The following is a 131,016-nucleotide window of genomic DNA, read 5'->3' on the forward strand; positions in this document are numbered from 1 at the left end:
ACTGGGAGAAAATACTGACTTTTAAAGTTTTGTTTCAAATCCTTCCCTAATTTTATCCATTTGAGCCACAACACTTTGAACCTATTTTCTCTCCCCTTTGTATAGAAATATACTATTATTTAGCATATAAATATATTTATATTATTTTATTATCATATATAAATATATAATAAAATTTATATAAGTATATATATTTATCAGGATCATTTCTGAGGCCCACACATCTACCTATAAAACCTTGGTATTGCATTACATTAATTATCTCATATCTAGAAAAAATTTTATAAAATAAACCCAAATTAATATTCAGAATTTTTCAATGAAATATTTCAAATTTCACAATTTTCTAACTTGCCAACTCACCCTGCAGAAATTTCACATAGAAACACTTCTATCAATACCTGTAACATCCTTGAAATTTCCCATACGTCAGCGAGAACAACCTATCAAAGCACAAAACTGGCTGTGCAACTTTCCTGCTCAAAGCCAAGCAATGGCTTGCTAATGTTTTTAGGATAAAATTCCCAAGACCCTGCATGATATGGTCCCTGTTACCCCATCAGTCTTGTCTCCTGCTACACTTTCTCTAGCTTTCCCAGACACACTGGTCTTCTCTCATTCTGAATCTCAGGAGTGGCAAGCTTCTCATGAATTATGGTTTCCTGAATTCAGTTTTGTATCTTTGGTGCTGATGCAAGGCAGGAGGAGGTGGGAATTAGAGCAGTGTCTCTATAGGTGCTGGTCTATGGATCTGTCCGATGGTACCAATAACTATCTCTGACTCTACTTGGAAATTCATAAGAGGATGGGGCTGATTCTCCTCCAGCCTCACCTCTCCAGAGCCCTCACAAGAGATTGGAGAGGGATCACTGGCTCTTTTCAGAGTACCTCCTGCCTTTCCAGTTTTTCTCATAAAAAGAACACCCCAGCCTACTATGGATGTATATAAATTTCTTTACTGAATTGTCCATGGGATCTCAAAAGCCCAAGGAACTTTAGCAAATCCAGCAGTCATAGGAATTTACATATAAAGCAGAATGTCACAAAGTCTGCAAGCGAAGCTGATTCACCTTGGTGGGGAACCCTAAAAATTTGCCCATTAAATCTTGCCACCTAGATGCCAGTGTTTAGCTTTTCTTTTGATTCTTCAATTTACTCCAAAACCCTTCAGTGAGATTCTCTCCCACCTTTTTTGTTTGGGTGTCTTGCATACAACCAGCTGATACACGAGGCACAGTTTCTGCCCTTTCAGTCCTTTCTCATCTTTTGCAAATACAAATGCCCTGGCTTTGCCCTGACATTGCTTGAAATTCTCCTTTGCTCAATCAAAGTTGATTTTGAAGTGGAGAAAGGTAAATTCTAGTCTAAAGGGTGAGGGAGAAAATGGGTCCATTGCATTCTCATTGAGTCGCCTTGTCAGTGAAATTTTGAAGCTGATTTTCTCACTAGTATTCCTAAGAAATATGCAGACATCAGTCACATTAGGAAAATGAGATTTTTTTTTGGGGGGGGGGTGCTGTGTGGCATATGGAATCTTAGTTCCCCGCCAGGGATCACACCTGTGCCCCCTGCACTGGAAGTGTGGAGTCCCAACCTCTGGACCACCAGGGAAGTCCCAGAAAAATGAGACTTTTCTTATTGATCTGACCCTGACTTTTGTGAAATTAAAGTCCCAGAATTATTGTGCTAAGGAACATTTGATTCTTTGAGAACGGGTTTATTTTTCAAGAGCCACCGCCCAAGATAGCTCTCTATTTTCCACCTAGAAATGTGGCAATAGCTTATTTTAGATACTTTTAAATTCAGACCTCTCCAGCAGCCAGGTTAGTTTTTTCTTCCAGAGCATCCCTGCTTCATGCTCCTTTCCTCTTTCTTAAAGGCTCCTCCACACACCCGTCCCTGACCTATCTAATGTCTGCTCATTTTTCAGCCTCTGATTCCAAGGGGAAGCTCTCTCTGACCCTCAAAACCAGATCCAGTCATCCTGGTTTGCATATGCTCAGCTCTCACAAGCTCATCTGTCTAGCAGTTGTCATATCTGACACCTGTCACATTGTCATAATTGAAATTAAATTACCAATTTTCCTTTGTGCTGACTCAACACTTCCAGTGCAGGGGGCGCAGGTATGATCCCTGGTGGGGAACTAAGAGTAGAATGTAATCTGCATGAAGGCAAGAACTGTGTCTGTCTTTCTACATGCTATATCTAGAATGGTGTTTGAATCATAGCAGCTGCTCAATAAATACATATAACCACTTTTTAAAATAGTCTGAACTTGGTTGTTTGGACACTAACATCAAAGAATGTGCTTTTCCCCCCATTTACATCAGGACTATGTCAAACTGCCTTCTGTCACTTAAGGATGTTTTGGGAAAATCCCTCAGTTTCATTTTCATCACTTCTAGTAACTTAACAGTACAGTTCAATGTAAAACTCCCCTTTAACCTCTTCCTGTCACTCCAGCTCAGGCTTGCCTCATGGTCCAAAAAGTCTATAATAGGGAGGGGGATATGGTTTAAACTCCCCCACACCCCTCCTATTTTACCTCGCCCATTTCCAGCTTCTCAAGTGGTTTTAGGTCAGGGAGGAAAGGGTCAAACTCTTTCTTAGTTACTTGGCTTCTGTTGGTTATCTCTGTTTCTCCGGATAATACTAATCCACTGTAGATGCCTTCTCTGACAGATACCTGAATATTGGCTCTTTGGTGGAGCATGGGTTTGAAAGTCTTGGCAGTGGTGGGGGTGAGGAGTTCTCCACAGAAGAGTGCTGATGTGGGAGATGTTCTCTGGCTTCGCCTCTTCCTGCCCTCCCCCGACTCAACTCCCACTGATGATGTACCATACAACCTCCTGCTTCTGAGACCTGCCTTCCTGGTGGCCAAGACAACTGAAACCTGGTACTGTCTGCAGAGTCCACTGTGGAAGCTCATACATGTCAAGGAGTAAGTGTACAGGCTGCTTCTTCATCTAGCTCCAATGTCGTGTTTCTACCTCAGGGAAGATCAATGGACCTACTGCCCAACTAGAGAGTAAGATGTTAATCTACACTTCCTTTGCACATCTTAAATCTCTCATGTAGTACTTTCAGGGCCCCCTTCATCTGGCATTGTGGAAAGGGGACCACACTCCTGAGGAGGGGAGGAGAAAGTCACAGGTCTCTCCAAACTCCAACCATCTTGATCCTGATGATTTTCTCTTCTCTCCCTAGTCTTCTGCTTATATAGAAGGGGGATGAAGAGTGCTGGGGTGATTGCTGGGGTAGCAAAGTCAGTTCAGTCACCCATGACTAAACCTAGACATTGTGCTATCCATGATTTATTTGCAGCTCTATTTAGAATGTGAGGTCTCTTTCTTGTAGCTCTAAATGAGAGGCATTTGGAAAAGTCCTGCCAGGAACTCCATTACAAATATCTGTTGATCCAGCCTCCACGGAGGGCAGAGGGGCAGGGGATTGAGCTGTTACCGATAGACAAGAATTTAATCAGTAGTGCCTAATGGAAGCTCCATAAAAACCCTAAATGAAGGGGTTCCAAGAACTTCTGGGTTGGGGAACCCGTCCACAATTTGGGAGAGTGGTGGACCCTAAACTCCACGGTGACAGAAGCTCCTGGACTCTGGACCCTCCCAGACCTCGCCCTCCACCTCTTTCTCTGGCTGTTCATCCCTTTATCATAAATGGAAAGACCTTCAAGATGGCGGAAGAGTAAGGCGTGGAGATCACCTTCATCCCCACAAATACATCAGAAATACACCTGCATGTGGAGCAACTCCTGCAAAACACCTACTGAACACTGGCAGAAGACCTCAGACCTCCCAAAAGGCAAGAAACTCCCGACGTTCCTGGGTAGGGGAAAAGAAAAAAGAAAAAACAGGGACAAAAGAATAGGGATGGGACCTGCGCCTCTGGGAGGGAGCTGTGAAGGAGAAAAGGTTTCCACACACTAGGAAGGCCCTTCACTGGCGGAGACGGGGGTGGGGATGGCGGGGGTGAAGCTTCGGAGCCACAGAGGAGAGCGCAGCAACAAGGGTGCAGAGGGCAAAGCGGAGAGATTCCCGCACAGAGGATCGGTGCCGACCAGCACTTACCAGCCCGAGAGGCTTGTCTGCTCACCCGCCAGGGCGGGCGGGGGCTGGGAGCTGAGGCTCTGGCTTCGGAGGTCGGATTCCAGGGAGAGGACTGGGGTTGGCGGCGTGAACACAGCCTGAAGGGGGCTAGTGCTCCACAGCTAGCCAGGAGGGAGTTCGGGAATAGGTCTTGACCTACCGAAGAGGCAAGAGACCATTGTTTCAGGGTGCGCGAGGGGAGGGGATTCATTGTTTCGGGGTGCACCGCTTAAACGAGCTCTAGAGACGGGCGCAAGCCACGGCTATCAGTGCAGGCATAAAACGCTAACGCTGCTGCTGCAGCCACCAAGAAGCCTGTGTGTAAGCAGAAGTCACTATCCACACCTCCCCTCCTGGGACCCTGTGCAGCCCACCATTGCCAGGGTCCCATGATCCAGGGACATCTTCCCCGGGAGAACACACGGCACACGTCAGGCTGTTGCAACATCACGCTGGCCTCTGCCACCACAGGCTCGCCCCACACTACGTACCCCTCCCTCCCCCCGGCCTGAATGAGCCAGAGTCCCCTAAACACCTGCTACTTTAACCCCGTCCTGTCTGGGCGGGAATAGACGTCCTCAGGTGACCTACACTCAGAGGTGGGGCCAAATCCAAAGCTGAACCCCAGGAGCTGTGCAAAGAAGAGAAATGGAAATTACTCCCAGCAGCCCCAGGAGCAGCGGATTAAACCTCCACAAGGAACTTGATGTACCCTGAATCTGTGGAATACCTGAATAGACAACAGATCATCCCAAAATTGAGGTGGTGACTTTGGAAGAAGCAATATATATATTTTTCTTTTTTCTCCTTTTGTGACCGTGTATGTGTAGGCTTCTTTGTGTGATTTTGTCTGTATAGTTTTCCTTTTACCATTTGTCCTAGGGTTCTGTCTGTCAGTTTTTTTGTTATTGTTTGTGTTTTGTTTTTGTTTTTTGGATAGTTTTTAGCACTTGTTATCATTGGTGGATTTGTTTTTTTGGTTTGGTTGCTCTCCTCTTTCGTTCCTTTTTTATTTCTTTTTTTATTACTTTTTAATTTTTTATATTTTTAATAATTATTTTTTATTTTAATAAATTTTAAATTTTATTTTCTTTCTTTCTTTCTTTTTCTCCCTTATCTGCTGAGCCATGTGGCTGACAGGATCTTGGTGCTCTGGGCAGGTAAGTCCTGTGTCTCTGAGGTGGGAGAGCTGAGTTCAGGACTTCGATCCACCAGAGATCTGGCTCCACATAACATCAAACGGTGAAAGCTCTCCCAGAGATCTCCATCCCTATGCTGAGACCCAGTTCCACTCAACGACAAGCAAACTACAGTGCTGGACACCTTATGCCAAACAACTAGCAAGACAGGACCACAACCCCACCCATTAGCGGAGAAGCTGCCTAAAATCATAATAAGGTCACAGACACCCCAAAACACACCACCAGATGTGATCGTGCCCACCAGAAAGACAAGATCCAGCCTCATCCACCAGAACACAGGCACTAGTACCCTCCACCAGTAAGCCTACATAACCCACTGAACCAACCTTAGCCACTTGGGGCAGACACCAAAAACAATGGGAACTACGAACCTGCAGCCTACGAAAAGGGGACCCCAAACATAATAAGTTAAGCAAAATGAGAAGACAGAGAAACACACAGCAGAAGAAAGAGCAAGGTAAAAACCCACCACACCAAATAAATGAAGAGGAAAGAGGCAGTCTACCTGAAAAAGAATTCAGAGTAATGATAGTAAAGATGATCCAAAATCTTGGAAATAGAATGAAGAAAATACAAGAAACATTTAACAAGGACCTAGGAGAACTAAAGAGCAAACAAACAATGATAAACAACAAAATAAATGAAATTGAAAAAATTCTCTAGAAGGAATAAATAGCAGAATAATTGAGGCAGAAGAATGGATAAGTGATCTGGAAGATAAAATAGTGGAAATAACCACTGCAGAGCAGAATAAAGAATGAAAAGAATTGAGGACAGTCTCAGAGACTTCTGGGACAAAATTAAACGCACCTACATTTAAATTATAGGGGTCCCAGAATAAGAAGAAAAAAAGAAATGGACTGAGAAAATATTTGAAGAGATTATAGTTGAAAACTTCCCTAATATGGGAAAGGAAATAGTTAATCAAGTCCAGGAAGCACACAGAGTCCCATACGGGATAAATTCAAGGAGAAACACGCCAAGACACAAATTAATCAAACTATCAAAAATTAAATACAGAGAAAAAATATTAAAAGCAGCAAGGGAAAAACAACAAATAACATACAAGGGAATACCCATAAGGTTAAGAGCTGATCTTTCAGCAGAAACTCTGCAAGCCAGAAGGGAATGGCAGGACATATTTAAAGTGATGAAAGGGAAATAACTGCAACCAAGATTACTCTACCCAGCAAGGATCTCATTCAGATTCCATGGAGAAATTAAAACCTTTACAGACAAGCAAAAGCTAAGAGAATTCAGCACCACTAAACCAGCTTTCCAAACAATTGCTAAAGGAACTTCTCTAGGCAGGAAACACAAGAGAAGGAAAAGACCGAAAATAACAAACCCAAAACAATTAAGAAAATGGTAATAGGAACATACATATTGATAATTACCTTAAATGTAAATGGACCAAATGCTCCAACCAAAAGACATAGACTGGCTGAATGGTACAAAAACAAGACCCAGGGACTTTCCTTGTGGTGCAGTGGTTAAGAATCCACCTGCCAATGCAGAGGACAGGGGTTAGAGCCCTGGTCTGGGAAGATCCCACATGCTGCGGAGCAGCTAAACCCATGTGCCACAACTACTGAGCCTGCATGCTGCAACTACTGGAGCCTGTGCACCTAGAGCCCATGCTCCGCAACAAGAGAAGCCACCAAAATGAGAAGCCCGTGCACTGCAACGAAGAGTAGCTGCTCCTCACCGCAACTAGAGAAAGCCCATGTGCAGCAATGAAGAACGAACACAGCCAAAATAAATAATTTTATTTTAAAAAAATGTTTAAAAATAAAAAACAAGACCCATATTTATGCTGTCTACAAGAGACCCACTTCAGACCTAGGGATACATACACACTGAAAGTGAGGCGATGGAAAAGATATTCCATGCAAATGGAAATCAAAAGAAAGCTGAAGTAGCAATTCTCACTTCAGAAAATGTATACTTTAAAATAAAGACTATTACAAGAGACAAAAAAGGACACTACATAATGATCAAGGGATCAATCCAAGAAGAAGATATAACAATTGTAAATATTTATGCAACCAACATAGGAGCACCTCAATACATAAGGCAAATGCTAACAGCCATAAAAGGGGAAATTGACAGTACCACAATCATAGTAGGGGACATTAACACCCCACTTTCACCAATGGACAGATCATCCAAAATGAAAATAAATAAGGAAACACAAGCTTTAAATGATACATTAAACAAGGTGGACTTAATTGATATTTATAGGACATTCCATCCAAAAACAACAGAATATACTTTCTTCTCAAATGCTCATGGAACATTCTCCAGGATAGATCATATCTCTTGGGTAACAAATCAAGCCTTGGTAAATTTAAGAAAATTGAAATCATATCAAGTATCTTTTCCAACCACAATGCTATGAAACTAGATATCAATTACAGGAAAAAAATCTGTAAAAAATACAAACACATGGAGGCTAAACAATAGACTACTTAATAACCAAGAGATCACTGAAGAAATCAAAAAATACCTAGAAACAAATGACAATGAAAACACGATGACCTAAAACTATGGGATGCAGCAAAAGTAGTTCTAAGAGGGAAGATTATAGCAGTACAATCCTACCTCAAGAAACAAGAAATATCTCAAATAAACAACCTAACGTTACACCTAAAGCAATTAGATAAAGAAGTATAAAAAAACCCCCAAAGTTAGCAGAAGGAAGAAAATCATAAAGATCTGATAAGAAATAAATGAAAAAGAAATGAATGAAACAATAACAAAGATCAATAAAACTGAAAGCTGGTTCTTTGAGAAGATAAACAAAATTCATAAACCATTAGCTAGACTCTCATCAAGAATAAAAAGGGAGAAGATTCAAATCAATAGAACTAGAAATGAAAAAGGAGAAGTAACAAATGACACTGCAGAAATACAAAGGATCATGAGAGATTCCTACAAGCAACTCTATACCAAAAAAATGGACAACCTGGAAGAAATGGACAAATTCTTAGAAATGCACAAACTGCCAAGACTGAACCAGGAAGAAATAGAAAATATGAACAGACCAATCACAAGCACTGAAATTGAGACTGTGATTAAAAATCTTCCAACAGGGCTTCCCTGGTGGCGCAGTGGTTGAGAGTCCACCTGTCAATGCAGGGGACGCGGGTTCGTGCCCCGGTCCGGGAAGATCTCACATGCCGCAGAGCGGCTGGGCCCTTGAGCCATGGCCGCTGAGCCTGTGCGTCCGGAGCCTGTGCTCCACAACGGGAAAGGCCACAACAGTGAGAGGCCTGTTTACCGCAAAAAAAAAAATCTTCCAACAAACAGAAGCCCAGGACCAGACGTCCTCACAGGCGAATTCTATCAAACATTTAGAGAAGAGCTAACACCTATCCTTCTCAAATTCTTCCAAAATATAACAGAGGGAGGAACACTCCCAAACTCATTCTACGAGGCCACCAGCACCCTGATACCAAAACCAGACAAGGATGTCACAAAGAAAGAAAACTACAGGCCAATATCACTGATGAACATAGATGCAAAAATCCACAAGAAAATACTAGCAAACAGAATCCAACAGCACATTAAAAGGATCATACACCATGATCAAGTGGGGTTTATCCCAGGAATGTAAGGATCCTTCAATATAGGCAAATTAATCAATGTGATACACCACATTAACAAATTGATCACAAGATGATCATATGATCATCTCAATAGATGCAGAAAAAGCTTTCGACAAAATACAACACCCACTTATGATAAAAACCCTCCAGAAAGCAGGCACAGAGGGAACTTTCCTCAACGTAATAAAGGCCATGTATGACAAACCCACAGCCAACATCGTTCTCAATGGTGAAAAACTAAAACCATTTCCACTAAGATCAGGAACAGGACAAGGTTGCCCACTCTCATCACTATTATTCAACATAGTTTTGGAAGTTTTAACCACAGCAATCAGAGAAGAAAAAGAAATAAAAGGAATCCAATTGTAAAGCAATTATACTCCAATAAAGGTGTTTAAAAAACAAACAAACAAACAAATATTTGTTGAGGGAATGAGCCAATGGGTTTGTTGTGCTGTCTGCTCCATAGGGAGCCTCTGCCCAAGCTGGGCTCCCAGGCACAGAGGTTACTGTCCTGGGAGGCATTCATTCAGGAGATCACTTTTCTCATTTCACTTAGGAAGGAAAGAAACCATCCAAGGTAGTGCCTATCAGGAACTGTGCAGACCCTCATTGGCAGATGGTACATCAGGGGCAGAAATGTCTGGGTAAAAAGCAGGAGAAGTGAAAGAAATAATCAGTACTGTGAGGTGGAACAGAGGAATGAAAAATTAAGAGATGGGAAGATAGTGGAATAGAAAATGAGGGTGAGAGAAATTTGGAAAGAGAGAAGAAGGAGGAGAGAGGAGAGAAGACTAAGAGGTGGGCGTGATCGGGAGGGGACTGGGCAAAGGAACTGTGCTATAGCTTGCCCAGCTGGAGCATGGGGGGATGGGTAGTGCAGCTGGTGAAACAGGGAAAGGTCCTGTGGTTACCACTTTCCAGCTGGTACAGGTGTCTCTGGGCTAAATCTGTCCCCTCCCCCACCATGCAATCTTCTGAGAAGGTTGGGGGAGTGCGGGAGAATAGCAGGAGGTTGGGAGGAGAGGAAACCACACCTCTCCAGGTGCAGGGGCTGACACTTTAACAAATGTGCTTAAATATAACCCAAAGGCACTGGAGGAGGTTGATCCTGTTATTCCTGGACAAGAAGTAAGGATAAAGGATGGAACATTTCTACGACTGCTTTGCTCTCAGCAAGAGTTGTGTAAATACACATGGTCAAAGAAGCCATCTAAAACCCAATGAAGAATTTTGGAAAGACTTCTGCCAACACCCAACATTGTTTCCTTAAGAAGAGTGTTCAGGAAAAGAGCTTGACACAGAGCCAGGCACATAGAAAACCTCCATCAGTGTTAGTTCTTATTAAGCAGCTCCCAACACAGAGCCTCAGTATGCAGCATGGCCAGGCACTTGCTAAATATGGGCAGGGAATGAATGAACGCATTGGTCCAAGGGTCCAGGTTTAATTTGTCTTGTCCCACCTCCAGGGCCAATCCAAGCTGTTTGTGCAGTCAGATATGAAAGCTGCATTCTCTCAGTTCACAGGAGCTCCTGGCCTTGCAAAGCTTCCATGTGTCACCTTGTGCTGCCTGTTGGAACAAGCTGGTCCCTGGTGGCTTATCCGATGCACCAGAGAACCATGGGGACCTGGGAGTGACCAATGGAAAATTTAACTTGAGAAGGGAAGGAGTGTGGTATACAGGAGCAGAGTAGGGCAGGCAGTGGAGGAGCGAACCAAGTCCCATGGACAGGCCTAGAATCATGAAGCTAAGTTCAGAACAAGGAAGCTTAGAGACCTTTTCTTGTACCTTGAGGCTCAGAAAGCGGTCCATGGACAGCAGCGTTAGCATCCTGTGGGGGTCCTTCTAGAAATGCAGAGTCTTGGTCTCCACCCCAGACCTACTGATTCAGAGCTTGCATTTTAACAAGATCTCAAGGTGATTTGCTACTGTTAAAGTGAAGGTTAGAGAAGCACTGGACTAATCCAAGACTTTTTTTTTTTTAACATCTTTATTGGAGTATAATTGCTTTACAATGGTGTGTTAGTTTCTGCTTCATAACAAAGTGAATCAGTTATACATATACATATGCTCCCATATCTCTTCCCTCTTGCGTCTCCCTCGCTCCCTCCCTCCCTATCCCACCTCTCTAGGTGGTCACAAAGCACCGAGCTGATCTCCCTGTGCTATGCGGCTGCTTCCCACAAGCTATCTACCTTACGTTTGGTAGTGTATATATGTCCATGCCACTCTCTCACTTTGTCACAGCTTACCCTTCCCCCTCCCCATATCTTCAAGTCCATGCTTTAGTAGGTCTGTGTCTTTATTCCCGTCTTACCTCTAGGTACTTCATGACTTTTTTTTTTTCCTTAGATTCCATATATATGTGTTAGCATATGGTATTTGTTTTTCTCTTTCTGACTTCCTTTACTCTGTATGACAGACTCTAGGTCCATCCACCTCACTACAAATAACTCTATTCTGTTTCTTTTTATGGCTGAGTAATATTCCATTGTATATATGTGCCACATCTTCTTTATCCATTCATCTGATGATGGACACTTAGGTTGCTTCCATGTCCTGGCTATTGTAAATAGAGCTGCAATGAACATTGTCGTACATGACTCTTTTTGAATTATGGTTTTCTCAGGGTATATGCCCAGTAGTGGGATTGCTGGGTCATATGGTAGTTCTATTTGTAGTTTTTTAAGGAACCTCCATACTGTTCTCCATAGTGGCTGTATCAATTTACATTCCCACCAACAATGCGAGAGTTCCCTTTCCTCCACACCCTCTCCAGCATTTATTGTTTCTAGATTTTTTGATGATGGCCATTCTGACCGGTGTGAGATGATACCTCATTGTAGTTTTGATTTGCATATCTCTAATGATTAATGATGTTGAGGATTCTTTCATGTGTTTGTTGGCAATCTGTATATCTTCTTTGGAGAAATATCTACTTAGGTCTTCTGCCCATTTTTGGATTGGGTTGTTTGTGTTTTTGACATTGAGCTGCATGAGCTGCTTGTAAATTTTGGAGATTAATCTTTTGTCAGTTGCTTCATTTGCAAATATTTTCTCCCATTCCAAGACTTTTTAAACTTAAACTTGCTGCCATGGAGCCATCAGAGGGCAGTGCTGCAGAGCTCCCCAGAGCTGACTGAAGGATGACAGGAAACTTGTCTTCAGACTTCAGTTCACATGAGGCTGTTCATGGTAAGAACTTTAGGCCAATGCTGGAATATCTTCTTTGCACAAAGACAAAGGCTTGAGTTCACTGATAATCATCCCACTAACTTTTGAAATATATGAGGGTCTGAGGAACACATGAGAATCAGGTTTGATCCCTGTACTAGAACTCTCAGAGAAGCAATTGTCTTGGCCATAGGGTATGAGGCATCCTCGAGGCAAACCTGGCTTCATGGGCATGTGACCTAAGCAAGCAAACAGGGCCCTATGCTCAGAAGGGTGCTACACTTGGTTTAGTACTCTGCTGTCACCATCTTGAAATTCTTTTTTTTCCCCTTTTTTGTAATTTAATTTTTATTTTATATTGGGGTATAGTTGATTTAGAGTGTTGTTTTAGTTTCAGGTGTACTGCAAAGTGAATCAGTTATACATATAAGTATATCCATTCTTTTTCAGATTCTTTTCCCGTATAGGTTATTACAGAATATTGAGTAGAGTTCCCTGTGCTATACAGTAGATCACTGTTGATTATCTATTTTATATATAGTCGTGAGTATATGTTACTATATGTAACATAGTGAGTATATGTTATTCCCAAACTCCTAAATTATCTCTCTTCCCCACTTCCCCACCCCCTCCCCGGCAACCACAAGTCTGCTCTTAAAGTCTGTGAGTCTATCTGTTTTGCAAGTAAGTTCATTTGTATCAGTTTTTTTTTTAGATTCCACATATAAGTAATAACGTATGATATTTGGAGTTGAAATTCTTAATAATTTTATCTTTCAAGTTGTGTTTTAAGTGAAGTCCGTTGAGACCAGGGAGCCACACACATGAGCAGGAGATGCGTGCACTATGCATGTCAGTCACTGTTCCTTGTGGCCTCGTTCATGGTACCGCATGAGTGCAGAATCCAGTGGAGGCACAACGCACAGGAGTTCAGTGAGACTCAAAACAAGTACAAAGGAGTTGTGTTACGGAAGCCACTGGCTTCCATAGAGTGCTGGTAGAATGTGTGTGGACGTATGAGCTATGAAATATGAACTGAGTGATTTCAATGATTCTACATACAAAGTAAATATTCTTGTATTTCTTTCAAAACTGACATTGCACAATATAAACAGTAAAATTCATAGTAATAGTTTAAGATTTTAATTTTCCTTTCCTTAGAACATCTTTAAATAGCAAGTTAAAAAATACCATCCCAAGTAGAGAGAGTCTGTGGAAGAAAGGAAAAAGCTTCATTTTGGTACATTTAATGGCACTCTTTTCCTGCTTTTTGAACAAGCGGTCCTTCATTTTCATTTTGTACGGAGCCGCACATATTTTGTATCTGGCAATGCCTCAAGGGATGGGAGAGGCAGAGAAGAGTTGCTGCTGGTGACCTAAGCTAACTAAGGTGGGATTTGCCGCAAGTTTTTAAGTAACTAGAACCAATAGCAACGTGATGCCTGGAGAGGTGTGCCTGTTCTTTAGCAGCCCAGGAATATGCTGATTTGTGATATAAAGTGACATTTCTTTCCTCTTACTACTTTCCCCAGAAATGCTCTTTTATTCCATTCATGTGTATGTGTGCATGCATGCCCGTGTGTGTGTGTGTGTATGTGTGTGTGTGTGTGTGTGTGTGTGTGTGTGTTTCTCCCAACAAAACCTCCTCCTCTCCCAAAATAAAGTGAAGGAAGAGGGGAGGACACTGCATACAGAAAAGAGATCTAGACAGCCTGATTGGAGGATGCAAGCTGATCAGAGGTCAGTTTGGGATTGGACTGCAGGCTGGGCTGAGAGAGAAGAGAGAGGGTGTCTTAGGGAGCCCAGGTTATCTTGTTGTAACAGACAAACACAAACTTGCTTGTCACGCATGTCCAATGCAGATCAGACAGCCGGCTTCCAAGCAACGGCTTGAACCGAGGCTCCTTGCATTATGTGGTTCCAATTCTGAGTCCCTCACTTTCTGTTACATCAATTCTACCCACATGCTATTGGCTAAAACCCGGTACAGGGCCCAATTAGATGAAATGGGAGCTGGGAAAAAGAGTTTTTCTATTGGCTGATGTATTAGTCAGGGTTTTCCAGAGAACCAGAACCAGTAGCACACTACACACACACATTTAAAGAGATTTATTATGAGGAATTGGCTCATGCAATTAGGGAAGTTTACAAGTCCCAAGATCTGAGTTAGCAAGCTGGAGACCCAGGAGAGCTGATGGCGTAGTTCCCGTCCAAGTCCGAAGGCAGGAAAAACCAAATGTCCCAGCTTGAAGGCAGTCAGCTAGGAGGCGTTCTCACCTACTTGTGGGAGCCTAAGCCTTTTTGTTCTTTTCAAGCCTTCAACTGATTGGATAAGGCCCACCCACACTGGAGAGGATAATCTGCTTTACTCAGTGTACTGATTCAAATGTTACCCTCACCCAGAAACACCCTCAGAGACACACCCAGAATAAGGTTTGACACATAAAATTATTAACCATCAAAGTCCAGAAAGAAAATGAAAGGGTTTGTTGAACACACAGTATTATCTCTGCTACAGAGGTGATGAGGGGAAGGGGAGGTAAGGCTGATTTGGTGGAAAGAGAAAGTGGTCTGTGGTGGAACAGTTCATTGAAAGGGAAGCACATCTTTTGGTGACCCTCTCAGCTCCAGACCCATGCAGAACCTTAGAGGAGGAGAACATACAGCAAAAAATCCAGGTGTTATGTCGATGGTGGGCCTGGTAGCTCTTACCTTCCTATAATGAAAGTCCCTGGTGACAGCATTTAGTCGATTTGATGGTTTTTTGGATCTCAGGACACAACGAGGACATGAAGAGCTGCCCATACAGCGACAATGGTGAAAAGAGGAGGAGAGGAAACTCAGCTCCCAATAAGAGGTTTGGGAAGGACCCTTTTTATGTGGTAAAGCTGCATACTCAATATATATGGAATCTAGAAAAATGGTACTGATGAATGTAGTGGCAGGGCTGAAATAGAGACTCAGACATAGAGAATGGACTTGTGGACACAGGAGAGGAAGGGGAGGCTGGGATGAAGTGAGAGTGTAGCACTGGCAGATATCACTGCCCTGTGTAAAATAGATAGCTAGAGAGAAGCTGCTGCATAGAACAGGGAGATCAGCTCGGTGCTTTGTGACGACCTAGAGGGGTGGGATAGGGAGGGTGGGAGGGACGCTCAAGAGGGAGGGGATATATGTATACGTAGAGCTGATTCACTTTGTTATACAGCAGAAACTAACACAACATGGTAAAGCAATTATACTCCAATAAAGATGTAAAAAAATCAGGGCAAAAAAAAAAATAAGCTGCATACTCAGTTCTGGGGGAGTAAGCCTGACCCCACATTCCCAGGAAACCTAATAAGTATGTTCCTCACAGAGGCTAGAACAGGCAAAACACTGAGAGGGAGACCAGAACTTGGTGGGGGAGGAGTTTGAGAGCTGGAACCCCAGGAGGTTTGGCAAGGATGTGGAAGCGAGAGTTAGAGACAGCACAAATTACCTCCCAGCCACGTAGGCACACAGGAGGCAGTGGTCCCAGGTGTTGCCCTTTGTATCTCCATGTTCCAGTTTGTCTAGGCTAATGGAGCAGGCATTGTCCGACAAATTTGGGGCAACTTTAGGAATCCACTTTGGCAATCATATCAAATATTTATTCCAACAAGAAAACATTTCATAATACATTTTGCCCATTTTTTGATGGGAAGAATGCATGTGTATATGTATGTTAAAAAACAACTAGAGGATATAAAATAAAATATTATTGTTGTTTAAAAAAGTTAATTTGAAAATCCTTGTAAACATCTCAATACTTTCACTCATCCTATATAACCAGAACTTCTGTCCTGGTTAATATTTTGGTTACTGATGTGGATCATTTCTTGTATTCTTGAGGTTCCACTCTTGAGTTAGAAGAGTTCATCTCCGATCCATAGGAGACCAAGAACAGTGGTTACCGTGATCACTAGCCAAGTGTCAGTCCGAGCTACTCCAGAGGATGGGGCTGAAAGAACAAGAAAACACAAAACATTTAGGTGTCTTGATTAATGTGTTGAGAAGGGGCAGGGGTACTGGACATTGGCATGAGAGCTTATAGAGCAGGGGAATTGTTTCCTCCCTCAATCTAGACCCAATGTGCCTGGGACATCCTTTTCCCAGATTGAGCAAAGCTCAAAGTCCCAGATGTAAAGTATAAAGAGTACAGAAATCCCTTAAATATCACTGGCTTAGCTGAGTCCTGTACTTGAAGGTTACCTTGGCACCTCTGTGGACCTGGGAAAGAATCACTCTCCTACACTGGGCAGCAATTAAGTAGGGCAGAGCTTCAGGTGCAGTTGATAATATGATGCTATGCGTTAACTTTAGGGAAGGAAGTATTAGTTCCCTTCCCTGTTTCTCTACACTACTAACCATCAGTACCAAATAGGAGGAAAAAAGGGGTAGGAAAAAAAAAAAAGAAAGGGAAATAAAGAGATACAGAAGGGGAAGGCAGGATACTGATAAATTAGGGATACTTTTCTAGGATAATTTGGATAGCTAAAAAGTGACAAGATGGGACTTCCCTGGTGGTGCAGTGGTTGAGAGTCCGCCTGCCAATGCAGGGGACATGGGTTCGTGCCCCGGTCCGGGAAGATCCCACATGTCGCGGAGCGGCTGGGCGCGTGAGCCATGGCCACTGAGCCTGCGCGCCCAGAGCCTGTGCTCCGCAATGGGAGAGGCCACAACAGTGAGAGGCCCGCATAACACAAAAAAAAAAAAAAAAAAAAAAAAGTGACAAGATGGGCTTAGCCCTTCGAAAAATAGATGTATTATTGCTTTCATCCTCTCTGTGAATGAGCAGCCACTTTCATTCTATAAAGGACAGGGATTGTTTCTCTTCCTTTTTCTGGATCTCAGGATATGGTGGTGATATAAAGGTGGTGTTAGGACCACCCAGCCAACTGGTGGTCTTATGGTCAGACAGCAAAGTGTCATACTGGGTCTATGGTGGCAGAAAAGCAGGGCATATCAGTAAAGACTAGAAGAGACATGACCAGTTAGTTGGGAAGAATACTGAACATACAGTTTCCATAGCTCATGTGTGGGAGCAGAGGTAAAGAAATCAGCACAGGTGGGCAGAGTAGATTGGGTCCAAGAAGACCATGAAAGAGCCATGTCTCCAGGGGCCATGATCCCTGATGATTGGGTATGACAGGAATCTCAGGTAAATGTTGGTACCACAGGTATGAGTTATTCTGGAGGGATTTGTACACCAGGGCTTGGGGATATGATTTCAGGCCTGTGGAGAGCACAGGGCCTGAAATGCTGAAGATGGTGATCCAAATTTATTAAGTGGTTGCCAAATCCCTAGTGTCTCTAGAATTAAAAGGATTGGGCCTAAGTTAACTACCATTCATTGAGGACTTGTTAGATACTGTGCTAGGTAGTTATCTGTATTGCCTCATTTAATCCTTATAACAGTATGAGATAAGAACTATTGTTTTGTCTTATTTAAGAAGGACATGACTTCATACAGAGTGAAGTAAGTCAGAAAGAGAAAAACAAACCCCCTAGGCTAATGCATATATACGGAATCTAGATAAATGGTACTGATGAACCTACTGGCAGGGCAGGAATAGAGATGCAGACGTAGAGAAAGGACTTGAGGACACAGTGGGGGAAGGGGAGGCTGGGATGAAGTGAGATAGTAGCATTGACAGGTATACACTACCAAATGTAAAATAGATAGCTAGTGGGAAGATGATGCGTAGCACAGGGAGATCAGCTCGGTGCTCTGTGACCACCTAGAGGAGTGGGATACGGAGGGTGGGAGGGAGGCTCAAGAAGGAGGGGATATGGGAGTACATGTATACATACAGTGATTCACTTTGTTGTACAGTAGAAACTAACACAACATCATAAAGCAATTATACTCCAATAAATATGAAAAAAAAAAGAGAAGGACATGATTTGGAGAAGCTAAGTAACTTGTTTAGCTAGTAAGTGACAGTCCCAGGATTAATCCCAGGTGTAACTGACTCCAAAACCTATACTCATAGCTACCCCACTATGGGACCTGTGTAGGCTTGAGAGAGAACGAGGAGTGATGCTCTAATGAGTGGATCCTCCCAGGAGACAGAGAAATCTGAAACACGAAACCCAGAGTTTGCTTTTCCAGCTTCATCAAGGAGCATACACCTGGGGAAGAACAGAAAGTCTCTACCTTAGGATCAGGTTCTCCTGTTCACCACTTGTTCTCACTCATGCTCATCCAGTTGGCCCTTTTTTCCTTCGCTGCCCACCAGAAATGCCTCTGTGTTGCGGCCCAACAGTGTCTGGACTGTTCCCCTACTTGCCCTTTTTCTCCCTGCTCACCCTGAAATCTCAGATTATCCTGCAAGGACACTGGCCTCAGATTCCAGGATGATGCACTGTTAGAGCACGGCAGGAGAAGGGGAAATCAGAGCCCCTGTGCCAACTGCCCTTTGCAGATGAGGACCCTGAGCTCCACAAAGCCGAGGTGAGCTGCTGAGAGGCGGTGAACCCTCTCAGCAAGGCAGTGAAACCTTAGAGAACCCAAGTCTTCCATGCCTTTAGGATTCTCCACTAATTTCTGTGCCAGGAGGCTGAATAAGTTCTCCACGCTTTTCTTCCTTCAAGAGAAAACTAGTTACCCTGTGCCCACCTCAGCTCCCTTGGCAGTATCTCTTACCCAGTACACAGGGTGAAGTGAAGTTGACTGTGTAATTTTGGCTGCTCACAGGATTGCTGACTTGGCAGGTATAAGAACTGGAGTAGTTTTGTGGTGTATGAGTCACTTCAAGCACACTGCTCTGGAACTCTTTTGGAAGGGACTCTGCATACCAGGTGTAGTTTACAGACTGGTCCTGGATCACACAGGACAAGGTCAGGTTACACTTGTTCCCTTCCAGTGTCTTCTTGACTTCTATGACAGGCTTTGGTACAGGGTCTAAAAATGAATATGTTAAGATGAGACAATGGGTTTATGCATTTATGAAGCATTTATGCTGGGAGGGTTTCGCCAACAAAGTACAAAGGGACCCCCAGAGGGCTGCAGGAGCAGTCATGGAGAAGAGGCCCCTGCAGAGGGAGCCAGTGAGCAGTTTTGACCTCTGGAGGCTTCAGACTGAAAGAGCTACTCCTTGGAGTGAAGCTAAGCTGGATCCAGAAGGGGGAGCCATGCACCCAGAAACAAAAATGGGGTTATGACAATCTGTGGGCCAGAAAGAACAACAGAGGTTTAGCATAGATATCAGCGGGGTTGGACTTGATATCCCAACTGTCTGAGCTGCTCAGGGCCCCTTCTCTAACAATGGTCCACACTTGGCACCTTGGTCTATCAGTCCTTCAAGAGTTCTTGGGCTCAGATTCAGCAAGAGTCCTGGGGTAAGTGGTACCACCCTATACCTTTCCTGGATGCTGGCAGGACTACAGAGAAGAACCTCATGGAATTCCCAGCAAAAGTCAGTAGTGATGAACAGCACTGCGTCAGTTAACTTTGGTATCTCAGTGCCAGCCACAGAGCAGGTATTCTATAAGTATCTGATGAAAGGGATAGGTGGATGGATGGATGGATGGATGGATGGATGGATGGATGAATCAGTTATGCAATAGAAAAGACAAAACACTTGCTTTACAGTGAGACCAGCCTGGGTCCTGGACTTGGTCCTGGTAGAGTGACATTAGGCAAGATAATTGATCCCTTGAACTTCTTTCTTGCATGTAGGATGACTCATGTTAGTAATATACAATGCCATCATCCATGAGAAAGTGCTTTTGCAGGGTGTAAGCGTTACATGCATGTTGGAGGTCACAGCATCTTCACTGATGTCATCCTGCAGCCAGATTTGTTGAGAGGTAATCCCATCATCTGCTCCTTCCTTGACTAGGACTGCTTTACCTGAAATCCTCTGGGGTCTTTTCCTTCTGGTCAAGCGTAAAACACAGAATCAATACAGCTCAGATGTCATAGGATTAAAATGTGGCAGAGAATTGACCCAATCAGTGCTGGCCTCTGGATCATATGTCTGTGAGGGGCAGTGGAGGCTCTGCCACCTGACCTCCTGAACTCTAGATCCATCTCCTCCGTGAAACCCTATCAGATTGCTGGACTCCTCCTGCATACTTTACATGAGCAATCTTCATACTGTCTTCCATCATTTCCTGTGGTCTGGACTCAAGTCTTGCATACCTTCCTCATTTCCCATGGTGAGCAGCACAACCCTGAGCACATTGTGGACGGAGCGAGCTAGGGCAGACTGGCTCCAAGATGCCCCCTTTGAGCTGTCAGAAATTCCTGGGCTGGACTGAAGGATAATTCTTCTGCTAATCGCACCCTCAGGGTCTTATCCCTAGGCAAGTGTGCTAAAGCCAAGCCAGCTTGTGGATTTTAAGATATTCAGAAATTTTGCAAGCTGGTTGTGAAACCATTAGCAGTTTGGAGGTGGCTGTGGTGGGAGTATTTACCACAGAATTTGGTAAATGATACAAATTTGGGATTTTTTTTAAAACCACTGTAAGAGCCTTTGAATCTTTCCTGTTCCCAGTACGTCTTGAACTTTCAGGCCGTATGACATGGAGGAAGTGAGTGAGAAGGGGATTTTAGCCTCTTAGACCATTCTTCCTTCCCTTCAGCCCTTCTTGACTCTTCTAAACTCCTTGCATTGCTTTAAATAGTCCTAGTTTTCTTTTTTTTAAGAAATTCTTTTTTGCTAAAGGTACATCAAATTGGTCTCCATCGCTTGCCATCAACAGAATCTTACCTAATGGGGCAGAGATGGCAAGATCTTTCTCCAAGTTCACACAACTAGTAAGTTACTGACCAGGGTTTTAAACCCAGGTCTGTCTAACTCCAAGTATAATGTTCTAGCCCTTACTTCACTTATACTCGTTAGGCTGGCACTAGGAGTGGAAATTTTTTTCCCACCCATTCAGTAAGGTAAAAACACTCTTGAATGGCTCTTGCCCAATCCTTTATCTCTTCTATCTTTTTCCTTATGTTTGATGAAGTCTTTGTTCAGTTATGTTATTAAGAAGAGCTCAGAACTGATTTGGGTTGATCACAGGAGAGCATGAAGAGAATAGAGAGGAAACCATCCTTACTGTTTTCTTTATCTTCAAATCTTAGACTCCTTAATGTCAGAAGAGGTTTTAAATGTCCCAGAGTAATCTACTTCGAGTCTGGCTGGCCCAGCCTCACTTCCAAGTGGAACTGGCTCCAGGAGAAATGAATTAAGCCTATCCTGAGGTTTTTCCCTCCCCCTCCCAGGGAGAGTCCCCTCCCAGTGGTCTGTCCAGGGCTCTGGAGTGGGGACTTGCCCTTTGGTTCCCCTAACTCACCAAGCACCTCCAGTGGGATCTTCCATTCGTCCTCGTACCCAGAGTCCTTCAGCACCCTCAGGAGGTAAGTGCTGCTGTCCTCCTTCTGGACGTTATAGATGTGCAGTGTGCCACTTTGACAATCAAGCATGACCCTGTCCTTAAATTTAGTATTGAAGTATTTAAGCTGAACGGGATCACATTCTACAATCTTCTGGTCAGTAGTATAAAGCCAGGTGAGTGATTTGTTTTTCGTCGGCAAACTGGAGATTGACAGACTCACGTTGCTGCCGGAGATGGCATATTTTGAATAATCTGTCAATGAGAGGCAGAGTGAGTGAGACCCATTTTAAAAAAGGCAGAGCTGCCCAGTGGCCCAGGCTTTGGCCTGGGCTGGTGGAACAAAGAAGAAGGAAGAGCCTTTTGCTTGGGAGCAGTGAGTATGATCTCTATCAGAGGGCCTGACCCCTGATCAGGAACTCAATGATAGTCAGAGCTTGAGAAGTGGGCATGAGAACAGGAGATGTGCTCATAATCCGTCTAATTCTGCCCTAGAGGATAAAGAAAAAGGACACTGAGCCAGCCCTTGCTCTCTCCCTTACTCTCCTAATAGGACATTTTCAAAGAAAATGATGACGAGTCACGTCTCCTCTCTGTGCTTGTGTTCCTTGTGTTTCAATTTAGTTCTCCAGCAGTAGGTAAGAAGTGAAGGAGAAACAAGGTTAGAAAGGAAAGGGAACCAGAGTTAGTCAGTGGCAAAGTATTATAGGAGAGTGAACGCATTTTATTAATAAAAATATTGTGCTATTTTTCTGGCTTTCGTGATTTTTGTATTTGTCAGCTTTTAAAAAAACTTGTGATACACTGGGCTTTCTTTTCTCATCCTAACTACATTCATTTTTGTTCCTATTTGTATTTACAGTTCTGTTCTCTTTCTCATGAGGGCACTCCAAATTGTATAAGCCTCAGTTCTAAAAACCCTGGTTTCTTGAATGCAAGGAGAAAGAAAAGGTGATAGCCAGAAGACATAAGATGAAGGAAGGTCTGCTAACTCTCTCTGTGGAGGGAGGAAAACTAAGTGTAAATGTATAGGCTGAGAAAGAGCAGTAGAAAAAAGCTAATGGTAGAGGAAAGAAGAAATATGATCTATATCGCTCTTACCTCATATACTGTCACAAAAAACTTCATATTGTTTAACATCGTGTCTATACCTATTTACTTTCCACATGTCTATCGTTCCCGAAAACATTCTTTTCAATAAAGATTCAAAATGCCTGTGTCCCCAGGTCTTTCAAGTTCCTAGTCACTAATCCTTCCAACCATCCATCTATCCATTCAACAACCAGTTATGGAGCATTTAATTTTTGCCTGGCGCGTTCACAAACACACACAGGCATTTATTTCCAGAGTGTTTCTGATTGATCCATTCCGTACTTTATAATCTCTGACAGCCTAGGTCAGTGTTTTTCAACCTTGGCATTATTGACTTTTTGGACCAGAGAATTCCTTGTTGTGAAGGGCTGTCCTTGTGCATTGTATGATATCTAGCAGCCTCCCTGGCCTCTGCCCACTAGATGCCAGTAGCATCATTCCAGTTGTGACCATCAAAAATATCTCCAGACAATGCCAAATGCCCCCTGGGAGGAAAAAATCTTCCTGCCTTCATTCTGGTTAAGAACTGCTGGCCTAGGTCATCCTTGGTAGACTCTCCAACAAGTCTCAGACATATGTTTAGGAAGATAGCACAAGCCACAATTAACCGCTTTATTTCTCAGTAAGAAGTCACAGCCAACCACCAGGATGGCTTTTTTTGAATCATTACACATAGGTGGTGAAGGAAGGAGGACGGAAAGCTACAATATCCTGTGCATGTCTATATCTTAGAACTCATATCATATTAAAGTGATCCATTTAATATCTATTACTTGCCTTTATCACCAGATCACATGCTTCCTAAGGACAAAAAATGAGTCTTATGAGTTTAACTCATTTTCCATTGTAGTATAATGGTTAAGATCATGGGCTCTGGGGACTTCCCTGGTGGTGCAATGGTTAGGAATCTGCCTGTCAATGCAGGGGTTCGAGCCCTGGTCCAGGAAGATCTCATATGCCGTGGAGCAACTAAGCCCATGAGCCGCAACTACGGAGCCTGTGCTCTAGAGCCCATGAGCCACAACTACTGAGCCTGCGTGCCACAACTACTGAAGCCCACGTGCCTAGAGCCTGTGCTCCACAACAAGAGAAGCTACTGAAATGAGAAGCCTGTACACTGCAACAAAGAGTAGCCCCAGCTCGCCACAACTAGAGAAAGCCTGCGTGAAGCAACAAAGACCCAATACAGCCAAAACTAAATAAAGAAAGAAAAGAAAAAAAAAAGATCATGGGTTCTGGAATTAGATTATGCAAATCCTGGCCCACTTATTAGCTGTATAACCTTGAGCATTTTACCTAACATCTCTGCATTTGTTTTAGTATTTATCTTACAGAGTTTGTGAAGGTGAAGTTCATGTGTCAAGTTTACTGAGTTAAAGGATGCCCAGACAGCTGGTAAAACACTATTTCTGGATCATCTATAAGGGTTTTTCTGGAAGAGATTAGCATTTGAATCAGTAGACGGAGTAAGAAGATCACCCTTACCAATGTGTGTGAGCATCATCCAATCTACTGAGGGCCAGAATAGGACAAAAAGGCAGGAAAAAAAGGCAAATTTGCTTTCTACTTTGAGCTGGGATATCCATCTTCTCCTACCCTTGGACATCAGTGCTCCTGGTCCTTGGACCTTAGGACTTGAACTAGGAATTAGACCATTGGCTCCCCTGAAGACTCTCTGTGGAAGGATGAATGAAGATGAGTCCACTGAGAATGAAGAACACAGAACATATAGACTCAAATCATGAGTCTATATATTCTAAGGCCTGTGGATTTGTACTGGAACTACACCTGTAGCTTTCCTGGCCTCCATCTTGCAGGTGGCAGATCATGGGACTTCTCCAAAGAAGTACATAATATGGGTTATACTTCCATAACTGCATGGGCCTCATAATAAATCTCTTTCTATATATTTATATATATCCCATTGGTTCTTTTTACTCTAAAGAACCCTGACCCAGAGTTACACAAATAAATGCTTAGAATACAATTAAATTAATACAAATAATCAATACATATAAAGTACTTAGACTAATACTTGGAAGATTAGTAAGTATTCAATAAATGTCATGTATTGTTTTATTATTATTACCTACGTTAATTTTGTATCCATAACATCTAGTACTATGCATTAAGTACTGAGATGTTTAACAACTGCCTGCTGAACTTACTTTATTGTACCAAAACAGTGGTAAAATAAGGACTAGACTAATGATATATTTTTAAGGAATGAATGCCTATGTGTGAATCTGGAAGAGTGAAGAATGTTGAAGTAGGGGCCAAAAATCCAAAAACCTGTAGCAGCTCCTGAAGAAGCTTTCACTTGTAGGCTAGGTCTAAAAGTAAAAGACATCAGCATGCACAAAAGAAAAACAGAACCAGGTCTTTGGCTAGGACATGTGATGATAAGAAAGAGGCCCCAGCACCAGGGTAGGACCAGAAAACTTACCTGAAGCTTCCTTGGGGAAGGAGGAATGAAGATGAACACAATGAGGAATGAAGAATGGAGCATATAGACTCAAGTCATGATCCAGACCCAGGTATAATACACATCATTTCTCCTTGTGAGAATGGAGTCTGCTTTATAACAATGAGATCTTGTTTGTCCAGGGTATCCCCAACATGCTCAAAAAAACTTCAAACTACAGTGTAAGGGGGAGGGAGAAACTATAACAGACACATAGTCACTAAGATTGTGAGCTTCTCAAAGGCAAAGACCATGTCTTACTCAATCCCCACAATATTTGGCTCACATTTGTTGTTTAGTATAGAATGAAAGAATGAATGAATGAATGGCAGGGACAAAAATGCATACATAAGTGTTCCCAGTTGTCTCCTCATGACCTCCTACTAGTCACATTTTTCTTACTTTTACTCTCCCTTAGCTTTTTTTTTTTTTTTTTTTTGCTTACTTCTTAAGATTGGTTTGGACTGAAAAGGCAGAGAGGAAAGGAGAAGAAAAACAGGGGCCACTCAGGTTGGTTTAGGAAATAGGGGTGCTATAGTACTAAGGCTCAAAGGAGTGAGAATCTCTGGGCAGCAGATGAATGGGATGGTTTGAGAAGACTGAAGAGGACAGGAGAGGATATGATAGGAAGTATCACTATAACTTATAAATTGGATTCCCTTTAACATCCTTTGGGAGACTTCAAGTAGAAATTTGAGTTACTATTTAATTACTTATGACCAATGAACTGTGTTTCTTAAGTATCATACTGTGCCCAAACTGGGCCAGTGAAGCAGCCCTGTCTTATGGTTGGGTCCTGAATAAAGGAATAAAAGATGACAATTATGACATAGACAGCAGAGGAGCAATGGAAAAGCTGCCCAGAAACTCTCAAAAGAAACAACATAAAAGAGTGTTGAGGAGACAAGAGAAGATGGGCGGAAGAATAGGATGCGGAGATCACCTTCCTCCCCACACATACATCAGAAATACATCTACACGTGGAACTGCTCCTATAGAACACCCACTGACCGCTGGCAGAAGACCTCAGACGTCCCAAAAGACAAGACACTCCCCACGTACCTGGGTAGGACAAAAGAAAAAACAGAGACAAAAGAATAGGGACGGGACCTGCACCAGTGGGAGGGAGCTGTGAAGGAGGAAATGTTTCCACACACTAGGAGCCCCTTTGCGGGCGGAGACTGCGGGTGGCGGAGACGGGGAGCTTCGGGGCCGCGGAGGAGAGCGCAGCAACAGGGGTGCGGAGGGCAAAGCGGAGAGATTCCCGCATAGAGGATCGGTGCCAACCAGCGCTCACCACCCCGAGAGGCTTGTCTGCTCACCGCCGGGGCGGGCGGGGCTGGGAGCTGAGGCTCGGGCTTCGGTCGGATCCCAGGGAGAGGACTGGGGTTGGCAGCGTGAACACAGCCTGAAGGGGATAGTGCACCACGGCTAGCCGGGAGGGAGTCCGGGGAAAAGTCTGCACCTGCCGAAGAGGCAAGAGACTTTTTCCTGCCTCTTTGTTTCCTGGTGCGCGAGGAGAGGGGATTAAGAGCGCTGCTTAAAGGAGCTCCAGAGACGGGCGCGAGCTGCGGCTAAAAGCGCGGACCCCAGAGACGGGCATGAGACGCTAAGGCTGCTGCTGCCGCCACCAAGACGCCTGTGTGCGAGCACAGGTCACTATCCACACCCCCCTTCCGGGGAGCCTGTGCAGCCCGCCACTGCCAGGGTCCCGGGATCCAGGGACAGCTCCCCCGGGAGAGCGCACAGCACGCCTCAGGCTGCTGCAACGTCACGCCGACCTCTGCCGCCGCAGGCCTGCCCCCGCACTCCGTGACCCTCCCTACCTCCCGGCCTGAGTGAGCCAGAGCTTCCGAATCAGCGGCTCCTTTAACCCCGTCCTGTCTGAGCAAAGAACAGACGCCCTCCGGCGACCTACATGCACAGGCGGGGCCAAATCCAAAACTGAGCCCCTGGGAGCTGTGAGAACAAAGAAGAGAAAGGGAAATCTCTCTCAGCAGCCTCAGAAGCAGCGGATTAAAGCTCCACAATCAACTTGATGTACCCTGCATCTGTGGAATACATGAACAGACAACGAATCATCCCAAATTAAGGAGCCGTGTGGATGAAAGGCTCTTGGTGCTGCAGCCAGGAGTTAGTGCTGTGCCTCTGAGGTGGGAGAGGCAACTTCAGGACACTGGTCCACAAGAGGCCTCCCAGCTGCACATAGTATCAAACGGCGAAAATCTCCCAGAGATCTCCATCTCAACGCCAGCACCCAGCTTCACTCAACGACCAGCAAGCTACAGTGCTGGACATCCTATGCCAAACACCTAGCAAGACAGGAACACAACCCCACCGAATAGCAGACAGGCTGCCCCAAATCATAATAAGTCTACAGACACCCCAAAACACACACCAGACGTGGACCTGCCCACCAGAAAGACAAGATCCAGCCTCATCCACCAGAACACAGGCACTAGTACCCTCCATCAGGAAGCCTACACAACCCACTGAACCAACCTTAGCCACTGGGGACAGACACTAAAAACAACAGGAACTACAAACCTTCAGCCTGCAAAAAGGAGACCGCAAACACAGTAAGATAAGCAAAATGAAAAGACAGAAAAACACACAGCAGATGAAGGAGCAAGATAAAAACCCACCAGACCTAACAAATGAAGAGGAAATAGGCAGTCTACCTGAAAAAGAATTCAGAATAATGATAGTAAAGATGATACAAAATCTTGGAAATAGAATGAAGAAAATACAAGAAACAGTTAACAAGGACCTAGAAGAACTAAAGATGAAACAAACAATGATGAACAACACAATAAATGAAATGAAAAATACTCTAGATGGGATCAATAGCAGAATAACTGAGGCAGAAGAACTGATAAGTGACCTGGAAGATAAAATACTGGAAATAACTACTGCAGAGCAGAATAAAGAAAAAAGAATGAAAGGACCTGAGGACAGTCTCAGAGACCTCTGGGACAACATTAAACGCACCAACATTCGAATTATAGGGGTTCCAGAAGAAGAAGAGAAAAAGAAAGGGACTGAGAAAATATTTGAAGTGATTATAGTTGAAAACTTCCCTAATATGGGAAAGGAAAGAGTTAATCAAGTCCAGGAAGCACAGAGAGTCCCATATGGGATAAATCCAAGGAGAAACATGCCAAGACACATATTAATCAAACTGTCAAAAATTAAATACAAAGAAAGCATATTAAAAGCAGCAAGGGAAAAACAACAAATAACACACAAGGGAATCCCCATAAGGTTAACAGCTGATCTTTCAGCAGAAACTCTGCAAGCCAGAAGGGAGTGGCAGGACATATTGAAAGTGTTGAAGGAGAAAACCTAGCAACCAAGATTACTCTACCCAGCAAGGATCTCATTCAGATTTGATGGAGAAATTAAAACCTTTACAGACAAGCAAAAGCTGAGAGAGTTCAGCACCACGAAACCAGCTATACAACAACTGCTAAAGGAACTTCTCTAGGCAAGAAACAAAAAAGAAGGAAAAGACCTACAATAACGAACCTAAAACAATTAAGAAAATGGGAATGGGAACATACATATCGATAATTACCTTAAATGTAAATGGATTAAATCCTCCCACCAAAAGACGCAGACTGGCTGAATGGATACAAAAACAAGACTAATATATAGGCTGTCTACAAGAGACCCACTTCAGACCTAGGGACACATACAGGCTGAACCTGAGGGGATGGAAAAAGATATTCCATGCAAATGGAAACCAAATGAAAGCTGGAGTAGCAATTCTCATATCAGACAAAATAGACTTTCAAATAAAGACTATTAGAAGAGACAAAGAAGGACACTACATAATGATCAAGGGATCAATCCAAGAAGATATAACAATTATAAATATTTATGCACCCAACATAGGAGCACCTCAATACATAAGGCAAATACTAACAGCCATAAAAGGGGAAATCGACAGTAACACATTCATATAGGGGACTTTAACACCCCTCTTTCACCAATGGACAGATCATCCAAAATGAAACTAAATAAGGAAACACAAGCTTTAAATGATACATTAAACACGATGGACTTAATTGAATTTTATAGGACATTCCATCCAAAAACAACAGAATACACATTTTTCTCAAGTGCTCATGGAACACTCTCCAGGATAGATCATATCTTGGGTCACAAATCAAGCCTTGGTAAATTTAAGAAAATTGAAATTGTATCAAGTATCTTTTCTGACCACAACGCTTTGAGACTAGATATCAATTACAGGAAAAGATCTGTAAAACATACAAACACACGGAGGCTAAACAATACACTACTTAATAACAAAGTGATCACTGAAGAAATCAAAGAGGAAATCAAAAAATACCTAGAAACAAATGACAATGGAGACACGACGACTCAAAATCTATGGGATGCAGCAAAAGTAGTTCTAAGAGGGAAGTTTATAGCAATACAATCCTACCTTAAGAAACAGGAAACATCTCGAATAAACAACCTAACCTTACACCTAAAGCAATTAGAGAAAGAAGAACAAAAAAACCCCTAAGTTAGCAGAAGGAAAGAAATCATAAAAATCAGATCAGAAATAAATGAAAAAGAAATGAAGGAAACGATAGCAAAGATCAATAAAACTAAAAGCTGGTTCTTTGAAAGGATAAACAAAATTGATAAACCATTAGCCAGACTCATCAAGAAAAAAAGGGAGAAGACTCAAATCAATAGAATTAGAAATGAAAAAGGAGAAGTAACAACTGACACTGCAGAGATAAAAAAGATCATAAGAGATTACTACAAGCAACTCTATGCCAATAAAATGGACAATCTGGAAGAAATGGACAAATTCTTAGAAATGCACAACCTGCCAAGACTGAATCAGGAAGAAATAGAAAATATGAACAGACCAATCACAAGCACTGAAATTGAAACTCTGATTAAAAATCTTCCAACAAGCAAAAGCCCAGGACCAGATGGCTTCACAGGCGAATTCTATCAAACATTTAGAGAAGAGCTAACACCTATCCTTCTCAAATTCTTCCAAAATATAGCAGAGGGAGGAACACTCCCAAATTCCTTCTACGAGGCCACCATCACCTTGATACCAAAACCAGATAAGGATGTCACGAAGAAAGAAAACTACAGGCCAATATCACTGATGAACATAGATGCAAAAATCCTCAACAAAATACTAGCAAACAGAATCCAACAGCACATTAAAAGGATCATACATCTTGATCAAGTGGGGTTTATTCCAGGAATGCAAGGATTCTTCAATATACGCAAATCAATCAATGTGATACACCATATTAACAAATTGAAGGAGAAAAACCATATGATCATCTCAACAGATGCAGAGAAAGCTTCAACACCCATTTATGATAAAAACCCTGCAGGAAGTAGACATAGAGGGAACTTTCCTCAACATAATAAAGGCCATATATGACAAGCCAACAGCAAACATCATCCTCAATGGTGAAAAACTGAAAGCATTTCCACTAAGATCAGGAACAAGACAAGGTTGCCCACTCTCACCACTTTTATTCAACATAGTTTTGAAAGTTTTAGCCACAGCAATAAGAGAAGAAAAGGAAATAAAAGGAATCCAAATCGGAAAAGATGAAGTAAAGCTGTCACTGTTTGCAGATGACATGATACTATACATAGAGAATCCTAAAGATGCTACCAGAAAACTACTAGAGCTAATCAATGAATTTGGTAAAGTAGTAGGGTACAAAATTAATGCACAGAAATCTCTGGCATTCCTATATACTAATGATGAAAAATCTGAAAGTTAAATCAAGAAAACACTCCCATTACCATTGCAACAAAAAGAATAAAATATCTAGGAATAAACCTACCTAAGGAGACAAAAGACCTGTATGCAGAAAATGATAAGACACCGATGAAAGAAATTAAAGATGATACCAATAGGTGGAGAGATATACCATGTTCTTGGATTGGAAGAATCAACATTGTGAAAATGACTCTACTACCCAAAGCAATCTATAGATTCAATGCAATCCCTATCAAACTACCACTGGCATTTTTCACAGAACTAGAACAAAAAATTTCACAATTTGTATGGAAACACAAAAGACCCCGAATAGCCAAAGCAATCTTGAGAATGAAAAAAGGAGCTGGAGGAATCAGGCTCCCTGACTTCAGACTATACTACAAAGCTACAGTAATCAAGACAGTATGGTACTGGCACAAAAACAGAAAGATAGATCAATGGAACAGGATAGAAAGCCCAGAGATAAACCCACACACATATGGACACCTTATCTTTGATAAAGGTGGCAGGAATGTACAGTGGAGAAAGGACAGCCTCTTCAATAAGTGGTGCTGGGAAAACTGGACAAGTACATGTAAAAGTATGAGATTAGATCACTCCCTAACACCATACACAAAAATAAGCTCAAAATGGATTAAAGACCTAAATGTAAGGCCATAAACTGTCAAACTCTTAGAGGAAAACATAGGCAGAACATTCTGTGACATAAATCACAGCAAGATCCTTTCTCACCCACCTCCTAGAGAAATGGAAATAAAAACAAAAATAAACTAATGGGATGTAATGAAACTTCAAAGCTTTTGCACAACAAAGGAAACCATAAACAAGATGAAAAGACACCCCTCAGAATGGGAGAAAATGTTTGTAAATGAAGCAACTGACAAAGGGTTAATCTCCAAAATTTACAAGCAGCTCATGCAGCTCAATAACAAAAAAACAAACAAACCAATCCAAAAATGGGCAGAAGACCTAAATAGACATTTCTCCAAAGCAGATATACAGACTGCCAACAAACACATGAAAGAATGCTCAACATCATTAATCATTAGAGAAATGCAAATCAAAACTACAATGAGATATCATCTCACACCAGTCAGAATGGCCATCATCAAAAAATCTAGAAACAATAAATGCTGGAGAGGGTGTGGAGAATAGGGAACACTCTTGCACTGCTGGTGGGAATGTGAATTGGTTCAGCCACTGTGGAGAACAGTATGGAGGTTCCTTAAAAAACTACAAATAGAACTACCATATAACCCAGCAATCCCACTACTGGGCATATACCCTGAGAAAACCAAAATTCAAAAAGAGTCATGTACCAAAATGTTCATTGCAGCTCTATTTACAATAGCCCAGAGATGGAAACAACCTAAGTGCCCATCATCAGATGAATGGATAAAGAAGATGTGGCACATATATACAATGGAATATTACTCAGCCATAAAAAGAAACGAAATTGAGCTATTTGTAATGAGGTGGATAGACCTAGAGTCTGTCATACAGAGTGAAGTAAGTCAGAAAGAAAAAGACAAATACCGTAAGCTAACACATATATATGGAATTTAAGGAAAAAAATGTTATGAAAAACCTAGGGGTAAGACAGGAATAAAGACGCAGACCTACTGGAGAACGGACTTGAGGATATATGGGGGGGAAGGGTGAGCTGTGACAGGGCGAGAGAGAGTCATGGACATATACACACTAACAAACGTAGTAAGGTAGATAGCTAGTGGGAAGCAGCCGCATGGCACAGGGATATTGGCTCGGTGCTTTGTGACCGCCTGGAGGGGTGAGATAGGGAGGGTGGGAGGGAGGAAGATGCAAGAGGGAAGACATATGGGAACATATGTATATGTATAACTGATTCACTTTGTTACAAAGCAGAAACTAACACACCATTGTAAAGCGATTATACCCCAATAAAGATGTTAAAAAAAAAAAAGAAGATGTGGCACATATATACAATGGAATATTACTCAGCCATAAAAAGAAACAAAATTAAGTTATTTGTAGTGAAGTGGTTGGAACTAGAGTCTGTCATACAGAGTGAAGTAAGTCAGAAAGAGAAAAACAAATACCATATGCTAACACATATATATGGAATCTAAGAAGAAAAAAAAGTGTCATGAAGAACCTAGGGGTAAGACAGGAATAAAGACCCAGACCTACTAGAGAATGGACTTGAGGATATGGGGAGGGGGAAGGGTAAGCTGTGACAAAGTGAGAGAGTGGCATGGACATATATACACGTATAATAGATATATAAACGTAAAATAGATAGCTAGTGGGAAGTAGCCGCATAACACAGGGAGATCAGGTAGGTGGTTTGTGACCACCTAGAGGGGTGGGATAGGGAGGGTGGGGGGGAGGGAGATGCAAGAGGGAAGCCATATGGGAACATATGTATATGTATAACTGATTCACTTTGCTATAAAGCAGAAACTAACATACCATTGTAAAGCAATTATACTCCAATAAAGATATTAAAAAAAAAGTGTTGAGTAGAGCATTCATGGTTTCAGTATCAAGAAATCAATAAAAAGCAGCTAAGGGAAACCTTGAAATATAAACCCAGCAGCCTCTCATGGGCTGAGACTAATGCTTTAGAATAGCAATGGAAAAGTGAGTTTGGGGAAAAGAATCTGAAAAAGAATGAATATATGTTTACGTATAAAACTAACACAATATTGTAAATCTACTACACTCCAATATAAAATAAAAATTAATTTAATAAAAGAAAAGTGAGTTTTGCTATGAAATATCTAATGAAAGGGTGGGCTTAAAAAGCAACATGAACCTAAAGATAGAAACAGTAGAAAGAATGCTTGATTAACCATAAAAAAAGGGAAAAAAATATTCTAGTCTTCTGGAAGGATTCTTTAATCCAGTCACAAGTTGAAGAAAGATGCATTAATATTACTAATATAGATTGCAAAAATTAATGTACAGCCATTATATAATTTGGGATAACAAGGTGGTGGTTTAGTCTGTTACAGAGGATTGTCTAATAAATTCAGAAAGATAGATTCACTTATAGTTTTCTTATATATAATATATTTATGTATTTTTTCAAATTTTAAAGTAAATTGAAAAAAATCTTGATTTGCCTTCCTAACAATTCCATGTTTTAGAAGTAGAAAACTACCTTAAGAAAAGTACTATTTTGATTTAATTCTATCGAGAAGAAGTAGTTGGTTATGTGTGTGGATGCTTAGGATAAAGTAACTGTGTTTTCCTGTAGTTTATAACAGAAAATGAAGCAGATCTTTCCTGTGCTTACCCATGTTTCTTGTCTGTAGAGAAGAAAAACTAAAATGGGGTGGGGGGAATTCAGATCAAAGGAAGTTGTAATTTCATAGAAAAAGTGTCTACCCAGGAAGGAGAAAGAGGTCCTAAAGGGGAAATTCTGATTACTCTAAAAACAAGTCATGTGATTTCTAGTAAAAGTTTGAAGAACTGAAAGAGGTGAGTTTTAAAGATATTGATATAGAGTTACCTGGAGCTCTCTAATGAGATCAACTATTTAACAAACCTGTACAAACCTTTCAAGGAAGTAATTTGTCAATAGATATCAAGACTCCAGATGTGTGTCATGGGGGACAAGATGAACAGAGAGAGTTCCATTTCCTGAGATGGGAAGTCTAATGAGTTTAATCGGCCAGATTGCAATGACTAACTGGAAGGTGAGGAAGTCCCAGTGTTGTGGTGGCTTGTTATGCAGCAGTAGATAGCTGGAACAAAGACGGAGAGTTAGATTTTGGAAATGTGTTTGGAGAGTCTGGAGATGTTTAAAAAGCAGTTAGAAATTCAGGTCTGTGGCTCAGGAGAGAGTGCGGGGCTTTAGAGTTTCCTTATGTTCTTCTCAGCTCTTATCTACCTCAAATTGTATGTGGTCACAATCACAGAGCAATTTCACATTCTTTATTTCTTTTGATCTTAACAATAACCCCTTGAAAAAATGGTGAGCATATTGTTATATCCATAACAGAGTGGAGAAAATTGAGGCTCAGGAAGCTTTCACAATTTATAGAAAGTCCCATGGCATGGAACTCAGAACATAGATCTTCTGATTCCCAGTTCAAGCTGTTTCCACCACACTCTGTTGTACTGAAGGGAGACAGGGAAGATGCCTACTAGTGATGAGGGGGCCCTGAGGTCAGAGAGCTGAGAAACTCAAGTCTGAGGAGGAATTAAGGAGAAGATTTAAAATTACTTCTTAAATTTCTTCACAAGAGCATCCCTTACTGGGGAGGAGAGAATTACTATACCCCTAGGAAGATCTGGACAGATAACCTGAAAGGAAGTTCTTTGATGTCATTCATTCATAGGATTAACAATTATTTATTGAGCCCATGCCATGTTCTAGGCACTGTGCCATGTTCAGCACTGGACAAGGTCCCTGTCCTCACGGGGCTCAAGGAAACAGACAGTCAAGCAGTTCACCAACCATAACTTGGAGTCTGAGGTTTCCAGGAGGAAGTCACATGAAAATGGAATGCTAAGGGAGGAGCTGAAGAGAAGAGAGTGAAGGAAATTTTAGGCAGGAGGAAAGGCATTTGTATAGACCTAGAGGTAAGAGAGACAGAACCTCCTTCAAGGCAAACAGCAAAGTTAAATTTAGATGAAATGTGGTTATGGGGTGAGGGAGTCATAAATTGGGATTAAAAGGACCATCTGTAGGCATAATCGAGGCATAAAAAGATTTAGACACATTGACCTAAGTCTAGAAAAGTCCTGAAATATTCCAGTTCTCTTGGCATCTCTATCTTTCCCAACAATTGGATGAATAATTCATGCCAGCCCCCACTCCCAAGGTCATATCAGTGCCCTATGAGTAAACTCAGTCCCATGGAGCCCACACAGCCATGAGTACCCTGAATATATCATGTATCTAGGCTTACACAACCTAAAGGAGCAGAATTTGCCACCCTAATATATGTTTCTTTGGCATATTAATTGTTTTAAGCTGGTTATTTTCTAAAGAGAAACATTCTGAAAATCATGTAGGAGTTACCCTTTTGTAAGAAACATTTATATTTGTAAGGGAAATTTTCATTTGTAAGAGTGTCTCCCTCTCTGTACCGGAAGAGGACAGAGAGGGAGACCAAGTCTCTAGAAACTCTTATCAACGGAGAAGGCATTAACTTAAGTCTGCCTAACAACCTTACCCTTGTTTACTGTGCTTTTCCTGATAACCTCCCAGAACTGCCACCCTTAACATCCTCTTGTCTTTAGCTGAGGATGGTATTTAAAGTGAGGGCTTCAGCCATTATGGCAAGTTATTCCGGTTTTCTGGGTTTCTCCCATGTATGCAATATTAAACTCTGATTTTCTCTTGTTAATATGTCTCATGTCAATTTAATTCTTAGACCAGTCAGAAGAATCTAGAAGGGTAGAGAAAAATTTCTTCCTCTCCTAAACTTGTCATAAACCAATCCAATGTATTACCACCCTGAGAGGCCTTGCATGAGTGGCCAACAGGGTTTCCTTCAAGCATTGCTATCTCATCTCCCTAAAAGTTACATACTGTCATAATTCTATGATGTTATATTTGTTTCCCATACGAACATTCACTTTTACTCATTTTTTTCCATTGTGGTGAGCATTAAAGCCCCTTAAATGAAAAAGACCTGAGTATTTATTAGGAGGAATAGTGAGAAAGACAATAGCTTAGCTCTCAATTCTCAGACAGGTACTGGAGGGCTGGGCAGCTGTAACAGGGAAAAGAAAGTTAGCACAGGAGGGGACCAGAACAAGCCCATGGCAGAAGAATGAACCTGAACTCTTAATCAGATGTTTGGGGGTTCCTCTGGTACTGAGTCCTCTGCTCAGACTCTCACTCAGAGACCCTAGACAAGTTTCCTTTCCCACAGTTTTGATCTCTCTCTGGGACAATGACAACATCATTTACCTTTGCTCATGACACAATTCCTTGCATAGACAAAGGTCTCAAAGAATGCCTCAAGGGGCACAACACACCTGAGCATAAAATGTGGCAGCTATCAGAGTAGCTTCCTGTTATTCACAATGCAAGGAGACTTTACAGAGGACAAACCACAGCACTAAATATGAGGGGCCTACTTTCTCATCTCACCAAGGTCCTAATTTTGTCACATCCCCTTGGGGAAATAGATGGAGTCTGATTCTCCAGGCTAAGGAAGGCTCCCCAACTCACCACAGCCCTGTTACTAGGATGAAAATACCTGCTGCCTGGAGCCCCTACTCCACTTCCAGGTTGAGCCACACCCCATATTCCCTTTTCCGTCTGACAGGGCTTTCAGCGCACAATTAGAGGCAGACAATTTGTGGAAATTACCTTGTATGCTGGTTGCCAAGAACAAATGAGGCAGCAGTAGAAGTTGCAGAGCCAGAGGCAGTTCCCACCTTCTGGAGCACATGCTACTCTCCAGAACTTCCCAGGAACTCTAGAGACAGGCCAGAACCAAAGCGCTCTCTTGAATTCGTGTCTTAAGGTTAGAGAAAAATAGCACTGAGCTCTTCTCTCCATTCAGCAACTCGTGGGTGGGGCCTAGGCACCAGAAACAGGAAGTCCCATTGCTTTTTTTTAATTTTTTTTTAATGCGAGCACAACAGGAACGAACCATTTTGTTTGAATGTGTGTTAGTTTTTTTTCTGGTGAGAGGATCCATAGCTTCTACTTGTTTTCAGAGGTGTCAGTGCTCAGAAAAGATTAAAGACCCCTGATAGAGAATATCTGCTTTTGGTTTCCCAGTTAGGAATCACCCTGATTAATCCAGAAGCTAAAATTTGCATGTACCCACCCAAGGGGATTTCTGACCTGAGCCAACTTTAAATCATGTGAGGAGTAGATCATGTGTGGGTAGGTTGAGAGCACAAAGTGTGGGAACTCAGACCTACATAGTTTGAATACTGGTCTCCCACCCCCAGGCTCTTCCTCCCTTATGACAAATTCACTGTATGAACCTTTACATTGGCCTATCCACTGAACATTAGTAGAAAAGCAAGGTTATTTGACCCAAATGAATGGATTCCACACCCTTGTGGTCTAAGAAATTTCAGGTCCATCCCTCTTGTATCTAAATGAATTATTTCCCCACCCAGGACAATTTGGAAACCCATAAAGTAGCCACAGTCCCTGATACAGCATATTAGTAGCTATTTCCAATTGGGGACATTTCTGATTCTCAACATGGAGATGACAATAAAAACACTGCTCTCCTCAATCTCTGAACTCTTGTCTTGGAAGTAGTTACCCTCCCCAAAGGATCAGCATGGGGAAATGGAGTCAGCTAAATACCAGAAATTGTATATGACACTTGATCATATTGGAGCCCTGTGAGCCCTGTTTATTTTACTACCTGCACTTCCGAACTGAAACTCAGGGTCAGACTTGCCTGAGGTCATGCTTCAGCTCCAGTCAACCCCAGTTTTCACTCAGCTCTTCCCCCAATGTGGACTACAGTAAATACTTGGACTAGAAGATAAGATGAGACAGGAGTAGAATGAGCAAGGTTGAAGTGGAGTTAACTAAGAAAAACTTTAAAGTGAACCATGAAAAAGAAGCTGAGGAGGAGTAGGCGGAGTCAAATGACAGAACAGGGCAAGGGATGGAAGTCGAGGTCATGGGATTTGCTCAGACTGATTCCTCTGAGGATTTTTCAAAAAGGTTGTTGCCCAGTGGGTTTTGTTTTTGTTTTTTCTCTTGATCTTTTTTTATTTTAATTTTTGAATTTTATATTACTTATTTTTTTATACAGCAGGTTCTAATTAGTTATCCATTTTATATATATTAGTGTATACATGTCTATCCCAATCTCCCAATTCATCACACGACCACCACCACCACCCCACCACTTTCCCCCCTTGGTGTCCATAGGTTTGTTGTCTACATCTCTGTCTCAATTTCTGCCCTGCAAGCCATTTCATCTGTACCATTTTTGTAGGTTCCACATATATGTGTTAATATACAATATTTGTTTTTCTCTTTCTGACTAACTTCACTCTGTATGACAGTCTCTAGATCTAGCCACGTCTCTACAAATGACTGAATTTTGTTCCTTTTTATGGCTGAGTAATATTCCATTGTATATATGTACCACATCTTCTTTATCCATTTGTCCGTCAATGGGCATTTAAGTTGCTTCCATGACCTGGCTATTGTAAATAGTGCTGCTATGAACATAGGGGTGCTTGTGTCTTTCTGAATTATGGTTTTTTCTGGGTATATGCCCAGTACTGGGATTGCTGGGTCATATGGTAATTCTATTTTTATTTTTAGTTTTTTAAGGAACTTCCATACTGTTCTCCCTAGTGGCTGTATCAGTTTACATTCCCACCAACAGTGCAAGAGGGCTAACTTTTCTCTACACCCTCTCCAGTATTTTTAGTTTGTAGATTTTCTGATGATACCCATTCTAAATGGTGTGAGGTGGTACCTCATTATACTTTTGATTTGCATTTCTCTAATAATTAGTGATGTTGAGCAGCTTTTCATGTGCTTCTTGGCCATCTGTATGTCTCCTTTGGAGAACTGTCTACTTATGTCTTCTGCCCATTTTTGGATTGGGTTGTTTGGTTTTTTAATATTGAGCTGCATGAGCTGTTTATATATTTGGGAGATTAATCCTTTGTCAGTTACTTCATTTGCAAATATTTTCTCTCATTCTCAGGGTTGTCTTTTCGTCTTGTTTATGGTTTCCTTTGTTGTGCAAAAGCTTTGAAGTTTCATTACATCCCATTTGTTTATTTTTGTTTTTATTTCCATTTCTCTAGCAGGTGTGTCAGAAAGAATCTTGCTGTGATGTATGTCATAGAGTGTTCTGCCTATGTTTTCCCCTAAGAGTTTGATAGTGTCTGGCCTTACATTTAGGTCTTTAATCCATTTTGAGTTTATCTTTGTGTATGGTGTTAGGGAGTGTTCTAATTTCATTCTTTTACATGTAGCTGTCCAGTTTTCCTAACACCACTTATTGAAGAGACTATATTTTCTCCATTGAATATCCTTGGCTCCTTTGTCATAGATTACTTGACATAAGTACATGGGTTTATCTCTGGGCTTTCTATCCTGTTCCATTGATCTACATTTCTCTTTTTGTGCCACTACCATATTGTCTTGACTACTGTATCTTTGTAATATAGTCTGAAGTCAGAAAGTCTGATTCCTCCAGCTCCATTTTTTTCCCTCATGACTGCTTTGGCTATTCGGGGTCTTTTGTGTCTCCTTACAAATTTTAAGATTTTTTGTTCTAGTTCCATAAAAACTGCCATCGATAATTTGATAGGGATTGCAGTGAACCTGCAGATTGCTTTGGATAGTAGACTCATTTTCACAATATTGATCCTTCCAATCCAAGAACATGGTATATTTCTCCATCTGCTGGTATGATTTTTAATTTCTTTCATCACTGTCTTATACTTTTCTGCATACAGGTCTTTTGTCTCCTTAAGTAGGTTTATTCCTAGATATTTTATTCTTTTTGTTGCAATGGTAAATGGGAGTGTTTCCTTAATTTCTCTTTCTGATCTTTCATTGTTAGTGTAGAGGAATGCAAGAGATTTCTGTGCATTAATTTTGTATCCTGCTAATTTACCAAATTCATTGATTATCTCTAGTAATTTTCTGGTGGCATCTTTAGGATTCTCTATGTATAGTATCATGACATCTGCAAAGAGTGACAGTTTTATTTCTTCTTTTCCAATTTGTATTCCTTTTATTTCTTTTTCATCTCTGATTGCCATGGCTAAGACTTCCAAAACTATGTTGAATAACAGTGGTGAGAGTGGACACCCTTGTCCTGTTCCTGATCTTAGAGGAAACACTTCCAGTTTTTCACCATTGAGAATGATGTTTGCTGTGGGTTTGTCGTATATGCCCTTTATTATGTTGAGGTAGGTTCCCTCTATGCCCACCTTCTGGAGAGTTTTTATCATAAATCAGTGTTAAATTTTGTCAAAAGCTTTTTCTGCATCTATTGAGATGATCATATGGTTTTGTGGGGTTTTTCTTTACATCTTTATTGAAGTATAATTGCTTTACAATGGTGTGTTAGTTTCTGCTTTATAACAAAGTGAATCAGTTATACATATACATTTGTTCCCATATCTCTTCCCTTTTGCATCTCCTTCCCTCCCACCTTCCCTATCCCACCGCTCTAGGTGGTCACAAAGCACCGAGCTGATCTCCCTGTGTTATGCGGCTGCTTCCCACTAGCTATCTATTTTACGTTTGGTAGTGTATATTTGTCCATGCCACTCTCTCATTTCGTCACAGCTTACCCTTCCCCCTCCCCATATCCTCAAGTCCATTCTCCAGTAGGTCTGTGTCTTTATTCCCATCTTACCCCTAGGTCCTTCATGACATTTTTTTCCTTAAATTCCATATATATGTGTTAGCATACAGTATTTGTCTTTCACTTTCTGACTTACTTCACTCTGTATGACAGACTCTAGGTCCATCCACCTCATTACAAATAGCTCACTTTCATTTCTTCTTATGGCTGAGTAATATTCCATTGTATATAAGTGCCAAATCTTCTTTATCTATTCATCCGATGATAGACACTTAGGTTGTTTCCATCTCCTGGCTATTGTAAAAAGTGCTGCAATGAACATTTTTGGTACATGACTCTTTTTGAATTATGGTTTTCTCAGGGTATATGCCCAGTAGTGGGATTGCTGGGTCAGATGGTAGTTCTATGTGTAGTTTTTTAAGAAACATCCATACTGTTCTCCATAGTGGCTATACCAACTCACGTTCCCACCAGCAGTGCAAGAGTGTTCCCTTTTCTCCACACCCTCTCCAGCATTTATTGTTTCTAGAGTTTTTGATGATATGGCCATTCTGACTGGTATGAGATGATATCTCACTGTAGTTTTGATTTGCATTTCTCTAATGATTAATGATGTTGAGCATTCCTTCATGTGTTTGTTGGCAGTCTGTATATCTTCTTCAGAGAAATGTCTATTTAGGTCTTCTGCCCATTTTTGGACTGGGTTGTTTGTTTTTTTGTTATTGAGCTGCATGAGCTGCTTGTAAATTTTGGAGATTAATCCTTTGTCAGTTGCTTCATTTGCAAATATTTTCTCCCATTCTGAGGGGTGTCTTTTCGTCTTGTTTATAGTTTCCTTTGCTGTGCAAAAGCTTTGAAGTTTCATTACATCCCATTTGTTTATTTTTGTTTTTATTTCCATTTCTCTAGGAAGTGGGTCAAACAGGATCTTGCTGTGATTTATGTCATAGAGTGTTCTGCCTATGTTTTCCTCTAAGAGTTTGACAGTTTATGGCCTTACACTTAGGTCTTTAATCCATTTTGAGCTTATTTTTGTGTATGGTGTTAGGGAGTGATCCAATCTCATACTTTTACATGTACTTGTCCAGTTTTCCCAGCACCACTTATTGAAAAGGTTGTCCTTTCTCCACTGTACATTCCTGCCTCCTTTATCAAAGATAAGGTAACCATATGTGTATGGGTTTACCTCTGGGCTTTCTATCCTGTTCCATTGATCTATATGCCTCTTTTTGTACCAGTACCATACTGTCTTGATTACTGTAGCTTTGTAGAATAGTCTGAAGTCAGGGAGCCTGATTCCTCCAGCTCCATTTTTCGTTTTCAAGATTGCTTTAGCTATTCAGGGTCTTTTGTGTTTCCATACAAATTGTGAAATTTTTTGTTCTATTTCTGTGAAAAATCCCAGTGGTAGTTTGAAAGGGATTGATTAAATCTGTAATTTGCTTTGGGTAGTAGAGTCATTTTCACAATGTTGATTCTTCCAATCCAAGAACGGGTATATCTCTCCATCTATTGGTATCATCTTTAATTTCTTTCATCAGTGTCTTATAATTTTCTGCATACAGATCTTTTATTTCCTTAGGTAGGTTTATTCCTAGATATTTTATTCCGTTTGTTGCAATGGTAAATGGGAGTGTTATCTTGATATCACTTTCAGATTTTTCATCATTAGTGTATAGGAATGCCAGAGATTTCTGTGCATTAGTTTCGTTTCCTGCTACTTTACCAAATTCATGGAATAGCTCTAGTAGTTTCCTGGTAGCATCTTTAGGATTCTCTATGTATAGTATCATGTCATCTGCAAACAGTGACAGCTTTACTTCTTTTCCGATTTGGATTCCTTTTATTTCCTTTTCTTCTCTGATTGCTGTGGCTAAAACTTCCAAAACTATGTTGAATAAGAGTGGTGAGAGTGGACAACCTTGTCTTGTTCCTGATCTTAGTGGAAATGCTTTCAGTTTTCCACCATTGAGGACGATGTTGGCTGTGGGTTTGTCATACATGGCCTTTATTATGTTGAGGAAAGTTCCCTCTATGCCTACTCTCTAGAGGGTTTTTATCATAAATGGGTGTTGAATTTTGTCAAAAGCTTTCTCTGCATCTATTGAGATGACCATATGGTTTTTCTCCTTCAATTTGTTAATATGGTGTATCACATTGATTGATTTGCGCATATTGAAGAATCCTTGCATTCCTGGAATAAATTCCACTTGATCATGTTGTATGATCCTTTTAACATGCTGTTGGATTCTGTTTGCTTGTATTTTGTTGAGGATTTTTGCATCTATGCTCATCAGTGATATTAGCCTGTAGTTTTCTTTCTTTGTGACATCCTTGTCTGGTTTTGGTATCACAGTAATGGTGGCCTCGTAGAATGAGTTTGGGAGTGTTCCTCCCACTGCTATACTTTGGAAGAGTTTGAGAAGGATAGGTGTTAGCTCTTCTCTAAATTTTTGATAGAATTCGCCTATGAAGCCATCTGGTCCTGGGCTTTTGTTTGTTGGAAGATTTTTTCTTTTTTTTTCTTTTTTTAACGTGGACCTCTCACTCTTGTGGCCTCTCCCGTTTTGGAGCACAGGCTCTGGACGTGCAGGCTCAGCGGCCATGGCTTACAGGCCCAGCCGCTCCACAGCATGTGGAATCCTCCTGGACCGGGGCACGAACAGATGTACCCTGCATCGGCAGGCGGACTCTCAACCACGCGCCACCAGGGAAGACCCTGTTGGAAGATATTTAATCACAGTTTCAATTTCAGTGTTTGTGATTTGTCTGTTCATATTTTCTATTTCTTCCTGATTCACTCTTGGCAGGTTGTGCATTTCTAAGAATTTGTCCTTTTCTTCCAGGTTGTCCATTTCATTGGCATAGAGTTGCTTGTAGTAATATCTCATTATCTTTTGTATTTCTGCAGTGTCAGTTGTTACTTCTCCTTTTCCATTTCTAATTCTATTGATTTGAGTCATTTCCCTTTTTTTCTTGATGAGTCTGACTATTGGTTTATGAATTTTGTTTATCTTCTCAAAGTACCAGCTTTTAGTTGTATTGATCTTTGCTATCATTTCCTTCATTTCTTTTTCATTTATTTCTGATCTGATCTTTATGATTTCTTTCCTTCTGCTAACTTTGGGGTTATTTTGTTCTTCTTTCTCTAATCGATTTAGGTGCAAGTTTAAGTTGTTTATTCGAGATGTTTCCTGTTTCTTAAGGTAGGATTGTACTGCTATAAAATTCCTTGTTAGAACTGCTTTTTCTGCATCCCATAGGTTTTGGGTCATCATGTCTCCATTGTCATTTGTTTCTAGGTATTTTTTTATTTCCTCTTTGATTTCTTCAGTGATCACTTCGTTATTAAGTAGTGTATTGTTTAGCCTCCATGTGTTTGTATATTTTACAGATCTTTTCCTGTAATTGATATCTAGTCTCATTGTGTTGTGGTCGGAAAAGATGCTTGATACAATTTCAATTTTCCTCAATTTACCAAGGCTTGTTTTGTGACCCAAGATATATCTATCCTGGAAAATGTTCCATGAGCACTTGAGAAAAATGTGTATTCTGTTTTTTTTGGATGGACTGTCCTATAAATATCAATTAAGACTGTCTTGTTTAATGTATCATTTATAGGTTCTGTTTCCTTATTTATTTTCATTTTGGATGGTCTGTCCATTGGTGAAAGTGGGGTGTTAAAGTCCCCTAATATGAATATGTTACTGTTGATTTCCCCTTTTATGGCTGTTAGTATTTGCCTTATGTATTGAGGTGTTCCTATGTTGGGTGCATAAATATTTACAATTTTTATATCTTCTTCTTGGATCAATCCCTTGATCATTATGTGTGTCCTTCTTTGTCTCTTCTAATAGTCTTTATTTGAAAGTCTATTTTGTCTGATATGAGAATTGCTACTCCAGCTTTCATTTGGTTTCCATTTGCATGGAATATCTTTTTCCATCCCCTCAGGTTCAGCCTGTATGTGTCCCTAGGTCTGAAGTGGGTCTCTTGTAGACAGAATACATATGGGTCTTGTTTTTGTATCCATTCAGCCAGTCTGTGTCTTTTGGTGGGAGCATTTAATCCATTTACATTTAAGGTAATTATTGATATGTATGTTCCTATTCCCATTTTCTTAATTGTTTTGGGTTTGTTATTGTATGTCTTTTCCTTCTCTTGTGTTTCTTGCCTAGAGAAGTTCCTTTAGCATTTGTTGTAAAGCTGGTTTGGTGGTGCTGAACTCTCTCAGCTTTTGCTTGTCTGTAAAGATTTTAATTTCTCCATCAAATCTGAATGAGATCCTTGCTGGGTAGAGTAATCTTGGTTGTAGGTTTTTCTCCTTCATCACTTTAAATATGTCCTGCCACTCCCTTCTGGCTTGCAGAGTTTCTGATGAAAGATCAGCTGTTAACCTTATGGGGATTCCCTTGTGTGTTATTTGTTGTTTTTCCCTTGCTGCTTTTAATATGCTTTCTTTGTATTTAATTTTTGACAGTTTGATTAATATGTGTCTTGGCATGTTTCTCCTTGGATTTATCCCGTATGGGACTCTCTGTGCTTTCTGGACTTGATTAACTCTTTCCTTTCCCATATTAGGGAAGTTTTCAACTATAATCACTTCAAATATTTTCTCAGTCCCTTTCTTTTTCTCTTCTTCTTCTGGAACCCCTATAATTCGAATGTTGGTGTGTTTAATGTTGTCCCAGAGATCTCTGAGTCTGTCCTCAGTTCTTTTCACTCTTCTTTCTTTATTCTGCTCTGCAGTAGTTGTTTCCACTATTTTATCTTCCAGGTCACTTATCCGTTCTTCTGCCTCAGTTATTCTGCTGTTGTTCCCTTCTAGAGTATTTTTAATTTCATTTATTGTGCTGTTCATCATTGCTTGTTTCCTGTTTAGTTCTTCTAGGTCCTTGTTAAATGTTTCTTGGATTTTCTCTATTCTATTTCCAAGATTTTGGATCATCTTTACTATCACTATTCTGAATCCTTTTCAGGTAGACTGCCTATTTCCTCTTAATGTGTTAGGTCTGGTGGGTTTTTATCTTGCTCCTTCATCTGCTGTGTGTTTTTCTGTCTTCTCATTTTGCTTATCTTACTGTGTTTGGGTTCTCCTTTTCGCAGGCTGCAGGTTCGTAGTTCCCATTGTTTTTGGTGTCTGTTCCCAGTGGCTAAATTTGGTTCAGTGGGTTGTGTAGGTTTCCTGGTGGAGGGGACTAGTGCCTGTGTTCTAGTGGATGAGGCTGGATCTTGTCTTTCTGGTGGGCAGGTCCACATCTGGTGGTGTGTTTTGGGATGTCTGTGGACTTATTTTGATTTTAGGCAGCTACTCTACTAATGGGTGGGGTTGTGTTCCTCTCTTGCTAGTTTTTTGGCATAGGTTTCCAGCACTGTAGCTTGCTGGTCATTGAGTGAAGCTGCGTGTTGGTGTTGAGATGGAGATCTCTTTTCACCGTTTGATATTACGTGGAGCTGGGAGGTCTCTTGTGGACCAGTGTCCTGAAGTTGCCTCTCCCACCTCAGAGGCACAGCACTGACTCCTGGCTGCAGCACCAAGAGCCTTTCATCCACATGGCTCAGAATAAAAGGGAGAAGAAGTAGAGAGAAAGAAAGAAAGAAAGAAAGAAAGAAAGAAAGAAAGAAAGAAAGAAAGAAAGAAAGAAAGAAAGAAAGAAAGAAAGAGGATAAAATAAAGTAAGATAAAATAAAATACAGTTATTAAAATAGAAAATAATTATTAAGAAAAAAAATTTTTAAGTAAAAGAAAACAAACCAAAAAATGAATGGACAGAACCCTAGGACAAATGGTGAAAGCAAAGCTGTACAGACAAAATCTCACACAGAAGCATACACATACACACTCACAGAAAGAGGAAAGGGGAAAAAATAGTAAATCTTGCTCTCAAAGTCCTCCTCCTCAATTTGGGATGATTCGTTGTCTATTCAGGTATTCCACCGATTCAGGGTACAGCAAGTTGATATTGGAGATTTAATCCGCTGCTCCTGAGGCTGCTGGGAGACATTTCCCTTTCTCTTCTTTGTTCGCACAGCTCCCGGGGCTCAGCTTTGGATTTGGCCCCGCCTCTGTGTGTAGGTCGCCTGAGGGCGTCTGTTCTTCGCTCAGAGAGGACGGGGTTAAAGGAGCCGCTGATTCAGGGGCTCTGGCTCAGTCAGGCTGGGGGGAGGGAGGGGTACGGATGCGGGTTGAGCCTGCGGCGGCAGAAGCCAGTGGGACGTTGCAACAGCTGGAGGCGCCCCATGCGTTCTCCCAGGGAAGTTGTCCCTGGCTCCAGGGACCCCGGCAGTGGCAGACTGCACAGGCTCCCTGGAAAGGGAGGTGTGGATCGTGACCTGTGCTGGCACACAGGCTTCTTGGTGGCGGCAGCAGCAGCCTTAACATCTCTTGTCCGTCTCTGTGGTCCACGCTGATAGCCGCGCCTCGCGCCCGTCTCTGGAGCTCCTTTAAGCAGCGCTCTTAATCCCCTCTCCTCATGCACCAGGAATCAAAGGGGGAAGAAAAGGTCTCTTGCCTCTTCGGCAGGTCTAGACTTTTCCCCAGACTCCCTCCCGGCTAGCAGTGGTGCGCTAACCCCTTCCGGCTATGTTCACGCCACCAGTCCTCTCCCTGCGATCGATCCGACCGAAGCCAGAGCCTCAGCTGCCAGCCCCCGCCACCCTGGCGGGTGAGCAGACAAGCCTCTCGGGCAGGTGAGTGTTGGTCGGCACCAATCCTCTATGCAGGAATCTCTCCGCTTTGCCCTCCGCACCCCTGTGGCTGTGCTCTCCTCCGCGGCCCCGAAGCTTCTCCCCTCCGCCACCCAAGTCTCCACCTGTGAAGGGGCTTCCTAGTGTGTGGAAACCTTTCCTCCTTCACAGCTCCCTCCCACTGGTGCAGGTCCCATCCGTATTATTTTGTCTCTGTTTTTTCTTTTGCCCTACCCAAGTACGTGGGGAGTTTCTTGCCTTTTGGGAGGTCTGAGGTCTTCTGCCAGCATTCAGTAGGTGTTCCGTAGGAGCTGTTCCACATGTAGATGTATTTCTGATGTATGTGTGGGGAGGAAGGTGATCTCTGCGTCTTACTCTTCCGCCATCTTCCCCCTCTCTCCCGATCATATGGTTTTTATTCTTCAGTTTGTTAATATGGTGTATCACACTGATGGATTTGCGTATATTGAAAAATCCTTGCATCCCTGGGATAAATCCCACTTGATCCTGGTGTATGATCCTTTTAATGTGTTGCTGGATTCTCTTTGCTAGTATTTTGTTGAGGATTTTTGCATCTATATTCATGAGTGATATTGACCTATAATTTTCTTTTTTTTGTAGTATCTTTCTCTGCTTTTGGTATCAGGGTGATTGTGGCCTCATAGAATGAGTTTAGGAGTGTTCCTTCCTCTGCAATTTTTTGGAAGAGTTTGAGAAGTGTTGGTGTTAGCTCTTCTCTAAATGTTTGGTAGAATTCACCTGTGAAGCCATCTGGTCCTGGACTTTTGTTTGTTCGAAGATTTTTAATCACAGTTTCAATTTCATTACTTGTGATTGCTCTGTTCATACTTTCTATTTCTTCCTGGTTCAGTCTTGGAAGGTTATACCTTTCTAAGAATTTCTCCATTTCTTCCAGGTTGTCCATTTTATTGACATAGAGTTGCTTGTAGTAGTCTCGTAGGATGTTTTGTATTTTTGCCGTGTCTGTTGTAACTTCTCCTTTTTCATTTCTAATTTTATTGATTTAAGTCCTCTCTCTCTTTTTCTTGATGAGTCTGGCTAATGGTTTATCAGTTTTGTTTATCTTCTCAAAGAATCAGCTTTTATTTTATTGATCTTTACTATTGTTTTCTTTGTTTCTATTTCATTTGTTTCTGCTCTGATCTTTATGATTTCTTTCCTTTTGCTAACTTTGGGTTTTGTTTGTTCTTCTTTCTCTAGTTCCTTTAGGTGTAAGGTTAGATTGTTTATTTAAGGTGTTTCTTGTTTCTTGAGGTAGGCTTTTATAGCTATAAACTTCCCTCTTAGAACTGTTTTTGCTGCATCCCATAGGTTTTGGATTGTCATATTTTCATTGTCATTTCTCTCTAGGTATTTTTTTATTTCCTCTTTGATTTCTTCAGTCATCTCTTGGTTATTTAGTAACGTATTGTTTAACCTCCATGTGTTTGTGTTTTACGTTTTTTTCCCTGTAATCCACTTCTATTCTCATAGCGTTGTGGTCAGAAAAGATGCTGATATGATTTCAATTTTCTTAAATTTACTGAGGCTTGATTTGTGACCCAAGATGTGATCTATCCTGGAGAATGTTCCATGAGCACTTGAGAAAAAAGTATAATCTGCTGGTTTTGAATGGAATGTCCTATAAATATCAATTAAATATATCTGGTCTATTGTGTCATTTAAAACTTCTGTTTCCTCATTTATTTTTATTTTGGATGATCTGTCCATTGGTGTAAGTGAGGTGTTAAAGTCCCCCACTATTATTTTGTTACTGTTGATTTCCTCTTTTATAGCTGTTAGCAGTTGCCTTATGTATTGAGGTGCTCCTATGTTGGGTGCATATATATTTATAATTGTTATACCTTCTTCTTGGATTGATCCCTTGATCATTATGTAGTGTCCTTCCTTGTCTCTTGTAACATTCTTTATTTTAAAACCTATTTTATCTGCTATGAGTATTGATACTCCAGCTTTCTTTTGATTTCCATTGCATGGAATATCTTTTTTCCATCCCCACACTTTCAGTCTGTATGTGTCCCTAGGTCTGAAGTGGGTCTCTTGTAGACAGCATATATATAGGTCTTGTTTTTGTGTCCATTTAGCTAGCCTGTGTCTTTTGGTCGGAACATTTAATCCATTCATGTTTAAGTTAATTATTGATATGTATGTTCCTGTTACCATTTTCTTAATTGTTATGGGTTTGTTGTAAGTCCTTTTCTCCTGTGTTTCCCACTTAGAGAAGTTCCTTTAGCATTTGTTGTAGAGCTGGTTTGGTGGTATTGAATTCTCTTAGCTTTTGCTTGTCTGTAAAGCTTTTGATTTCTCCATCAAATCTGAGTGGGATCCTTGCCAGTAGAGTAATCTTGGTTGTAGGTTCTTCCCTTTCATCACTTTAAATATGTCATGCCACTCTCTTCTGCCTTGTAGAGTTTCTGCTGAGAAATCATCTGTTAACCTTATGGGAGTTCCCTTGTGTGTTATTTGTCGTTTTTCCCTTGCTGCTTTCAATATAATTTTTCTTTGTCTTTATTTTTTCCAATTTGATTACGATGTGTCATGACGTGTTTCACCTTGGGTTTATCCTATATGGGACTCTCTGCACTTTCTGGATTTGGGTGGCCATTTGCTTTCCCATGTTATGGAAGTTTTTGACTATAATCTCTTCAAATATTTTCTCTGGTCCTTTCTCTCTCTCTTCTCCTTCTGGGACCCCTATAATTTGAATGTTGGTGCATTTAGTGTTGTCCCAGAGGTCTCTTAGGCTGTCTTCATTTCTTTCCATTCTTTTTTCTTTATTATGTTCTGCAGCACTGAATTCCACCATTCTGTCTTCCAGGTCACTTATCCATTCTTCTGCCTCAGTTATTCTGCTATTGATTCCTTCTAGTGTAGTTTTCATTTCAGTTATTGTATTGTTCATCTCTGTTTGTTTGTTCTTTAATTCTTCTAGATATTTGTTAAGCATTTCTTGCATCTTCTTGATCTTTGCCTCCATTTTTTTCCCCAAGGTCCTGGATCATCTTCACTATCATTATTTTGAAGTCTTTTTCTGGAAGGTTGCCTATCTGCACCTCATTTAGTTATTTTTCTGGGGGGTTTATCTTGTTCCTTCATCTGGTACATAGTCCTCTGCCTTTTCATCTTGTCTATCTTTCTGTGAACGTGGTTTTTATTCCACAGGCTGCAGGATTGTACTTTTTCTTGCTTCTGCTGTCTGTCCTCTGGTGGATGAAGCTATCTAAAAGGATTGAGCAAGTTTTCTGATGGGAGAGACTGGTGGTGGATAGAGATGACTGTTCCTCTGGTGTGCAGAGCTCAGTAAAACTTTAATCTGCTTGTCTGCTGATGGGTGGGTCTGGGTTCCCTCCTTGTTGGTCACTTGGTGTAAGGGGACCCAACACTGGAGCCTACCCAGGCTCTCTGGTGTGGCTAATGGTGGACTCTGGGAGGTCTCACTCCAAGGAATACTTCTCAGAACTTCTGCTTCCAGTGTCCTTGGCCTTATGGTGAGACACAGCCATCCCCCGCCTCTGCAGGAGACCCTCCAACACTAACAGGTAGGTCTGGTTCAGTCTCCTATGGGGTCACTGCTCCTTTCCCTGGGTCCAATGCACACACTACTTTGTGTGTGCCCTTCATACTTGGAGTCTTTGTTTCCCCCAGTCCTGTCAAAGTCCTGCAATCAAATCCAACTAGCCTTCAAAGTCTGATTCTCTAGGAATTCCTCCTCTCATTGCTGGACCCCCAGGTTAGGAAGCCTGATGTGGGGCTCAGAACATTCACTCCAGTGGGTGGACTTGTGTGGTATAAGTGTTCTCCAGTTTGTGAGTCACCCACCCAGCAGTTAGGGAATTTGATTTTATTGTGATTGCGCCCCTCCTACCATCTCATTGTGACTTCTCCTTTGTCTTTGGATGTGGGGTATCTTTTTTGGTGAGTTTCAATGTTTTCCTGTTAATGATTGCTCAGCAGTTAGTTGTGATTCTGGTCCTCTTGCAAGGACCTCTTGCAAGAGGGAGTGAGAGCACATCCTTCTACTCCGCCATCTTGAACCAATCTCCCTGTTGCCCAGTGATTTGCTGAAGCATTTGATGTCTTAGCCAGCAGAGAATAGCAAAACCTATTTGCAACACCCTAGGATGAGGGGCTCTACTTTTGCTGGCTGGCCTCTTGCTGGTTCCAGTAGGTGGCAGTACAACACTGCAGGTGTCTGAGTAAGCTCCAGCTTGGACCTCGGTCTCCAGTGAAACTAAAAGATCTGGAGACCCAGGACACTATCCTGAGGTAGGAGGTAAGCTTAATATTTAAGAAGCAAGCAGAAGAAAAGGATCCCGAAGAGGAAAATGAGAAAGATCTATCTGATAGACAGGAGTCTAAGAGAAAGCAATGTCTCAAAAAACAATACAAAGAAACAAGGAAAAGAGTTTCAAAACTGTATCCAGATTAGCAAAAATTATGTCCAATGCATTTAGTAATTGTGTGGTCACTGGTAACGTTGATCTTGGTGAGCACTATTTTAGTGGAGGTAAATGCCAGATTCTCCTTTGCTCTTCTTCTTCCTTCTATCTATTGGATATCTCTTGAGCTATATCTGAGGATGTAGAAATAAAAGCTACACTCTTTTCTGCTCTTAAGCAGCTCGCAGTCTCATGGAGGAACCAGCTAGAGAAGCAAAGCATTAAAATGTAGTTCTGAAACTATGGGGTCACTTAGAATGACTGCATAATATAACTCTGTGTTATCAGAGGAGGCTGCTGGGAGAGAAGTTAATAGGTGTGGTTCCTTTGAAGAATGGGGGAAGTATGTTACATAATGAGGATGAACAAGGGTAATATCTGAGAAGCCAGAGAACTTAGCTAGTTCAAGAAACTGAGGATGTTTTAATGTGGTTGAAAGAAAAGGAAAGAAAACCAGGTCCATAGTGCTAAGGTTTTAGTGTCCAAGATTAGGAGTTTGGATTTTATCCTGAAGTCTTTCAAGGAGATGTAAAGAAAGGATTTGGGGCAGGGGAGTGTTATACTTCAATTCACACGTTAGAAACTAAACTGATGAAGAGGAGAATGAGACTAGAAACAAGGAGATATTCCAAGGCTATTGGAAGAATCCAGCTAAGCAATAATGAAGGCCTTAGTTGAAGTGGGGCGGGGAGGGGGGTGGATAAATGGAAGAAGTCAGATTCAGCAAAACTTGATACCTGGTTTTATATGCTAGTTGAAGGAGAGGGAAAAGGAAGAGTCTGGTTGCTGACTTGGGTGATCAAACCCAAGATAAGAGAAGGGACAAGTTGGGACATGAGAGATGATAAGTTCAGTTTGGGACACGTTAAGATTAAGATGTCTATGACAGAGTTGAATATATGGATGTGGGACTAAAAAGAGTCACTTGAGCTACATACCAGATACATGTATAAGCAGCACACAAATTGTGGTTGAAGTCATACCATGTACTAGAAGGATCTTTCTTGGAAAGAAAATGTAAAGTGAAAAGGGGGCTGAGGAGGAGCATCCCCTGTGGCTTAGTCCATGCCAGCCACTATGTCAAAAATACCATTATCTATATGGCTTAAACAACACACATTTTTTTTCTCACAGTTCAGGAGGCTGGGAAATCCAAGATGAGGGAACCAACGGACTCAGTGTCTAGTTAGAGTCCACTTACTGGTTCATAGACGGGCATCTTCACACTGTGTTCTTACATGGTAGAAAAGAGGAGAGAGCTCTCTGACGTCTCTTTTTTAAAAGTATTAATCTAGGGCAGGGCCAAGAGAGTGGAGTTGGAAGACCCTGAGCTCATGGGCATAACAAAATTATAACTATTTACAGAGCAACTATTGATGAGAAAAACTGGGAGACTAGGAGAAAAGATCTCCTACAACTAGAGATATAAAGAAGGAGCCACAATGAGACAGGTAGAAGAGTGAAGATACAGTATAGTCAAGACCCATAACCCAAGGTGGGTGACTCACAAATGGGAGGACTATTATAATTGTAGAGTTTCTTCCCAAGGAACAAGGGGTTTGAGCCCCACATTGGGCTCCCCTTCCCTGGGGTCCTGCACCAGAAATATGAACCCCCAGAATGTTTGACTTTGAAAGCAAATGGGGCTTACTTTCAGGGGTGTGAGAGGGTTGTGGGAAGTAGACATTCCAGTCTTAAAAGGTAACACAAAATTCCCTGTACTCAGGGACCCAGGGAAGAGGCAGTAATTTGAAAGGAGCCTGGATCAGACCCACCTGCTGATATTGGGGAGCCTCATGGAGAAGCTGGAGGAAACTGTAGCTCACCCTGGGGACATAGACACTGGAGGCAGCCATTTTGAGGAACTCGTTCTACCATGTGGGAACTGGTGCTGGCAAGCACCATTTTGGAATTCTCCCTCTAGCTTATTAGTGCAGGGACCTGGCCCCACCCACCAGCCTTTCAGCACCAGTACTGGGATGCCTCAAGCCAAGCAACAAGCTGGTCGAGAACACAGTCCCAGCCACTAGCAGGGCTTCTGCCTTAAGGCCTCCTGAGCCCACAGCCATCCCAGGACCATACCCTGCCCATCAGGGCACATATACATATACCAGTGCACCACAACTCATATACCAGTGCACCAACACTAGCCCTGGGAACACAAGGACCCTGCAGTCAGAGGCCCTGGGACCTGGCTGTGCCCACCAATGAACTGGTACTAGCCCCAGGACCATCCTCATCCACCAGTGGGTAGGCACCAACCCTACGACCTGCTGGCCTTGGCCCTAGCAGGCCAACCCCAGCTTCAAGACACCTTGGACCCCTCACTCAGCTGCCCTAGGATCATCTCCACTCATCATAGGCCAACACTAGTCTTGGGACAATTTAGACCCCACAGCCAGTTGTGTCAGGAGCTGGCTCTGCTCACCAGTAGACTGAAAATAGATATGGAACCCTTGGTCTCACAACCACCCATGCCTGACCTGGCTCTGCCTACCAGTGGCCCAGCACTAGACACAAAACCACCTGAGGTCCTGCAGCTATCAGCCTCATGACTCAGCCCTGACAACCAGTGGCCAGCAGCTTCCACACAAGACAGAACATGGCAACCAACTGGACTGGGGGCCAGCCACATCTACCAGATTGCCCACAGTAGTCAGCCTGCCACAACAGAAGGACCCACACAGCCCAAATAGGGGACAACTCTAGAGCATAGAGCTCTGGTGACCAGAGGGGAATACGCTACTGTGAGACATAGGAGGTCTCCTCCAAAAGGTCACTTCTCCAAGCACAGGAAACATAACCAACCTACAGATACATAGAAATAAAAACAGCAAATTAAGCAAAATGATGTAACAGAGGAATATCTTCCAAATGAAGGAATAAGATAAAACCCCAGAAGAAGAACTAAGTGAAGTGGAGATAGGCAATCTACCCTATAGACAGTTCAAGTTAATGATCATAAATATGTTCAAAGAACTCAGAAGAAGACTGGATAAAAAGAATGAGAAGTTAGAAGTTTTTAACAGTTAGAAAATATGAAGAAGACCAGAGATGAAGAATACAATCATTGAAATGAAAAATACACTAGAAGTAGTCAACAGTAGATTAGATGATTCAGAGGAATGGATCAACAAACTGGAAGACAGAGTAAGGGAAATCAGTGTAAAGGAACAGAAAAAAAGAACAAAAAGAAATGAGGGCAGTTTAAGAGACCTCTGGGACAACGTCAAGCATACTAACATTCACATTATAGGGGTCTCAGAAGGAGAAGTGAGAGAGCAAGGGGCAGAGAACAAGTTTCATACAAGGGATCTCCCATAAGGCTATCAGCTGACTTTTCAGCAGAAACTCTGTAGGCCAAAATGGAGTGGCCCGATATATTTAAAGTGATGAAAGGGAAAAACCACAACCAAGAACACTCTACCCAGCAAGGCTTTCAATCAGATTTGATGGAGAAATCAAAAATGTTACAGACAAGCAAAAGCTAAAAGAGATCACACCACACCAGCTTTACAAGAAATGTTAAAGGGACTTCTCTAAGTGAAAAAGAAAGGCTGCAACTAGAAACACGAAAATTATGAAAGGAAAAATCTCATTAGTAAAGGCAAATATACAGTAAATCAGCCATGTATAAAGTTAGGAGGGAGGGCAAAAGACAAAGGTAATAAAATCGTGTATATCTGCAATAAGTAATTAAGGGATACACTAAACAAAATGATGTAAAATATGACATCAAGAACAGTTAGTGTGTTGGGGGGAGTGAAAATGCGGGTTTGTCAAATGCATTTGAATTTAAGAGATCAGCAACTTAAAATAACTATATGTGTGTGTGTGTGTATATACAGATAGATACAGGTAGATAGTTATGTACAATGGGGGGAATATAGTCAATAACTAATATCTTTGTATGATGACATCATAACTAGACTTATCGTGGTGATCATTTTGAAATGTATAGAAACACCAAATTGCTATGTTGTGGCACAGGAACTAACACAGTGTTGTAGGTCAATTACACTTTAAAAACAAACAAACAAATCATAGAAAAAGATTGGATTTGTGGTTACCAGAGGCTGGGGTTGGGGGGAGGGGAATTGGATGAAGGCAGTCAAAAGCTACAAACTACCAGTTATAAGATAAATAAGTACTAGGAATGTAATGTTCAACATGATAAATATAATGACCATTGCTGTATGTTAAATATGAAACTTGCTAAGAGAGTAAATCCTAAGAGTTTTCATCACTAGAAAAAAATGTTTTTCTATTTCTTTAATTTTGTTTCTTTATGAGACGATGGGTGTTCCCTAAACTTGTTGTAATAATCATTCATGATGTACAAAATTCAAATCATTATGGTGTACACCTTAAACTTACACAGTGCTGTATGTCAATTATATCTCAATGAAACTAGAAGGAAAAAAAAGACCACTAATCCCATTCATGAGGGCTCCACCCTCCTGAGTTAATCATCTCCCAAAGGCCCCACTTTCTAATGCTATCACACTGGAGATTAAGTTTCAACAGAAGACTTAGGGTGTTGGAAGGGGAGGGGCACACAAACATCCAGTCTATAGCATCCTGGCAATACTAATATTTAAAGAATTGTAAAGGAAGAGACATACACAGAGGAGATTGACAACAACTCACTAGAAAAGTAGGAAGAAAATTAAAGTGTTTTAAAGGAGGTCAGTAGGAAATTAGAGAATTTGAAGAACTGGGATGTTAACAATGTCAAATACTGCAGAAATGAAATACAGGGATGTGTTCATTGCAGCAATTTATAGAATAAGAATAAGAAAATGCTTAAAAAACATGAAAAATGCACATTCATTCTAGGAATCAGAGAAATATAAATTAAACAGATATTGATAGTATTTCCTATGAAATTGGAAAAAAATAACTGATAGATTCCAGTGATGACAAAATTAGAGGAAACAAGGCACATACACTGTTTATGGAAGTATAAATTGGTGCAGAGTTTTTGGAGAAAAAATTGGTGTTACCTGTCAAAATTTTAATTGTTTGATACCCTTGGTACTCTGTTCTATTTGTAACAATCTGTATACACACATACTAGCACAATTGCACAAGGATAAGTGAGACATAAAACAATGTTCATTACAACATAATTCACAATGAAAGAAGTTGGAAATAATTTACAAATACCAATCAATAAGAGGTTAGGTGAATAAATTATGGTATAAACATACTATAGAACAATATGGATCTGTAATACAGAATGAGACAAAACAGATGGTATTGATCTAAAAGAAATCTGTTATATATTGTTGAAGAAAAAAATTGTAGACAAATACACATGAGAGACTCCTATTTTTTTAATTTTATTTTATAGAAATATAGTTAATTTACAATGTTGTGTTAATTTCTGCTGTACAGCAAGGTGATTCAGTTATATATATATACTTTTTAATATTTTTTCCATTACGGCTTATCACAGGATATTAAATATAGTTCCCTGTGCTATATAGTAGGACCTTGTTGTTTATCCATTCTAGATATAATAGTTTGCATCTGCTAATCCCAAACTCCACTCCTGTTTTATTTCTACCTCTCTGATTCTATTTCTTGTGTTCATCTTTATTACTGGCAGTTCCCAGAATTGTGTCCTTCATCCTTTCTCTTCTCACATATGGTCCCTGAATGATTTACTCTTTTTCTGTGGCTTCATCTATCCCCTGTCATGTTATTTATGATGGAATTTTTCTAATATCAAGAAGATAAAGTTGATAGCAGTATAAGCAATTGGCATACCAGTCTAAACATGCATTGACTCTAGCTCATTCAGTTAAAACTTCACAAGGGTGGCATATTTCTTGTGCATCTGAGAATGTTCCTTCTTTTCCCTTGTACTAAATGATGACTTGAAGTGGCAATAGAGTTCTTGGGTCATCATCTGCACCTTCCTCAACTCTGTAGATGTTATTCAAGTCTTTTATTACATTTTTGCAGCAGAAAGTAGAATTTTCAGGTCTGGTGGTGCTGGTGGTTCTCCCCTATCCAGCTATCTGACTGGAAATCACCACCATTTACCTCCTGGATGTATAGTTCCCTCACAGGAGAGTGAGTCTCAAGGCAGGCCTCACTCTTCCCTCACTCTTGTGTGGTCTACACAGCTTTATCGCTCTAATAAACAAGCTCAGCCAAAGATGGTTTTCCTCCAAGTCTGAGAGGTAATCTCTAAACCCTTGGAATGTCAAGCCTGATAAGAGTGTCTTTGTTTGCCAGGGGAGCTTGCACCTGCCAGATAGTAACAATGTGATTTAGGTTAGGGGATTTAAGCCACATCAAAAATGTGATTCAACATGGGGACTTTGGGTCATATATATCAACTCAACTTCCTGAAGGGCTGAAAATCGAGATCAGTAATATTGGAGCCTGAATGATGAACCAACACTGACTCTGGACACCAAGACTGGAGTAAGCATCCCTAACTGACAATACTTCATGTATATTGTCATTCATCACTGCCAGGAAGAGTTAACGTTGTTCATGACTCCATGGGAAGAGGACAATTGGAAGACCCATGTTTAAAACCCTCCTGGACTCTTACACAAGCATCCCTTCCTTTGGCTATTTTAATCTGTATCCTTTCCCTATAATAAATCATAACCATGAGTATAGAAGATTTTGGTGAATTTTTTTTTAACAAATGGAGAGAGAGACCCAGAGAGGTCAGCACAGCAAAGAGCTCACACAGTGGCCAAGCGGCAGAACCAGGATTCAAACCCAAGCCCTGCTGTGTGCACTAATCCCCTAGGCCAGCTCTGTTCTTGTTCACAGGGGCCTGTGAGGGTGAGGCTAATTTTGCTGCTCTCCAGAACTGCCTGGAGAGCCTGGTATTTCCACCTGGTTACAAATCTCGAACCTTTCACATGTGAGGTGAATTCTAGTGAGTAATCAAAATAGAGTGTGGTTTTGGGAAGCCCCCTGAACTTGTAATTGGTGTCAGAAGTGAAGCAGTTTTTAGGGACTGCCCCCAACTTCAGTTGGCTAACCTTCACACAGAGACTTTCTAGAGGTTGAGAAAGTGTAGACTGAAGTACCAAGAACTTCTCCCCTTTTGGAGAAAACAGTGGTTTTCTACTTTTCTGTGAATGTTCTGGGAGGCATTAAATTCCATTCATTTATCACACTATTCTCTAGTCACCCTCCACTGCTCCCATTATTTGAGTAGAACGATTTATAACACTGATTGTGCTGTTATATTCTCAGGAGGTAAATTTCTTGCATGTTCCAGTAAACATGCCATCTCCTTTTAAGATAAAATTGACAAACCTTTATCTAGACTAAGAAAAAAAGAGAGAAGACTCAAATAAATAAAAACAGAAATGAAGGAGGAGACATTACAACTCACACCACAGAAATACAAAACATCACAAGAGGCTACTATAAACTACTATATGCCAACAAACTAGATAACCCAGAAGAAATGGTTCAATTCCCAGAAATGTGCAACCTGTCAAGCCTGAATAATGAAGAGATAGAAAATTTGAACAGAACAATGACAAGAAAGGAGATTGAATCAGTAATCAAAAACTTCTCAACAAAGAAAAAGCCAGGACCAGATGGCTTCACTGGTGAACTCTACCAAACATTTAAAAAAGAATTAACACCAGTCCTTCTCAAACTCTTCCAAAAAATTTGAAGAGGAGAGAACATCCCTAAACTCATTTTATTATGCTAGCATTACCCTGATACCAAAGCCAAATAAGGAACTACAGGAAAAGAAAACTACAGGCCAATATCCTTGATGAATATAGATGCAAAGATTCTCAACCAAATACTAGCACACTAAATTCAACAACATATTCAAAGGATTATACATCGTGATCAAGAAGAATTTATCCCTGGGATTTCAACACAGGTAAATAAATAAATGTGATAAGCCATATTAATAGAATGAAAGATAAATGTCATATGATCATCTTAATAGATGCAGAAAAAGCATTTTAAAAGATTCAGCATCTTTTATAATAAAAATTCAGCAAATGGGGTATAAAAAGAATGTACCTCAACATAGTAAAAGCCATATATGACAAAACCATAGTTAACGATATACTCAGTGGTGAAAAGTTGAAAGTTTTCCTTCTAACATTAAGAAAGTGGACACAAATGTGCCCACTCTCACCACTCTCATTCAACGTAGAGCTGAAAGTCCTAGCCAGAGCCATTAAACAAGAAGAAGAAATAAAGACATCCAATTAGAAAGCAAGAAGTAAACTTGTCTAAATAGTCGTAATGACTCCACCAAAAAACTGTTAGAACTAATAAAGGAATTTAGTAAAGTTGCAGGATACAAAATCAACATAAAAAATCAATTGTATTTTTTTAACTAGCCGCAAGATTTTATTGTAGGGATCTATATATATATCTTTCTGAGAAATGGTTTGAGCTATTCACTTGATGGTTATGAACACAACAGGATCTGTTTCATTGGTATATTTTTGGTTTGCTTGGCAAGGGAAAATCATGAGTCATTTTTATATATTAACAATGAACTAGCTGAAAAATAAAGAAAACAATCTTATTTGTAATAGCATCAAAAATAGTAAACTATTTAGGAATAAATTTAACCAAGGAGTTGAAAGATTTGTATACTGAAAATCACAAGGCTTTGATGAAAGAAATTGAAGACATAAATAAGTGAAAAAATATCCTGTGTTCATGAACTGGAAGATTTAATATTGTTAAAATATTCATACTACCTAAAGCCATCTATAGATTCAGTACAAACTCTACCAAATTTCCAATGGCATTTTTCATAGAAATAGAAAAATTTATATGGAACCACGAAAGACCAAAAGTAGCCATAGCAATCCTGAGAAAGGAGAATAAACCTGGAGGCATCACATGTTCTGATTTGAAACTTTATTTCAAAGCTATAATAATCAAAATAGTGTGGTACTGGCATAAAGACAGACACATAGACCAATGGAACAGAATTGAGAGTCCAGGAATAAACACATGTATATACAGTCAACTAATATTTGACAAGGGAGCCAAGAATACTCAATGGGAAAAGTATAGTCTTCAATAAATGGTGCTGGGAAAACTGGTTATTTACATACAAAAGAGTGAAATTAGATCCCTATCTTATACCAGTCACAAAAACTATCAAAATGGATTAAAGATTTAAGTGTAAGACCCAAAACTGTGATACTCCTAGAAGAAAACATAGCTGAAAAACTCCTTGACACTGGTGTTGGTAATGGTTTTTTGAATATGACATCAATAGCACAAACAACAAAAACAAAAATAAAGAAGTGGGGCTACATCAAACTAAAAAGCTTCTGCACAGCAAAAGAAATAATTGAAAAGGTGACCTACTGAATTGGAGAAAGTATTTGCAAAACATCTGATAAAGGGTTAACATCCAAAATATATAAGAAACTCATGCAACCTGCACCCCAATGTTCATTGCAGCACTATTTACAGTAGCTCAGATATGGAAGCAACCTAAACGTTTATTGACAGGGGAAAGGATAAAGAAGATGTGGTACATATATACAATGGAATATTACTCAGCCCTAAAAAAGAATGAAATCATTCCATTTGCAGCAACATGGATGGACCAAAGATTGTCATACTGAGTAAAGTAGGAAGTAAGAAAGTCACAGAAGAACAAATATCGTATGGTATCACTTATATGTAGAATCTTAAAAAAATGCTACAAACGAACTAATTTACAAAACAAATAGAGTCACAGAAGTAGAAAACAATCTTATGGTTACCGGGAGGGAAGGGGGGAGGGTTAAACAGGGAAATTGGGATTGACATATACACACCACTATATATAAAACAGATAACTAATAAGGACCTACTGTATAGCACAGGGAACTCTACTCAATACTATGTAATGACCTACATGGGTAAAGAATCTAATAAAGAGTAAATATCTGTATACATATAACTGATTCACTTTGCTTTACAGCAGAAAGTAACACAACATTGTAAATCAACTATACTTCAATTTAAAAATATATATGGAACTCATGCAACTCAATAGAAAAAAATATGATTTAAAAATGGGCAGAGCACATGAATAGACATTTTTCCCAAAGAAGACATAAATGACCAACATGTTCATGACTTATTAGTTCCATGAACTTGGATGTCAAAATCTCTTTCCAGATTTGGGAAATTCTCAGCCATTATTTCTTTTTGTTTTTTGTGGTTTTTTAGAACTTTCTTTTTTTTTTTTAACATCTTTATTGGAGTATAATTGCTTTACAATGGTGTGTTAGTTTCTGCTTTATAGCTATACATATACATATATCCCCATTACTCTTCCTTCTTGTGTTTCCCTCCCACCCTCCCTATCCCACCCCTCTAGGTGGACACAGAGCCCCAGGCTGATCTCCCTCTGCTATGCAGCTGCTTCCCACTAGCTATCTATTTTACGTTTGGTAGTGCATATATGTCCATGCCACTCTCTCACTTTGTCACAGCTTACCCTTCCCCCTCCCTGTGTCCTCAAGTCCATTCTCTACATCTGTGTCTTTATTCCTGTCCTGCCCCTAGGTTCTTCAGAAGCTTTTTTTTTTTTAGATTCCATATATACGTGTTAGCATACGGTATTTATTTTCCTCTTTCTGACTTACTTCACTCTGTATGACAGACTCTAGGTCCATCTACCTCACTACAAATAACTCAATTTCTTTTCTTTTTATGGCTGAGTAATATTCCATTGCATGTATGTGCCACATCTTCTTTATCCATTCATCTGTCGATGGACACTTAGGTTGCTTCCATGTCCTGGCTACTGTAAATAGAGCTGCAATGAACATTGTGGTACATGATTCTTTGAATTTTGGTTTTCTCAGGGTATATGCCCAGTAGTGGGATTGCTGGGTCATATGGTAGTTCTATTTGTAGTTTTTTAAGGAACCTCCATACTGTTCTCCATAGTGACTGTATCAATTCACATTCCCACCAACACTGCAAGAGTGTTCCCTTTTCTCCACACCCTCTCCAGCATTTATTGTTTCTGGATTTTTTGAAGATGGTCATTCTGATCTGTGTCAGGTGATACCTTATTGTAGTCTTGATCTGCATTTCTCTAATGATTAGTGATGTTGAACATTCTTTCATGTGTTTTTTGGCAATCTGTATATCTTCTTTGGAGAAATGTCTATTTAGGTCTTCTGCCCATTTTTTTGGATTGGGTTGTTTGTTTTTTTGACATTGAGCTGCATGAGCTGCTTGTAAATTTTGGAGATTAATCCTTTGTCAGTTCCTTCATTTGCAAACATTTTCTCCCATTCTGAGGGTTGTCTTTTTGTCTTGTTTATGGTTTCCTTTGCCGTGCAAAAGTTTTTAGGTTTCATTAGGTCCCATTTGTTTATTTTTGTTTTTATTTCCATTTCTCTAGGAGGTGAGTCAAAAAGGATCTTGCTCAGCCATTATTTCTTTAAGTAAGCTTTCTGCTCCTTTTTCCTCCTCTTCTCCTTCTGGGTCTCCAAACATGTGTAGATTGTTTATTTTAATGTTAGCCCATAATTCACATAGGCTTTCTTTGCTCTTTTTCATTGTTTTTTCTTCTCCGAGAGAATGATTCAAAGGACCTGTCTTCTAGTTCACTAATTCTTCTCTTTGGTTGAGTCTATTGTTGAAGCTCTCTATGGACTCTTTCAGTTTAGTTACTGTATTCTGCAACATAGGATTTCTGTTTTGGGTTTTTCTGTGGTTTTTTTTTTTTATGGTTTCTATTTCTTTGTTGAACTTTTCATTTTGTTCATGCCCTGCTTTCCTAATTTTATTTAGTTGTCTCTCTGTGTTTTCTTAGAGTTCACTGAATTTAAGAAGATTATTCTGAATTCTTTGTCAAACACTTTGTAAATCTCCATTTCTTTAGCATCAGCCTTTGGAGCTTTATTAGTTTCCTTTGATGGTGTCATGTTTCCTTGATTATTCATGATCCTTGTGGCCTTGAATTGGTGTCTGCACATTTGAGGAAGTAGGCACCTCTTCCAGTCTTTAAAGACTAGCTTCAGCAGGCAAAGCCATTTACCAGTCAGCCCATCAGAGATCCAGAGATCCTGAGTGGGCTTACTTCTTGAGTCCTTGTACTGGCAAGTATGGTGCCTGGGTCAGCAGACTGGCAGGCCTGGTGCTTGGGTTCATTTGTGCCTGGGTCCATGGGTTGGGCCCAGAGCCTGTGTTCACTTGGGTGGGTCTGATGCATAAGTCTGTGTTGGGGAGCCTGGGATCTGTGTCCAAATGGGAAGACCTGTCTTCTAGGACCACAGGGGTCAACCAAGGCTACCAAGGCTAGTCAACCAAGGCTAGTCTCATAATTTGCCTGCAGATTCCCTTGGATTTTCTACATCAGCAGTAATGTGATCTAAACCAAGGCTACCAAGGTACCAGTGGGATGAACCTGACATCTGGGTCTAAAGGGACCAGTCAGGTGCTGGAATGGGCCAGGAACCTGGTTTTGTGGGAGCCAGCCTGGAGGCTGTGGACATGGGGATTGGCCTGGACCTAGGGTGATCCTGGAGCCTGAGGCTACAGCTGCTGGTCTGAAGGTTGGGTCTGAGGGAAGTCATCTGGCACTACTAGGAGGGCAGACTAGGAGCCTGGGTCTGTAAGAGATTATCTAAAGTTTAGGTCTGCAGGGGCCAGCCTGGCACTGGGGCAGGCTGGCAGCTTGGGGTGTGGTAGCATGGGCCCAGCTGGAGTCTGGGTTCATAGAAGCATAGATTCATGGGAGCTAGTTGGGAGCTGGGGCCACAATAGTCATGATCTAAGGGAGCTGGCTTGCTCTGGGGTGGTCCAGGAGGCTTGGTTCACTGGAGTCCACCAGGAGCCTGTTGTCACAGAAGCTGCCTGGAGCCACTGGAGTTGTTCAAATTGATGTTTCTAGGAGGGGACAGGCACTAAAAAATCCCACACTACCATCTTGCTCATTTTACTCCTGTCTCTTCTAAGACTGAATTTTTCTATACACTTGCTAATCACAATATCTGTGTGTTCTTTCTGTGAGTTTTTACTAACTGTAACTGCATTCATTTGCCCAATTTAGCTGTGGAGTCAATACTGACTACTTACATGAGATCAGATCTGGCCACAGCTTGTCAGGGGCACATGGTAGCAAGTTCTTCCAGTGTGCTTTCTAGTCTTAGTATCAATTTGATGTGATTTTCATCTTAATGTGCTAACACAGTGTACCTTCTTTACATCAAAATATAGTATTTTATATAAAAATCACCCTTAATTTCCACAAAATGGCTCCCAGAGTGATTTTTAAATCTGTTTATACTAATTTGCACAGCTGCTAAGTAACTGAAATATGTTGAGATTCTGCCAATTCCCCCCCTTCTTTTTTTTGAAAAAGATTTACATTACAGTCAGCCTTCCATATCCATGTTTCTAGAACCCACAGATACAGAGGGTGATTGTAAGGGACTTGAGCATCCAGGGTATCTTGGTGTGGAGTGAGCAGTCCTAGACTCAATCTCCCATGGATACCAAGGGACTACTGTATATGATTATAATGTCAGAACTTACAATTTGTGTCATGAGCTCTGTGGAAACAGAGACTAGGTGTAACAGACATCTCCATGTTTGTCAACTTACACACACCTTCCATCTCCCACCTACCTCCCCCATCCCTCTTACCTAAGCCTGGCACATGGCACACATATCTGTGCCAGCAGACAACAGCAAAGAGTCAGGGAATCAGAGATGAGGTATCAGTTAGGAGTGCTGTGACCTACCTGAATGAGTCAGGTGGCTTTTCTGTAGTGGGGAGGGAGCTGGAACATCAACGCAGAGGGCAGAGGGCAAGTGCAGATGCACAGCAGGCATATGGCTCACCAGCATTCCTCACATAAAGACTGGGACTAGGGGACTTCCCTGATGGTCCAGCAGTTAAGACTTTGCCTTCCAATGCAGGTGGTGTGGGTTTGATCCCTGGTCAGGGAGCTAAGATTCCATATGCCTCCCGGCCAAAAAACTAAAACATAAAGACAGAAGCAATATTGTAACAAATTCAATAAAGACTTAAAAAAAAAAAAGACTGGGACTTCATCTGTTTACACTTACAGCCCAAGGTCTGGCTCTTTATAACTGATTAGAAGCTATTTTAAATGAATTATAATTAAAATAATAGCTAATATTTACTGAGGACTTACTAGGAGGTAATCTTGAACTATGTCAAGATTAGTAAACAAGTGTTAACCTGTGAGCCAAGTTAGAATAATATCTTGTATACGATATGGTTGTTTGCTGGAGTCCTGTTCACTCCTTTATTAGCTCTCATAATTTGCCTGCAGATTCCTTTGGATATTCTACATCAGCAGTAATGTGATCTAAAAACATGATAATTTGTGTCTCCTTTTCTAATCCACATACATTTTTATTTTTCTTGTCTCATTGCTTTGGCCAAGACACCAGTTAATTAATAGATAGTAGCAGTAACTGGAGAAATTCCTGCTTTATTCCTGACTTTGATAGTATTGCTTCTAAAGGCTCACTACCTAAATATTATGTTTGCTGTAGTTTTCTACAAATTTTTGCAATTATGAGTGAGTACTGAATTTTACCAAGTTTTCATTAAATCTTCTGAGATTTTACCAATTAACAAGAAGTCATTTTTAAAGATCCCACCATTATTTCCATGAGAGAAAGATAGATAGATAGATAGATAGATAGATAGATTAGAAAGGTTATAAAAACACATGATCAGACTACTCATTCCAGAGAAGATGAAGTGGGCACATTTTTCTCTACTTTTCCAAAAATCCTGGACATTATATATAAAACACAAACACAAGAAGATTCTAAAAGGTGGAGAGAAGAAGTACTGGATAGGGACCTCAAGATCCAAGGAATGACATGGTGGTTAGTTCCCTGGGTTTCCTTTTTGTCATGTATATACCTTGGGCTGTGTGTTAAACAAGTCTGTAACCCAGAAATGCCAATCCCAAGAGAACTCTTCTCTCTCTTGGCAAAGGATGAGAAAAGAGATGGCCTAGCAAGATAGAAGCCTTTAGGCAATAATCACCTTATTCTGGCCAAATGCCATTGGAAAAATGTGGGACCCCACACCATCAGCAAGGCCAAGAGGAAGGCCTAGACCTCCATCTCTCTTGGCAGTAAGGAGGAATCCCTCCTCTTCCCAACTGAGGTGACGTCAGAAGAGGCTGATTGGGAAGACTGAACTTCCATTCCCACCCTGAAGTAATGAGGCACTACTTCCCTCTCTTGCTTGGGGTGTTATTGAGCAAGGACAAGGGAAAATTTGTATTTTCACAACCACCCAGTGGTAATAACATCACCTACCCCACCACCACAGTGTCAAAAATCCCTCATCATACCAAAAACCAGGAAAATATCAACTTGAATGAAGAAAAGGCAATCAATAGGCACCAAAACCAAGATGAGAGATGTTGGAATTATCTGACAAGGATTTTAAAGCAGCCATCATAAAAATACTTCAACAAGTAATTATAAAACCCCGGAAATGAAAAAAAAGACAAAACCACTAGAAAGTCTCAGCAAAAGAACAGAATATATGAAGAAGAAACAAAGGGAAGTTTTAGAAGTGAATAATGCAGTAAATGAAATTTAAAAGTCACTTGATGGGCTTAATAGCAAAACGGAGATTATAAAGGAAAGAATCAGTGTACTTGAAGATAGAAAATGCCCAACCTGAACAACAGAAAGAAAACAGACTGAAAAAAATCAACAGAGACTCAGAGCTCTATGGGGGCAATAATAGAAGATCTAACATTCTTGTTATCAAAGTCTCAGAATGAGAGGAGAAAAAATAAGAATGCTGGGCTAAAGAAAGAAAAACTATTCAAAAAGTATTGAAATTTCTCCAAACTTGGCAAAAAGCACAAATCTACAGATTCAAGAAACTGAATGAACCCCAAAGAAACTCAAAGAAATACATACCAAGACACATTATAATCAACCAGCTGGAAACTAACAAAAAAGAAAAAAATATCTTCATAACAGAGAGAAACAACACATTAACTAGAGGGGAAAACAATTTAAATGACTGCTGATTTCTCATCAGAAACCAATGCAGGCAAGAGGAGTAGCATAACATTTTTCAAGTGCTGAAATAGAAGAACTGTCAATCTAGAATTCTATACCCAGGGTCGGCAAGATCAAGTGCCTTACAAAAGGTGGTAAAAAGGGAGCCAAGAAGAAAGCAGTTGACCCATTTTCTAAGAAAGATTGGTATGATATGAAAGCACCAGCTATGTTCAATGTAAGAAATATTGGGAAAACACTAGTCACGAGAACTCAGGGAACCAAAATCTCATCTGATGGCCTCAAGGGTCATATTTTTGAAGTGAGCCTTGCTGATCTGCAGAATGATGAAGTTGCATTTAGAAAATTCATGCTAATTACTGAGGATGTTCAGGGCAAAAACTGCCCGACTAATTTCCATGGCATGGATCTTACCCATGATAAAATGTGCTCCATGGTCAAAAAATGTCAGACCATGATTGAAGCTCACACTGATGTCAAGACTACCTATGGTTATTTGCTTCGTCTATTCTGTACGGGTTTTACTAAAAAACGCAACAATCAGATTCGGAAGACCTCTTATGCCCAACACCAGCAGGTCCTCCAGATCCGCAAGAAGATGATGAAAATCATGACCCAAGAGGTGTAGACAAATGACTTGAAACAGGGTAAATAAATTCATTCCAGGCAGCATTGGGAAAGACAGAAAAGGTCTTCCAATCTATTTATCCACTCCATGATGCCTTTGTTAGAAAAGTAAAAATGCTGAAGAAGCCCAAGTTTGAATTGGGAAAACTCATGGAGCTACATAGTGAAGGTAGTAGTTCTGGAAAAGCTACTGGGGATGCAGCAGGTGCTAAAGTTGAGTGAACTGATGGATATGAGCCACCAGTCCAATAATCTGTTTAAAAATCAGACTTCCAATGGTGACAAATAAAAGATCTTATTTGTGAAAAAAATAGAATTCTATGCCCAGGAAATGAAGGTGAAATCAAGACATCCTCACTGTAAAGGAAAACTAAAAGTATTTGTCACCATCAGACCTACCCTAAAAGAATGGCTAAAGGAATATCTTGAAACAGAAAGAAAAAAGAAGGAAACTTGGAACATCAGGAATAAAGAAAGAGCAATGGAAAGAGTAAAAATATGGGTTAAATATCATGGACTATCCTTCTCCTCATTTCTTTCTTTTTATTGGCTGCACCAGGTGGCTTGCAGGGTTTTAGTTCCCCCACCAGGGATTTAACCCAGGCCCTGGAAGTGAAAGTACTGAGTCCTAATCACTGGACCGCCAGGGAATTCCCTATCCTTCTCCTCTTGAGTTTTCTAAATTATACTTGACAATTGAAGCAAAAATTATAACATTACCTGATATGGTTCTCAATATGTGGAGAGGATATGGTTAAGATAAGTTATCAAGGAGCGATGGTAAAGGAATCTTGTAAGGGTAATGTTTCTACATGCTAGTTGAACTGGTAAAAAGCCAACATCAGTAAACCATAAGTTACGTATGTTTAATGTAATGCCTTGAGCAGCCATTTAAAAATCTATTCAAAGAGATATACTCAAGATACACTATAGTAAATCAAAATGGAATTATTAAAAATATATTCAAATAACCTACAGAATGGCCAGGAAAGTAAAACGGAGGAATAAAAAACAGAAGAAACAAGAAGAAAATAAACAATAAAATGGCAGACTTAAGTCATAATATATCAATAATTACATTGTATAAATCAATGGAACAGAATAGGTAGCCCAGAATATACCCACACAAGTATAATCAACTGCTTTTTGACAGAGGTATAAAAGCAATTCAAAATAGACAACTAGTGAAAACATACTGTATAGCACAGGGAATTTTACTTAATGCACTGTGGTAACCTAAATGGGAAGGAAATCCGAAAAAGAGGGAATATATGTATATGTATAGCTAATTCATTTTGCTGTACAGTAGGAACTAATACAACATTGTAAAGCAACTATACTCCAATAAAAAATAATTTTAAAATAAAAAGCAATTCAATATAGAAAGGACAGTCTTTTCAACAAATGGTGCTGGAACAATTGGACAACCATATATTATGGATATAAGCCTCTTGTGGAATAAATGTATTACAAATATGTTCTCCCACTACGTGGCTTGCCTTTTTACTATTATAATGGTTACTTTTGATTAAAAGAACTTCTTAATTTTGCTGTACTATACTCTAAGCCTTCATTTTCTCATCTGTAAACTAGGCATTATGGTAGTATTTCACTCACAGGGTAGTTATGAGGAATAAATAAAAGAATACAGGTACTCCTGGTACTTAGCAAAGCTCAAAAGATATTATTATTATCCCCAGTGCCACCCTTTTTTCTCTGTATAACCTTCTATTTCCTTCCAGGTTCTCTATTATGAATCTCTGAAAGGTCACATGTGTAACAGAAAATGCTGGCCATATGGAGAAAATTGAGATGACTCATTCTCAATCTCATGACCGCACCTACTTAAAATCCCAGCCGGGGTGACTACACCGGGTGACTACAAGAAGGAAGTGGGTTCATTTTAGTGACTGACATCCAAAGAGCAATATGCTTTCTTCCACAGCATGCTTCACCTTCATCTTTCTCCTCTGCCAGCTCACAGGTGAGTCCAGCAAGATCTTCCTGTTTTCTGGACTGCCTACCCCATCCTGCTTGTAGCTCCAGGCTTCTGGCTCCACTCTGGGCCTCTGGCTCAACTTAGGAGGCTCTGCTCCCTCATCTAATATTGCTTTTTTAAAAAAAAAAAAAAATCTTTATTGGAGTATAATTGCTTTACAATGGTGTGTTAGTTTCTACTTTATTAACAAAGTGAATCAGTTATACATATACATATGCTCCCATATCTCTTCCCTCCTGCGTCTCCCTCGCTCCCACCCTCCCTATCCCACCCTTCTAGGTGGTCACAAAGCACTGAGATGATCTCCCTGTGCTATGCGGCTGCTTCCCACTAGCTATCTATTTTATATTTGGTAGTGTATATATGTCCATGCCACTCTCTCACTTTGTCACAGCTTACCCTTCCCCCTCCCCATATCCTCAAGTCCATTCTCTAGTAGGTCTGTGTCTTTATTCCTGTCTTACCCCTAGGTTCTTCATGACACTTTTTTTTCTTCTTAGATTCCATATATATGTGTTAGCATATGGTATTTGTTTTTCTCTTTCTGACTTACTTCACTCTGTATGACAGACTCTAGGTCCATCCACCTCACTACAAATAACTCTATTTTGTTTCTTTTTATGGCTGAGTAATATTCCATTGTATATATGTGCCACATCTTCTTTATCCATTCATCTGATGATGGACACTTAGGTTGCTTCCATGTCCTGGCTATTGTAAATAGAGCTGCAATGAACATTTTGGTACATGACTCTTTTTGAATTTTGGTTTTCTCAGGGTATATGCCCAGTAATGGGATTGCTGGGTCATATGGTAGTTCTATTTGTAGTTTTTTAAGGAACCTCCATACTGTTCTCCATAGTGGCTGAACCAATTCACATTCCCACCAGCAGTGCAAGAGTATTCCCTTTTCTCCACACCCTCTCCAGCATTTATTGTTTCTAGATTTTTTGATGATGGCCATTCTGACTGGTGTGAGATGATATCTCACTGTAGTTTTGATTTGCATTTCTCTAATGATTAATGATGTTGAGCATTGTTTCATGTGTTTGTTGGCAATCTGTATATCTGCTTTGGAGAAATGTCTATTTAGGTCTTCTGCCCATTTTTGGATTGGGTTGTTTGTTTTTTTGTTATTGAGCTGCATGAGCTGCTTGTAAATTTTGGAGATTAATCCTTTGTCAGTTCCTTCATTTGCAAAGATTTTCTCCCATTCTGAGGGTTGTATTTTGGTCTTGTTTATGGTTTCCTTTGCTGTGCAAAAGCTTTTACGTCCTGTGGTCTCTGACTCACAGAGGGTAGGAAGAGACTGGAGGGAGAGGAGAAGGAATGACTTTGGGAGTTGACTGCCCTTCTGACTGTCCCAGGGAACAAAGGGCTGAAAGAAGTGGTGTTGGGTATCAGGAAAACCTGTGTCCTTATCTGGATTCTGCCATGAAATAGATGAAGAATGTCATCTTCCTCGGACCTCAGCCTTCCTTCATTTTGAGGGTAATTTTAAGAACAAAATGAGATGGTACAGGTGTATATTTATTTACTTAGAAATATATATTTAAAATATTTTAATTCAAATACATTTATAACATTTATACATATACTTCTATGTTTTATATTTATGTAAATATAAATATGTATTATTTAGAAAAATATTTTAAATTATTATGCATTTAACAATCATACTGATGGCAGAGAACATTTGAATTTTCTCTCTTAACCCAAGTAACCCAATCAGTCTCTACTTAGAAAACCAACTCATAGGTAAGAACTTTATATTTAATGCCATGAAGGGCTGAGGACTTTTCTATGCCTGTCACAGGTATTCTAGTCTTTCAAGATGTTACTATCTTCAGGGCTCTGAGGAAGGACCAGGAACCCCATAAGTTAGGAATATCTCTCTGGTCATCAAACTCATGGAGAACCACCATGAGGTCTCCCTCTGAGGATTTCGTGTGGCTGGTTCATTTATGTGTGCCCCAGGCCTGCCAGAAGAGAACTGCCCAAGCCCACGTAGTAAGTCAGGGCTCACTATCCTCTCTTCCCCGCCACCTGGTGTCTTGAACTGTTCAGCATCAACAGACTCTCACCCTCTGTGAGTTCGTTAAAAGTTTGCATTTTTAGGAAGCACCTGGTCCTGGAACTGGAACTGACCCTTACTTTAAAAATCACTCCTTGAACGGAAATGGTGATCAGAAGGGGAACTTGGGGATGGTGAAATGGGGAAGGACATGGCAGGACTTTTCAAAACCCAGGTGCCCACCTGAAACATGATCTGGGGCAGCAGGGTGCAAGTTGCAAGTGTGCACCCTGCTCCAGGAGGCTGTGGCAGCCTGCGTGCTATAACTTCCATGATTGAAAGAATAATCTGAGATTGTCATAGAGCCTCCAGTGGGCAGGACGGTGAAAGCAGTGCTGGCCCTGGAGAAGAACTCCTGGGCTTGACTTAGTAGCTATATTATTGTGGATAAGTTTCTTAGCCTCTGAACCTCGGTCTTTACAAGTATGTAAGAGAAAATGAAACTTAACTTGCAAATTATTGTCATGTTTTAAATAAGATATCAAATGCAAAACAATATAATAATAATCACCATTTATTAAGCTCCTATTACATCCAAGGCATTTTTCATACAATCTCCTCACAAATCTACAAGATAGATATTATTATCCCCAAAACTTAGGCTCTGAGAGGTCAAGTGTCTTAGGCACGATTACACAGCTATTAGGAGGTAGAACAGAAACTGAGTTTCCAAACCTAGTGCTCATTTCATCACACCAAACTAATGGCCTAATATTGTACCCTCAGAAAAAGTGCTCAATGAATGTGTATTTGAGATGAATCTTCCCCAGAAATTCCTTCCCTCTCCAGGTACATGAGGCCAAGGTAGGCAGTGGAAATGCCCAAGAAGAGTAGGGAACTCCATTTCCAGGATGTGAATGCACCAAACAAAATTCACCCTGGCCAAATTCAGAGGGACCAAGGAATAACTCTTGCAGCCTCAGTATTCTCATCTGGAAAATGGACACAATTTTATGATGATTATAGGATACAGTAGGGTTGAGGAGACAGTTTATAAAAGGAAATCAGAAAAAGTGGGTGAGGAGGTATTGCGGAGGTGTTGAAAAAGACCAGAAGAGACAAACAAGAGGAACGTTTCGGAGATGAGTGAGGGGCAGAACAGTAGGGAACTTGAATATGAATGTTGCAGGTTAGAACTGGAGTGTTGGCAAAGGTGGCTGGTGAATTGGGAGGCTTGTCAGCCTCTGTTCCATGTACATCTTACATGGTACTGATTGTAAATGCCCTTTCCAAGTACATTAATTAAGGGGAATTTGGGTAAAGAACAGTAGTTTCCAAAGTCGTTTTTTTCTTTTTTAAGCAGTGGTTTCCTTTTATAAAAAGAAAACTTACACAGAAACAAACAACTCTGATGCATAGAATTGAAGCCTCCCTGATGGAAGGGGGTAGTTCCATAGCTTCCACCCCATCCCCTACCCCCTTGACCTCCATCTAAGCTCCCAAGAAATACACTGAGGCACTGCCACAGACCTCAAAGGTAGCAGGGGCACAGCTTGGGAAACCCTGCCTTAGGAGCCCTTGTTACTAATCCTGGCCTTCCACTCACTTGGCACACATCACTATAATCTTCAGAGCACCAGACTCTTCATCTATAAAATGGGATTGGACTAAGTAGTCCCTAAAATTCCTCCTAGCTTTGAGATGCTCTGATCCTTGGTTTCCATGGTGAGGGTGGCATGACACTGTGGTGCATTCTGATAGAGGCACCCAATACTGGAAGGGGTGCTCGGGGACAGGGCTGGCAAGCAGGAGGTGGGCTTTACACACTCCGCTATGCCGAGGTCTTCCTCCTAGGTCACCATTCCTTGATTCTGGCTGTACTGATGGTGCCCCTTCCTCCTAATTTGGCTCCTTCCCTCCACTCAACACATGAGCCTTGGGGGAACAGGTTAAGGGGAGGAGGTGACAGCAAAAAGGAAAGGCAGGTGGCAAAAGGGAGGAGCTGTTGTCCGTTCTTGTTATGAAGAGCATCTTAGGGCTGAATCTTCTGGTGCCAAAAATACCTGAGACTTGGCCAGGGCAGAAAGCAGAGGGTCTCCTGCCCCAGCTTCCTCAACCTCCAAAAGTAGGTTGGTGGGGATGCTTGCTGTAGGAATTATCTCCCTGCGTGGTGATTGGACTTACTCTTTTGCTGTGAATTAGCCAGTGACTGATGTATAGGCGTTAGTGTCCAGACCACCTTCTAAGAAGCTTACCTTACTGAGAAGCCATCCAAAGAAGTTTTGGGAAATCTCACTTTTAGCCATTCTTGCAGAAATGAGACCAAAAAGTGGGAAGGTTTCTCAAAGCCTGTCTCATAACACTCCTGCCTGTCGTTTCCTCTTGCCTCCCACCATGTCTCAGACTGCTCTGTACTTCTCAAAGTGTTTTCACATCTGTATTCACCCTTCATCCTTCCCTAAATCTTGGTGAATAAAGATTATTCTTTTTCTCCTATGAGAGGTAAGAACACTGAAATTCAAATTTACGTTTAGGATGTAAACTGGGGATAAGCTGAAATTCAAAATGGTAGTGGGAGGTAGCAGTGGAAAGAATGCAGGCCTCTAGAGGAGATGGGGGAACAAACTAGCTTCTCATGTCACTTCTGCCACTTTCCAGTTTGGGGCCTTGGGAAAGTCACTCAGCATCTTGGACCCCCAATGTCTTCATCTATAAAGTGCAGCTTAACCTTTATCACATAGAGTTGACTTGAGGATCAAGAACGGGAATACCCATTAAACCAAGTATTCATTGCTGGAGTTATTATTACAGTGGAACCAGAATGGAACCCAGGTCTCCTGACCCCCATTTAGGCCAGACCTCTAACTTTTTTACACTGTTGCATGTTGTCTGGGAGAAGAGACCATCTCCACATGTCCCTGGATGAGACTCCAGACCCCATCACCAGGTGATCTGGAACCTAAAGCCTGTAGATCAGTGATCCGCTAACTCACAGCAAAATGGTATGTCCAGTCACCACCCATGGGAATAGCTCCTCATGGGGAATTTCAAGTGGAAAATGAAGTGACATTCATGGTGGAATTTCAGGGGGTAGGTGTGAGAAAGAGTTGAAGACTTCCTCAGGGAAGGGCTTTGAACTAGGATTTATGGGTCTTAAATAAGACTTAGATGGACAGAGAAAAGGATAAAGCACCAATAAAAGCGTGAGTTAGGAGGTAAACTGGGGATAAGCTGAGGAAGGAGCCCTGGCTGCTTGTCTGATGGTAGTAAGTGGGTGGCAGTCCAAGGCTTCATATCTTCCCACAGCATCAACTATTGCTGGCCTAGGAACAAAAGCCCTGATACAGTCTCAGATTGTATCTCAGATACAATCAGATACAATCAACCTGGGACATGTGATACCCCTGAACTAATTACTGTGCAGAGGAAAGCTACCACTTGAGTTGAGTTACCCAAACCATATGGCTGCTACAAAATGAGGAAGGACTGAAATGAATGCAGAGGAGGCAAGTTACAACAGTCACCACATTGATCCAGGTGGGAGGGTAGATGATTCTCATGGGGCCGAATCCTCCCTGGCCTTGTAGATAGGTGTTAGTAGCTACTCATTCTCTAGGGCCTTCTGATCACACAGGTCATGTTACATCCCCCACCCCCATCATGTGTTCCCTAAGTACTGTCATTTCCCCTTTCACAGCACATGTTGTTACTCATTTAATGACTCTCTCCCAATTCCATGAGTGCAAGGATCATGACTATCTTGCTCCCCAGTTATACCCTCAGCTCCTAAACAGTGCCAGGCACAAGTATGGAACTAAACAAATTTTAGTTAAAGGAAGGAATGACTGAATGAGCAGAGCATGACTTACCTAGACATGGTAAAACCCTATAGGGTCACACATCACAGGTGGAGAAGCCATCAGAGAAAGGGGAGCTTCAGTTCAGTCTTAGAAGCTGAGAAGAGAAGTGTCTTGTTTCTGGATCCCCTTTCACAGTCAACTGGGAAGAGGAAACAAAACTGGCTAGGACTTAACCAACCCAGGCCCCTAACGTCTGAGCTCACGTTTAGGGAATGGCATGGAACTACTTTCTTCTTTTACGACTCTTCTCCTCACCCTGAAGATACAATAAAGATAGACCAATATCTTCCACCTAGGTTCATGTTGGCAATTTGCACTGTATTGTCCTCCAATTTCATTCTAACAAGGAACAATGAATTTGGGGATATTTTCTTATATCTCCACACAATTAACATTTCTTAAAATGTACCCTAGGAAGATAGCACCATGTATATAAAGATGTAAAAAGAACAATTAATTATTCATGGCTTAAGTGCATGCACACATGCTAAAACACTAAAACCACATCCTTACAATTTTGTCACCTCCTTGACATATACATGTCCCCCAAACCTCACATGAAAATTAAAATACTCAAAGGTGCCCTAATCCAATAATTGAACCTACTTGGGTGCAAGTGATATCCAATCTTTATTTGACTGCAAAATATTCACCCCTTCCATCTCATGGTTGAAGTAAGAGAATGAATACATTAATTGATAAATCAAAAATTCAAATAAAACTGGTTTTGTCTATAACATTTAGTGGAAATATTTTGACACCCCATGAGATGATCAAAGAGAAAGTAATGAAAAACCATCCTCCCTTAGTATTAGAGTAGCAGGGAGGGTAGCTTTTTGGAAAATCAGCTTACTTAACAGGATGATTTGATAAAGGCTTGAGTGATCCAAAGTATATATGCATATATATAAATTATAGGGGAAAACTGTTTGAAAACAGGAATCAGCTCCTAAAAGGCATTTACTCAGGAAGAGAAACAAGTACTTTTAGAGATAAATTTAGCAAAAAATTTGGTCAAGATCCAAGACCTGTTATCAAGGGGCTAGGTCAACATTTGGTAGCACCAGATTCCCTTACTCTGGGGGCACTGGTAGAGCAGCTTGTACTTGAAGGAAGGTCACCAAAGGACTTGAATGGTAAATCGGGATTCCATGAGACCCCAGGGCTTCAGAATTGACACCTGAGCCCTTGAGGGAACTGAAGAAGGGGACTAATGGAAAGGGCTGGAGCTGGTACAAATGCCAAGGGACCATCAAACTGAGCCATAGTGGAAAGAGTCCAGACTCCAGGGCTGGAGTGACATTGGGTTAAATCCTCAAATTATCACCTGCTAGCTTTGTGCCCTTGGAAAACTTACTTACTTTTTTTGAATCTCAGGTTTGTTTTTGTTTTTTTAATCAAATCCAGTTAACAAACTTTTGCTGTAAAGGGCCAAATAGTAAAATTTTAAGCTTTGCAGGCAGTATGAGCTCTGTCACAACTATCCAACTCAGCCTCTGTAGTGGAAAAGCAACCACAGACAATGTGCAAAGGAAAGAACATGGCTGTGTTCCAATAAAACTTTATTTTCAAAAACAGGGGGCAGGCCAGGTTTGGCCCATGGGCTATTTATTAGGTTGCTGCTCAGTTGACCACTTCTGGAAGCTTTTTCAGCAGCCATTCCTAACTGTTTTTCACCTGGAGCCACAAAATCAGTGATGGTTGTTTGCAAGTCACGCTCTCTGAGGTGAATTAAGATTGCACTGAAACAGAAATTTGGGAGGCAGGGAGCGGTAAAGCCCTACTACAATTCCTGATAGTTCAGGTTAAACATCACAAGGTAGCCTGGGCATATTTCAGAGCTCCCAGTCACTCACCCTTTTCCTTTCCACTCAAGGAAGGATATTGGAATTCAAGTGAATGAGAACCTCATTTGGGGATGAGCTTTAATTCACTCCCATCCACCATAAAATAAAAAGATAAATCATCCTCAAACTTCTAAGCTATCACTATCTTTAAAGACTTACAGCTTGCCTCTCGATGCCCTGGTTTGTGCTTAAGAACCTCTGCCCCAGGTCAGATAGACTGTTACCTTCTTCATCTGCAACAAAATCAGCTCTCCCAGGAGCAATCTGAGAGTCCTAAATGGAGCTTGGACAGTAACCTCCCCACTTGTCACCCCACAGGAACTTGTCAAGGATGCAGCCAACCTCATGGTCTACCTCAGAGCTTGGTCTTTTCAGCCAGAGATCTCTGGGAATGGGGTGGGTTTGCCTGTAGTCACCCCTTTCAGACAGAGAGTTCTGACCTCAGTGCCTTTGTGTGAGTGAGGTTCCAAAGGGTTTCCCAGGACTGGTTGGGTTAGACTGAGAGGGTTTCTTGGGACCTTTCCAGGACCCAAAGGGAGTGAGTAATTGGTGGCAAGGTTAGGAACTCAGGTTTATTTTATGGTTCTCTGTTTTTACAGGGCCAGCAGCCTGTGGAGTACTGAAAAAGCTAGTTGGTGCCCTTGGTGGGTCTGTGAATTTCCCACTGAATCTCTCAGCAGATCCAATTGACAGCATTATCTGGGTCTTCAACACAACCACTCTTGTCACCATACAGCCAAAGTTGGCAGACAAAAAAGCCCTTATCATAGTGACCCAACATCGTAACAAGGAAAGGGTGAATTTCCCACATGAAGGCTACTCCCTGAAGCTCAGCAAACTGAAGAAGAATGACTCAGGTGTCTACCGTGTGGAGATACACAGCTCAACCCTCCAGGATCCCCTAACCCAGGAGTATGAGCTGCGTGTCTATGGTGAGCAGAACCAGTTCCAAAGGTGGATGACTGCCTTCTTAAAATGGTGAACTCCCTGATATTGGAGCTGTTCAGACAAAGGCTGGATAAACCCTTGGCAATAAAGTGGAAGAGGGAACTCATGCATGGATGAAGTAGATATAGCCAACCCTTGAAGTCCCCTCTTAGATATTCAGTAAGAAGGATTGTGGTGCAGCAGATAGGCTTTATGAGAAGTGACAATCACGCAGGTCAAATGTTGGCTTCTCTACTTACTAGTTACATGGCCTTAGACAAGTTACTTGATCTCTTTGAAACTTAGTTTCCATATCTGTAATGGGGAGTAAAGTGATACCTATCTTAGAAAGATTATCAGGTATAACTATCAATCACACCTCTTCCCGTGAAGATTCTAACCAAATGAGAAATAGACACAAGAATCAGAAAGGAAGATAAAAATATCAGTTTTATTTTTTCTGGTAAAGCTGGATAATAAAAATACTTTCCCCCAAGTCTAGACTTTGGTGCCTATTCAGGGAAAATGAACTTATGAAACAATTACTCAACCAGCTAAAAGAATAGCTGCCTTTCTCACTGAGCTGCAATATCAGGGACACCAGGAGATGGGCCTGCAGGTTTGCATGTAGGAGGTAGACCATGCACCTTGATCCAGGTGTGTCCTCCATATAGATATAGTTGAGAAGAATGGAAGACCTGCATTGTGCAGGCAAACTAGCAGGGGTGGGGGGAGGGGGGAGGGTAAACCACATTTAAACAGCAATCATAACAGCCCAAACATGTAAATAGAGAAATGTAGATGAGGGATGTCAGACTCACCATCTCAGCAATGAAACAATTGCTCATCCTCTGAAAGAGTGAGCACAAGGTAGAGAGGGGAACCAGAAGTGTTGCTCCAATACCTTTGTTCTCTCCTAGAGAGTAAAGTGAGTCTCTTCAAGGAAGCCTGAGGACAGGGGAATAGGGAGCCTCCAAAAAAGATAAAACTAATGAACATCTAAAATGCTTTTAACACAGTGCTTACCATATGCCTGTGCTTAGTAAATGGCAGCTCATTCTTGTTGCATTGTAATTATTTCTATTACTACTGTTGTTGTTTTATGGCTGTGGGCAATCTGACCTAGATTGTTCTCTTCCCCAGATAAGAATGAGAATTCTGCTCTGAATTGCTGCTTCCTCTCCACTCTGTAGCACACCAGGGAGATTCAGGTCCAAGGTTTACAAGAATAATGCAGAAAAAATGAGGGCTATGGGCATAATTTCCACACTTGGTTGTCTATTTCTCTTTTACAGAGCACCTGTCAAAGCCCAAAGTCATCATAGGTCTGCAGAACAATAAGAATGGCACATGTATAACCAATCTGACATGTTCCATGGAACAGGGAGGAGAGGATGTAACTTACAGCTGGAAGTCCCTGGGACAGGTGACCAATGAGTCCCATAGTGGCTCCACCCTCCCCATATCCTGGAGGCAGGAGAAAAGTGATATGACCTTCATCTGCATGGCCAGAAACCCCATCAGCAGCAACTCCTCAAACCCCATCTTTGCCTGGAAGCTCTGTGAAGGTGACTGTCTCTCCTCTTTCTCCAGGAGCCCCTGGTCTTAGGACCTATATCTTCTTCAGCTCCTGGCCCCCCTTGGGAACAAGCCCTTTGTGAAAACTGGAAGCCCTGGGGAAGTCATCAGACTGGGAGGAAGGTTGCAATTGCTCCAAAAGTTGGGTCATTTTCCCTAGCTGACTCTTCTCCCTGCCCTGTGCCTACACCCATTCTCTCTTTAAAGGTGCTGCTGGTGGCCTGGCTACCACTGTGATCCTCAAACTTCTGTTGTCACTCACCCTGCTCTGTTTCATTGCACCGGTGCTAATTATTTTGATCATACGAAGAGAAAGAAGAAAAGGTAGAGCATGGACTATTTTTGTCTTCACCCTCAATCATGCATTTTCTCCTTCACTCATTCAACAGTATGTTGGACTGTGTGCCAAGCTTGGTGTTAGGCACTAAGGATGCAGAAATGAAGAAGCCATCATCTCTGTCCTAAAGGACAGCACCAGCCATCTGTACTCCTTAATTCTGGAGTGGAGAGAATACCTGAGCCCTTAACTTCTCTCCTAAGACAAAGGTTCTCCTAATTCCTTCTCCAGTGCCTGCCCTTCTCCTTCCCCTCAGAGGGACTTACTAGTGTATCCCTCCTGCTGACACAGGTCACACACTGTTGACTCTGCTCCCCTGACTGGGAGGCCATGGCCTTCAACTCTGAGGTCCACAAACCAGCACCGTCCGTTCAGCCCATCCCTGTCAGAGCCCCCAATCCATCCCAGTTCTCTCCATTGGATCAACTCCAGAGACTTCTCTCTACTCCCCACCTCAGTCTAGATACATTACTCCTGGAGAAGCCTTTCTCTGTCTTTCTCCAGGCTGTACCCCATGCTCTGTGTCCCTAAACCCTGCTGATTTGTCTTCTCGGGTTCCCACTGATACTGTCCACTCAGGGTATTGGGGAGGGACCTAAGCGTTGGTTGGGTACGAACTGCAAACTTTGAGATATTCTCTCCCTCCTGTAAACACTGTAAAAGCATTTCTGATCTCCTCTGCTTCCTCTTTTGGCTGCCTTTGTCCAGAAATTGGGAAGTGAAGTGATGAGGGTGACCAGTTCATCTTGGGGTTCCTGGGTTTAGCACTGAAAGTCTCATGTCCTGGAAAACCCTTCAGTTACAGGGAAATCAGGATGGTTGGTCACCCTAAGTGGGTCATCCAGATGGTGGGCCAATGTGGGTGGCCAGGGGAAAGAGGAGCCAGCTCTGATTCTCTCCCAACTTGGTTTCAGAGTCCATTGAAGAGAAGAAGGGACTGAACCTTCATCCAGAAACTCTTAACTACTCCCCCACTTTTGCAGAGGCCTCGGAGTATGACACAATCTCTTACTTAAATGTGAGTTCTTTCCCGTCTTTCCTGGGGACTGATTCTCCTCTCTGAGGCCCTCCTTGCTTTACTTGAGATTTTTCCATGGATTTGGGCAACATGGGAAATGAAAATGTATAGCCCTTTAAACCCAATGTACCTGTGCCTCCCCCAAGTCTTCATGGATTCTCTCTTGTGCAGGAACTGGTGGCCCCTGGAGCATCTGGCTCTGACCTAGCCAGTAACGCTCACACTGTGATCTACGGAATCACTCCTTCCCCTCCACTGTTCAAAATGGCCACTCAACAGACCCAATTCCTTTTGTATAGGATGGCGGGTAGAAAAATGTGACTTTGATATGATGTTTGAGTTATGGTATCAGAAAACTGGCTTTAGAGATGCCATTTCCTCTGAGGCAACTCAAGGAAGCATCAGGAGGGGGCTCAGAGGGTCCATGGTGGCTCTGGGCCCTCACTCAAGGCTTCCCAAGTGTGGGTCGCCAAGCTGCAGTGAACAAACACAAGGTTAATTCAAAGAACACTCTTTGAAAAGAAAATCCTAAGACTAAGGTTTAAAGAAATGCAAATAACAAGAGACAATTTGTAGACAAGAACTAGGTAGACAGCTTCAAAAGGTCCACTGGCAAAAATCATTGCAGCTGAGGCTAGGTTTGCTCCTTAGGTTTCATAGTGCCCTTTCCACATTGGCCCACTTAATGAAGAAATAAAAGCACTTTGGAGCTTCAAAACTCTTAGTTTTACTCCAGCCTTCAGTGTCTCCTGATCAGGATGCATCTTCTTACACTTATCCACAACTTTTCCAAGAGGAGGTATTATGTTTCCTCTTCGAAGTTGTTGGTGTCCTGAGAGCTCCTTCCTTCCTCACAGGGGTGACCTCTTTGTGCTTCACTCAGCCCGGCTTCTGTCAAATTCGATCACTTTATCACCATCCTCCCTCTTCCCCTGCTCAAGACACATTCCCTGGAGACCACAAGACTGTCCTAGATGTTCAGGAATAAACTTCACTGACCCAGGATATTTTTCTCCAGCCTGGAAGGAGCTTTTGTTATTGCTGTCATTGTTTTGTTTTGTTTTGTCCCTTTAGTCATCATTTCTGATTTGCCCCATAAGTTCTTTTGACTGATGAAAAAGTTTATTTCCAACATTGACAATATGATTTCAAATTATCCTTTAATAACCTTAGGAGGCTCATAGCTCATACAGTTTAAACAAGATACAGTTTTAAAATAATGCAATTTCTTCTTTTTAAAATTTTATTTATTTTTGGCTGCATTGGGTCCTTGTTGCTGTGCACGGGCTTTCTCTAGTTGTGTTGAGCAGGGGCTACTCTTCGTTGCGGTTCAGTCTTCTCATTGCAGTGGTGTCACTTGTTGCGGAGCACGGGTTCTAGGCACATGGGCTTCAGTAGTTGCAGCTTGCAGGATCTAGAGTACAGGCTCAGTAGTTGTGGTGCACGGGCTTAGTTGCTCCGTGGCATGTGGGATCTTTCCAGACCAGGGCTCGAACCCGCGTCCCCTGCATTGGCAGGTGGATTCTTAACCACTGTGCTACGAGGGAAGCCCGCAATTGCTTCTTGAAAAAAGTCATTAATAATTACAATAGCAGTCACTGACAAGAGCACTTCCCACTCCCCCATTCAGGCTCCAGAACCCTCTCTTCTCTCTCACCGTCTCCTCCCACCTCTGTTTTCCCTTCTCTGGATTCTGGATGTCTCTTTGGCCTTGTCTATGTGACCCAGGGGGTTGGCAATGATTTCTTTTGTTTGTTTTTTGTTTTTTAACAGAGCATTGTACCAGAGGAAAATGCAGTAAATACACTTTATTCCACTGTGCAAATACTCCCAAAGGTAAGAAGTTTTAGAGCTGAGTTTTATCTTAGCTGTCCCATCCTTCTTCCTGTTTCAAGTTTAGCTAGAATTTCTTGGGCCCCAGAGATCTCATTTTCCCTGGTACTAAAAGGCACACCAGGATACCCATTCCCTTTGCTTAAGGTTACACAAGTATGTGGGGAATAGAAGAGAACTGTGTTTTAGGAGTGAAAATGGGGGCAATGTGGAACAAATAGAGTAGGAGAGAGGTTCCAGGCAGGATCAATAGGGAAAATCAGCAGGATCCTGACTGAGGGCCTGGGGAAAGTTCCATGGCTTAGGCTGTGCCTGGGAGAAAGGGATGGCTGGGGAGACAACTCCGGCTTGTTTCTGAGCCACTAGTAAACTGGAGGCAGGAGAGTGTTCCTCTTCTTTTCCATGGCCTAGCTATGTTACATGCGCTTTGCAACTTCTCCCCAGTCAAGCTACTAACGTAGTAAGCTTTTAAAGCTTATTCCTTCACAGATCACACTTGGCAGAAGCCAGGAATGCCTTCCTGTCTCCTCTCCCAACAACATCAGAAAAATGAGGATGGGTAATGCACTTTGCCTAGTAATAGGAAAGGTTGGTTTGGATAGATCATTAGAAGGAAAGTTGAGTTCATTAAGCATTCAACAAGATAAATGTGGGTTAGGCTTGAGGAGTAGTTTTTCTAAGGTCAAAATGATTAAACAGTGGGAGAAAGCATAGCGAGAGGTTTAGGTTGGGTACCCTTGGCAATGAAGAGTGTCTGGGATGGTGGGGTCTCCTGAGGGGATCCATAGTTCTGCTCCTCTTCAGTGTTCTGCATCCTTATGTCTGCCCAGCAGGTGGAGAAATCCCACTCACTGCCCACGTTGCCAGACACACCAAGGAAATTTACCCATGAGAATGTCAACTAAGCAGCCATGTGCTCCAAAGAAAATGGTCAAAAGATTTCACTGACTTAATCAAAAACATCAAGGAAGAATGAAGGACACTGACTTCCTTCCAGAATAAAGTATCCCTTAGGCTCCTACAGACTTAAGAGTTCCCAATCTGGGAATTTCCTGGTGGTCCAGTGGTTAGGACTCTGTGCTGTCACTGCTGAGGTCCGGGGTTCAATCCCTGGTTGGGGAACTAAAATCCCACAAGCAATGTGGTGAGGCCAAAAAAAAAAAAAGAGAGAGAGAGAGAGTTCTTCATCCTACCCACTGCTGAGAAATCTCTTCAAATCCAGAATCCCTCTTGGAAATGTGATTGGGAATTTATCAGCCAACTCAAAGCAAGGGCTTAGAAGCATCTCTGTTGAAATGTAAATGCGGTTTCACACATTTGAATGACAGCTCCCCTTCCAGGGTTTGGAGATGAGGAATATACCAAGGGTTAGGTTGCCAAGAGGGCAAGAACTTCGGATCAGCCAGCTGATGTTCCCCGCAGAAGCAGAAGACAGCAGTCAGAAATGGATTTATTTACTGACTCATCAACGACGTGCCTGGCACTGCGCTGAGCTAACTGTGATTTTCGTCAGATGTGCTCTCTGTTCTCCTGAAACTGACCCTTCATGAATTATTTCCGTGGGCAGTGGCATCAGGCCTGACCACGGATTCCCAACACCCAGGGGGTCAGGTGTGGATTCACAGGACTTGGGAGTCAAAGAACACAAGGACAGAGAAGCCAGGTAGAAGACCAGGTAGAAGACAAGTGAAAACTCAGAAGTGTGATTGACCACTGCCCCAGCTTCATTTGCACTTTTGTGCTGCAAGGGAGAAACCCAGGCCTTAGGCCTATGTAGGAGCCCATCTCAGTGGAAGAACTGCCCTGAAGACATACTTTGAATCTATTTATAGGAGACTTGCAAACATTTAAAGTTGTTTAATTCATTCAATGAATATTTATTAGGAACCTCTGTTAGGTCAGTCTAGCAAATAAGACAGACATGATCCCTGCCCCCATAGAGCTCACCTTTTTAATGAAATGAGAAATATGTGGAGGGAGAGTGTTGCTTTGGATGTCTTCCTGGACACGCATCTTGAATGGAAATGTTGGAAAGGGATCTGAGGTCTCAGGTCTAGGGTTGTGAAGTATTTCCTTTATTCAAGGGAAAACAACTTCTGCATTGGGGGAGTACAGTGCCTCACAAGCAGTGCAGCACTCTTCCTGAGGGATTTTGGACAAGAGTGAGTTTTATAGAGTTTTAGAAGAGGCAACTTAGAAACAGGGCGTGATCGGCTAAGAGGTGGGGATTTCCCTCTAAGTTCTAGTTTCTAGGGTAAGGCGAGCTAGGGAAAGCTGAGTTGGAGGATTGTGATGAGTGGATGTTAGGTTCCTGGACAGGTGTTTCCCATAAGTGCAGGCTGACTTAGGCTTAGATTCGTGATGTGGGCTGGACCACTGGGGCAGCTACCATTTTGTGGGTCCAAATATATGAACTATTAGAAATAAAGTGAAGAAATGTGTGTTAAAGTTTGTGAAAGGAGAAAATATCTGCTCTGTGTAGAAAGGCCCACGTGGGAGAAGAGCAAGTCCACTGGCTGACAGCCAAGCTGAGCTTCCAGCCGACAGCCAGCACCAGCTGCCAGCCACGAGAGTGAAGCCATTCTGGATATTCCATCATTCTTGACACCTCAACCAACACCACGTGAAGCAGAAGAACCAGCTAGGAAATCCAGAGAATAGTAAGAAATTTAAAAATTGTTGTTTTAAACCATGAGAGAGAGAGAGAGAGAGAAAGAGAGAGAGAGAGGACATATCTAGAGAAAAAAAAACTTCCGATAGGGCTTCCCTGGTGGCGCAGTGGTTGAGAGTCCGCCTGCCAATGCAGGGGACATGGGTTCGTGCCCCGGTCCGGGAAGATCCCACATGCCTCGGAGTGGCTAGGCCCGTGAGCCATGGCCGCTGAGCCTGCGCGTCCAGAGCCTGTGCTCCACAATGGGAGAGGCCACAGCAGTGAGAGGCCCGCGTACCGCAAAAAAAAAAAAACTTTCAGATATAAAATGGCCAATGTAAGAGATAATAAGCTGTCAAGAAAAAAACTAAAAGGGAGGGGACCAACAGAACAGTCTGAGGCTGATTTGAGGGGAAACAAAGGTTGTGAGTAGGAGGCAGTCCCCCAGCTCTGAGGAACCTGGAGGAGGGCCCAGCTGGCCTCCACGTGGAGCCGTGCAGATGTAGATGAGAAAAAATAATTTTCCTCTGCCCTTCTGGGTTCTTGACTGAGACCCCACAATAAAAAGATTAACAGAAGAAAAACAAACACGTTTAATAACAAGTATTCCTCCTATATACATGTGAGATACCCAGGAAAACTGAATAAACCTCCCTGAAATGGCCTCTTCCATCACCATCTCCAGACAAAAGAAGATGGAGGTGGGGGCAGTTATGGGAGGTTATCAGGCAAAGCACAGTACCACATGATTGTTACACAGTTTTAAATCACTGCCCTCTCCATTGATGAGTTTTTAGAGATTTAGTCACCCCCCTCCTCCTGGTACAGAGAAGGAGACGCCCTCGCAAATGGAGATTTCTCTTGTAAATGTAAATGTCTCTTACAAAAGGGTAACTTCTACTCATTTTCAGAGCTCTTCCTATGTCTGTTGTTTCTTAAAAGTAATCAGCATGAAATAATGCTTATGCCAAAGAGACATATTTTTGAGGTGACAAATTCTGCTCCCCTTCACAGATGTGTCCTTTCTGAGACACCACATCAAATAGAGTGTGATTCACATATAAATATTGTAAATGTCTGTATTTATTACTACAATTACCTTTTTAATAAAATAAACATGTCTTGAGGAAGAGTTTCTTTTTTCTAATTCTCACAAGGATTGGTGTGGGGTGGAGTGGGGTGGAGTGTAGCTATAGCAGCACTTGGAGGAGAGGGTGATCTACATTGGAGCCAGAAGGGGAAGCTACCAACTGAGTATATGTGTGGCCGACACTGATGCCACCTCAGCTGTGACACTGTACCACATCTTCATGGCCTAAGGTGAAGCCAGTGTGGCATTCATCATGGCACAAAATTTAAGGGAGCACCAAAACACTCAGCCATCAAGGTAAATAATATTTTTGTGCAATATTTAGAAAAATCAAAATTAATGCGAAAAATCCATTACGGGTGAAGGAGTGTTTCCCTTCTTTCCCCTCTTAGTTCTTTTGGCTAGCAATTAAAATGACATAAGGCAGATTAACAGGAGAAAATCAAATTTATTACATGCACAGTAGGAATCCATGTAAGTATGAAGAATTTCAAAGACAGCAAGACAAGGTGAGATGTGTATGTATTCTGGACTAAGGAGAAGGAGGCAGGAGTCTGAAGTTTCAATGGGAAGTAAGGTAACTCACAGGAAGATAAAAAGAGTTAATGTTTGGTAAACAAATGTGTACTGGGCCATCAAAAGATAATGGGACACAGGACTTTGACCAAATGGGCTTTGCTAGGTTCTACCACTGTCTGCCACTCCTAATACTTTATATAGTTTTCTATGGTGAGAGCATCTTCCTGGACAGGCCTCCTATCTTAAAGTCTTTTAGTCAGTAAGGGGTAAGTTCAAGATTCTTCCTGAGACACCAAGATCTGCAGCAGAGAAAAGATTTATTCTTGAGACAGCCAAGTGGAGAGACAGGAGAACAAATCTCAAATCCACCTCCTCAAACGTGAGGGGTTCATGTTATTTATGGGGTAAGAAAGCAGGGTGGTCTGAAGCATGGGGAATGTGGGAAAAGGTGAAAGGAAATAAGAAAAAAAAGGTGAGATAATCATCATTCTGCACACTGCAACTAAACTGCAGGCTTCTTCGTAGGATGCATATTCGGAAACGGCTGCATACATGTCCTCAGGGTGGAGTTTTAGACCCTCTGATGTTAAAAGGTCACCGAGAGGACACTCATGCATGCCCACTTGGAGGGCCAGAGGTCTTAACTGGCTCAAGCTCCAAATGAACATAGCTAACTCCAAATTCCTGAAAAACAATTAAGGCAAACATCTTATCATTTAGGCTACATGACTCTTGGAGAACATGAAAGTTTTTGTTAAAACTATTAAAGCAAGCTTGATCAGTGAAGGCAGGTTACAAGTTTAATGGATCTAACTGATGACTAACCTTGGTAATTTTCAACTCAAAATAATCTGCATGCCAGAGTGGCACATCTTGGGGTGGTCTGCTCTCTGCCCCATCACTGTGATGGACAAAATATCAAAATTTTAAATAAAGAAATGCCATGCCAAGTCAGATTGGAGACTGAAGGAAGAGGAAAAATTAGTAATACTGATTCTGTCTTTAGTCAAAATGTTGATACTTTGTTCTCTGAGCTGCGTTGTTCTCTCTCCTTCAGCCCAAAGCCAGGTGGTCTTTAGGCAAGCGTGTGAGTCCCCCATTATTCTAAGTGGAAAAAAATACTAATTTACAGCATTCCCTAAACTGAGATGACAACCTCTCTGGGTGTTTGCCTGACTCCACTGGAGAAAATGTGTCATTGAGATTCCACTAGCATTTTGCACCTGCCTAAACCTCCCAACAACAAGTGAGTCTTCTAAGACTCCCCTCTCTCCCCACACATCCCCAGCCTACAATCCCTTGCTAGGGACCAGTTACTTTTGTGTAAATTTTGTCCCATGGGTCCTCATATGACTCCTGTGGGACCAGCTTGTCTGGGGTATGTATGGCCAGTTTACAGATGTTGAAACTGAAACCAAGACAAACTAGGAAACTTGCCTGAAATTTCACACTTCAGTATGCAGCCAAAGCTAGAACAAAAGCAGCGCCCTCTCCACCAGCCATTGTCTACTGCAGAGGAGGATGGGGCTCAAAGCTTGAGAGGGGTTGGAGCTCAAAGCTCCAACTGTAGGTGGAGGAAAGGACATAGCTTTTGAGACCGTCAGGACTGGGATTGAGAGCCCTTACTAGCAGAGTAACCCTCACCAAAACTTGGGTTTCATGAGCTTCTAGTTTCTTATCTCTAAAACCCTTATAGGGCTTGCAATGTGAGGATTATATGAAACAAGTGCTTGGCCTGTAGTTGGAGATTCACATATGGTACATGATGCTTAGGGAAGAAGACAGTACATAAAAAATGGTTAACTTCCCAAAAGTCAACTCAGAATAAGGTAAAAGAAGCATTAAAGTGGAGACTCAGCCCTTAAAAGAGAAGTATCTATTGTAGGGGAGAAAAAATTTCCCTTTTTCACCATCTAGGTTCGTTGGCTGGTATAATAATTAGATTGATGGAAGACAGAGTAACAGGAGAAAAACTAATTCAATTTTATACGTACAAGGGACCCATAAGAATATGAGACTCAAAGGCCGTCAGACAACTAAAACCTATATATCATCCTGAGCTAATGAAAGAAATGGGGGTCTGGGACTTCAGAGGGGTAGAAGACAACTCACAGGTAGATGAGAAGAGCAGATGTTTGGTTAACAGATGTTTGCCCTGCCATGCAGATAAGTGACTCATGAAAAAGTTGTCTCTGGTCGTAGCTCTCTTTCTGGCACAGACCCCATTTCTAAATTCTTTTAGTCAGTTTAAGGGATGGTAAAAAGCTTTTTCTGAGTTGGTTCCGTCTTGATTGCCTTCAGCTCAAAATAATCCACCTGCCAAAGTGGCACATTTTGGGGTGGAATATTCTCTTGTTAATCTTTGATTAAGGGGAAGGTCTCAGTCATAGAACCTAGAAAGGTAGAGGGCGGAAGATTGTTTTTCCTCCCCTACAACATCACAAGTGAAAAAAGTAGAATGTAAATTTTAATATGCTGTATAATTAAAACTGCTTTTTAAAAACGCCTATGCAAAAAATTGTCGTGAAAAAATTAATCAATAGTTGATCTAAGGAAGAAATGGAAAATTTTCTTTGAGCCAACCTGAGGATTATTACCTGGGAGACAGTCTTTCAGAAAGTTCTGAGGACTGTTCAGCCCCTTAGAGGCCAAAGCACAGTTATATATGGTTTTCAGACATATGGCTATAGTCAAATGATGGATTATTGACAGTTTACACAATCCAGCTCTATGCGTACAAAGCAAGTAGTGAGTCATGGGTCACGACCCCTTACAAGATTAAGAAGGAAGGTTATCTCCTAAGGAGTTATGACCCTTTATGAGATTAAAAAGGAATGTTACCTCCTAAGGAGGTCTGGTTATTGCAGATGCACAATACACAGTAACGGGGAGGAAGGAGGCCAAAATGGCAAAGAAAAATTTTATGTTTAAATTTTTCTTCTGTCTTGCCATAAAATATGAATTTATTTCATCAGAAGAGAAAAACATCAAAGTATTAACACTGGTTTTTTTGGGGGTGGGTGATAGGTGGCATGGTTTTCTTCTACTTGTCTTCATTTGTCAAATGTTCTGTAATGAGAAAGCACATATTACATAATGGAGTGGAAGAATTTTGTTTCATTTATTTATTTATTTATTTTTGGCTGTGTTGGGTCTTTGTTGCTGCGCATGGGTTTTCTCTAGTTGCGGCGAGCCGGTGCTACTCTTCATTGCGGTGTGCGGGCTTCTCTTTGCAGTGGCTTCTCTTGTTGCGGAGCACGGGCTCTAGGGTGTGCGGGCTTCAGTAGTTGTGGCACATGGGCTCAGTAGTTGTGACTCGCGGGCTCTAGAGAGCAGGCTCAATAGTTGTGGCGCACAGGCTCAGTTGTTCCACGGCTTGTGGAATCTTCCAGGACCAGGGCTCGGACCTGTGTCCCCTGCATTGGCAGGCAGATTCTTAACAACTGCACCACCAGGAAAGTCCAAGAGTGGAAGAAATTTTTAAAAACATTCCATGAAGAAAAACAAAGGTGTTGCCCACTATGAGGGGCAAGGGAAAGTCTGAGACCCACATGCTGGGGGTGAGGTGGAGGAGGATGGAAAGTGCCTCCTCTGACTGAGGATGGGTGGAGAGAGGTGCGGAAGCCCCTCCACGATGATCAGAGGAAAATGTTACAGAGAGGTCGGCTTGAGGTTGGAGGAGCTTCAAAAGGGGTGAAGATTAAGAGGGGGAGAATTGTAACTGTCAGCTTTCAAATGCATCCGTTCCCCCCACCCCCTCTCTCCTCTGAGCCAGTTTAGATGGTAAAACAATTAGAATTACTCTCCCCCTTCCTCTTTTTTTTTCCCACCAGTGATGAAGTTGGGCCCAGGGATACGAATAGATCTGGAGTCTGGACATTCAAGATCTTTCCCAAGGCCAGATGCAGAAGGAGACCTCACCTCAGTAGCTCACCCAGCAGACAAAGGAAACCACCAGCTGGTTAGGTGAGAAGTCACACTTCATGTCAAGGTCCAACACTTGCAGCCCCCAGTGCTGTGTGGTTTGGGGCCTGTGAGCTGTAAATACCGGGTTCTCAAATATAGAAATACAGAAAAGCAGTCTGCCATTTTAGGCAGGTATTCATTTGTTCATGCATGCCTTCATTATTTACTCATTCAGCAGGGCTTAATGAGCACCACTCAGTGCCAGGCACTGTGCTGAACACAGAATATAGCAGTGAGCTCAAAACAAAGTTCTCTGCCATCATGGTACTTAACATTCTAATGAAAGAGGCTGTGATATGCTGATATAATAAAAAATATATGTTGGTCTTATACTTTCTTTGCACACAGTGCCAAAAACCCTTGAAATCTTCAAAGCGAAGTGATTTTTTGTGTAGTGAGATGACTGGTGGCAAGAGGTTCCTGACTAGCCTCAGGCTGTTGGCTGGTTGCCAGGGAAACGAAACATGTGATTAGAGGGTTGGAATTTCAGCCCCGTCTTCCCCGGACTCCTCTACTCTCCCACCTCCAATCTCCAGGGATGGGAGAGGGGCTGGAGATAGAGTTCTGTCACCAGTGTTCAATGATTTAATCAATCATGCCTACATAATGAAGCCTCCAAAAAAAATCCCCAGCCAAGGGGGTAGAGAGCTTCCAGGTTGGTGAACACATGGAGGTTCTGGGAGAGTGGTGAGCCTGGAGAGGACCTGGAAGCTTCACACTCTTTCCCACATAACTTTGCTCTGTCCATCTCTTCAATTACTTTGTTCCCGAAATGTATCTTTTATAATAAACAAGTGATGAAATAAAAATTCACATTTTAAGGCAAGACAAGAAAAAATTAAACATAAAACTTTTTCTCTGCCCTTTGGCCTCCTCCCACCCCCACCCCTAGTGTGTATTGTGCAGCGGCATTATGTGTTATATGTTAACCAGACCTCACCAATGGCAGAAATATCTACTCAACCATAAAGATCAATTTTTCTCCTTCTGGCACCAGCCATGTCACTCTTTAGAAGATAACATTATCTGGCCCCTACCCTAAAATACCTTCAGAGTCAACCATAATTTTCACCAGGCAAACTTGTGGCTTTTTGTCTTTATAAGTCCCTGACTCTTTCTCTTCCCTGGAACACTCTTACACTCTCTTGGGGTTAACCAAATCTATGTCTCCTGAATTGCAATTCTTAAGACCCTAAATAAACTCTTTTTTTTTTCTTTTCTTTTTTTGGCTGTGCTGCGTGGCATGCCCCACAGTGGAAATGTAGTCTTAACGACTGGACGACCAGGGAAGTCCCTTAAACTCTTTTCTTATTTGCAGGCTCCTGCATTATTTTTTGGTTGATACTAGGCAGAACAAAAACCAAGGGGTAAACTGGCTTAGAGCACCAGGGAACAAAAATAAAGGATTCTTAATTAAAAAATGAGAAAGGAAAGGAAAAGTCCATGTTCCCAAAGGTGGTTAATCACTAATCTGAATTACTTTTGCCACCGTGAAAACTGGGATGAGAGAAAGAGAGAGAGAGAGAGAGAGAGAGAACAGCTCTGAGTATTATATATCTCCTCTTGATCCTATAACCATGAGCAAGGAGCTTAGCTTCTCTGAATCTCAGTTTCCTCATCTAGAAAATATAGATAATAGTTTCTACCTCATAGGTGTGTAGTGAGATTAAAGGTTAAAGGTAATCATACATGAAAATGGTTTAGCAGAGCATTTATTACATAATAATCATTCAACAAAAGTTACCTAGTATTAAGTAGGTCACTGCCTGATCATGCACATTCCATTTGGAACTGAACCTCTATCTTTAAGTATAAAGAATAATTGAAGACCTGGGAATAGCTGTTAATCAAATAATTAAAATATTGAAGCATGTCATAAGAGGTGGCAGACCAGTGCTCACAGATCAAGTGATGTAGCTAACACTCTCCAGCAAACCCCTTGCTGTTTTCTGCATTACTTGTTTTCTGGTCAAGTGCCTACTGGTCAAGCAGTGTTTTGAGGCCCTGTTCATCCCACACCCTCCATTCCTCACACCTTCCATATCACTGTGGCAGCCACAGGACTCTGGAAGTCCCCACCAGAACGTCAGCTTCATAAGGGTGGGGAATTCTTGTCTGAAGACTTCTCTGTTCTGTCCCCAGAGCCTAGATCAAAGCCAAACTTCTCCTATTTAAACTTTACACACAGAATTATGGAGCTGGAAGAGACTCTAAGGATCACTCAATGCGAACTCTTCATTTCACAGATGACAAACAAAAACAGAGAGAAAATGAGGAACCCTGGTCTGAAGTTCTGGGTGCAAGACCTCTGCATGCAGCACCCTCTGAGCAAGTGAAACTAGACTAAGCACAAAGGAAAAGAAAAAAGCTGTTCTTCAAGTGACAATTCCACTTATCAAAGTAGAACTCAGTGTGGATGAATCTAAATTTTTCACACATACAGCAATTGGTGAACCTGAGAGTACAGATTCGTATAATTCCTCAAGGAGAGAAGATAATTTCAACACAGAAGGTAGTGGTGCAGAAGGAAGGTATTAGGTCATGATTAGCCATCTACATTGCAAATATAGAAGATGCACAGATATATATCCTGTTGAGCAACAGATACCAAAGGACAGATACAGGAAGCTACTGTTGTTTTGGAAATTTACCAAAAACTCACTTTCAGAGAAGTGGTATGTCCTCAAAAGTTCAAACAGAAGAGAATGCCAAAGTGGTGTGCCAAGTTAACAGTTCACATGCACCTGTTGTCAGCTGGTTGTATCATTATAAAGAAGTCACTGCTACTCCCAACATATTCCAGGATGAAATGATGTGAAGCTGGAATTCCATCATGGTACTCTTTTCCTTGGTCCTGAAGCTTTGAACAACTTTTCTAACTGCTCTGTGCCTAATTCAGATTCTTCATCTGTAAACAATAAGTTACTATATGCATTTAAAAAAAAAAGGACATTGGTTCAAGATGGCAGAGTAGAAGGACGTGCACTCACTTCCTCTTGTGAGAGCACTGTAATCACAACTAACTGCTGAACAATCATCAACAGGAAGACACTGGCACTCACCAAAAAAGATACACCACATCCAAAGACAAAGGAGAAACCACAGTGAGGTGGTAGGAGGGGCGCAATCACAATAAAATCAAATCCCATAATGCCTGGGTGGGTGACTCACAAACTGGAGATCACTTATACCACAGAATTCCACCCACTGGAGTGAAGGTTCTGAGCCCCACATCAGGCTTCCCCTGGGGGTCTGGAAACGGGAGGAAGAATTCCTAGAGAATCAGACTTTAAAGGATAGTGGGACATGATTGCAGGACTTTGACAGGACAGGAGGAAACAGAGACTCCACTGTTGGAGGGCACACACAAAGTACTGTCTGCATCGGGACTCAGGGAGAGCAGCAGTGACTCCATAGGAGACTGAACCAGACCTACCTGCTAGTGTTGGAGGGTGTCTTGCAGAGGTTGGGGGTGGCTGTGGCTCACCATGGGGACAAGGACACTGGCCACAGAACTTCTGGGAAGTACTCCTTGGCATGAGACCTCCCAGAGTCCGCCATTAGCCCCACCAAAGAGCCAAGGTAGGCTCCATTGTTGGGTCACCTCAGGCCAAACAACCAACAGGGAGGTAACCTAGCCCCACCCATCAGCACAAAAGTGGATTAAAGTTTTACTGAGCTCTGCCCACCAGAGCAACAGCCAGCTCTACCCACCACCAGTCCCTCCCATCAGGAAGCTTTCTCAAACCTCTTAGATAGCCTCATTGACCAGAGGACAGACAGCAGAATCAAGAAGAACTACAATTCTGCAGCCTGTGGAAGGAAAACCACATTCACAGAAAGACAGACAAAATGAAAAGGCAGAGGACTTTGTACCAGATGAAGGAACAAGATAAAACCCCAGAAAAACAACTAAACGAAGTGGAGATAGGCAAACTTCCAGAAAAAGAATTCAGAATAATGATAGTGAAGATGATCCAGGACATTGGAAAAAGACTGGAGGCAAAGATCAAAAAGATGCAAGAAATATTTAACAAACACCTAGAAGAATTAACGAACAAACAGCTAGAAGAATTAAAGAACAAACAAACGGGGCTTCCCTGGTGGTGCAATGGTTGAGAGTCCGCCTGCCAATGCAGGGGACAGAGGTTCGTGCCCCCGTCCAGGAAGATCTCACATGCCACGGAGCGGCTGGGCCCATGAGCCATGGCCACTAAGCCTGCATGTCCAGAGCCTGTGCTCCGCAACAGGAGAGGCCACAACAGTGAGAGGCCTGCGTACCGCAAAAAAATAAATAAATAAATAAATAAAAAAGAACAAACAAACAGAGATGAACAATACAATAACTGAAATGAAAAATACACTAGAAAGAATCAATAGCAAAATAACTGAGGCAGAAGAACAGATAAGTGACCTGGAAGACAGAAAGGTAGAATTCACTGCCATGGAAAAGAATAAAGAAAAAAGAATGAAAAGAAATGAAGACAGCCTAAGAGACCTCTGCGACAACATTAAACACAACAACATTCACATTATAGGGGTCCCAGAAGGAGAAGAGAGAGAGAAAGGACCCAAGAAAATATTTGAAGAGATTATAGTCGAAAACTTTCCTAACATGGGAAAGGAAATAGCCACCCAAGACCAGGAAGCACAGAGAGTCCCAGGCAGGAAAATCCCATGGAGAAACACCCCTAGACACATAGTAATCAAATTGACAAAAATTAAAGACAAAGAAAAATTATTGAAAGCAACAAGGGAAAAACGACAAATAACATACAAGGGAACTCCCATAAGGGTAACAGCTGATTTCTCAGCAGAAATTCTACAAGCCAGAAGGGAGTGGCACAATATATTTAAAGTGATGAAAGGGAAGAACCTACAGCCAAGATTACTCTACCTGGCAAGGATCTCATTCAGATTCAATGGAGAAATCAAAAGCTTTACAGACAAGCAAAAGCTAAGAGAATTCAGCACCACCAAACCAGCAGTACAACAAATGCTAAAGGAACTTCTCTAAGTGGGAAACACAAGAGAAGAAAAGGACCTAAACAAGAAACCCATAACAATTAAGAAAATGGTAATACATACAAATCGATAATTACCTTAAACGTGAATGGATTAAATGCTCCAACCAAAAGATACAGGCTGGCTGAATGGATACAGAAACAAGACCCATATATACGCTGTCTACAAGAAACCCAATTCAGACCTAGGGACACATACACACTGAAAGTGAAGGGATGGAAAAAGATATTCCATGAAAATGGTTATCAAAAGAAAGCTGGAGTAGCAGTACTAATATTAGATAAAATAGACTTTAAAATAAAGAATGTTACAAGAGACAAGGAAGGACACTACATAATGATCAAGGGATCAATCCAAGAAGAAGCTATAACATTATAAATATATATGCACCCAACATAGGAGCACCTCAATACATAAGGTAACTGCTAACAGCTATAAAAAAGGAAATCGACAGTAACACAGTAATAATAATAGTGGGGGCTTCAACACCTCAATTACACCAATGGACAGATCATCCAGACAGAAAATTAATAAGGAAATACAAGCTTTAAATGACACAATAGACCAGATAGATTTAATTGATATTTATAGGACATTCCATACAAAAGCATCAGATTACAATTTCTTCTCAAGTGCACACAGAACATTCTCCAGGATAGATCACATCTTGGGTCACAAATCAAGCCTCAGTAAATTTAAGAAAATTGAAATTATATCAAGCATCTTTTCCGACCACAAGGTTATGAGATTAGAAATCAATTACAGGGAAAAAACCTGTGAAAAACACAAAACACATGGAGGCTAAACAATACACTACTAAATAACCAAGAGATTATTGAAGAAATCAAAGAGGAAATCAAAAAATACCTAGAGAAAAATGACAATGAAAACAGGACAATACAAAACCTATGGGATGCAGCAAAAGCAGTTCTAAGAGGGAAGTTTATAGCAATACAAGCCTACCTCACGAAACAAGAAAAATCTCAAATAAACAATCTAACTCTACACCTAAAGGAACAAGAGAAAGAAGAACAAACAAAACACAAAGTTAGTAGAAGGAGAGAAATCATAAAGATCAGAACAGAAATAAATGAAATAGAAACAAAGAAAACAATAGCAAAGATTTGTAAAACTAAAAGATGGTTCTTTGAGAAGATAAAGAAAATTGTTAAACCTTTAGTCATACTCATCAGAAAAAGAGGGAGAGGAATCAAATCAATAAATTTAGAAATGAAAAAGGAGAAGTTACAACGGACACCACAGAAATACAAAGCATCATAAGAGACTACTACAAGCAACTCTATGCCAATAAAATGGAAACCTGGAAGAAATGGACAAATTCTTAGAAAGGTATAACCTCCCGAGACTGAACCAGGAAGAAATAGAAAATATGAACAGACCAATCACCAGTAATGAAATTGAAACTGTGATTAAAAACCTTCCAACAAATAAAAGTCCAGGACCAGAAGGCTTCACAGGTGAATTCTATCAAACATTTAGAGAAGAGCTAACACCCACCCTTCTCAAACTCTTACAAAAAAATGCAGAGAAAGGAACACTCCCAAACTCCTTCTATGAGGCCACCACCACCCTGATACCAAAACCAGACAAAGATACTACAAAAAAAGAAAATTACAGACCATTATCACTGACGAATATAGATGCAAAAATCCTCAACAAAATACTAACAAACAGAATCCAACAACACATTAAAAGGGTCATACACCATGATCAAATGGGATTTATCCCAGAGATGCAAGGATGCTTCAATATATGCAAATCAATCAATGTGACACACCATATTAACAAACAAGAACAAAAACCATATGATCATCTCAATAGATGCAGAAAAAGCTTTTGACAGGGCTTCCCTGGTGGCGCAGTGGTTGAGAGTCCACCTGCTGATGCAGGGGACGTGGGTTCGTGCCCCAGGCCAAGAAGATCCCACATGCCGCGGAGCGGCTGGGCCCGTGAGCCGTGGCCGCTGAGCCTGCACATTCGGAGCCTGTGCTCTGCAACGGGAGAGGCCACAGCAGTGAGAGGCCTGCGCACCGCAAAAAAAAAAAAAAAAAAAAAAAAGCTTTTGACAAAATTCAACACAAATTTATGTTAAAAACTCTCCAGAAAGTGGGCATAGAGGGAACTTATCTCAACATAATAAAGGCCATATATGACAAACTCACAGCAAACATCATTCTCAATGTGAAAAACTGCAAGTGTTTCCTCTAAGGTTAGGAACAAGACAAGGATGTCCACTCTCACTGTTATTATTCAACATAGTTTTGGAAGTCCTAGCCATGGCAATCAGAGAAGAAAAAGAAATAAAAGGAATACAAATTGGAAAAGAAGAAGTAAAACTATCACTGTTTGCAGATGACATGATACTATATATAGAGAACACTTAAGATGCCACCAGAAAATTACTAGAGATAATCAATGAATTTGGTAAAGTAGCAGGATACAAAATTAATGAACAGAAATCTCTTGCATTCCTATACACTAACAATGAAAGATCAGAAAGAGAAATTAAGGAAACAATCCCACTCACCATTGCAACAAAAACAGTAAAATACCTAGGAATAAACCTACCTAAGGAGGTAAAAGACCTGTACTCAGAAAACTATAATATACTGATGAAAGAAATCAGATAACAAAAACAGGTGCAGAGATATACCATGTTCTTGGATTGGAAGAATCAATATTGTGAAAATGACTATATTACCCAAAGCAATCTACAGATTCAATGCAATCCCTATCAAATTACCAATGGCATTTTTCACAGAACTAGAACAAAAAAATCTTTAAATTTTTATGGAAACACAAAAGAACCCGAATAGGCAAAACAATCTTAAGAAAGTAAAATGGAGCTGGAGGAATCAGGCTCCTTGACTTGAGACTGTACTACAAAGCTACAGTAATCAAGGCAGTATGGTACTGGCACAAAAACAGAAATATAGATCAATGGAACAGGACAGAAATCCCAGAGATAAACCCATGTACCTATGGTCAACTAATCTATGACAAAGGAGGCAAGGATATACAATGGAGAAAAGACAGTCTCTTCAATAAGTGGTGCTGGGACAACTGGACAGCTACATGTAAAAGAATGAAATTAGAGCACTCCCAAACACCATACACAAAAATAAACTCAAAATGGATTAAAGACCTAAATGTAAGACTGGACACTATAAAACTCTTATAGGAAAACATAGGAAGAACACTCTTCGACATAAATCACAGCAAGATCTTTTTTGATACACCTCCTAAAGTAATGGAAATAAAAACTAAAATAAACAAATGGGATCTAATGAAACAAAAGCTTTTGCAAAGCAAAGGAAACTACAAACAAGACGTAAAGGCAGCCCTCAGAAGGGGAGAAAATATTTACAAATGAATCAATGGACAAAGGATTAATCTCTAAAATATATAAACAGCCATGCAGCTCAATATTAAAAAAACAAACAACCCAATCCAAAATTGGGCACAAGACCTAAATAGACATTTCTCCAAAGAAGATATACAGATGGCCAAGAAGCACATGAAAAGTTGCTCAACGTCACTAATCATTAGAGAAATGCAAATCAAAACTACAATGAGGTATCACCTCACACCAGTTAGAATGGGTATCATTAGAAAATCTACAAACAATAAATGCTGGAGAGGGTGTGGAGAAAAGGGAACCCTCTTGCACTGTTGGTGGGAATGTAAACTGATACAGCCACTATGGAGAACTGTATGGAGGTTCCTTAAAAAACTAAAAATAGAATTACCATATGACCCAGCAATCCCACTACTGGGCATATACCCAGAGAAAACCATAATTCAAAAAGACACATGCACCCCAATCATCATTGCAGCACTATTTATGATAGCCAGGTCATGGAAGCAACCTAAATGTGCATTGACAGATGAATGGATAAGGAAGATATGGTACATATATACAATGGAATATTACTCAACCATATAAAGGAACAAAATTGGATCATTCGTAGAGACATGGATAGATCTAGAGGCTGTCATACAGAGTGAAGTAAGTCAGAAAGAGAAAAACAAATATCGTATATTAACACATATATGTGGAACTTAGCTAAATGGTACAGATGAACCGGTTTGCTGGACAGAAATTAAGACACAGATGCAGAGAACAAACGTATGGACATCAAGGTGGGAAAGTGGTGGTGGTGGTGGGGAGTGGTCATAGAATGAATTGGGAGATTGGGATTGACATATATATATACTAATATGTATAAAATAGATAACTAATAAGAGCCTGCTGTATAAAAAATAAATAAAATTAAATTTAAACATTAAAAAAAAAACAACAGAGAGGAAACAGTGAAAGTAAGGTCACAATGCACAGTAGTGACTTTAGGGTTTTCCATCAAGTCATTTAGAAAGCCCTGGGTCAGCTCGCTCCTGCCCCCTCCTGGTGCCAGCTGGCAAATTCAGCCAATTTACTAGTCAGTTGGGTTTTTTATTGTTTTGTTTGTTTGTTTGTTACAAATTTATTTATTTATTTTTGGCTGCATTGGGTCTTCGTTGCTCTGCACAGCCTTTCTCTAGTTGCAGTGATTGGGAGCTACTTTTCATTGCAGTGCACAGGCTTCTCATTATGGTGGCTTCTCTTGTTGTGGAGCACAGGCTATATAGGTGCACGGGCTCAGTAGTTGTGGCACACGGGCTCAGTAGCTATGGCTCACAGGCTCTAGAGCACAGGCTCAGTAGTTGTGCACACGGACTTAGTTGCTCCGCAGCATGTGGGATCTTCCCAGACCAGGGCTTCCCAGACCCGTGTCCCCCTGCATTGGCAGGTGGATTCTTAACCACTGCACCACCAGGGAAACCCCTTCTCTCTGAAAGTTTTGAGAATATTTTTTCTATTCCTTTTCTTTTTCTATGCACGATCTTGTGGCTGGAAGTGGGTGTTTTTTCATTTATATTTCTGGGAATCAGATGGGCCCTTTGTGAAAGAGAAAACCACAGGCCCCAAATGGTGTCACTTGTGCTAAAGCCCATGACCACAAACCTAGATTTAATATCTGACTTAATTGTAGTTATGACCTTCCCCAGGGACATAATCTTAATTAGCCAGTCTGGAATTTTCTGGTCAGTATCAGTGAGGTATTCTGTCACATGTGTTCTCTCCATCCCCCTGTCAAAGGAAGAAGAGGTAGTCTGCATGATAGACCCTCAACTTCTTCTCAAAAGAAAGTGACCCAGCCTGAAAACATTCTTTCTTTTCTTTTACTGACAAATTCTTTGCCCAACACTCCTATAAAAACCCTCCATTTTGTACAGCTCCTCAGAGCACCCTTCTGTTTACTAGATGGTATGCCGATCTATTCATGAATCATTGAATAAAGACAATTAGATCTTCAAATTTACTCAGTTGGATTTTGGTTTTTTTAACACAATTGAAAAACATATGTTCTTTATCTCTAAGGGGAAAAAATTGTATTATTTCTTTCTTAAATTTCTTCTATCTGTTTTCTTGACTCTCTCTTTCTGGAACTTGTATTATTCAGATGTTGGGGTTGCTGGGCTGATTCTTTAACTGTCTTATCTTTTCTCTTTTATTTTTATCTCTTTGTCTTTTGCTCTGCTTTCTGAGTTCCTCAACATAATTTTCCAAAAATTCCATTGTTTTTTATTTATTTCTGTTATCATATATTTTTATTTTCTAGAGCGTTTCCTTATTTTCTGATTTTTTCAGTTTTTCTTATTTGGCATTCTATTCCTTTTTTTTTTTTTTTTAGGTTTTATTTTATTTTTTTCTTCCAGTTTTGAGATATAATTGACATAAGCACTGTATAAGTTTAAGGTATACACCATAATGATTTGACTTACACACATCATGAGATGATTACCACAATAATTTAGGGAACATCCATCATCTCATATAGATATAAAATTCTATTTTATAGAATTTTATTTTATAGAAAAATATAAATTTTTCTATTTCTAAAGAATTAGAAAAAAACTGTTTTCCTAGGGATGAAAACTCTTAGGATTTACTGTCTTAACAACTTTTACATACAACATACAGCAGTGTTAATTATATTTATCATGCTATATATTACATCCCTAGTACTTATTTATCTTATAACTGGAAGTTTTTACTTTTTGACCACCAATTCATCCAATTCTCCCTCCCCCCACCTCACTGTCTCGGGTAACCACAAATATGCTCTCTTTTTCTATAAGTTTGTTTGTTTGTTTTTGAGGTATAATTGACCTACAACACTATGTTAGTTCCTATTACACAACATAGTGATTTGGTAGTTCTTTACATTTCAAAATAATCACCAGGATAGGTCTAGTTACAATATGTCACCATTCAAAGATACATAGTTATTAACTATATTCTCCACACTGTACATAAGTATTTATCTATCTGTGATTGTTTTAAGTTGTTGATCTCTTAAGTTCAAATACATTTTAACAACCCTGAATTTTTATCCCCTCCTCATGTTTACTGTTTTTGACATCATATTTTACATCTTTTTGTTTTGTGTATCCCTTAACTATTTATTGCAGATAGAGATGATTCTACTACTTTTGTCTTTTACCTTTCCTACTCACTTTATACATGGCTGATCTGCTACCTTTACTGTATATTTGCCTTTACCAATGAGATTTATCCTTTCATAGCTTTCATGTTTCTAGTTGTGGCCTTTCTTTTTCACTTAGTGAAGTCCCTTTAACATTTCTTATAAAGCTGGTGTGGTGTGAACTCTTTTAGCTTTTGCTTGTCTGTAACACTTTTGATTTCTCCATTAAAACTGATTGAAAGGGGCTTCCCTGGTGGCGCTGTGGTTGAGAGCTCGCCTGCCGATGCAGTGGACACGGGTTCGTGCCCCGGTCCGGGAGGATCCCACATGCCGCCGAGCGGCTGGGCCCGTGCGCCATGGCCGCTGGGCCTGCACGTCTGGAGCCTGTGCTCCACAGCGGGAGAGGCTGCAATGGTGAGAGGCCCGTGTACGGCAAAAAAAACTGATTGAAAGTCTTGCTGGGTAGAGTATTCTTGGTTGTAGATTTTTCCCTTTGATGAAAGGGGCACTCCCTTTTGGCCTACAGTGTTTCTGCTGAAAAACCAGGTGATATATGGGAGTTTCCATGAATGTAATTGTTGCTTTTCCTTGCTGCTTTTTTTTTTTTTTTACATCTTTATTGGAGTCTAACTGCCCTACAATGGTGTGCTAGTTTCTGCTTTAGAACAAAGTGAATCAGTTATACATATACATATGTTCCCATATCTCTTTCCTCTTGCGTCTCCCTCCCTCCCACCCTCCCTACCCCACCCCTCCAGGTGGTCACAAAGCACCGAGCCAATCTCCCTGTGCTACGCGGCTGCTTCCCCCTAGCCACCCACTCCACATTTGTCAGTGTGTATATGTCCATGCCACTCTCTCGCTTTGTCACAGCTTACCCTTCCCCCTCCCCATATCCTCAGGTCTATTCTCTAGTAGGTCTCTGTCTTTATTCCTGTCTTACCCCTAGGTTCTTCATGATATTTTTTTTTCTTAAATTCCATATATATGTGTTAGCATAGTGTATTTGTCTTTCTCTTTCTGACTTACTTCACTCTGTATGACAGAATCTAGGTCCATCCACCTCATTACAAATAGCTCAATTTCGAGGATTCCCTGGTGGCGCAGTGGTTGAGAGTCCGCCTGCTGATGCAGGGGACGCGGGTCCCTGCCCTGGTCCGGGAGGATCCCACATGCCGCGGAGCAGCTGGGCCCGTGAGCCATGGCCGCGGAGCCTGCACATCCGGAGCCTGTGCTCCGCAACGGGAGAGGCCGCAACAGTGAGAGGCCCGCGTACCGCAAAAAAATAAAAACAAACAAATAGCTCAATTTCGTTTCCTTTTATGGCTGAGTAATATTCCATTGTATATATGTGCCACATCTTCTTTATCCATTCATCCAATGATGGACACTTAGGTTGTTTCCGTCTCCTGGCTATTGTAAATAGAGCTGCAATGAACATTTTGGTACATGACTCTTTTTGAATTATGGTTTTCTCAGGGTATATGTCCAGTAGTGGGATTGCTGGGTCATATGGTAGCTCTATTTGTAGTTTTGTAAGGAACCTCCATACTGTTCTCCATAGTGGCTGTACCAATTCACATTCCCACCAGCAGTGCAAGAGTGTTCCCTTTTCTCCACACCCTCTCCAGCATTTATTGTTTCTAGAGTTTTTGATGATGGCCATTCTGACTGGTGTGAGATGATATCTCATTGTAGTTTTGATTTGCATTTCTCTAATGATTAATGATGTTGAGCATTCTTTCATGTGTTTGTTGGCAATCTGTATATCTTCTTTGGAGAAATGTCTATTTAGGTCTTCTGCCCATTTTTGGATTGGGTTGTTAGTTTTTTTGTTATTGAGCTGCATGAGCTGCTTGTAAATTTTGGAGATTAATCCTTTGTCAGTTGCTTCATTTACAAATATTTTCTCCCATTCTGAGGGTTGTATTTTGGTCTTGTTTATGGTTTCCTTTGCTGTGCAAAAGATGCTACAAATAGATGGAGAGATATACCATGTTCTCAGATTGGAAGAATCAACGTTGTGAAAATGACTCTACTACCCAAAGCAATCTACAGATTCAATACAATCCCTATCAAACTACCACTGACATTTTTCACAGAACTAGAACAAAAAATTTCACAGTTTGTATGGAAACACAAAAGACCCCAAATATCCAAAGGATCTTGAGAACAAAAAACAGCTGGAGGAATCAGGCTCCCTGACTTCAGACTATACTACAAAGCTAGAGTAATCAAGACAGTATGGTACTTGCACAAAAAGAGAAATATAGATCAATGGAACAGGTTAGAAAGCCCAGAGATAAACTCATGCACATATGGTCACCTTATCTTTGATAAAGGAGGCAGGAATGTACAGTGGAGAAAGGACAGCCTCTTCAATAAGTGGTGCTGGGAAAACTGGACAGGTACATGTAAAAGTATGAGATTGGATCACTCCCTAACACCATACACAAAAATAAGTTCAAAATGGATTAAAGACCTAAATGTAAGGCCAGAAACTATCAAACTCTTAGAGGAAAATGTAGGCAGAACACTCTATGACATAAATCACAGCAAGATCCTTTTTGACCCACCTCCCAGAGAAATGGAAATAAAAACAAAAATAAACAAATGGGACCTTGCTGCTTTTAATATTCTCTCTTTATCTTTAATTTTTGACATTTTCATTACAGTGCTTCTTGGTGTATTCCTCTTTGGGTTGATTCTGTTTGGGACTTCCTGGACCTGTGTGTCTGTTTCGTTTCTCATGTTAGGGAGGTTTTCAGCTATTATGACTTCAAAAATGTTCTCTGCCCCTTGCTTTCTCACTTTTCCTTCTGAGACCCCTATAATGTGAATGTTAGTATGCTTGATATTGTCCCAGAGATCTCTTAAACTGCCCTCATTTCTTTTTATTCTTTATTCTTTTTTTTCTGTCCCTCTATACTGATTTCCCTTACTCTGTCTTCCAGATCTCTGATCTGTTCCTCTGTATCATCTAACCTACTGTTGATTCCATCTAATGTACTTTTCATTTCAGTTATTGTATTCTCCATCTCTGTTTGGTTCTTCTTCATATTTTCTAACTCTTTGTTAAAACTTCTAACTGCTCACTCTGTTCATCTATTCTTCTCCTGAGTTCTATGATGATATCTTTTTTTTTTAATGTTTATTTGGCTATATCGGGTCTTAGTTGTGGCACATGGGATCTTTCACTGTGGTGCATCAGCTCTCCATTGCAACACGCAGGCTTCTCTCTAGTTGCGGTGCACAGGCTCCAGAGCACACGGGCTCAGTAGTTGCAATGTGTGGATGCTCTAATTGTGGTGCGTGGGCTCCAGAGAGTGCAGGCTCAGTAGTTGTGGTGCACAGGCTTAGTTGCCCTGTAGCCTGTGGGAACTTATTTCCCCAACCAGGAATAGAACTCATGTCCCCTGCATTGGAAGGTGGATTCTTAACCACTGCACCACCAGGGAAGTCCCTATGATAATATTTTTGATCATTACCTTGAACTCTTTATTGGGTAGATTGCCTATCTCCACTTCACTTAGTTTTTCTGGGCTTTTATCTTGTTCCTTCATTTTGAACACATTTCTCTGTCCCCTCATTTTGCCTAATTTGTTGTTTTTATTTCTATGTATCCAATAGATTGGCTATATTTCTTGACCTTGGAGAAGTGGCCTTCTGTAGGAGACATCATATGTGTCCCAGCAACACATTCCCTTCTGATCACTGGAGCTATATGCTTTAGGGATGTTCCCTATCTGGGCTGTGTGGGTCCTTCTATTGCTGTGGGCTGACTATGGTGGATGATCTGGTAGGCGTGACTGGCCCCCAGTTGATTGCCAGGTCCTGTCTTATGCAGAGGCTGCCAGCCACTGGTGGGTAGGTTTTATCATGAGGCTGCTCGCTGCAGGACCCCAGGAGGCCCAGGGGCTAGTCTTGGCCCACTTAGGTAGAACTGGGTTCTGGAGTGTGTAGTTATAGAACCAGAGGTCCAAGATCTAATGTTGGCCTGCTGGTGAGTGGAGCTGGATGCTGGGGCAGCTGGCTAAGTGGTCCAAGGTCTCTTGGAGCTGGTATCAGCCTACTGGTGGGTGAAACCCAGTCCTGGGCCTAGTGCAGACTCACTGTGGGGAGAGCTGGGTCCCAGGTCTCTGCCAGCAGGGCCCTAGGGATTCCCAGAGTTGGTGTTTCAGGCCACTGGTGGGCAGGACTGGGGCCCAAGGGGTCCTAGAGCTGATGCCTGCCCACTGGTGGGTGAAGCTGGTCCCAGGAAGAATGCCAGCCCACTGGTGTGAGGGGCTGGCTGGGTCTTAGGCCCTCTGGTGGAAGTGGCTATGAGCTCAGGGGGTCTTTAGGACCAGGCCTGCTGGTAGGTGGGGCTGTGTCCCTGCCCAGCTAGCTTCTTGACCTGGGGCATCCCAGTACTGTTGCCAACAGGCTGGTGGGCTGGGCCAGGTCCCTGTACTAATAAGCTAGAGGGAGGATTCCAAAATGGCACTTGCCAGCACCAGTGCCCAGGTAGTAGAACAAGTTCCCCAAAATGGCTGCCACCTGTGTCTACGTCCCCAGGGTGAGTTCCAGTGGCCTCCTGCTTCTCCGGAGGCTCTCCAAGATCAGCAGGTAGGTCTGATCCACCCTGGGTCCCAGAGTATGTAAGATCCTGTGTGTTCACTTTAAGAGTGGAGTCTCTAAAAGGAACCCTCCTACACCATTGGTGGGAATGTAAATTGGTGCAACCACTATGGAAAACAATATGGAAGTTCCTCAAAACACTAAAATTAGAGTTCCCATATGATCCAGTAATCCCACTCCTGGGCATATATCCAGAAAAGATAAAATTCTAATTTGAAAAGATACATGCACCCCAATGTTCATAGCAGCACTATTTACAGTAGCCAAGACATGGAAACAACCTCATCAATAGTCTCTCTGTAAACAGTTATAATTTTGCTGTGCCTGTGGGAGGAGATGAGCTTAGGGTCTTCCTACTCCTCCATTTTCCATTCTATTCCTTTTATGTGTGTGGGGGTATAGTTGTTTTACAATGTTGTGTTAGTTTCTGCTGTACAGCATGGTGAATCAGCTATATGTATACATATATCACCTTTTTTTGGATTTTCTTCCCATTTAGGTCACCACAGAGCACTGAGTAGAGATCCCTGTGCCATACAGCAGGTTCTCATTAGTTATCTATTTTATACATAGTAGTGTAAATATGTCAGTCCCAATCTCCCAATTCATCCCAACCCCCTTTCCCACCTTGGTGTCCATACGTTTGTTCTCAACATCTGTGTCTCTATTTCTGCCTTGCAAACAAGTTCATCTGTATGATTTTTCTAGAATCCATATATATGCATGAATATACAAAATTTGTTTTTCACTTTCTGACTTACCTCGCTCTGTATGACAGTCTCTAGGTCCATCCACGTCCCTACAAATGACCCAGTTTTGTTCCTTTTTATGGCTGAGTAATATTCTATTGCACATATATACCATATCTTCTTTATCCATTGGTCAGTTGATGGGCATTTAGGTTGTTCCATGATCTGGCTATTGTAAATAGTGCTGCAGTGAACATTGTGGTTCATGTGTCTTTTTGAATTATGGTTTTCTCAGGGTATATGCCCAGTACTGGGATTGCTGAGTCATATGGTAATTCTATTTTTAGTTTATTAAGGAACCTCCATACTGTCCTCCATAGTGGCTGTATGAATTTACATTCCTACCAACAGTGCAAGAGGGTATCCTTTTCTCCACACCCTCTCCAGCATTTGTTGTTTGTAGATTTTTTTGATGCTGGCCATTCTGACTGGTATGAGGTGATGATACCTCATTGTAGTTTTGATTTGCATTTCTCTAATAATTAGTGATCTTTTCCAGTGCCTGTGGCCAACTGTATGTTTTCTTTGGAGAAATGTCCTTTTACGTCTTCAGCCCATTTCTTGATTGGGTTGTTTGTTTTTTTGGTATTGAGCTGCATGAGCTGTTTGTATATTTTGGAGATTAATGCCTTGTCAGTTGCTTTGTTTGCAGATATTTTCTCCCATTCTGAGGGTTGTCTTTTCTTCTTGTTTATAGTTTCCTTTGCTGTGCAAAAGCTTTTAAGTTTCATTAAGTTCCATTTATTTATTTTTGTTTTTATTCTCATTATTCTAGGAGGTGGGTCAAAAAAGATCTTGCTGTGATTTATGTCAAAGAGTGTTCTGCCTATGTTTTCCTCCAAGAGTTTGATAGTGTCCGGTTTTACATTTAGGTATTTATTGCATTTTGAGTTATTTTTGTGTATGGTGTTAGGGATTGTTCTAATTTCATTCTTTTATCTGTAGCTGTCCAGTTTTCCCAGCACCACTTATTGAAGAGACTGTCTTTTCTCCATTGTATATCCTTGCCTCCTTTGTCATAGATTAGTTGACCATAGGTGTGTGGGTTTACTTCTGGGCTTTCTAACCTGTTCCATTGATCTATATTTCTGTTTTTGTGCCAGTACCATACTGTCTTGATTACTGTAGCTTTGTAGTACAGTCTCAAGTCAAGGAGCCTGATTCCTCCAGCTCCATTTTTCTTTCTGAAGATTGTTTTGCCTATTCGGGTTCTTTTGTGTTTCCATAAAAATTTAAAGATTTTTTTGTTCTAGTTCTGTGAAAAATGCCATTGGTAATTTGATAGGGATTGCATTGAATCTGTAGATTGCTTTGGGTAGTATAGTCATTTTTACAATATTGATCCTTCCAATCCAAGGACATGGTATATCTCTGCATCTGTTTGTGTCATCTAATTTATTTCATCAGTATCTTATTGTTTTCTGAGTACAGGTCTTTTACCTCCTTAGGTAAGTTTATTCCTAGGTATTTTACTCTTTTTGTTGCAATGGTGAATGGGATTGTTTCCTTAATTTCTCTTTCTGATCTTTCATTGTTAGTGTATAGGAATGCAAGAGATTTCTGTTCATTAATTTTGTATCCTGCAACTTTATAAAATTCATTGATTAGTAATTTTCTGGTGGCGTCTTTAGGATTTTCTATGTATAGTATCATGTCATCTGCAAAGTATGACAGTTTTACTTCTTTTCCAATTTTGATTCATTTTATTTCTTTTTCTTCTCTGATTGCTATGGCTAGGACTGCCAAAACTATGTTGAATACTAGTGGCCAGAGTGGACATCCTTGTCTTGTTCCTGATATTAGAAGAAATGCTTTCAGTTTTTCACCATTGAGAATGATGTTTGCTGTGGGTTTGTCATATATGGCCTTTATTATGTTGAGGTAGGTTCCCTCTATGCCCAGTTTCTGGAGAGGTTTTATCATAAATTGTTGCTGAATTTTGTTGAAAGGTTTTTCTGCATCTATTGAGATGGTCATATGATTTTTATTCTTCAATTTGTTAATATGGTGTATCACATTGATTGATTTGCATATACTGAAGAATCCTTGCACTCCTGGAATAAATCCCACTTGATCATCGTGTGTGATCCTTTTAATGTGTTGTTGGATTCAGAGGCTAGTATTTTGTGAGGATATTTGCATCTATGTTCATCAGTGATATTGGCCTGTAATTTTCTTTTTTTGTGACACCTTTGTCTGGTTTTGGTATCAGGGTGATGATGGACTCGTAGAATGTGTTTGGGAGTGCTCCCCTCTCTGCAATTTTTTGGAAGAGTTTGAGAAGGAAGGGTGTTATCTCTTCTCTAAATGTTTGATAGAATTCACCTGTGAAGCCATCTTGTCCTGGACTTTTATTTGTTGGAAGATTTTTAATCACAGTTTCAATTTCATTACTCATGATTGGTCTGTTCATATTTTCTATTTCCTCCTGGTTCAGTCTTGGAAGGTTGTACCTTTCTAAGAATTTGTCCATTTCTTCCAGGTTGTCCATTTTACTGGCATATAACTATATGTAGTAGTCTCTTATGATTCTTTGTATCTGTCAGTGGTAACTGACAGTGGTAACTTCAGTGCACTGTCAGTGGTAACTTCTCCTTTTTCATTTCTAATTTTATCAATTTGAGTCCTCTCCCTTTTTTTCTTGATGAATCTGGCTAAAAGTTTATCAATTTTGTTTATCTTCTCAAAGAATCAGCTTTTAGTTTTACTGTCTTTGCTAGCATTTCCTTCATTTCTTTTTCATTTATTTCGGCTCTGATCTTTATGATTTATTTCATTCTGCTAACTTTGGGGTTTGTTTGCTCTTCTTTATCTAATTGCTTTAGGTGTAAGGTTAGGTTGTTTATTTGAGATTTTTCTTGTTTCTTGAGGTAGGAATGTACTGCTATAAACTTCCCTCTTAGAACTGATTTTGCTGCATCTCATATGTTTTGGGTCATTGTGTTTTCATTGTCATTTGTTTCTAGGTATTTTTTGATTTCCTCTGATTTCTTCCGTGATCTCTTGGTTATTTAGTAGCATATTATTTAGCGTCCATGTGTTTGTATTTTTCACATTTTTTCCAGTAATTGATATCTAGTCTCACAGTGTTGTAGTCAGAAAAGATACTTGATACAATTTCAATTTTCATAAATTAACCAAGGCTTGATTTATGACCCAAGATATGATCTATCCTGGTGAATGTTTCTTGAGCACTTGAGAAGAAAATGTATTCTGTTGCTTTTGGATGGAATATCCTCTAAATATCAATTAAATCTATCTGGTCTATTGTGTCAATTAAAGCTTGTGTTTCCTTATTTATTTTCTGTCTGGATGATCTGTCCATTGGTGTTAGTGGGGGCGTTAAAGTCCCCCACTATTATTGTGTTACTGTTGATTTCCCCTTTTATGGCTGTTAGCATTTGCCTTATGTTTTGAGGTGCTCCTATGTTGGGTGCATATATATTTATAACTGTTTTATCTTCTTCTTGGATTGATCCCTTGATCATTATGTAGTGTCCTTCCTTGTCTCTTATAACAGTCTTTATTTTAAAGTCTATTTTGTCTGATATAAATATTGCTTCTTCAGCTTTTTTTTTTTTTTTTTTTGCATGGAATATCATTTTCCATCCCCTCACTTTCAGTCTGTATGTGTCCCTAGGTCTGAAGTGGACCTCTTGTAGACAGCATATATATGGGTCTTGTTTTTTTTGTCCATTCAGCCAGTCTGTGTCTTTTGGTTGGAGCATTTAGTCCATTTACATTTAAGGTAATTATCAATATGTATGTTCCTATTACCATTTTCTAAATTGTTTTGGGTTTGTTTTTGTAGGTCTTTTTCTTCTCTTGTGTTTCCAACTTAGGGAAGTTCCTTTAGCATTTGTTGTAGAGCTGGTTTTGTGGTGCTGAATTCTCTTAGTTTTTGCTTTCTGTAAAGCTTTTGTTTTCTCTGTTAAATCTGAATGAGAGCCTTGTTGGGTAGAGTAATCTTGGTTGTAGGTTTTTCTCTTTCATCAATTTAAATATATCCTGCCACTCCCCTCTGGCCTGCAGAGTTTCTGCTGAAAAATCTGTTGATAACTTTATGGGGATTCCCTTGTATGTTATTTGTTGCTGCTTTTAATATTTTTTCTTTTTATTTAATTTTTGTTAGTGTGATTAATATGTGTCTCAGCCTGTTTCTCCTTGAGTTTATCCTGTATGTGACTCTCTGCGCTTCCTGGACTTGATTGATTATTTCCTTTTCCATGCTAGGGAAGTTTTCAACTATAATCTCTTCAAATATTTTCTCAGACCCTCTCTCTCTCTCTTCGTCTTCTGGGACCCCTATAATTCGAATATCGGTGTGTTTAATGCTCTCCCAGAGGTCTCTGAGACTGTCCCCAATTCTTTTCATTCTTTTATCTTTATTCTGCTCCATGGCAATTATTTCTACCATTCTACCTCCCAGCTCACTTATCCATTCTTCTGCCTCAGTTATTCTGCTATTGATTCCTTCTAGAGTATTTTTAATTTCAGTTATTGTGTTGTTCATCACTGTTTGTTTGTTCTTTAGTTCTTCTAGGTCCTTGTTAAACATTTTTTGTATTTTCTCCACTCTATTTCTGATATTTTGGATCATCTTTATTATCATTATTCTGAATGCTTTTTCAGGTAGATTATCTATTTGCTCTTCACTTATTTGATCTTGTGGGGTTTTACCTTGTTCCTTTGTCTGCAACATATTTCTCTGTCTTCTCATTTTGTTTAACTTGTTGTGTTTGGGGTCTCCTTTCTGCAGGCTGCTGGGTCATAGTTCCTCTTTCTTCTGGTGTCTGCCTCCAGTGGGTGAGGCTGGTCCGGTGGCTTGTGTAGGCTTCCAGGTGGGGGGACTGGTGTCTCTGTTCTGGTGAGTGGAGCTGGATCTTGTCCCTCTGATGGACAGGGCCGCATCAGGTTGTGTGTTTTGGGGTGTCTGTGAGCTTAGTATGGCTTTAGGCATCCTGACTGCTAATGGGTGGGATTGTGTTCCTGTCTTGCTAGTTGTTTGGTGTGAGGCGTCCAGCACTGGAGCTTGCTGCCCCTTGGGTGGAGCCGGGTTTTAGTGCTGAGATGGAGACCTCTGGGAGAGCTCTCACTGATTAATATTCCCTGGGACCAGGGGTTCTCTGGCGGTCCAGCGTCCTGGACTTGGCTCTCCCACCTCAGAGGTTCAGACCCAAAGCCTGGCCAGAGAACTAAGATTCCACAAGCCATGTGGCTTGGAAGAAAAAAAAGGAAGAAAGAAAGAAAACGAACAGACAAACAAAACCCCAAGTCAAATGGTAAAAGCAAAACCAAACAGACAAAAACACACAAAGAAACACACAGACACACAAAAACAGAAAATAAAGGTAAAGAGAGAGAACTGAAAAGCAGAGAGCAACCAAACAGTAAATGAACCTGAAAACGAAAACAAACAATAAAAATGAAACTAACAAAGACAAAAAACAAATCAAAAGCAGAAAGTAAAGTAAAAAAAAGGCAAAAAAGCATAAAACAAGCACACAAAAATGATCAAAAAAATAAAAACAAAATAAAAGAAATAAGAAAATAAAAGGAAAAAACACAAAAGTAAAGTAAAAATGGAAAATATAGTTTAAAAAAGATAAAATCAAAGCCAAACAAAGAAAAAAACAAAAACAAGGAAAAAACACAATATAACAAAAAAGTAAAGTAAAAATAGAAAAAAATTTAGAATATATTAAAAATAAAAGCATAAAAAATAAAAGAAAAAATATGTAAAAAAATAAAGGAATAAGAAAAAGGGCAATGACAGAAAAAACCCAAAAACAACAAAAATAATTGTAAAAATGATAACATTTTCCTGAGGCTTCAGCTGTCAGTGTCCTTGCCCCCTCAGTGAGCCACAGTGAATCCCTGCCTCCACCTGAAGTCCTCCAAAATCTCTAGGTAGTTCTCTGGACCAGCTGTAGGCACTTTGGGGCCAGCTCAGACTCTGAACTGTCCCAACTCCTGTGTGTCCTTGCCTCCAAAGTCCACAGTTACCTACAAAGTCCACAGCCTTAATTGTGGGAACACTTGTCTATTCAGATATTCTGTAGATGCAAGGTTTACCAAGCAGATTGCAGGGATTTAATCGGCTGCTCCTGAGGCTGCACAGAGAGATTTCCCTTCCTCTTTGGTTGCACTGCCCCTGGGGCTTTGCTTTGGTTTTGGCCCCACCTCTGCTTGTGGGCCACCCTCAGGCATCTGTTCCCGGCCCAGGCAAGAAGGGTCGAAAGCAGAGGCTGATTAGGGCTCACTTGCTCACTCAGGCCAGGGAGAGGGAGGGATACGGCAGTCACAACTGGGATGTGTGAGGACTGCCTGGGGCGGCAGAGACCAGCCGGAAGTTGCAACAGCCTGAGGCGTGCTGTAAGCTCTCCTGGGGAATTTGGCCCCAGATCGCAGGGCCCTCGGCAGTGGCGGGCTGCGCAGGCTCCTGGAAAGGTGTGGGCAGTGACCTGCTCTTGCTCACAGGGCCTTTGGTGGTAGGGGCAGCAGCAGACCTGCCTCTGGGGTCCAAGATAGCAGCCGCAGCTCACTCCTGCCTCTGGAGCTTGTGTAGGTTGTGCCCTGCCACCTGTGAGTGCACAGAGATAGAAGCTCCTATGGCAGCCCTGCTCCTCTCCTTGCACACCCCCAAACAGTGGTCTCTTGCCTCTCTGGCAGGCCCAGGTTTCTTCCCAGACTCCCTCAGCTGTGGTGCATTAAGCTCCCTCAGGCTGTCTTCACACAGCCAACCTCAGACCTCCGAAGCCCGAGCCTCAGCATTCAGCCACCACCCACCCCAGCGGGCGAGCAGACAAGCGTCTCAGGCTGGGGAGTGCTGGTCAGCACTGACCCTCTGTGCAGGAGTCTCTCTGCTTTGCCCTCCACATACCTGTTGCTGTGCTCTCTTCTGAGGCTCTGAAGCTCCCCACCAATCCCCACCAGTGAGGGCACTTCCTAGTGAGTGGAGACTCTTCCTCCTTCACAGCTCCCTCCCAAAGTTGCAGGTCATATCCCTATTCCTTTGTCTCTTTTTGTTTTCTTTTTTCCTTTGCCCTACCTGGTTACATGGAGATTTTCTTGCCTTTTTGGAAGTCTGAGGCCTTCTGCCAGCTTTCAATGGAGGTTCTGTGGGAGTCGTTCCACATATAGATGTATTTTTGATATATCTGTGGGGAGAAGGTGATTGCCACGTCTTACTCCTTTGCCATCTTGAGAAGCTCCCCACTCCTTTTTAAAAATGTAATGTTTTCTCATGTGTTTCTAAGAATATTAAATACAGGTTTAGAGGCTTTTATTTCATTTTCTCTTGCTCCCTGCATTATCTCTCTTCCAGGTTCCTTTTTTTTTTTTTTTTTTCTAATTGATTCTGTTTGTTTGGAGGCTGTCTTTCTCAACTGAGGTTTTCCTCAAATATCTTGTGATTCCAGCACCCCATTTACATTTCAGAATAAATCACTAACTACTTGGCTAGAAGATTTGTGTGTAATGGGTGGAGTTTGTCAATCCTCATTGTAAGTGAAATAGGAACCAAGGTAATCAGCTGAGAGTGAAAAAAGAGAAGGAGATGTTCAAGTCCTCTCTCACACCTAAATTATGATTTTGGCTCCATTGTTTATATATGGTTCAAACTCTAGATAAACCTATTTAGCACTTCAGAGCAGCTTCCTGTCAGAACCTCGTAGGAGAGACTTTCTTCTTATTTTAACTTCTTTCTTTTGCTAGCTGTTGAGCACGCAAGGAAATTTTAAGCTAAAGATCCCATTTTCTTCTTCCTTTATCGAAAGCAGAAAGAAAAACACACACACACAATGGTATAGGTCCCAGATTTTTATGAAACTTTCTGATAGTCTTCAAATCTTAAAAAGAATGTTCTCAACTCTAATCCAACTAGTTATTCATGCATTAAAAAAAATATTGAAATATCTACCACAAGCCAAGAACTCTATTACCCTTTGGGTTTACAGTTGTAAACAAAATAGATACAGTTCTTGTCCTCATGGGCTGAATGTCTTGTGGGGGAGAGAGACAATAAACAAGTAAACTAATGTGGTGCTCCAAGGACAATGATGCTTCAAGGATAAAGGACGACGTTGCCTGAAAAGGTGTCAGCGTTACACCCCCTACTGGACTCTTAATTGCCCTCCCCACCATGTTGTAATGGTTACAAAATTCCTGAGCCCACCTGGGCAATGCTCACCTGGGAAACAGGACCTGTCCCAACTAAGGAAAGGCATATGTCCTGTCCCACTCCCACTCTATAGAAGGAAGGTATATGTGCCTTGACCAATCAGTAAATGAAATTTTCACCTTGGACCATTCTTTTGTTTTCTGGCTATAAAAACTGAGCAGTAGCACACGTTCTGGCTTGAGTGTCCCAGACTACTAGGAAGTCAACACGCTGTTCTGGCAGCGACCCTGCCCTCCAATAAACTCTATCTTCTTTACATTCTGCCTTGTGTCTAGAAATTATTTTCCAACCCTCGTTCAGACCACGACAACTAACAAATAAATATATATTTACAAATTGTGATAATTTGACAAAACTGAACTGGGTACAATGACTATGAATAAGTAAGACCTGCTTCAATAAGGTGGTCAAAGGCTGCTCCAAGGAGATGAAATTTAAGTTGAACCTGGGTCCTCTGAGCCCATTTACTTAAATTTTAACAAAAAATAATGTATATGCACAAAATTTAATAGTTTTGTTAATTACATATTATCATTATATATTAACTATGCTTCAAACCATTCAATTTTTCTTATGTGAATAAGCCCTCTTTTCTTTCTGAACACTTTAAAACAGTTAAGACATAAACAGATTATTTTAAACTGAAGATATGTAGCAGTTTCTTGCTTGTTTTGAACTCGGTTTGCAAAAGAAATCAGTTTTTCACTTAATCAGAATCGATGTCTCTCTCTCACTCACACCAGGAGATGCTGGTATCAGGTCACACTCCTCTCTCTCTGTGTAGACTTCCTTATCTCTGTGTCTCACAGGGTGACCCTCTTCTCACATTCTTCCTCTTGGCTTCTCCACAGGTCAAGGTGAAATCTATTTAATCTGCAAAGCTCCCAGGGTCAAAAAGAGAAGAAACTCTTTCCTCAAGGAGCAGAGTAGGAAGGAACCTGAATAAACAATGATCACAGGTTGGGAATTGGGTAAAAGGAAGAGAAGAAAAGAAATGGGAAGACAGGGAAACAGGGAAAGGAGTATTCCAGGAAGAAAAGTCAGAGGTGTGAGTGGGCTGGAGATCCCTTGAGGAAGCTGGATCTGGGGATGGAGCTGAAATGTTCTCCAGGCCCCATAGAGAAGGAGGGAGAATGTTAATGTCTGAAGCCAATTATCCTGTTTCCTTGTGTCCCATTACACCCAGCCTAGGCTGCCCCTTAAAATCTTGTCAGATTCACACTTCAGACACCTATTATTACATGCTGTGTATTGGAGATGCAGAGAAGGGTAAGCATGGGCTTTGTCATGGTTCCGTGGAGAACACAGACACATGCACAAAGGCCATTATACAGCACGCTCAGTGCTCTCCTAAAGTCATTTACTAGGGTTAGCCGCAGCTCGTGATGATTGTAACGGTGAGTTCCCCAAGGGGTGGGAATATATCCAGACCTCTTCTTCACTGTACCTTCAATGACTAGAACAACACTGGGTGCCTTAAAAATGCTCTGTAAATGCATGTTGCTTAATGAAGAAAGAGGTGCAAAAATATTTATACCTTAGATAGTGGGCAGACATCATAGGGTTTTAAGCGAAAAGAAACATAAGCATGGCTTTCATTTAGAATTAACCCCCTAGCAGCACAGTCAGGAGGATGATTGGGAGGGGAGGGGAGTTAGGAGACCAGGTGAGGAATACGTGAAGTGAGGAAGGTGTGAGCAATGGCTGGTAGCGTGAGGAAGACAAGGGCTCTAAATAACCAGCTTTCTGCCTTTGGCAACAGGAAGAAAACAAGGGATGTGGGGAGAGGCATGGGCATGGGGTAACATAAGTCCTGGGAAGGACTGTGACCCGAGAGAAGAGGTCCAGGAGAGAGCAGCCCATGTGGCTGAGGAGAGCAGGTCGAGGGTAACAGAATTGAGGAGTAGCCCCTGAGCTTACCTATCAGGATGCTACTGGGGCAAACCAGCCACAAGGGGTTGAGGAGTGAATGGCTGGTGAGGAACCAGAGACAGGGAGCAGAGACAACTGTTTCAGAGGTCAGTGGAGAAGAGGAGAGGAACAGGTGTGTTTGGACCGAGGCAGTTTCCTGTCATGGCCTGTGGAACCCAGGAGAGGCCACCCTTGCCCACCGGAGGAGCACAGCCCTGTTACCCTCTCGGAGCAGCTCTAGGCAGGAGTAGGGGCTGAGGCTTCTCTGAGGACACAAGCAAGGAGGTCTGGGACCCCTCCTCGGTGTGCTCTGCAGGACTGAGTGAGGATGGGGGAAGCACCTTCCCTCAGGGAGTGCCGAGAATGAGCCAATACCCAGCTGAGTCTGCTGCAAGTCCAGGCATGGGGGTCTGGGGCCGACAGAAGGTGGGCAGAGTGGGATGGTAGTGCCAGAACCCTCATCTCCTGCCACCCCAGAGATGCTCCCTCCTGCAAACTAATCCTGCCCTATTTTTCTTTAACCACTCCTAGAACCCTGAGGAAGGCAGGCAGGGATGCTGTGAATCTGGACCGAGTCTGCAGTGAAAGGTTCTCAGAAGGAAGCGGTTACCTGAGCAGAGGGGCCTGACAGGGATGGAGCTGGAGCTCTGGCTGATGGGGTTCTTGGCAGTACAGCGATACCTGTCACTGACCCCAGATCTCCAGGACACGCTGAGAGTGGTCCGCCTGTGAGACGCAACTGCCCCCTGGCCTTGGGGGTCCCAGCTCTGCTTAACATCCTCTCCAGCCTGGTCCATCCAGCAAGCCAGGGTGATGAAGCAGGTCCCATCCTTCATGATCTGAGAGCTGGCCGTGATATTGGGCTCTTGCAGACTCTCTGTTCCAAGAAGAGATAGTTCAAGCTGTGAGAAGGCTCTGGCTTGGCCAAGCAGAGGAGAAGAAAGGTCAGAGTTCAAACGTAGGCCCTCTACCCCCCACCCCCACCACAGCCGCGCAGGGTGAAATCCTTGGTGTTGTTGATCGGGGGACTCTGCAGAGTTATCCAGGCTTTATAGGAGCCAGAGTCCTGCAGCCTCAGGGAGCTGATCTGAAGAGGGTAGTTGTGGCGGAGGACACTCACTCTCCTGCTCTTGGGTCCCTGCATCCCAGCAACAAGGATTGGTTTGCCTGCCCGTCCTGGTTGCAAAATAGCCACAAGCCCTGGAGAGCTCCAGGTAACCTTTTCAACCTCCTGCCCCACCGGGACTTCCAGAGGCAGAGGGGCCGACTTCCCAATGGTGCTGATCACTATCTCCCCTACTGATTCCCCTCCCAGGATTCCTGGTCCTGCAGATGGAGAGAGAAAACCACAGCTTCAGCGTCAGAGTCTCCCTGGCCACTTGGGGCAGCCATAGGTCCCATCCAGCCCCTCCTGCCCAGACCACTCCAGCCTCCCCATCAGGTCCAGCGGGTCTCCTTCCTCTCCCCTGACCACACAGACCAACCCTGGCCCCCCCACTCTCTCAAGGGTGTTCACCCCTCTCCTCGGGGCCTGAAGGGGACAAGACTCCTTCCTCCAGCTTCCGTCCACTCTAGAGCTGCCAAGCAGGGTGTGTGCTTGGGTTTCAGGTACCTGTGCGTGAGGGTGGCACCAAGACAGGGAGGGAGCTGTTGTTACCAACTGGGTTCTTGACCACAGAGGTAAGGTTCAGAGCACTGTTCCCAGGTCTCAAGGAGACACTGAGGACAGACCCTCCGTGGGACACAACAGCCCCAGGGGTGTCCAGCTGTAGGTCACAGTGCCTCCTCTGCTTTCTGCCATCCATGTTAGGATGACGAGGCAGTGTCCATTCCCACTCATCCTAGAGCTCATTGTGACACGGGGCCGGGCCAGCTGCTCTTTGTGTGCAACAAAGAACCAACGGAAGACTGGAAAACTGCTCTGGACCTTCCCTTCACAGGGCAGAAGCAGGAGGCGTGGCTGCCAAGACCCTGCGCCACCCTGAATATACAGAAGGAACAACAGAGGCAGAAGCTGGCCACGTCTATTCTCAAGCTTTGGGCTTTATAAGGCATGTCACTTAATATCTCCTCAGATTCCCAGAACAATCTTATGAAGTAGGTAGGGAAGGTGTTATATCTACTCTATTAAGTTACTTGCCCAGAGTCTCATCGATCCTAAATCCAATGGATCTGATCTCAAAGCTGAATTCCCACCCTGCCCTGAGTAGATGAAGGCTGTCTGTACGGGCAAACAAGGAACCGTGTTGTAATTACATCTTCCTCCAGTAGGGTGCTCTGCAGTATACACTGAGCTTCCAGATGCTGAACCAGGCTCCCAGAGGAGGTGGCCCTATGCCTTTGAGGTTTCTCCTACGTCCTTGCATTCCCTTCCACCTCCACTCCATCCCTTCTCATCCCGGGACCAGGCACCCAGATGCTCTCCTTAATGTATCCAGAGTCTCGTTATTTGCCCACCTGCCTCCCCAGGCCAGAATCAGGACGGTTTGAGGGCAGCAGCAAGAGCAGTTGCAGACAACAGACAATCAGGACAGGCAACAAAGTCACAAGGCTTGGGAGAAGACTGCTCTGCTATTGGGCCTCTGCCCTGGGGTCCACCTGACAGTAGCCCCAGGGGCAACTCAACTGTGCAAAATAGGACAACACAGCCCGGAATGTCCCCCAGGAGAAGGCAAGCTGGACATGTCCACTGCTGGGTAACTTTCTGCTGCCTCACTCCAGTGTGTCTTCCATAGACCAGGCCCTGGGATCCAAACCCTTCCCCTGCGACCCCTCCTGCAGGCCCTTGTCTCTTCAGTGTCCTCTCAAGCTCAGGAAGATAAATACAGGGACATATGAGAAATCCAGGGTGTGGCATTGGGGTACCTGAGTTCTATTCCCAGCTCTCTGCATCTTTCTAGCTCTCTGTCACGGGTATGTCATTTTTTTCTCTCTGAGACTCAGTCTCCTTAGCCTAGAAATCAAAACCCCTTTCCTGCCTGTTAGCAAGGCTGTCACGAACCGCCACTGACTTGGGAAATACCCTGTGAAGGATGAAAGCCTGGCCCCTTATCATCACTCTTGCCCCAGGAGCCCTCTCTGATTGGTTAGCACAGCTTTATATCCTGTCCAGAACGCGCACTGAGCTCATCTTGCCAGAATGACCATCAGCATAGTGCGAGGGCTCTCCCACCACCCCTGGGGTGAACAGTCCTACCCCAGGTCCCAGCAGCCCCTCACCCAGTGTTCCCTCGCCCTGTCTGAGGAATGGGCCACAGCCATTGCAGGCCAGTTTATGGCAGAAATGCTTTCTCCCCAACCATGTGAACCTGACCTTGGCAATTCCATCATCCCCGACTTAAAAAAAAAAAAATGCCTTCACTTAATAGGAATATTTCCTGTCACATAGACCAGGAAGATGTCTGAGAAGGATATCCACTTTCTCTCCATCACTTAGCTTCCTGTGTTCATCCTCACTCCTCATTGGTACCTTTCCTGCGACCCACTGTAGAGGAACAGCTCTGCCGTGGCATCATGGTGACCTTGCCTGGTGAACTTGCCCTCCATGGCCTCCTTGTTCCTCAAGCAAAGACTAGAATCACGGCTAATCCGAGTCTTGCAAAAGGCCTTGTGATCCTCCCAGAACACGACAGGAGGGTGGCCTGTGAAGAATTACCTTGAAGCCATCTCCCACAGGACTCCCACCGGTCCCTCCTGGGAGGCTGTCATGAGCAGTTTGTCATGGGGTTCAGGGCTTCCTGCTCCACCCTCGCAGAACAGAGCTGCTGACTACGAAACCTTTTCTCTGCAGTCTAGAATTTGTTTCTCAGCAACCCCCGTTATGTTCATCCAGTTCCTTTTTTCTCAGTGTCATCATTTCTGGGGCGTGGGATGAGGACCTTTGGCCACTCTCCCTCTCACTACCTATATAAGTAATAAGCTGTTTGAATCTAAAAGTACTTGACTGTGTCTTCACTGGCCGATCTTGCTGCTGCGTATGCCTGACACCCCCCGCCCCCGACTCCTTGTCCCCTTTGTAGTTTCCCCTGCTAAAACAGTCGTCTAAATTTCCTTAAATGAATATGATAATAGTGTTCTCGTACATCTGTACAGAGCTTTACAAAGTTCTTTCCCATGAATTTCATTCTCACAGAAGGTAGTGTTCCTATTTTAGCAAGGAGAAAGCTCAAGGCCACACAAGTAGGTTGTGGCAGAAGCCAGTTCTCAGGGCCTGAAATACCATTCTCTGCCCAGACCCAGCGGTTCTGCTGCAACTGGTCTGGGACACGTCCTGGGCCCCGAGATTTTTCAGGGTATTCTCCCAGGTAACTCTATTTTCCATGTTTTTCCCCAGTGAGCACGTGTTAGCCTTTTAATTAGAAAGAAAATTAGAAATGTAACCAAAGTGGGAAAGGCTATAAAAATGACTGAAAGACAGTCACCACACACACCCACCTGTTGCCGTTCCCCAGACACTCACCATAGACGTGCAGGCTGTACTCCCAGGCGTGGGTGATGCGGGAACTCCACAGATTAACGTGGGCTCGGTAGGACCCTGCACCCTCCCAGCTCAGGTGGCTGATCTGCAGGGAGCAGCCTGGGCCCACCACACTCAAACGACCCCAGTACTGCGTTTCTGCCTGGTAAAAGGTGTCTGGCCCTCCAGCTTCTACCAAGGTTACCGTGGCTATTACCCCGGACACCAAACGACACATCCAGTAGATGCTCTCCACCTGCTGTCCATCCTGCAGCTGTAGGGGCAAAATGACAGACCCCCCTAGGGTCCCAGTTACCACCGTGGGGGCTGAGTCCTCTCTGGAAGCCCCTGGTCCTGCAAACACAGAACAGAGGTTTCAGAGGCAGCCTATTACATTGGAGGCTCACAACAGGCCTGAGAGAGAGTCAGGGCCATGATTATTATTCCTATTTTATAGGTGAGAAAACAGAGATCCACAGAATTTAGATGCCTTGCTCAAGACTACATAGCTAGTTATAGGGATAGAACTAGAACACAACTTGGTCACTCCTCCACACCAAAGTGGTCTCCTTCAGCATTTACATTAATTAACATATAAGGAAATAATCAATGAAGGCTGTCCTAAGGGTTGCAGGTACTAAGTGTCATGGAGAGTAAGCAAAATTCTTGGGAGGGGCCTGTGGGGGCGGTGATCTCTGCTGTTGCTGTGAGTCACTCTCTTGCCCATTCAGGGAATAGGACCAGAACTCACTTAGCCCAGCTGCATCCACAGCAGGAACTGCTTTCCAGCATCCCCCATAATTGCTTATTTGGCCACTTCTGAAACAAAAGCCAGCTCCTCTGAGGCCCAGCCAGGAATCTGGGAACATATCTTTCCAGAGCAGGGGGTATGGTGCTGTGCTGGCCAAGCCAGGTTAAGCACGGTCAGTGGGACAGTCATTTGGATACCAGCCTATACTGCCCTTGAGAGAAGAGTGTAACACCAGGGCACTAGTCAGACTGCCCAAGTTCAAGCCATTGCTCTACCAGGTGCTAGCTGTGTGATCTTTGGCAGGTTACTTAACCTCTCTGAGTCCTGGTTTTCTCACCTGTGAAACAGGGAGTATCATCTTCCAGGATTTTGTGAGTGTTAAATGAGATAATGCAAGGAAATGCCTCACTATGGTATTATTAAAGATACTTAACGTCACTGACATAAGTTGGTGACTGCATCTTGTTTGCATCCTTACCAAAACTAGTCAGTGCTCTTGCAGGGAAATGTAAAAAAAAACACTCCTAAGTAGTGCGACCCACCTCTATTTTTGCAACACCGACACAGTCCCAGGAGGCAGAAAGTCTGAAACTGACTCAGGTCTGCTGCATAGCTGTTTAAAGAGAAAAGGCTGCCTGGCCCGGGGAGGGATGCAGGTCCTGATTCAAACTGGAATCTAGATGCACTGGCCGCATCACTGATTCCTAGGCCTGGTGGTGAGGTTTTTCTGCTGAAAGTTGAACTGAGAAGTCCTGTGATAGTAGCTGTGGTGACGAGGAGTAGGGGTGTGGTTGCTGTCTTGTGGGAGTGGGGATTCCACACTGTGGGGACGTACAACATCCTGTGTGCCCACCACAGAATCCACTTGACGGCCTGGCGTTCATTTCTTCCATGGAGCTCTTCTGGCTCCACTTGGAGGATGGTACAAATCGGCTGGAAGCATGCCAAGGCAGTGCTGGCACCAGATGGATCTTTCTCATCCCAAGTTGGCCCAGGACCTAAAGTCTGGCCCGGAGGAATTCCACCTTGACCAAGCAGCTATGGTCACCCTTGCACCCTTGAGCGCAGTAACTCGTTAAGCCTAGTTCAAGTGCTACTTCCTTTCTGGAGCCTTAGCTGAGCTCCATACTTCCAGTCTGGCCATGCTTTCCTCCTAGTTTCCTTCAGCCTGTGCTTTTGTTGGCTTGTTTTGTTTAAAGCTTTTACTTCATTCTGCCTCATACAACTAGCTGGGTTGTTTGTGTTTCCCCATAGTTCATGAGCTCCCCAAGGACAGGAGAAGGTAGAAGGGAATTAGTATCTGAGCAATAAAGTAAAGTAAGGCTGATGGTTTAGCCACGTGGTTAGGTGCAGTGGGATGTGTGTAGAGCTTCCCTTTCTGAATCCTTTTTCTGGATTCAATGAGGGAAAGAGACACAAAGGGATCAGATCAGTACATGAAACGCCAGTGCCAGACACTGCTGAGGACGTTAAGCACATTATTTTATCTAACTTTCCCAGCAAACTAGTAAGGTCCGTATTTTTATTCCCACTTCACAGATGAAGACCATGAGACTCAAAGAGCTTAAGAAAATTACTTGCCCAGAGTCACCAGCTAGGAAGCAATAGAGGTCACATGAAACCCAAGTTCGCCTGACCCCGAAGCTTATGCTCTGTTGACTACACTGCGCTGCCAGCAGCAGAATTGCACCACACCTAATTCCTCCCTGTGTGCCACTGACCCCGTTCCCCACCACACACACACAGCACAGGACCAGCACACAAGAGGCCTCAATAAATGTTTCTGGAATTGAACCGAAGAAATATGAACATTTTTTAAGGCAGGACCTGTCTCACCCATTCTTTTGCCACGTGCCCTAGGGATGCCCCTGTGAACAGTGACCTCCAAGGGCCTGGCCTGGACGCCACAGAGGAAGGGAAGCTCACAGATGTGCTTGTTGCTTCATGGAGGGTTATGAAAGTGGAGGCAAGGGGAAGCTTCCAGGAATCCGGCGTCTGAGTTTCAATTCTGTGACTTTGGTTGGGGACACTGTGGCTCTCTGAGTTTCCTTGCTGCTGCTGCATTCCCACAGCTGGGCCGTGCTGACTTCCATTCTCACAGATCACCAGCTGTGTGCCGGAAGATGTCACCTAATCTCTCAGTCCACCGTCTGTAAAATGTGCTTAATACTACCTGCCTTATCTATATCACAAGATTGTTGTGGGGATCAGATTATTTAATTTCTTTCTTTCTTTAATAAATTTATTTATTTAATTTTTTATATTTGGCTGAGTTGGGTCTTCGTTGCTGTGCGCGGGCTTTCTCTAGTTGCGGTGAGTGGGGGCTGCTCTTCGTTGCGGTGCTCGGGCTTCTCACTGTGGTGACTCCTTTTGCTGTGGAGCACGGGCTCTAGGTGCGTGGGCTTCAGTAGTCGTGGCACATGGGCCTAGTTGCTCCGCGGCATGTGGGATCTTCCGGGACCGGGGCTCGAACCTGTGTCCCCTGCATTGGCAGGTGGATTCTTAACCGCTGCGCCACCAGGGAAGCCGGGGATCAGAATATTTTAAATTTGAGTAAAAGTTCTTTATAAACTGCCAAGTTTTAAACACATTTAAAGGATTCTACAGCAGGCTTAGGGGACACCCTAAAGGCTGGGGTGGTGGCCACCCTGAAAGCATGTGACCCTAATAACCAGTGCCAGCTGGTTTCCTCCTAAATGAGGATGAAAGCAAAAGACGGAAACTCTGGAAGCTAAGAGCAGAACCTGGCCCCTCCCAAGGGGTTTCTTAAGAGCTCTGTTCCTCTGGCCTCCAGTTCTCCAGCCTGTTTCCTGCCACCACCCAGGTCCTTGGGGCCATGGGAGTGAGCAGTAAGAACCCAGAGGGACAGGAACAGCCACAAGGTGCCAGGTTTGAGATCCCCTACTGGAGTCATTTATGCGACAGGAAAGCCCAATTCACAATAAAGGTGACTCTCAGAGCTTGGGGGAGAGAGCATAAGAGGATCATGCTTGAAATGGCAAGATGCAGATGAGGTCCTGAAACTGGCTGTGGCGGATCTCCTATCTCATGCCTCCACCATCGGTCTGTCTGGGGACTTCCAGGGTCCTTGTGACTCACTAGCAGAAGAAGTGTGAAAGTGACAGGACACAATCTGGGTTTGCATGGTCTGAGATGATAGCACACACACCCCTCATACGCACACACACACACACACAGAGTCTGGCTCCCAGTGAGGCAGCATCTTCAGTGAAAATGACCCATTGCTGGAGAAACCCAACATGCAGGCAGATAGAGGTGCCTGGGAGGCAGTGGCAAGGACAGACTTACCAGTGAGAAGACCTAGGAGGAGCAAGGACCACCGTAGAGAAAGGCCCACAATATGCAGCAGACTGGCCTGCCTCACAGCAGCTGACGGACCGTGTGCATGTAAATATCAGCCCACAAACATTTCCCATTTTTAGACTTCACTGCTTTAATCACATGTAGTTTTTGAGTCACATGCTATGAAAATAAGGGGATATGAAAGAAAGAAGTGTGAGAGGTAACAGAGTGAGCTATTTAAAAGCCAAAGCTGACGCTGTCTCAGCCTTGCTTTAAATCCTTCTAAGGTCCCCCCCATCCCCTACAAGGTAAAGTCCAGGGTCACAGTCCTGACAGATGAAATCCTTCAGGATCTGCTGGCTTCCCTACATGAGCTCGGTCTCATGGTGTCCCTGAGCCTCACGCCTGGACTCCCACCTCACATACCTTATGATTTCTCACTCTTGTAAATTGACTCCTGCAATTTGGCTTACTGGACCGCCCTAGTCCCTGCCACCTGGCTCACCTGCCTCCCTCTAATATCCTCTTGTTCCCCGACTAAAGTCATCACCACCTTGAGAAAGGCTTCGCCTGAAACGCCACACTAGAACAGTTGCCCTCTTCTGGGCCTCTCAGTTTCCCCCTACTAGCCTCTATGGTAACACCCATCCTGCTCTCCCATAAACAACTGCTTACTTGCATACACTTCCTAGTAGTCTCTCAGCCCTTTGAAGGTAAGGTCTACTTTTTTCACCTTTCAGTTCCCAGTGACTAGCTCAGTATCAGCATATAGTAAGGGCTTAGTTCCTACACGCTTGGTAAGTCCATGAGCAGACACGGAGTCAACAGGCAGAGAAGAACGAGCCCAGAATGGCCCAGAGACGAAAATGGGAAAGGCACAGGCTTGACTGTAGCTTCTTAGGCACAGAAACAAGGCTGGAAGAATCCAGGGGACAAGACTTTTGGGACCTCCTCTGCCTCCAACCACGAAGGACGACCAGATATCATTTTACTCTCTTGCCCTGTTAGTGGTACGGTTGAGGGTGTTGTGTGAAAAGTCCTGGTGTTCCCCTCCACACCAAGGAGTCCTGATGGCTTTGCTAGACTATGCAGGCTCCTCTGACATCTCCATGAGAATGTGATTGTGACTAGTGTCACCTGTCACTAGTCACAATCTAGTCAGAAGTAAGGCTCCCTTATTCCTTGGACTTTGATAAGTATCTCCCTGGCCTTCCGTGTGTGGAGGCTAGGTGCCCCGACAAGACTTGAAGAGAATCTATGTTGCTTTTAAGAACATCACCAACGGTCTCCCATCAGTCACATCCTGTAGATTCTTTGGTCCTTATCTTATATGACCGCTTGGTGGAATTTGACATTGGAACACTCCTTACTTGAAACCCTCTCTTGAGGGTGCTGCGGGATGCTCTTCTCACTGGGTTCTCCTCGCTCAATTATTCAACACACACAGGATGAGCTCCTGCTGGGAGCTGCAAAGGCACTGTGTTGAGACTGGGGATTCAAAGATGAAAAGAAGTTTCTGCAAGCATGTTGCCCACAGGCCAGTGGGAAAGTCACATCAATAGAAAAATAAAGTTATGTGAATGATTTAGCGTCAGGAGGGATTGGGTGCAGTGGGGTGTGTGTGAAGCTTTTTGATCTGAATCCTGCCTCTGCTGCTTTCTAGCCCTGTGACCTTAGCAAACTACCTTCCAGTAAATAAGACTCCCCCACTATCATTTATTTCCCTGAAGGTGGTTTTAGTGCTTAAAAAAATCATTCATAGGTTATACTGCTTTTAAGAATTCATATTCAGGGACTTCGCTGGTGGTCCAGCAGTTAAGAGTTCGCTCTCCCAATGCAGGGGGCCTGGGTTCGATTCCTGATCAGGGAACTAGATCCCCCATGCTGCAACTAAAGATCCCACACGTGGCAACGAAGATGCTGTGTGCCACAACTAAGACCTGGCCCAGCCAAATAAACAAATACTTTGAAAAAAAAAAGAATTCATATTCAATTTACTAAAAAAAACCCGAACAGACAAATTAAAAACCTGTCAGCCTTAAGGCCAGTTCAGCTTACGAACATATTGTTCCATTTACAAGTCAGGAAACTTTTAGTAACCCTTTTTAGTGGCTACTGATAATATTTGACTCATTTTACAAATGTATAAATTGATTCCCTTAAGGACTTCAAACCTCACTATTGAATGTCATATATTTAATTTCCTTCTAAAGTATTTTAATCAACAAATAAGCCTCCCCAAATACTTAAAGAGAGCTTATAAATCTAATAATTAAAGTTTTAAATATGGTGATTCTTAAGTGGTTTTAAAATATTCAATACTTCATATATACTTAAGATTTCCAACTAAAATCAAAGTGTAAATCAATTACTCAATTAACACAGTTCAAATCAGAACCACAAAGTTAACTATAACTTTAATAAGCTGAATTTCTTAAACAATACATATGCTTAAACAAAAAGTATTAACTGATATCTTGAACATGTCTATTCTGAATTCCTTATCTTTCCAGGATTGAAAGATTCATAGCTACAAAGGAAACAATCATCTCAATCCCAGCTATTCCCTGGGCCACTTTCTCAACCAAGGACAGTTGGTTAATGATCAGATATCACTGAGACTTTAGCTGATGGTCCCTTTATTTACTTTGTTGATGCCCTCTAAAAGGCTGGTCTCATGCCCTTGTCCCCTAGATTCAATTTGCACACTGTGATATTACCTAATTTTTCCCCTTCCTGCAACTACAGAACTTGATTTTTCCTTTGCATTTCTTTTTGCTCTTAAGATATTTAACTCTCTTTCCATTTAGGTGTAAAGAGCTTTGAACTTGCCAAACTTCTATACTCTTTTCATATTCTTCCAATCTTTAGGAATAGTACATATTAGAACCCCACATAACATTAAAAGTAAAGTCAAAAAAATACAGTTATGTAACATGCAGGGTCATCTTAATTGCAAAGTTAT

The 131,016-nt window shown here is 42.0% G+C and overlaps 3 protein-coding genes and 1 pseudogene across 5 annotated transcripts; 2 read left to right on the plus strand and 2 right to left on the minus strand.

Moving 5' to 3' along the window:
- Window positions 1–15,800: 15,800 nt before the first annotated feature.
- On the minus strand, window positions 15,801–21,712 carry CD48 (CD48 molecule; the record flags this gene model as incomplete). Its single annotated transcript, XM_060008842.1, has 3 exons — window positions 15,801–16,075; window positions 18,764–19,021; window positions 21,412–21,712. Coding segments are annotated over 3 exons (654 nt in total), but the record flags the coding sequence as incomplete, so codon positions are not given.
- A 25,930-nt stretch (window positions 21,713–47,642) lies between these two features.
- LOC132423288 (small ribosomal subunit protein eS1-like) lies at window positions 47,643–69,117 on the plus strand (annotated as a pseudogene).
- Window positions 69,118–70,740: 1,623 nt separating this feature from the next.
- On the plus strand, window positions 70,741–85,273 carry SLAMF7 (SLAM family member 7). Of its 3 annotated transcripts, none has more exons than XM_060032645.1 (7): window positions 70,741–70,849; window positions 79,185–79,517; window positions 80,808–81,080; window positions 81,298–81,414; window positions 82,342–82,445; window positions 84,219–84,281; window positions 85,109–85,273. In XM_060032645.1, exons 1-7 carry the CDS (start codon window positions 70,795–70,797, stop codon window positions 85,181–85,183), a joined length of 1,020 nt encoding a protein of 339 aa, XP_059888628.1. In that variant the 5' UTR covers window positions 70,741–70,794; the 3' UTR covers window positions 85,184–85,273. The 3 variants fall into 3 exon arrangements, with proteins under 3 accessions (XP_059888628.1, XP_059888637.1, XP_059888644.1); XM_060032654.1 differs by having other exon boundaries at window positions 85,112–85,273; XM_060032661.1 differs by lacking the exons at window positions 80,808–81,080; window positions 81,298–81,414; window positions 82,342–82,445 and having other exon boundaries at window positions 85,112–85,273.
- A 31,995-nt stretch (window positions 85,274–117,268) lies between these two features.
- Window positions 117,269–128,157, minus strand: LOC132423296 (SLAM family member 9-like; the record flags this gene model as incomplete). Its single annotated transcript, XM_060008868.1, is given in 6 exon segments — window positions 117,269–118,568; window positions 120,152–120,418; window positions 121,154–121,291; window positions 121,294–121,419; window positions 124,001–124,351; window positions 128,058–128,157. Coding segments are annotated over 6 exon segments (1,056 nt in total), but the record flags the coding sequence as incomplete, so codon positions are not given.
- Between the last annotated feature and the right edge of the window lie 2,859 nt (window positions 128,158–131,016).

This window comes from Delphinus delphis, chromosome 1, assembly GCF_949987515.2.
Source record: "Delphinus delphis chromosome 1, mDelDel1.2, whole genome shotgun sequence".
In the NCBI taxonomy this organism is placed as follows: Eukaryota; Metazoa; Chordata; class Mammalia; order Artiodactyla; family Delphinidae; genus Delphinus; species Delphinus delphis.

What these genes read in the sequence shown, in the direction of transcription:
- SLAMF7 (XM_060032645.1), top strand. Translation starts at nt 70,795, where the DNA reads ATGCTTTCTTCCACAGCATGCTTCACCTTCATCTTTCTCCTCTGCCAG. An exon ending in TGCCTGGAAGCTCTGTGAAG is followed by an intron (nt 81,081 to 81,297) that starts GTGACTGTCTCT and finishes CTCTCTTTAAAG; the next exon opens with GTGCTGCTGGTGGCCTGGCT. An exon ending in ACACAATCTCTTACTTAAAT is followed by an intron (nt 82,446 to 84,218) that starts GTGAGTTCTTTC and finishes GTTTTTTAACAG; the next exon opens with AGCATTGTACCAGAGGAAAA.